This window comes from Phasianus colchicus, chromosome 4 (assembly GCF_987193195.1).
Source record: "Phasianus colchicus chromosome 4, bPhaCol1.hap1.1, whole genome shotgun sequence".
In the NCBI taxonomy this organism is placed as follows: Eukaryota; Metazoa; Chordata; class Aves; order Galliformes; family Phasianidae; genus Phasianus; species Phasianus colchicus.
The window spans coordinates 35,865,244-35,987,139 of NC_143439.1; the positions used below are offsets into that span (position 1 = coordinate 35,865,244).

The 121,896-nt window shown below is 38.6% G+C and overlaps 2 protein-coding genes and 1 long non-coding RNA gene across 13 annotated transcripts; 1 reads left to right on the forward strand and 2 right to left on the reverse strand.

Annotated features, from left to right (window-relative positions):
• Positions 1–21,830: 21,830 nt before the first annotated feature.
• Positions 21,831–110,064, reverse strand: LOC116231236 (uncharacterized). 11 transcript variants are annotated; one of them, XR_016466069.1, is made up of 11 exons: positions 109,645–110,046; positions 108,967–109,020; positions 51,965–52,071; positions 49,556–49,746; positions 49,408–49,476; positions 42,174–42,271; positions 38,626–38,743; positions 37,820–37,928; positions 26,229–26,437; positions 25,240–25,458; positions 23,248–23,912 (listed from the first exon to the last, which is right to left on the reverse strand). It is a non-coding gene; the product is annotated as an uncharacterized LOC116231236 (long non-coding RNA). The 11 variants fall into 11 exon arrangements; XR_016466073.1 differs by lacking the exons at positions 49,408–49,476; positions 49,556–49,746 and adding an exon at positions 107,787–108,775 and having other exon boundaries at positions 109,964–110,064; XR_016466074.1 differs by lacking the exons at positions 49,408–49,476; positions 49,556–49,746 and adding an exon at positions 29,132–29,164.
• Positions 110,065–110,136: 72 nt separating this feature from the next.
• On the forward strand, positions 110,137–113,338 carry MAD2L1 (mitotic arrest deficient 2 like 1). Its single transcript, XM_031596895.2, has 5 exons — positions 110,137–110,290; positions 110,449–110,595; positions 110,667–110,787; positions 112,084–112,187; positions 112,724–113,338. Exons 1-5 carry the CDS (start codon positions 110,215–110,217, stop codon positions 112,894–112,896), a joined length of 621 nt encoding a protein of 206 aa, XP_031452755.1. The 5' UTR covers positions 110,137–110,214; the 3' UTR covers positions 112,897–113,338.
• An 850-nt stretch (positions 113,339–114,188) lies between these two features.
• On the reverse strand, positions 114,189–117,909 carry RPL7L1 (ribosomal protein L7 like 1). The gene is made up of 7 exons (XM_031596894.2): positions 117,775–117,909; positions 117,530–117,638; positions 116,220–116,383; positions 115,913–116,050; positions 115,551–115,660; positions 115,107–115,319; positions 114,189–114,876 (listed from the first exon to the last, which is right to left on the reverse strand). The coding sequence occupies exons 1-6, from the start codon at positions 117,870–117,872 to the stop codon at positions 115,111–115,113; spliced, it is 828 nt and encodes a 275-aa protein (XP_031452754.1). The 5' UTR covers positions 117,873–117,909; the 3' UTR covers positions 114,189–114,876; positions 115,107–115,110.
• Positions 117,910–121,896: the final 3,987 nt, after the last annotated feature.

Here is a 121,896-nt window from a genome sequence, read left to right on the forward strand (position 1 = left end):
CGGAGCTTAAGGCTGCTGGGGACTTCAGCTTAGTGTCACAACTCAATTCCTATCTCTCTTGCACTACTGAGAATGTGGCAACAGCACACTTGGAGACAACAAGCTGGGAAAAGACTGCAAACCTGCAAACGTGAGACAGGATCTCTGCAAAGTGTGGAGCGTAAGGGGGTTGAAATGAGCAGGGTGTTTAGCTGATAGCTCTAGCTGTAGTTGTACTTGGTAAAGCAAACAGTGTGTCACTGGCCATTTAGTATCTGATATGCCATATGTTTCCTCTGTACAAGCAAGGGAGAAAATGGAGGAGAGTAAAAGATCCAAAGCTCCCAGCAGTTCAAGGTATGAAACTGGATCCAAAAAAGGAAAACCACATTGATTGCAGTAAGCTACCATGAAGAAATGCAATTCTTCCATATCAGTACTGACCTACTGGCTTGTATTAGTTTGGGAGGTTTGCCCTAAGGTTGTAGCCAGACCTATTCCAAAATCCTGTCACTGTTTATAATAGTGTATAAAAATTGCTCAAGCAATATTTAAATCCTCAGAGTGAGCATAACAATCAACTTTGGATAGAAAAATAAGATCCGCGCAAGATAAATCTGAGATGTGCATTCTTTAAATGTTATAAATTGTTTAAGTGATTAGATATCCTTTGATTAGCAAAAATCACACTCGACATCTCAAAACATTTGCTTCCATATATGGAGAATAAAGATGAACCCTAGAGAAAGCACAAAAGCCTTTGAGAATGTTGCTGCTGAGGTCTGTAATATAAGGCAAAGACCTCTCAGCTATTGACACCTCCAGACTGCCTTGTCCCAGGGCAGGAGTGGCAGATATAATCTGTCTCCCAGATGTTGATGTCTGAACAGTGCATTACATAAATGTCATGTGCCCTGTTCTTGTTTTTAAGAGAAGTTTGGTTACATTTATTAACATGCAGACAACATGTATACTAGTCTTTCTCAATGGGGTACTGTCATTTATCACCATAAAACTCCAGGCTGCTATTTTCAAGCAGGCATGGAGCAGAGGCTGGAAATACAACCTTGATTCACAATGTTTGTATTCAGGTGTCCAAAACAATTACCAATTAACAGGAACACTTTGGCAGGCAACTTTTGGTCTACTGCCTTCTGAAATGAGTCTGTAGGCAACCTCCCCAGTAGCAGAAAACAGACATGGCTGCCGGAGAGAGGGGGTGGCTAACAAGAACTGTATTTCCATCTGCTACTAGGTCAGAAACACTCCACTCTCCATTGAATTAAAGAACATCCTGTGTTGGAAGGGACCCACATGTGCTCTCTGGTTTCCCTTGCCTGGTGTTGAGTGACTCAGTGCAACTCCAGAGGGATCCTGAAGCACAGTGCCGTTTAACACTACAAGCAAAATGGGCATCATAACCTCTGCATGGCCTTGGAGCAGCATGGGAATTATTTCCTGCTCTCTGCAAGGGAAGATGCCTTCAGATTTTGTTAAATGATAACAAAGAAAGGGAGGCCTCTCTGGCTTTGGCAATCCTATCCCTCCCACTGGGCTTCGCTAGCGATGGCAGAGTTGAAACACAGGTTTTATTTTCAGAACATGGTCATTTCTCATTTTGATATTTTAAAGTAAACAACTCTTGGTTCCCATGCATTATTTAAGTAGAGAGGAGTGGGTATCCAGTGTGTACATAATCAAACATCCAGAAAAACTCCTCAGACCACTTTTGCTATTGTTATCGTTCTCTTCCTCCAATTATTCAACACTTCAGATATTGTACTGAATGTTTACTCCACAGCTGTGGGGTGAAGCAAACAAGGGCTCTGTCTCTGTGAACTTCCTTGGGCAGCTCTTGCCCACAGGAGAAAAGAGGCATTGCACAGAAGTGGCTGGTATCACGTTCAGACAGGCATAACCTGTTGGAAGTCGGTTTGTTTTCAAATCTTTCACTAGGAAAATATCCATTTCAGAGCAGAGAACTAATGATTTTTAAACTGCCTATCAAACTCTTTTATTGCCAGCATGTGAAGTCTTTACTGGGGTTTGAATCTGCAAGTGGAAATGCTGAGGATATTTTTGTTACTGCCAAAACATTTACATGAAACTGCTATTTAGATCAAATTATCTTGAAATTGCAAAGCGTGCAGCGATTCCAAATTAGCCAACTTGGAGAGATTATTGCATAGTGAAATGACAAGCAGAAGCCAGCAGAACACCAACACTGCTTTTGACTCACAAGGATGGCAAAAAAAAAGTCTTATAAGAATTCTTCTCCTTAAATGTACAACTGTAACGGATGCAAAGTGCTGTATTTAAAACAGTGTTTTGCTATCAGATAAATATTTGCCTGTCATGCTTTCAGGCAGGCTGGTTAGTTCTGGCTATTGTTTCCACAACACTTTGATACAAATGGCACAGCTCAGGGAGAACAGTGAGGTAGGAGATAACTGGGTATGGAAGTGACACAGGAGCAAGCTGAAGCATAAAGGTAGAGAGCCACGACTTGTGAAATGATAGACTGCAAATATAAAGACAAAAAGTGCACTTGGATGTCAGAGCTGGCAAGATCCTATTTATGATGCTATTTTATTTGTTTGTATCTCACATTTATCTTTAATCAGTACACTAGTTATGGAAAAAAAATACCAGCAAGATTAGGACTGGGGCAATATCATGAATTTCAAGTCTTTGATGAGCCAACATTCAAGGTATTTGGAGTTTTTCCCCTTGCACAGAGTTTTAAATAATGTTACCGCTGCTATTCAATAGAGATTCTATTCTCTAGTGAAAGAATAGATGCATGATATGTATTCCTTCAATATGACATGTTTTATTGTGATACAAAATCTCTGCAGTTTGAGAATCATCTGCCCAAGCTTTGATGAGAGGATACTCCGCCCTGGTGAATGCCCTGCATGTACAGAGAGTCATAGATAAGGCATCCCTCCTAGAACAATCTGATGTGCTTCTCCAGGAAAGGGAAAAAAAATCAAGAAATAATCCTATTTTCAGTAAAGAAATACTAATTATCTTTTCAGAGGTTGTGCTTTTTTCCCTTTTTCTTTTGATACACATGCAATGTCAGCTATATTTGTACAACATGAAGAATGTTCCACAAATGTACACAGCATGCAAACAATTCAGAACCATCTGTAATATGTAGGTTCTATCCCATTTGGTTGAAGTGGTTTTATCTCTGTTTTCCTTGAAAGAGTAAAGGAAAAAAAGAAAGCCTCTCTTGCAACATGAAATTTCCTTCATACAACGATTTGAATTCAATGCATGACATTTTCATGCATGTCTTTTCAGTGTATGCATACAAAGCCAATGATATGAGAATGCTAGCAGTGATGAGGAAGCTGCCTGCCATGTCACACCTCCATCCGGACTACTTTTGACCCATCAGGTCTGGTGGCACGTCTGGCATCACCCACAAGAAGAGAGGAACAAAGGAGAAGAAACATCTTCTCCTTTCTTACAAACTCCTGTTGATTCCAAGAGGAACAGCTAGATCTTCATCCTCCACCTCAAAAAAAATGAAGTCTAACTTATGACTGATACAGTGGAGCATTTCAGTACCTAAAAAGCCTCAAATGAAGTCTGGTGAGTACAGGAAGTGTGTGGGCAATCTGAGTGACATGGGTACACATGTAATTATTCTGCTGACTGGGCTTCGAGTTGCATTTGGGAAAGTGTGCAGTTAGATTTAAAAAAAAAAAAAAAAAAAAAAAGAACACAGGAATTCCTTTTATTTCTTTCTATTTTCAACATGATTTAATAACATGTTTCTTATCGTAGAGATGTGAAAAGCTGCACTACAGTAGATAAAATACATAAAATGTGATACATTAAAGATTTGGACGGTAATTTCTCCTGGGACCCTTTTCAGTCTGCACTATATTGACATGTCTTGCCAATTTGTTTGTCTGGTCTCTCTGTGAACGTAACACTTGATACTATAGGCAACACAGAGATCTTTGATAAGCTTGCTAGTTCCTGCAGCACTCTGTGTTCACAATGAACTTTTTGAATATAATTTTTAGCTTTTGGTTTTCTGTTTTGCCAATAACAAGGCATGCCATCTCTATTTGGAATAGTTTATTTACACTAGCTTTCACGTATATGTAATGAATGAAGTTGGGTCGAAGCCATCAGCCATCTGTAAGCCACCCATGGGAACCATTTTTCAAATTAGACATCCCGACCTAATTAGGTTGACTTTCAGTGAGGAACCTATTAGAATGTGCCAGTGGTTAATGTGACATTTGCTAAGCAATACCATTTCTGTTTGAAACTTCTGCAACACTGGAAAAAAATATTTTTTCCAATACATCTCTAAATATTGCACTAATTCTGTCAACATGGTCTGCAAATGGGCAAAACTTCAAATTCTGCTATGGTCTAGAGAGGTAGCATGATAAATTTTTATGGCAAATCTGCAATTTAGACTACCTGGAGCCTAACTACTTTGGAACAGATGAGTAATGTTACAGGCTATAACCTGCCAAAAAAAGAAAAAAAATATCTATTCATCGTCCACTAACAAGTTCTGTTTTGTTGCAGTCTTTGCCTTTCCCAAATGGAAAGTGAGATGTAGCAATCTTCTGTGGATTTTGTGGCATTCTTTTTAGGATGTTTTCCATATTCTGTAACTTGTGCAATTACACAAAAGGCCTCCAGGCTTGTAACTGCATTCTCTCTTTTTATATAGATCACCCAACTGCTGGGATGGTTGCCTTCCCTCATCTCTCTGATGCCTTTTAGGTAGCTGGACATATTGACATAAATTCAGTAAGCATCACTGGTTTTCCATTGCTGAGCCACCCCCCACTGATAGGTAAAGTTCTCTTTTACCACATTAACGTGATCCATAGCAGTTTGATGCACTCTGTTTTTTTTCAAAATAGCAGTGTCTGGAGTGAGCCACTGTTTAAATTGTTATGTGGTGCAGTGTTGTACGGATAAATTCTTTAAGAAGGTCAAAGATCCCCATCAATAACTTGTTATTATGACTGGCTGCAAGCACCGTTTTTAGATTCTTGTGGTAGGATTTTCCTGTGATTCAGGCTTCACCTAACACTGTTTTCATTGCATTTAGAGTGCCTAATAAATTCCTATTCACACACTTTTGAAATGCTGATCATTGTTTCCTCTTTAATATTTTTTAATATATTCTGGGAATCTCCAAAACAGTCATCTCAGCAACTGTACTAATTACTGCAAGCACTCTCTTCTCTCTTCAGCAGCAATATGGTTAGTTTTTAAGCTGATTCTAAATCAAACCTCAGTGCAATCTGCATGGCTCAAGTTTTAAATCCAGACTTTTTTCCTTTGATCAGATGTTTTTAAGCCTTTATTCAGGTTATTTACGAAGAGAAGAAGACAGAGATCTTTGAGGAAATAGTGTCTTTCAAACAATGCTGTTGCTTTTCTAGAACTAGATTTGGTGTAAATTCAAGCTACAAATTGAAATAAAAATCAAGCTCTTCTGTGCCTCCCTCTACCGTCATCTTCCATACTGCCTAACTTTTTAATACTTACTTTGTACTTCATAATCTTCTCACAGTGCATTTTGTTCATCCCCAGATTCTCTATGAAGGAAGACACTTAGCTTCTCTGGTTGCATGCATTATGGATGCATGGCTTTCAGATGATTTGGTGAGTAGTCACCAGCTATCCACTCTTCCCTTTCAAAAATGGTAAGGACAGGGAAGTCCTTACAGTTAATCTGCAGAAATCTATGCTTGAGCTTGTATACAAGTTTGCAAAGAGAAGTGTCCTGGGCTCCATCAAAAGAGGGGTGGCCAGCAAGGACAGGGAGGTGATTGTCCCCCTCTACTCTGCTCTTGTGAGGCCCCATCTGGAGTACTGCGTCCAGGTCTGGAGCCCCCAGTACAAAAAAGACAGGGAGCTGTTGGAGAGGGTCCAGAGGAGGGCCACGAAGATGATCAGGGGACTGGAGCACCTCCCCTATGAGGACAGGCTGAGGGAGCTGGGCTTGTTCAGCCTGGAGAAAAGAAGGCTGTGGGGTGACCTCATTGCAGCCTTTCAGTACCTAAAGGGAGCCTACAAACAGGAGGGGAATCAACTCTTTGAAAGGGTGAGTGACAGCAGGACAAGGGGAAATGGTTTTAAGCTGAGGGAAGGGAGATTTAGGTTGGATGTCAGGGGGAAATTCTTTACAGAGAGAGTGGTGAGGTACTGGAACAGGCTGCCCAGAGAGGTTGTGGATGCCCCATCCCTGGAGCTGTTCAAGGTCAGATTGGATGGGGACCTGCACAGCCTGGTCTAGCATTAGGTGGGAAGGTTGGTGGCCTGCATGTGGCAGGGGGGTTGGAGATTCATGATCCTTGAGGTCCCTTCCAACCCTGGCAATTCTGTGATTCTGTGATTCTAGAAAGCAGCAGTGTTTCACACTGTACTGTATTTGTGTACAATTGCTATGCAGTTTTTCTTCAAATAGCCACACATCAAATTTGGTGAAATGAAGCCGTTTGGGGCACTTACATAGTTCTTATTTCTAATGTCAACTGCTAGTAGAGCTGAACAACCATCTTCTCTCAATACTTCCAATTTGTTTCGGATTTAACCAAAGACCTAGCAACAGCTTAAATGCTTATGCACAGCATGGCACAAGGAATTGAAAGGACCTGGTAAAAATAATGTATTTATCAGTGAACATATTCAGCTGATTTTAAGGTTCATTTCATTTCCACGAGGGATACAAGCACTTCTGAACAGAAGTGAAAAACTACATGACAAAAACTGTGAATTCTCTGGTGAATAAATGAGCATATTTGAATACTGCACAGGAGGAGAAAAACCAGGATATATTAGAGGAACCTTGCATAATGAGCCATGATGCACTAAGTTCCTTCCCACAAAAGGGCCTTTACAAAATGTGTTAAGTAAAATAATCTTCCAATCCTGTCCTTTGTTTTCTAACATTTTTCCAAGTTTTTTTAAATTTTACCCCTGCAAAACAAAACAAAAAAGCATGTATTCTTCCAGAGACCTACATTTGCAAAAATGAAAAACCACTGTCTTCAAATACTCAGCTGTGTAGAATTCTGATCTCCTCTCTTCCAAGCTAAACAAATATTTCTATTAACTAATAAGATTGTCTCATGGCAGCATATTGGTAAAGTACCCTCTGTTTTTACTGTTCTGAAACAGTCATGTTATTCTTTCTAGGGCTCTTCATAAGAGCAAGACTTTCCTCAGAATCATCCACCTCAGATACAGGTGCTCAGAGGTGACCTGAGCCACCTTCCCACTCTCTCTTTTCCATGGGCAATATTACCCTGAGTAGGTTTTTGTACAGACTACAGCAATCACTGGGCTACTTCAATTTTCTCCATTAAAATAGCAAGGTTTGGACACAACGATGTCATCAAGTGGTAGATATGTATGAATTTTCTTTAGCAAGACTGCAATTTTGATATGCTAGCAATGGCCTGTATGTATCCTTGCCTGTATCTAACATTGACAAATTAACAAATACCTCACACCCCCACAAAATTCTGCTGTAAACTTTCATCCTCAGACTGATAGCAAGCTTTTAGTAAACTCAGTTTGTACTATAGATGCAAAGGAGTTTTCATCAGACTGAAATTCCTTCCAAACTATGGATTAACATTATCCACTACAAATTACCTAATTATCTTTTTTTTTTTTTTTTTTTTTTTTTTTTTTTAATTGTGTGGAAAAAGAAACAAGGATTTATTTTTTTTTTTTTAAACTAAATCCCTCAGAAGAGACCTAAATGCTCATTGTCTAATTGAGATCACAGACTCAGACTGTTGTCCCATTGTCCAGCATGGGTGCATGCAATAGTCTGGCCTCATAAAACAGACACTTAACCAAACAGAACCAATTAGCCCTCCGTCGTTGCCCCTGTTCACAATAGAAAAAACAGCTGATGTTCTCTTAACTTGAAACAATGGGAGGATATGCATGGGCTGTGCAAGTTCTACAAGCAGAGTAACTCTTTCCAGAGGAGGACCGTGAGAAAGTAAAGCCCATAAATGCCCTTTCAGTGGATGAACTCCTGAACAGGCTTTTATAATGTGAACTCATCAGTCAGCTGTCTGCAGATGCACTTTTCTTTAGAAAATCTTAGTACAAATGCAGCATGCCACTTTTTGGTGATAAACCATTCTGCTGAATAATATTCTGTCTCAGAATTGTATTCATCCCAGTATTGATTTATTCAGCAGCATCTTTTCCCCACAAAGCTCTTTTACATTCCTTACCATGCTTGCACTTCTTCCTAATGATCTCAGAATAGCAATGACCACCGATGAGAGTATGGCAAGAACTGAATGTTGTTTCTAACAAAAGCAGTGAGGCTTCATTTAAGATTAAGATGCTGAGAAAATTCAAGTGAAGAAGCTGATGAGCTCAGAAATTCAGCCTTTCCATATGAATCCAGTAATTTACTTTCTTTTGACTGTTTTCTGCTCCATCTAGTTGGGATGTTGCCATCACATATAACTGCTGGATATCCAGCTAGAGCTCCTGCTAGCGACGAGGCCATGTCTCCTCCTTCAAAACTAGTATACAGCATTGTCTCACTTCCAACCCACAAAGTTTTCCAAGCACCTTCAGGCAGGAGTTCATTGCTTGCAAGCATGAAAACACTTTGAACAAAGAGATCTTCATTAATGGCAAAGCAAAGATATCATTAACTTCAGGGAAACAATTCAGAATAAATAAAGTCATCTACTTCACTTGGTTCCTTTGGCAACTGTCCCTCGATTCGGTTGCCAGTTGATGCTGTGAATTTCCTGTAGGCATGCATTCCTTCTGAGAATCATTTTTCCTTCCCTATCTTCTGAATTTCCCTATAGTTTTTCAGTATTTGTACACTGCAGTCTAGAGCTCTGAATCCTGCTCAGGCAGACCACTTAGTACTCTGTTGTATTCTTAATTCCCTTCCTAAGGCCCTCATCTAAAGGTTTAATTTTTGTTTCCTGGCTTAGTAAAGGAGTTTTCAGTGAAGACATTTCAGTTCTGCTGCTATTACCAATGGTTTGAGTGAGAAAACTTCCTTTTGTTCAGCTCTCATCACAATCATATTTCTCCATAATTATATACTTGCAAAATCCTTTGCCAGAGCTCTTACAGAGAAGTCCTCCCAAAATAAGAGGCCAGTGGTAGGACTTTGTCAATCATTTAATTGTAACCAATATGCTTAGATACAAGGAAAAAATCTTTCACACTGAAGGTGACGAGGCACTGGAACAGGTTACCTAGTGATGTGGTTGATGCCCTGTCCCTGGAGACTTTCAAAGAGAGGCTGGGTAAGGCCCTGGGAAACCTGGTCTAGCTGTGGTGTTCCTGTTCATTGCAGAGGAGTTGGACCAGATGGCCTTCAGAGGTCCCTTCCAACTCTAACAATTCCATGATTCTATGATTCATCTTCCAGAATGCCACTCGAGGAGTGAGGAGTGAAAGAAAAAGAAGGCCATTTATTTGGTAACCAATAGATGGTATCAATGAGGCCCTACCTCTGGACTGTATGTCCATCCAGTGATCTGGGTGAACAACTGAACAGATTGACTGTTTTGGGGCATTCTTCTCTTGCTCACCAATAGATAGGAGCAGACATTTCTCTGCTCATGAAATGTTGAGGCTACACTGCTTGTAGTTTTTTGAAAGACTAGAAGAAAAAAACCAAACAACAACAACAACAAAAAACCAACCCAAATAATGAGCATATAGCTAACTCATGAGTCCACAGGTAGAAGTATATTGTTTAGTTTAGTAGCATAGAAATTAGGTTTGCAATGGGAGTCAAATGGAAGCCAGGAGTCAGCATTCTTGAATTCTTTAACCATGGACATCTCTGTTTCAGTATCTTGAGATGGTCAAATATATTTTTTATTTAGAACTTCCCATTGTTATTTCTCATATATAACTGTGTTTTGCTTGGATCCAGGTCTTTACAAAAGCAAATAAACATGTCCTAAACTTCCAGTCATTTTTCTTATGAGATCAAAGATGAAAACCTATCCAGATGTAAATAGCTAAGCCTCTAATGAGATGATCAGTGAATAGTTTCTTGTACTACAAGCACTTAAAATACTGCACTGAGGGCATTCTGCACTTCTAACTTGTATAGCAGGAGCCAAGCATCTAACACAAGCCAGACAAATAATTTCAGCAATTAGCTTGCAACATCAATCTCTAGTCTCTGACCTTTCTTATTCATCAGAGGCAAGCCAGATGCTCTGTTGAACAATTCTAATTGTGCCTTGCACTTCTCTAGAGCCAAAGACATCACAAATTGTTTCCTATTAGCAAGAGACTGTTTGCAAGAAGCAAATTCATGCATATTTTCTTTTCAACAGGTTGACTCAGCCATAATAGAGGTGGAAAAGTCTGGTCTGGTTCTCTGCATCATGGACATGGACATGGAAGTGGAGTCTCTACAGCAGTAACATCTGCATCGTGCTATGTTGTGCTGCTCTTCACCTTCCTGGGCTTAGGAAGTCCCTGCCTCAAGGGTCTACCCACTGCACTACACTACATCTTGTACCTACTGAGCCCTGCAGACAGCCTATCCAGCCATATACATGTAACTGTTTGAGTTAAGGATTTCTTCGTACTGTTAGTGAGAGAGATAAATGTCTGTGGAGCATAACTCGGCTGTGCTGGACTGCTTTCTGGTAGGTTGAGTTTGTATCACAGAGAGATGGGATCTGGGGCTTGTAGATGCTCACCCTGGGATTCGCCAAGAGCCACAACAAGGCAGGATGAACATGGCACAGAAAGTACATATCAAAAGACAGAATGGTGCACCTTTCCTGTTAAATGGAATTCTGCAGTTACCGTCTAATTTTAAGAGTTGAAACACTGTGCATCATATTCTGTCTGCACTTAAACTGTTGTCAAGTCACTGTAACTCCAGGGAACTCCACAGAGTTTCTTCTCTTCTCTAATACAGTTAAATAAAAATTCTTCAGACCATCTCAAAAACTGTTGTTTTCCGCCCCCCCTGAACTTCTGTCCTTAGACAAAAGATATCAAGATTAAGTAGTATAGTAGTATATACTGTAGTATACACTGTAGTATAACTTAACTGCAGCTGACTGCCACCTACCAACCTGTGTCTCAATTCTGCAAAAAGTCATTTCAGAATGTGAAGCAAAAAACTCCTCTCACAATAAAGATGCTATCAGTATTATCATTTGTGCTGATCTATGCTGACATATTAGTCAGCAACAGTATAAACTGAGAAGTACTTTCTTTGGCTTTGTGAATTTTACATTTTCCTCAATTTATAAGAATATCAGCAGCTCAGCTAATTTCACAGTCACACACATGTACCTGCTTAGAAATAGTTTGTGTTGAGACACATGCTAGTCAAAACTGTAGTTTGAGCTTTCCTGTTTCTTTCAGCTTTGCCAACAACAGATGTTTTGGAAATTCCTCAAGGGAAAACATCTCTCCTGGAACCCCATGTTGTATGCATACCTTTGCACACAGCAGAGTCTGAGCTTTCACTTTCTTCCTGTTTTACTTCATATTGCTCTCTTCAAAGCAACTCCACAGTAAAAACATTGAGAAAACCTTGTTATGGTTCCAGAATATAACCAGAGATATTCTACCTAAAATTCTGCCTACTTCCCAGTCAAATCTTCAGTCATTTCTTTGGTTTTCTTTCATCGACTTTTTTTTTTTATTATTATTTTTATTTATTTGTTTGTTTTTAATTAGGAAAAACATTAAAAGGGAAGAGTTTACGAAATTCAGTATGTGTTAGGAAAGTTAATTTAGGACACTTAATTATGTAACTAGAGCTACAGTGGAAGCTGTAAGTTGTAATTAACAGCTAAGATACACATCACTGATAAGGGCTTCGTATGGGCAAAACAATTCAATCCCCTGTCGTGTGCAGCTCCCCAGTCGGCCAACCATGGCAGGCTGGCAGCGCTGTAAAGGCCCATTCAGTGGTCAGCAGAGTTAAGCCTTGCTCTGCCACTGGCATCCCATATGGGATCCATCGTGAGAAGGGCTGTATGGGGAGGGGGAGGAACAGGGCTGGGGTTACTTAGGCAACGGTCATGTCACATCATAAATGGCAAACTGTTTTAGAGAAATGATTTGGTGTGAGATCGAGCGCTGAACAAGGATAACAGAATATTGATTTTTCTTAATAGAAAAAAAAGGCAGTGACAAAACAGTTGAAATAAATAGGAGCAGTTTTACTATAGTGTACACTCTCCCTCCCCATTTTAGGAGACCTACCACGTCTGTGATTTACAGCTGAAGCTTCCACAGCCAAGTCAGAGACACGAGCATCCATCAGTTTTAGTGAAAGTGCATCCAAGCTCCTGAAAAGATTCTAAACAAATTTCATCCCACAACTCGTAACTAAAATAGAAAAAGGAGCAGCTTCAGTAAATGTGCCATACCATAGATGACAAAGTAGGGAAAATATACGGCAAGCATAACATTTCTCTTTAATGTCTGTGTGTAATACAAGGCTCTGAGGAGGATGCACACAATGCCACCTGTTTATAAGGAGCATGTTACCAGGCTGGTGAAAGGCAGATATGTTCACTGAGTGACTGCTGTATCTCAGTTTGAAAACTGGAAATTGATTGGTGTTGAACAGGAACAAGGTGACAGTGATCTGTGAGTCTTGCCGGAGCTAGGGAAAGCTGGAAGTGAAAAGATCGTCTTTTTTAATAGGAAACAGGGCATGGAAAGCAGACACACACTATGGGGAAGGCCTACCTACTTGATCAAACCATTCAGCAAACAACTCTGGGAACAAAGAACGTGAGGCTTTAGATATGCTGCTACTTTTTCCATGTTACCAAACAGACTTAATTTCAGGGGTCACGAAAAACAGGTATTCCAGGCCTACAAGTTATTGAATGGGACACTCACACTTGGCAGTGGTTTTGCAATGCAATACTGCATTTATGGCCTAAGATCTGTCTGGATGGCAGCATCCTTTGGCATGCTGCTTACTCACCATAACATGGAGCATCTGCCATGAATTCTACATACTTTTCATTTTCTTCTTTAGCTTAAACCCCCAGGCTATTATTTCCTTCTGGCCCCGGTGAATCACAGGGTATAAGAACATAATCTGGTTTGTTTTCTCTATCAGATGTCCTAGTGCCCTTTCATTACTAACAGGCAATTAAAGAGCACAAACCTCAATCTTACATGGCATTTGCTTGGAAAAACAGTTTGCTCTTATCATAATTACAAAGAACAAGTGCTTTTTGAAGACAATGAAGCTTCAGAAAAGATTCTGAGATTCAGGAAAGGTTTTAAGATACTGACAATTTCCATTCCACTTTAAATCAAACCCATTTTTCTCAGTTTGCAATTATGAGACATAAATATAAACTTAATTGCCTAGCTGCAGAAGACATGGGTTTCTGATTGCATAATTCACAACAATTTACAAGAGCAAGCAGTCCAGACACAACCACAGCATGGGGTCTCCAACATCTCAGAGCAGTTGCCTCATACTTTCACAAGAAGAGAAGCAGATGAAACGCCAACAGAAGTGAGATCACATCCATATGAGTGGGTGTAGGATGTGGATGCCCACAGAAGCACTCCTGGAGCCCCACCAGGCAGGAAACTTATAAGTAAGTGGTTTTGATGAACTTGCTTGAGTCTGTTCAGGCCACTCTAAGCTCTCGTGCAGCCATGCCTTCCAGCTGGAAACCACAAATGGACAGCTGAGAGGTCAGGAGAAACTTTCTACAGTAACAAAGTGCTTCTCAGCAGTAGTGCAGTTAGATTGAACCCACCCTCTGCAGGGAATGCTTACAAAGCAGCACCAAAATAATTTTGGAATTTCTTTTTCCTTAGAATTTTCCAGGAGGAAATTCTAGTATTTATTATGCAGTTTAGCTAAACTCATTTGCTTCCCATTTTTAAGAGATATTTTTTTCTTTATAATAAAAATAGGTTTAACACCTTTTTCATGAACTCAGTTTTCTATGATGACCAGTGACCTTCCAGAGCTCCCATCTTGCCCAGGAGTATGGATATGTTGGCCCTGAATTGCATTTTACAGCTCTTTTCAGGTCATTTACCTCATCCCAGGGCGATGATCTTCTCTCCAGATTCCTTTCATATCAGGGCTTCTCTAATGTGAAAGTCTTTTTTTTTTTTTTTCCTTATGGCAGTTTTCCTACTGATAGGATCGGCCTTAGCTAGCACAGCTAGTATAGAAATTGCCAGTTCAGAAAAAAATGGAGTAGGGAAAAAGAAGTCAGATCACTGCATGCCAAGGAGGAGCTTTTTGGAAGTTCAAATCTCTGATTTGTAGTTTGAGCATGCTCCTAATTTATGAAAGCCATTCATTCTAGAAATAACCTCTACTTAAAACCAAACTCCTCAATCCGACACTGACTGCTTACTTTCTGCTGACAATAATAGCAGCCTTTCTGAAATCATAGTTTTTGTTACTGATGATGTCAAAATTAAAATTAAAACCTTATCCTGCAATAGGGAACAGTTTTACACATTTCTAAACAGTTTTATACTATGTTGGGGGAAGGATTTTAACCAAATTACTAAAAATTACAAAAAACATCAGATATATATGTTATAGTAATTTCAGACCACAATGAACCAGCTTCAGTTGGTTAAGAATCAAGGATTAACTACTTCCCTCCAATGGAGTAAGCAGAAAAACAGGTACCTCTAGAGTGCTCCCCATGATACGAAGGGAACATTTGCACAGGGGAGAAATATTTTACTTTCCATTCACTAGAGAAAGGCAAAATAAGCAGCTTAGGCCAAGTGCCTAAGTAAATGTTAGGTGAGCTGAATCCTGCCCTGATTCTGTGACATTTTTTTAAATAACAATTTCTATTGAAATTATTAGTGGAAGTGTCAGCCCTAAATAGGGATATAAGGCAGAGGACTGAAGACAGCTACCTTTGACACAGTGTAAAATGAAGTCTGTGGCTATCAACAGCATGCTTATGATCATGTAAATAAAAAGAATCCACTTAATCATGTTCTTTTATATATGTATGTATATACAAACATGATCTATGACACAGAGCCAATGTACAAAATTCAAACTCTTTGCAAAACCTTATGCTTTTTGCTGAGCTACAGTTTATTCAGCACTGCAGAGGAATATGGCTTCTATTACAAATCAAACATGTTTTGAAGGGCAGTGCTTTGCTCCAGATTGTTTACATGAATGCTGTAGATATTCTATCCATACTCCTCATCTATCTCCCATGTCTTTTCAGATTGAGAAGCAAGTGATGTACAGAAGCCATGTGAGGGCAGTGTGAAGATGCTCACGTGCTCCAGCACCCAGCCCAGGGACAAGTGGGGTGGAAGCTGTGTTCCTGCTGGGGGGTGCTGCTGGTCAGCATGAGTCCCTGCACTGGCCTCACAAAGGCATTCCTGCTGCTCTGCCAGCCAGCTGTGGGCACAGGGCCCAGGCTGTGATTTGTGGAGAGGAGATTTTGCTTTGACAGCCCAATGTCACTTTGTTTTTACATAATCAGCCCTTTTTGTTATAATCTGCTGGCTTCAGATAACAGTGGTGAAAAACATTTCCAAGTGGAAGTGGCACCCTGGGTAAGGACCAAGACAGAATACACTCAAAGAAACCAAATATTCCTTGTTTCTTGTAATCACCTGCAATAAAGCGCTGCAAGAGTTTGCTGATAGCTTGCTCTGCAGGCAGGATGGAGTGACAGAGCTTGGGGAGAGGGGTTCTGTTTTACTTTAAACAAGCCTCTGGTTATGCCCTTCAAAGACAGATCTGCCAACAGAAGAAAGTGAGATAAATATCCACAGCCTAAAGGGCTGGAGGGGAATTCACACAGTCCTGTACCAGGCTTTGTTCAGAGAAACTCTCCATCTGACTGAACAGCAGGAGCAAGAAGGATCTCAGATTTGGGAAAACAACCAAACTGCTTCTCAAGTCACTGGCTGGATTTTTACAGGGAGCTTTATAGAGAACTACAAGCAGTGCTACATTTTTTTTGGCCAAATTCAAGAGTGAAGATGTTTGCAAGCAACACAAAGTAAACCCAGGCATTTAGACTCATTCCTGAAACTTGTCTGGTGGCTGGTCCCACAGCATGTCCCCAACCACACTCACTGTGTAAGCTTTGCCTCACACACACCTGGAGACCACCATGAGTACAGCCGCACCACTGCCATGATACTGCTAGTGGCACCGCCTCCACAAAAGGGACGGTAATTAGCAGAGAAATGGCTATTAGTGCAGCTGGAAAGTAGACAAACACTCTCTTGGATTTCAGTTCATTGCCTTGTTGTTGTCAAACCAGTGCCTGATGTTCCCAGACCCCACTCTGTGGCTATTCCTTTCTTTCTTCCTTTTCTTTTTTCTCCTTTTTGCAGGGACTATGGCTCATTCTGATTCACTTTATTTCTTTCTTCTGAAATGGCCATAAGGCAGACTCCCTGTTGCCAGGGATATGGTAAATGCATGCAACATCCTGCCACAGGAAACAATCAGGAGAACTGCATTCGTGCCTGGTGTAATGGTGCAGCAGTCGGCAACACAAGGCTGGGAGCAGGACTCACAAGCTGTGCAATTACGGAAGAGCTTCTCATTAAACAAAGTGGTCCTGGAAATAGCATTCAAGGAGAAAAGTACAGTTTTTGTTTGTGAAATGATTGCTTACAATGATTTCATGTACAAACTCAACTCAGAGAATAGAGTAGCATTGACAAACAGATCAACAAGAAATTAGCAGGCAATACTGCAGCATGGGAAATACTAGATTTTTTTTCTTCCCTAACCACAGAGCCTATTAGGAGATTAACAACCTCCAGTACTCAAAGATATACCTGTTTTACTAAAATTTAACTAATGAGCAATAATATTTTGTTAACAAGAGTAAACACCTCTGTAGGATATGGAGCATGAGGGATAGATGTGTAAACAGCTCAGCAACTCTGGAGTATGTTATAGGACCATTTGTATACTTTATTGTCCATTTGTGTGGAACACAACATGCAGCTGCACACATCTCCCATCTCCCATCTCCCCATCTACAAGAAGGGCCATAAAGAGAATCTGGGGCACTACAAGCCTGTCAGCCTGACCTCAGTACCAGGGAAAGTTATGGAGAAAATCATCTTGGGTGAGATGGCATGTGCATGGCATCCAGGGGATCAGGCCCAGCCAGCACGGGCTCATGAAAGGCAGGTTGTGCTTGAGCAACCTCATCTCCTTCTATAACTGGGTGGCCTGCCTGGTAGACGAGAGAAAGGCTGTTGATGTAGTCTACCTAGACTTCAGCAAAGCCTTAGACGTGGTCTCTCACAGTATTCTCCTGGAGAAGCTGGCTGCCCTGGTCTGGACAGGTATATACCCTTCTTTGGGTAAGGAACTGGCTAGGGGGCTGTGCCAAACGGGTAGTGGTTAATGGAGTTAAGTCCAGCTGGTGACCCATTTCAAGTGGTGTCCCCCAGGGGTCAGTACTGGGGCCTATCTTGTTTAATATCTTTATTGATGACCTAGATGAGGGGATGGAGTGTACCCTCAGTAAGTTTGCAGGTGTCACCAAGCTGGGAGGTGGTGTCGATCTGTCTGAGAGTAGGGAGGCCTTTCAGAGGGATCTAGATAAGCTGGATCGCTGGGCTGAGATGAATGGGATGAGGTTCAACAAGGCCAAGTGCTGGGTCCTGCACTTTGGCCACAACAACCCCATGCAGCACTATAGGCTTGGGAACGAGTGGCTGGATTACTGTGAAGAGCAAAGGGACCTGGGGATGTTGGCTGAACATGAGCCGACAGTGTGCCCAGGTGGCCAAGAGGGCCAATGCCATCCTGGCCTGCATTAGAAATAGTGTGGCCAGCAGGAGCAGGGAGGTAATCATCTGCCTGTACTCAGCACTGGTGAGGCCGCACCTCGAGTACTGTGTTCAGTTTTGGGCACTTCACTACAAAAAAGACCTGGAACGTGTCCAGAGAAGAGCAATGAAACTGGTGAGGGGTCTGGACCACAGGTCTTATGAGGAGTGGCTGAGGTAGCTGGGATTGTTTAGTATAGAGAAGAGGAGGCTCAGGGGAGACCTCATTGCACTCTACAACTTCCTGAAGGGAGGTTGTGATGAGCAGGGGTCTGGCCTCTTCTCCCAGGCAACAAACAGGACCCAAGGAAACGGCCACAAGTTGTACCAGAGGAGGCTTAGGTTAGACATAAGAAAGAACTTTTTCTCTCAGAGTGGTCAGGCACTGGAATGCCCTGCCCAGGGAGGTGGTGGAGTCGCCGTCCCTGGCAGTGTTCAAGAGGTGTCTGGATGAGAGCTACGAGATATGGTTTAGTAGCTTGTGGTAGCAATGGTAATGGGAGGGTGGTTGGACTAGATGATCTTGCAGGTCGTTTCCAACCTTGTGATTCTGTGATTTTATGAACAGGAGTGATGTGCAAGGCAGGCCTGGGGGCTGTGTCACTCTGATCCAGAACAAGAGAAGATCTGTCCCATTGCAGCTGTGTTTTACCCAAGCAAGGTTCAATAGCTTTGTATGATCAAATAGAGAGAGGAGGAAGTCTCACTGAGGGTGCTGAAGGGAAACTCAAGGCATGGTATCTGCATGTGTACTTCTGGGTTTGGGGTTTATTTAGCTCAGCATGTGGGATGTAACTTCTCCACTAGAAGTTATTTTGGCAGTTTCTAGATCTCAGGAATTCAGGAAAACTGAGAAAGCAGGTTCAGTGTACTCCAGTTTCATGGCCCAATCTGGTCTACACATACAGGTACAGAGTTAAAGGATTTCATGTAAGATACTGCTAGGAGCCCTGTGTTCCTCAGCTCTGCCTTGATCATAAGCTACAAAAATCAACTATACCTTCCCATGAGAGAAGAATTAATTAAATTAGGCTAATTAATTAGTGTCAGTAAAGCAGAAATAAAAATTATGGTGGAAGTAAATAAATGTACATATTGTAAATTATTATTTTTTCTGCAGATTTTTGCCCTGAAATCTCTATGGACATTTTCAATGTTGCTGTTGGGAATGCCGCTGGGAAGCATTCAGGAATACACTGCAAACTGTCAGGGAACTAATGAACTTTAATATGTTTAGATGTATCAAAGTAAACAGAAAGCAGAATTAGCTGTTAACTTGTTGTGGAATTACGGTGAAATGCACCCCCAATACTTTACATACACACCATGCCACATCATGCGTCACAAAAAAGTTTGTGAGGTTTATTTAAAATGTTTTACACCTTATAACCCCACTGAGGATTTTGTATCCCCTATGAAGGCCATTCTTCTATATAGTACAGAAGGGGAGATTACGGAGGCTATATTAGTCTGAGCTGTTTTGTATGAAGATAATAATTAGTCAGATATTTTACTCTGTGTATTTGCAGGAAATACAGAAAAATGGGAATGAAAGAATAAACACTGGTAATTGTAAAGTTATTTACTGTAAGTGTCTATGCAGTGTGCATTCTACAAAGGCTAAATGGGAGTCTGAAAAAAACAAATTGGAAGCTACACCAGACTAGAACTCTATGAAGTCTTTGGCAACTTTAAAAAGCAGGTGTACTAGCAATGAAATATACTGTCAATCCAAGCAAGAAATCTGGCCATTATAATGGATTTGCAAAGAAAAACTTCCATACCCTGTAGGTAGTGAGGACAACACAAACTTAATGTAACAGAATTGGAATAACACACCATACTTGGAAACAGGTAGACAGAGAAATTTCTGAGGTGCTTTTCTAAATGTCTTCAAAATGTCAAAGACAAATTAAGCTGATGAGAGATCCTTGCTATAAAAGCAAGTGGGGCTGCTTTACGTACTAGGAGAAGCAGGCCGAATACTAAGAAACCTTGGTGATTCTGTGATTCTGTGAAAGTAGGAGAGTCTAAGCCTTCTTTTATGTATGTCCCTTTATTCTGTGGGAAGAAAAAATAAGAGTATCCAGATGAAGGATTGAGTCCCATGCCATACCATGTTGAGGGCAATAACAGAGCTGATACATCCTACAGAGGTAGCCAAAGAGGCATCACTTTCCAGTCCTCAGCTCATCCAGGAGATTTTTATCTTTTTCTCTATGCTCCTTTTGCTCAGAGAGAATGGGATCTGGGGTCCAAAGAATGACAGCCAACCCACAAACATTTCAATACATGCGACAGATCATACACAAGCTTAAATTTAAGCAGGTGCTACATAGTGACTAGAGGAAAACTCCTTGGCATCCCCAGCCTAGCACATATTTGAACAGATCTTCCAAGAAAAAAACATTTACTCAAGTTTGTCAGACAGTGAAACAATCAGCTATTATCTGCCTTGGAGCCTTTCCCACACTTCCATCACCTTTTTCAGATAATTTCCAAAATATCTTTATTCTCTTGTGGCAGACAGTACATGAAAAGCTTAGAGCAAGCTGGCCAAAATTTGGCCACAGAGAGAATACCAAAATGAGAACCAGTGGGGTGATATGGCTGCAGTCCCTACTGAGCTACTGAGTCCATAATGAGCTGAACCACTTCCACCCTCTTGTCCTGTACATGCAGTGTAATTGGCCTGGTTGGTCCAAGAAAAGGCAGCAGGACCGATTTACTGCACTGTATAAATGTGTTTATAGCTTGGCATGTGCACGTTTATGCTCACTTTTTTCCAGTGTAGATTTCAAATAAGCCATTTGCTCAAATAAGTCTATTAACTTTAAAGCACGTAAGGCTAAAACTGCATTACAGGAGGCAAGCTTTGGGAGATGCAGCTCAAAACAGCTGGGAAAGGCTTCTGGAGTCCTCTGTCACTGATTGATTTTTGAGCATAATTGGTGGGAAAGTAATTAAATAAGTAAAAGCAAACAGCACACCCTGGTCTGACTGGGCTGCATGTTACTTTGGCTGCACAGACCCACCTAATTTCTTGGGCTTGTTAGAAGAGTTCTTGGTTTCAGCCAATATGAAAACAGAATACAACCCATTCCTTCTCTTCTAGTAATTTTGAATAGTCACATTTCACCAAGTCTCTGCTGGGGTACAAGGGGATTGGCAGCCCTGAAAGCTGCTGGGGGGCTGTCTCTGCATGGCACTGGATGCTTTCATGCCTAACAGCAATTCTTGGCCCAGCAGGCACAATTAATCAAGCAGAAAGTTTTAGCAGACCCCTAAGTGCAGCCCGTAATTACCTATACCTGTTTCAGATGAGCTCCCTCCACCTAAGGAATAATACTGTGTTCTAGTTGCAAATAAAAGTTTGACCTTATCTGGAATAAAAAAAGAACACCTTCACGAAACACCAATGAAGAAAAAAAGAACATGATTTGAAAAGAACAGAATTAAATTAATGTAAATAAAATTTTGGATCAGTGCTGGAAGTAAAATAATATCTTAGCAATATGTACTAAACTGTGGCACAACCTCCTAAGGAAAGTGAGCAATGGAGTCCCAGGGTCTGAAGAATCACAGCTGCTTCAGGCAAAGCTTCAGGAAATACATGCCTGTGGAATAGCGCGGGCTGACTGTAGAAGTACACGGCCATGAATTTTTGCTCAGACATTTGCAATGATGTACATCGTACATGGAAACGTACATGGAACATATAGCTGTCCTGTTTTAAAAGCTGTGCATATTTCCATTTAAACTAATGGGAATTTTACAGCTTAAAATAACATTAAGCCATCAGGGGACATCAGTGAATCTGGCTGATATTTTTCTGTCTGATCCCCAGAAAACAATCCATTAACAATTCTTCAGACTTACAAGGACATGATTCTGACATTTCTGCAAGTTTGGACATGATTATTACTAGATAGTTCTTCTTCGAAATCCTGCTTAAAAAAAAGGGCAGTCTCCTCTTGTTTTACAGTTACTTCTAATATCTAGCTCTAATAGGTACAGAGAGGAAATGAGACACAAAAGCAGAACATTTATCACTTTATTTCTGGATGAAAAGAAAAATACATGGACTTGCTGTGGCATACAAACTAGATGCATTTCTGGGCTTTATTTTGAATTTTTCCCAGCAAGTTTGCTCATAGTTTCTGGTGGGTAATGAGAAAGTATCTCCTGATCTGCAGTTGTCTGGGAAATTCCTTTTCCAGTAGAGATTTTGATCACAATATTATCACAAGTTATAGGCTGATCTGGGAAAGCACAGCAGCTCTGTGAATTGGGAACTGCTCCCTCTTCAGCCTGCCATCCATTACCAGGCAATGCCTGCCCACTGCTTTTTGCACCAGAATGCTGTTTGTGTGATGACTGAAATAAAAATGTCTATGTGCCAAGGTCAGGATGTGATGCCCCATTCCCTGTGAAGCCTGACTCATGTTGCTTTCTGATAGCCATCTGAAAGAGCTGAAGACATTATGAAAGAATACACTTTTTAATTAAAAATTATAATAGCCCCTTGTCGTGCTGTGATATGAACTGGATTTGCAAACGTTAGCAGATCACCCAAGATTGGGAAACGGTATTTTCACTGCAGTATTCCTTGGACCATAGAAAATACTATATTGCATAAATGTCTGCTAACATTCAAGGATTGTGATGAGTGAAAATTCTCTGAACCTGTTTCATACGACATTCAGACACTCAAATCCATGTACAGTGAGGAGCAGTGGACAACTGAAGGATGCGTCCTGGTGAAGAGAGTGCTGGAACAACAAGCACAAAGAGAACACCTGTTGTAGGTAAGCAGCACTGCTTCGCAGACACCCATACAAAACTCCATTTCTCTTTTTAACACAGGATATAGAGGCTCCTGTATTTTGTCCAGCCACTTCGACCACAGCACTCACAGTCAACCAGCTCTTCCTTCAAGACATCAGCCATTAGGCCTTGCTGACAGACTCATTTCTCAATTTGTGTCTTACCACCACACTCCAGATATCCTGATGGACTCAAAAGAGACATGGAGTAAGAAACATCCAGGACTACGGACTTTCCTCTTCTGTTCCTTTGGGCTTTTCCATTCACTGTGAATGTTTGATTTCACCATGCTGACCCTCTTTGTACAATAAACCTCTTCCTTTTCTTTCCCATAGTGTTCCACAGTACACATTGGAAAGGCTGAAGTTGCTGCACAAGTTGGGAGACAAAGATCTCACACAAGCTCTGCAGCCAGCTAGAGGAGCAGAGGAAAACTACTCTCTTGGTCCCACATCCTTTTGTAGCTGCAAAGTTACTAGCTGAGATTTGTTGGTTATGTTTAATAGAGCTTTGGAATCAAAGTGGATTTTCCTTTTATGCTTGTTTGCTTGAAGATCAGAAAACTTGAGAGCAGGATGAAATTTATTTCAGTTTACCAAAAAAAAAAAAAAAAAAAAAAAAAAAGTCATTTGGTGAAAAATTTTAACACATTACCTCTTACTCCAAAGAAAGGGAAGAAATTAGTGAGCTCAACTAACTAGAAAGGATAGGCAGATCGTGGAGATATGGCAGCCTTGAGTAATAAAAAGGAAAATCTGTCTTGCTCTGCAGAATTGCCTTCTGAAACACAAAAGCCAAAATGCTGTGATCTTCATGAAGTTTGGGCCTTCTGATAAAACATGGATACTCTTTGTATTCCTTCATTTGCAGAGAATCAAAACAATGCTGCAGCAAAACATGGAATCAAGAGATAGGACATCCCTGCTATGTAAACTACAGTCTGGTCCAACAAAAGTATACAAATGTTTCTTGGACACAATGTGAATAGTTGTGGTGGAAGCTAAGTCTTTCATTTGCTCTTTATATTTTCTGCCTTTTCTTTAATTTTGTTTTCTTCTCTTCTTCCTTTGCAACTGTTAAGGAAGCATCTGTGAGTTTTATTAAACAAATGTTATGCATTAAAAAATCATTGCTGTTAGCCAGAAAGGAAAATGACATCTTATTTGAAAACAATATGTAATTGTTATTGCTGCCTGTTGCAAGTCACACCCTTGAAAAATGATGAGGACTTATTTAGTAGCAATTGATGCTGAGGAAAAGCACTGTAAGTAAAGCAGAAAATTAACTGTTGCATTATCTTTGGGAAATAGAATACCTAGTTTCAAACAACATAATACAAATGCTCAGTATATTTTTATCTTAGATGTGTTTACAGTCACTTCAAAGCAAAAGAACAAGAAGTTTTCCAGAAAACTTTTGTCTGCACATCTCAGTGTTACAGCCAGTGAGTGTTCACTGCAGCCAAATGCACTGAAGTTCTAGAGAAGAGCTGTGTGACAGGGCAAAGTTCCTGGCTATCATTCATGTTTCATTTCACACACAGCCCCTGGGACAGTGCTGGGGACTCAAGTCTTGATTTGCCGTTGCCTCTATCAGCACTAACTGATTTTATTAGCAGACCTCATGCAAATATTACAACACCATCCTGGAGTATGCCCACAGGTGCATATACCTGATATACCATGTCCATAAGCATAACTTTAAGTTGGTACCCTCAACAAGTATATTGCTGATATATACTGATACACAGCAACTTCTGTTTTTTTATTGCTCTTTTTTGTTTCCATCTGAATGTATTTTTGTTTTCCTTTTTATTTTACTTCTCTCTTATTTTGTTGTTGTTCTATTTACTTTGTTTTGTGTTTTGTTTTGTTTTTTTATGCTATGCATAGTTCAGATTAGTACTGACAGATTGTCACAAAGCAAATCAAGAGACAAAAAAGCACCAACAATGTCAGAAACCACTTGCAAACCTGGCTGCAATGGTCCAAGCCCCTCTCAGCAGGACTTTAGCCACGTTAGTTCACAGTTACCTGCTGTTTATTCAACAAATATTTCACACCATAGGAGCTAATTTTCCCCTCCCACTTCAGGGAAAACATATAAAAATATTTGTATGATAAATTATGGAATGATTTTATAAAAACTGGATGATATAGTATATAAAGAATTATGGAGACTAGTGTAAAGCTTTTATCCATCCTGTTCATTCAAGCGGGTTAGGAACATAATTCAGAAGAGGTGAAAGCCCTGATCCCAGCTGAAGTTAGTTTTTAATTACAAAAACAGCAACATATCCAGTACTCATAGGATAACAGAGCTCTGAAAGAAGCTGTAAGTGTTCTAGCCATGCTTCCGCACCTCTTACTTATCATCCTATTACTACAAGTACCCTTTTAAAAAGTCTAGTGAACTTTCTCATATTTCTTTAAAGTTACAATTTAATTTGTAATTTTAACCTCTTTAAATTGTAATTTATTATTTGTTTTAAAAATCTGACCTTGGAATGATGTAATTTTTCTCATCAGTTGATTAAATCTTTGAAATTCCAAAATGTGGTTAAGTGAAATGCTCCTATTTCCTTCTTACCTCCAGCTCCAACAAACCGATTCCCATGGTGATTATGTTTCATTATTTGCCTTGCGAAAGTCTCAAATCACTTCTTTCTTAGGGCAAAAACTGTCCAATGAGTCCCAAAAAACTCTGCATACAAAAGATGTGAACAGTGTTCTGCAGGCTGAAGTCTCACAGAAATCTTTTCTCAGGGAAGGTGGTGGGCATGCTCTGGGCAAAATTGAGGTGCATCACCTAGGCAGAAAAAGTCATCTTTATTTTTACTACTGCATCCTTGAAGCAGAGAAATCTCTATGGTATTGGACTCCAAGGCTATACCACAGAGGCTGCAATGTGCTGCACATTGAGACTTCAATGCTACGCTATTTGGCTAAGCCAAATTTCAAGAGCCTGAAAGCCAAGATCCTGGGCTTTCCTTGGCAAGAAAAGAAGCTAATGCATCCATCATGCATAAAAATTGGCTGTGAAGAATTTGCCAGTGCCGTCCCACTGGTGAGAAGTTTCAATATCTGCATACCGCAGTTGATGTCATTACACACATTTAGAAGGTAACTGAAACTGATGCAGAGCTTTTCCTTATTAAGACTGATCTACCATTAGTACAACATAAAGATGGCTGAAATCTGTGGCCAAAGCATTACAACTCGTTTGCAGCCAGGAAAGCAGACCTCTTCCTGGGCACCCGGCATGCCACATCTCACAGGTTGCTTATATGTATGCAGGCAGCAGAGCAATCACTGGAAAGAGCTCTGTCTCCCACCTTCCCCAAGAAATTGGTGAAACAGAGATTTTATCCCCAGTGTGCAAAGTACTTTGCAGAGGTCCAATAAATACACCTCATCACCTCTGCCATAACACCTCATAGCCCCTCGTTAGCTCTTCCCTTTTTACAGTTTTGCAGGTAAAATGGTTCACCCTGCTTAAATAGCCCAAAAGTTACCAGCAAGGAAATATCAAAGTGTACAAGAAAACATTCAAATATTAGAACAGATGCGCGTGTTCACCTTGGGGATAAGTGAGCTTCGATACAGGGCTCAACTCTGCTCCAGTTTCACTTAATGGCAAGGCAAAGTGGTCCCAGCTCAGCAGCAGATTTCTGAGTTCACGCCAGGCTTGAGGAGAAGAGTGCTTGTCCAAGGATTATCATCAGGCCCCTCACAATCAGGTTTTCACTTGCTCCAGGTGGGCTCGATCTCATCAGCAATTCCCTGGACTTCAATTTGGAAGAAACATTTTTGTGTTTGACCTTGTATCTCCAATGTAATGTGTACGCCTACCTCACCCACATTCTTAATATCAAATCTGTTTCCTTTTATTTGAATCACATACGATGCAAGCTGAAGTAGCTATGCCTGCCTTTTTCTTTTTTTAACCTTGTTTTTGACTTACAACATTATCAAGAAGTCCCCAGTTTTTGTTTCTGCATTCACTTCACTGCTTTTATGAAACTGCCTCAGCAAATACGGGTGACTGATAAGGGCTGAACTTTCTTTCACCCTCAGCTGCTCCAATCTGAATTTTTAAATTCCCCTGGGCAGAACAAATACAGAAGGCATTACTGGCAATTTTCAAATCAGTCACAGATTTTTCATGTGTAAAAACTTAGAAAGCCAGAAATTTATCTGAACCTTATCCAAGTGCTCTGAAAACTTCCGAAGACTTCATGTATGCAGACTTCTTGCCTTTCCTGTGAAGGAGGAGAGAACTCTGGGTGGTGGCCATAGCACTGCTCACAAGAACCTAAAATGCTCTCCCTATCCACTAGCAGAAGCCATCTCAGAGCTAAATAAATTGATATTCAATTACTATGTGTCTACTCATAGTAACAGATGAAATGTGGGGCTACAGATAGATGGTTTGTAGTACCCAGCTGAAGCAGGGGGTGTCCCTTAATATCTTATTTTGAAAACTTCTACATTTCTAACAAGTCGTTAAATATTTGATGACCTGATTTTGGAACAGAGTCTTCAAGGTCAAGTAAGGATTAAAAGTGAGACAAAGACATCACACAAAAAAGCAGCTGGATAGTGAGCTCCCGAGGAAGACATTAGAACTGACAGATGTTCAAGTCTAAGAAACAGTGTCTAAGAAAGGCAGCAAAGAGCCAGGAGTAAAGGGCCACCTTGACAAGAAAAGACTTGGCACATATTTGGTCTGCTGTGGTTGTATCACATCTGAGTAAAAGCAAAAAGAAAAAAAATCCAAGTTATTTTAGTGTAAACATGTTAAATAACTGGCATCTTTCCTGAAAACTTGTAAAATGAGTTGTAGTTGTAGTTCCACACATGTTGGCTGGGTTACAGTATCCTGTAAAGTTAGACATCTCTAAAGGGAGCGTTGACAAGCTCTTCACTGTAGCAACAAAGTGGTACCCACTCAGAGAATGAAGAAAAGCTCCTGGGAAGTAATTAAAGAACATTTTGGTCAGCTCGTGATGCAAATATGATTTTTTCAGGTTATGTAGAAATAAAGTGGAAACCCACAGAACATCAGCAAGAAGGTCTAAAGTAACAAGGCTGACTGATGTTTGTCCAAATGAGCCTGAAAAGAAAAGATGGGAGGAGATAGGAGGATTTCAGAGAAATGGTTCAGGAAACATCTCTCTCTCCTTTTTGTTTTCAATTTTTGTATTTTTACAATCTGCTGATGGAGACAAAACTAACCCACCTTTTCATTAATCTTAACTCCTTCTCCTTCATCTAGAAAAAATACACTAATTATTTCTTTGAATTCACATTTTTCTGGTGCAGAACCTTGTTAAAGAACAGCATTTGCATATTTAAATGCGCTATTTTTGCTAGTCTTCAGTTACATTCTGTCAAGCCAAGCCCTTTTACATTATTTTTTAATGATATTACACATAGTTCATTATATAAATCATCTCCAGTTCCAATTACTGAGAATTAAACCTAAGCAATTTCTGTGAAATCAGCAGACTGTCTGGTTTTCAACTGGTTTATCTAGAGCAAAAATATTGTTTATATGTAATCTAGCTGCCCAAGTTCACTAATGACTCTACGGAACTTAGAAAAGCATTCTCTCCAGCTAAACAAAATGCATCCTATTTTCTACTCAAAATCAAGAGTTGAAAAATCAGGAGGCATCCAGGGGGGAGAAGCCAACTCTCTCTTTTCTTTGTCCTTGAAGGGCTTCAGTCACTCCCTTCCTTCCCAAGTATTACACATACAGACATAATTCACTAAATGGAAAGTTTGGAGAATTTCTGAAGAAAGTATATCAAAACAATTAACCTCTGTGTTGCTATGGGTTCCTCAGATTCAAAGGCAGAAGGTTGAAAAATTAAAAGGTGTAAAGTAGATACAGCCACAAGGTGTGAAGTGAGTAAAGTCATTTAAAATCACTTCTATCACTTTTTGTATGTCCTGATGTTTAAAACAGCACTGTTTAATGATGGTGTTGATTAACAACACAGCATATTTTCTAATGTACGCTAGAATCTGTAATTAGTTCTTAACCAACTTGTCTGCTGTATTCAATGCTTAATAAACACTGCTGGTAAATGGAGAAATCACAAAGTCCAAATGTTGGCTGCATGAATATTCTTGCAATAGCATCTGTTTCCAGTTGTTTGATTGAGTTTTCTATTTCATGAATTACTGTGAGAGAAAATCATGTGATAAAGGTGTAACCCAGCAATATGTCAGCAAATAGCTGCTTCTCTGACCACCAGTAGTTCAAGGAGCAGGCATCTGAATGAAATCTGATTCCTAGGGAGCCTGTGGCACCAGACGTACCAGAAAGAGGCATGAAACCTTGTTATATGCCATGACCAAGATAAAGGAATTTTTTTTACCTAGGCAGGGCTCATGGTTAATATTCTGCTCTTGTACTTAGCCAACTGAAGCCCCAGTGTGCTTTTGTTTATGATCTGATTCTTGTTACTCACGTGCAACTAACTGCTCAAGTTGTGTGGTCACCTCTGGTACAAAATGGAGGGGAGATGAAATATGAGAGATTAGAGCTTTGTTTTCAACATGGAAAAAATAAACAAACAAACGGAAACATCAGAACTAATATATATATATATAGATATATATATATAATATATAGATGTATATATTATATACAGTATATATTTTTATAACTACGGAATACCTATATGTATCTATAATTACTTAATTTATTTGAGAAAAACCTTAAATGATAAATTCCTCGTGTGACAGGATAGGGTTGTATAGATACAGCTGATTAAAAGCCTCCGAGGTTATTTAAGTTTTACCTAACTTCTTTATGTTTCATTAAGTTAGTTGAAAGTACAGCTGAATGACACAGTATTGAGCTGTGCAACACATGGCAGTAGTCATAGCCTAATTAAATACTTCACAGTCAATCTTTAATCATGTCATACACACACATACAACAACAACAAAAAAAAAACACAAGAAAAAACAACTTTCAATATCCTTAAATATTAGAAGAAAACAAGGTTCTTCTAAGGCATATAGCAAGCAATCTCTTCTTGCAAAACAGCAAACTAAACCACAGCTCTAATACCATGTATTAAGAGATAGTGTCTTTTTTTTATACATTGCATTTAAAAAAAATCTCTCCAGAAGCAACCGGTATACAACTTGAACTGCAGCACCAGGGTTATAACACATAACTGCAAGGAATTGAAATGAAAAGGCAGAAAAGGAGATGAAATTCCACAAATTAAAATTTTGATTTCCCAAACAATTTTCTTAGTTGCTAACATATAAGTTGAAAATTTGTGGAATGTAACTAATAAAAAAGTAAATGAGAACGCCTGCTGCATTCTAGAGAGATATGTCTCTATCAACACGCAAGTAAATAGACACAGGCGTCAGAACTGCTGAAATAAGCACCATTCTAGCTGGAGTGAGGAATGAAGCCATAGATTTAGTTGCTCTAAAGATCCTGTAAACTTGCTTGTTTGGTTTTTTTTTTTTTTTTCATTTTTAGACTCCAGTATGTAATCATCCTGTTGAGATATTTGTATACTGCATATAAAAATAGAAAGTTTTATTTTTGCACCCATCACAAAAAAAAAAAATCTATAGAAGCTACTATTCCTTGCTACTTTCATGTGCTTAGAAGCTGTCATCCAGCAAGTGAACAAAGACTGTATTTTCAAATAACTTTGTTTTCATCTTGACCAAATTCTCATAGCTCATAGTGTTTGTGATAATCCTAGTTTCATGCACGTGGGCTGAAGGAGGTGTGAAGGAGAACCCACTGGCAAAAGCATGCCAACACATCAGTACAGTAATTTAATTGTTCATATTTTGCCGCTGCATATTTGAAAAGGTCAGACTCAAATAAAGCTGCCAAGATACGATATTCCTCTGAGAGGAATAAAATGGTTTATGTATCTCAGCTTTGCCAAAAAGCTATGGAAACAAGAGCTTCATTTTGTGAATAAAGATGTAGGCACAAATACTGCATCAAGCAGGGTGAAGACCACCCTTGGGCAGAGTGTTTAGGAGGAAAGTGGTGAAAGGTTGGGGGTTTGCTTTGTTTTGCAGAACATTTGGGTGTGTATAACAGGCCTGTCTAAACAGAATTGGTGTGTCTGATGGCTGATCCAATATTCTGAGGAGGTCCTCTATTCAGAACTTGTTTTCTTTCCACACTTACCCTACTTTGTGTATTGTGCTAGATTATACTGGTTTCATAAGTGGCAGTCACAGTAACTGTCCATCTGGATATGTTTTGAGGCTCTATAAAGTTTTAACAACTGTAAAGGGGAAAAAATAATGAAGCATGCAGCCAGTCTGAAGTTGTTATCTAGAGACTTAACCTACTGTCGCCAGGAATGCACAAAGTACAATTCATGTTCCATGTAAAATGCAGGCAGATCTGTAGTCTTAATACAGCAAAAAGTTTTCTCTTGTGACGGAAGAGATTATATTCTTATATTTATAACCCCTTAATGCATGAAAAAATGGTTAGAATAATAATATTAAAATCATAGTAACACATTTCAACATCTAATCTTGATTCAGGGCATGTGTAACTGAACCACATACTTGATTAACTCTTGCACTTGTCCTATTGTCCTCTTTTTAATAAGCAAGATTTATGCTTCTCAATGTCCTTTAATAAGATTTTGGCCTGTGAGAATTTATTCACATGCTATTCATTATGGAATGCCAATCAGTTCTCATAATCTTTGTACACACTTGTTTCCTCACATGTAAAAAGTTCTCTATTTCAGATTTTCACATTTAATAATTCTTTTACAAGAATCTACAGGATGAGTTTAAATTTTGTGTATTTTCATGACAAACGACAGTTGTTAACAATGAAATAAATGTGATATATTCAGTCAGACTGTATCAGTGACTATTTGGAAAAAAATAATACAGCTTGAACAGATTTCTATTACTAGGATTTGGTACTTGGTGCAACCCCGCATATTAACGTAATTCCAGTTGCTCCTGATATTTTCAGCAAATGCTAAGTTAAGTTCTCAGACTTTACTGGTTGAGGAGTAAAATCCCAAATCCCACAGGGGTGAAATTTCCCAATAGAATCACCAGTGCCTTATGATAAGTAGCAAGAAAAATATATAATGTTCACTTGTTTTAAAGTAGTGTATGCACACAGAAACATTTTGGCAAACGCAACTTCTACATCATTAACCTGGAAATCTAAATAAGTAGGTTTTCCCTTTGGGAAAAAGAAAAATCATTATCGCAGGCTAACTTATTCTTTCAACCTTGGACTCTTATCTTGGTGATGACAGAGAATCTGTTTTCAAACGTCTCGCTAGACAAGATATGGTTCTGCAAATAAACTGCTCAGGTGCACATCGTGCAGTTCTGAAGTAGGCCTTTTTAAGTTAGTGAGATTTAGATGGATCATCTTAACGTTTAAAAAGTAGGATTGTACTTGTATCAGGCTCAAAGGGACAAACCAGGGCATTAGGACTATGACTCTGCAAACTATATTATACCTTCACTGCATAATATAATCCACTAACTTCCTTAGCTATTTCCTGTTTTATCATTATAGCATGTCCAATTGGATCTGGAAGCTGGGCCTACATTGTCTCTGCTCACAAAGTGGAGCTAAACACCACAGCATGTGCTAGAGAGGGTCCCCATTGTGCAAGCTTTCACTCAGCACCAAATCACACTATTTCCAGACTGGCTTTCATCTGGGCTTTCACTTTGCTGCTGATGTTTTGACGAATACATAGAAGAAGAGAAGCCAAATCACACGAAACTGTCTCATTCTGATATATCAGGCATTAGTTACATTTAGTCTCTTGCGCAAAGCAATACCTGACCTGAGAATACTGCCAGAGCTCCTCGCAAGCAGCTGAAATCATGCTGGCAATTGCAACCATAATTTAAGCCTCTCTTGTTCAATGTGCAGCTTTTTGGTAATTTATCCCTTGGTTATCCCAGATCGGTTAGTATTTTTTTTCACCATTTGTAAGAGAAGATTAAACCTTGTAGGGCTGGAGAGAATCACTCTGGTTAGGGGAGAGGAAAAAAGTGCTCCAAGACTGTCACAAGGCAGAGATGATGTTAGAACAGTGAAAGCTTTTCCTGTGGCTCTCCAGTACCCATCTGTAATAAATTCATATGGGGATTTGGAGGAAATAAAGGCCTCAGCTAACCAGCAGGTTCAGTGGGTTAGAAAGCTGTACAATATGGTTAACAGCAAATCTTTGTTTTATCCATTCTGACAGGTTCTGCTGTATCATATAGATATTTATTTTTCTAAGGTAATATTATAAACCATTGTCAGGTCATCAGCATTCCCACAGATTTCCAAAGCATTTCTTTACCTGTCAAAGTTCCACAGACCCAGGTTGTTGTATGAGCTACTCCCAAAATGGGGCACACAGGTCTGTACTGTGCTCTGCCAAAGCACCCTCACTCAGGAAGAGGTTGAAAGAAAGGAGCTGGCCCCAAGAGTTATGGGTTAAGGACACCATGAGACTTTTATTAAGACCACCTCTAGCAATAGTTTGTATTAATCATAGCAAAATAAGCCAACATTTTACTTAAACAAAAGCTTTTTTTCCATTCATTATTCACTTAGGAAAAACTAATTAATTAATTTAACTAGTAAGAGAATAAGTTAATGTACTACACGTGGTATACTGTCTTCAATCTGAATGATTCATGCACATCTACAAATTAAAAACAGCTTAATCCTCCTAGTTAAACAAGACCCACTGGTTCAATTTTATATATAGTGGAATCACAATTAAGGCCAAATTACAAATTCTCTGTCAGGACCCTGGATTAAGATGAGAGACCATCATGGGCTTTCAGAGGACCATCTTCCAGCTGAGAACAACCGGAGTGTGACATGTGATTTCCATGCCTCCTCCTTTGCCTTATACAACCCAATACCATAGAATCACAAGGTAGGAAAGGATCTATAAGATCATCTAGTCCAACCATCCTTCCATTACCAATACTACCACAAAAGCGTATCTCGCAGTTCCTCATCCAGATGCCTCTTGAACACTGCCAGGGACAGCAACTCCACCACCTCCCTGGGCAGGCCATTCCAGTGTCTGAACACTCTCTGAGAGAAAAAGTTTTTCTTTATATCTAATCAAAACCTCCTCTGGTGCAACTTGTGGCCATTTCCTCAGGTCCTGTTTGTTGCCTGGGAGAAGAGGCCAAACCTCTCGTCACCACAACCTTCACCTTTCTTTTCTTTTCTTTTGGGTGAATGAATCTCAAAAAACATTAAAGATGAAATAGAATTAAGTTCAGTCATTATTCTGGGAGAATTATATTCACTTCCAGAAGCTAAAATTACTGACTTTACCAGCTAGCAATATGATTGAAGTCCTGATAATAGGAAATAGTACCTCGAATACCAGGGTTGCCAGTGTCACACAAAGTCGTTTACTCTGTATCACAGTAATGTTGCAATCCTCTTGTGCTGCCCTGCTTTGCTAAAGGTTACAAGACCAAAACTAGGTCCATGCTAAATGATTTGAAGTAAAACAGGCCCTTTATTTTCAGACCATCTCAAGGGCTTTTGGAAGCGGGAGGAAACCAAGTGCCAGCAAATGGATCTAGGAGGGCCTGACCTAAGGATAAGGTTAAGTGGTGTAATGATCTCCATGCTGAACTTGATGCTGTATAGCAGCTTCCCTGATGTGCTTGGTCACGAGGTGAACAACTATGAGCCAACCTCACAGATTTTCTGCCCAAATCACTTAAAGTTTGAGGCTCTGTCAAACACAGGAACTCCCACCTATAACACTTTCCTTCCTACCTACTAAAGCCTACTTTTCTTCAGGCTGTACTCACTGATAACCTTATCATATTTCTGTTTACTTCACTGTTCTTTATTTAGTGCTCTGATATTTGCTTCCAAAAACTACTTTTCAGATACAAAAATTTAATGCAGAGTGCTAAAGCTGGCATATGCATACCATGGAAACCCAATCTGAGCATTAACTTTTGTTCTATACAAATTTTCTAAATCTAAAACATTTCTTAGATTATAGAGTTTCTTCTCTGAGAATCAAAAAGTTAATGCATGAGTTTCCTTCGTCTGTCATTGCTGTTACAGAAGAAAATGATCCGTCTAATGAACAGTTTCTTTTTAGATATTGTTGGATGGGCATTTTGATCAGATTTTTCTGTTTTGTTTCGTCTGGTTGTTTTTATCCTCTTTGAAAGAAAGATAAAACTAGCTAATGACTTGCAGAGTTTCTGTTTTAACAACATGCTTGTTGTTAAGACCAGCAAAGGCAACACTCTCCACAGAACTCATTAAGGGAAAATGTCTCAATGTCCTGCTCTCAGAGACATTACACATATCTTCCCTTTGCAGAAAAAAAAAAATAGCTGAGCTAAATTTGGAATTTTTCTGAAGAAAGAAAGAGAAGGATCCATGAAGAATTATTCCCTGATGGCTTGGGAAGGATTTGTTTCTGACATGTTCCAGCTCAACCCAACCACACTCTTAAGGTACAACTGTGTTAGAGAAGATTTTTTTTTTGCTTTGGAAGGATAACACCAGCTTACTCAAACTGAAACATGATGGTATTTCAGTATGTAGAGAATAGTAATCTGATAAAAAACAGGAAACAGAGGTAGAAATGCTTAATGCGTTGAAGATAGAAAATGAAGAAAATTCTACTGCCTCATGCAGAGCAGTTCGCAAAGAAAGATGGCAGATATAATGTCAGTTAGGCATGCTGTACAGAGATAAATAAAAGCAGCCACATTGACGTGCGAGCTGAATATACTATCAGAAATTTCAAAAGATTGGGATATGGCACTGATAACAGGATCAGTCAAAAGACACACAGAGGTAGAAATCAACATTTGGTATGAAGACAAGGACGGACTTTCATCTCAGCCAGAAAAAACAAATGGAATTTGAATAGTACATCAAAAACAAAGTGCAGAAAAATAGAAACAAACTGATGTTTCATACAATATTGGGGTGCAGATTCATACAGGCAAGTAGGTGGCCAAGAAAAATAGGAAGGAATTAAAAAACAGAAAAGAAATAATCCATCTAGAAAAGTTACTAATCTCTTCAATATGACTGCTGCAATCAAACAGTCCACCGTACTCACAACAAATGGACACAGATATTCTGTGCTGACTTGCCTATGGTCTGTACAGATAAGAACAGAAGAACAATCAGAATTTTAAGCCACATTTACAAAAAACTCTCCCTTTAAAATCAAAGTGCTTGTATGCATGACAGAAATAAGGGTGAGGACTGAGAAGTGGGGGCAAGTTGTTTACAATATAAGCACTGAAGATAATATCTTTTGTTTGCATTCAGAACACATCTGAATAATCTATCGTCTCAGCCAATTGTTCCAGAAAACTTATTCTTCTTTCCTAAATAAGTCATGTCTGATTGCTCTCTCAAACAAACAGCTGAGCTATGATCCCACAGTAACAAGGGATTTCTGTCTGTTCATGCTCTCCAGCAAGCCTAGCCTTTTCACTTAATCTAGACCATACCCCAAGTTGTTGAGACTCATTCTTTCAGCTCTGGCCTATTGAGTTGGCCAAGGGAATCACTACAGTAATAAACTTTGAGAATTTTGTCAAGCGATCTTCTATTTAAGCCTCAAAAGGTCAACATAGCCTCAGTTTGGTTGATTTCATTGGATTGATGAGGAACACTATGGTGCAGAGAAATCACACATATCCCAGTGCAAAAGATGGTAAAAATTAAGGTGCTAATGTATGATTGTTAGGCCTTCAGATCAACACAGAAGTCGGGGAGAAAAATATTTTTTGTGCTAAAAGTACTAGGAGAAGCTCAAAACTCTAACCCATTTTCAGTGTTCGTTCCCTTGAGCACACTTTCCGATCAATACTTGAGAAGCCTTAACTTTGCTCTCCAAAGTAGCCAAAAAAACACTGACTTTATCCCAACTTATATGTGAGAGATATATAAAAATGCAATATCCCTTTTTGTTGAAAAAGTTTTTAACATTTTTTCTATTTACATAAGCACAGAGATGTATTAAATCAAAGATTCTTGGAGATAAAATAACACTTTAGAAAACCACAAAGTAAAAAAAATAATAAATGGAAGCATTAATCTGACTTAAAAAACTGCAGGTGATGAAAATAAATTAAATTAAATAATCCTATTCCTACATCTAAGAACCTTGATTATAAGCTCTACCATATTATAAAACCAAAGCAGAAATTTGAAAAAGGTGAAAGGAAAAAACGCCAAGACAGTATTAATAAAATAATGAGAAGTGTAGCAGAAAGGTTAATGAAATATTGGTAATGATTAATGGTGTAATGGATAACTCTATATATCTTTACAGAAAAAAAATATCCAAATTACCTCAGCTTTAATAATCATATTCCCAGTGACTGCAGATGATGAACTTAAAATGTATGTATAAGACTGAAAATGGTTATAAAAGATCAGAGGCTTTCAAAATTCACTGTGTACTGGGTCTAGTGAATGTAATGCCAAGAGTAATATATGAAATCTGATCTGACAGTTTCACAATTTTCCTTTGTTTGAGGAGATCCCCATGCAATGAAAACCTACAACATCATGCCAAAACTGAAAGAAACAGTGGAAAGGATTCAGTGGTAACTACCACTAGTCCATTTCTCACTGGCAAAATATAAAAAGAAGATGAAGAATTAATTACATTAGGAAATCCAAGGGAACATGGTTTAGATTAAAGGACTTTTTTTTTAAGCAGTCAGCTGGAAGGCTGATATAGTACTGCTCATGCAGATGTTTGGAAAGTATTTCACAAACTCTAATTTTGGAGAGTGTCTAAAGGCTTTTGCTCTTCCACTGCTCCATGCCATCTCCAATTTATCTTTTGTATAAAATAGAAATTACAGCTTCTAGTTAAATAAGATGGGTAATTAAAAACAAACAAACAAAAACCAACAGAACAGAATATAAGATATTACAGTCCATATTCTGTAGATCCTGTAATAGGTTGACAGGTCCCTTTTTATCAGTAAGCAACAAAAGTAGAGTAATAGCTATCTGTCAAAACTAGGTTTAATTCAGTCCCTTGGTTCATATTGGCTGTATGTGAACACTGCACAGAGCAGTATATTGCTATACTGAAACCTAAGAGCTCAGACCTGTTCGTGTGGCTTACCTTGAACAATCCAGCTGTATATTGCTGTCTGGGTAGTCATGGTCATCCGCCTACAGAGGTAACAGCTCTGTCTGATCCTGGTGTCTCAGCCCATCTCCACTGGCAGTTTCTGATATATTGACAGTTCCACAGCATTCCATAAACATCAGACACACAAACAGGTTACTAAAGAAGTGAAGAAGAGTATGGCAGTATGTCTGACCTATATTTAACAATCATAAGTGGCTTTAAGATCCTTAAAACCAAGGTATGCAAAGGTAGAGCAGTTTTCTGTCTGCTCCTCATCTGGTTAGAAGTACCACAGTATCTATCCTCAAATATTTGTTCTCAAAGCAGAAGAAATGAGAACAAAAAGGGCTGTGATGCTGACCACTCCACAACGTAACAATATTAATTCAGTACTGCACAAGTCAGAGGAAATGTCAGCGTCCTTGGAGCCATTCTTTATGCCCCAGTGACTTGAAGTGATAGAGGAGAAAGAATCATCTTGCAGCGTTGATAACTGTGCACTCATAGAGATGTGAAGGAGCTCAGAGCTTGGCTTGAAGGGCAGGGAGGCTACCCCTGGAGCCTTTGCCAGAGACAGCAGATGTGCAGGGAGGAAGCAGAGGTACAAACAGTGTGGAATCAGTGGCAGTGAGTGATGGGTAGGAAGAAGGTGAAAGAGAAGGCAGGCAGAAGGGGGGGCGGGGAAGAGAAAGTCTTGCCAACAAGTTCTGGTACATTGAGAATCTCTGAGCTTATGTTTGGGTCAAGTTCTGGGCCAATGATCTTGGGTTCTGCTAATTCATTTTGAAACTACTTACAAAAATTTCTGTCTAGTGATGAGAAGCTCTGAGAGGTCTTCAGCTTGAAGGATGAAGGCTTTCATTGTCATGTCCTTAATCCATTATATTTCTCTACCACCAGAGATGCTGTATGTGTCTGAAAAATACAGAGAATTATTGATGAAAGATGTAATACAAGACTGAGCATTTTTTTATCACAAAAACATATATCTAGCACTCAAAGGCATTTCTGCTGCTGGGGACCTCAAACCCTAAATTAGATATAAAGCCTTTTGATTCACTCTTTAAAATCAATTTCTGCCTTCAAAAGAAAGAAGATTAGATGGAGGGAAAGGTAAAGAAAATGGATACTCTTTTGCCAATCCACAATTCATTCAGAATTAAGATTTTCACTTTCCAACCTCTTCATAAGTGTATATTTTTCTGCTCATGCTAGTTCTTTCATTAATTATTTCTCTGAACTCTTGCTTTTTAGCCACATTCCACACAGTCTGATCCTGCAATTCCAGTCATAGCCTTTGGGTTTCTTATTTCCGTTCTTCCCTAAAGCAGAATTAAACCCTGCTGGTTGGTGCCAGCTCAGCCTCGAAGCTGGGAGGCAGCTCAGACTGTGCATGTTCTCTGTACCATGCTTTGCTGCAGCGACGAGAGCACTCTCTCCCTCTTGGGGCCCCTTCCAAAGAATTGCTCTTCCTTCTGTCTCTACCCACAAGCTATAAGGTCCTGCAAAGAGAAATGCTTCATGCTGGTTTTCCCCTCCCTGCTGACTAGATGCATTTTTGCATATCAGTTCTGAGCATCTCAAAGTCTGTCTCTCAGTGGCTAGAAGTAGTGTTATCTAATGGCAATATCCAGCCAGACAGATTCCTCTTTTCTATCCACTTCATTGTTGCAAGTATGATTATGAAGGATGACTCCTGTGTTAATGAAAGAGAATGGAGTTTCCATTGACTTTAGCAGGGTCAAAACTTCACCCTGAAGGACCTATCACTAGGAATGGGACAGAATTTCCATTTTCACAGAGAATTTGTAACCCTTTAATTATGCTGTAAAACCTCAAATATTTTCTTCACAGGGCAAAGTTCGTATCTTATTTCAGATGAATGTAGTGGCTGAGCATCATCAGCTGCCAGAAAACCTTTAGAAGTTACTTAAAATAAAAACAGGCATAAAAGAGAAGCAGGGTGGGAAAGGGTTGTTTGCTTTTAAACATGAACACAAACCAAGCCGGGCCTTTTGTCTATTCCCTTCCCCCATTTTGTTCACACAGTCCTTATCACCCTTCAGACAGCCTTGGAATGCTAATTTTTCTAATCACTTGGGGACTGAAAACTGCTGTAGAAATTAAGCAAAATTTTATTTTAAACCTTATTTAATGAACCTGGATTCACAACTGTGAATAAACTCCCAATCCTTCCATTCTTCCAATAATGGCATTTCCACACTCTGTACATTCTGAAAAATTAAAATTCAAAGCAAAAATTTGAAAAGTTCAATCAGAACTAGCAGGTGGTTTTTACAAAGAAGTGGTTTTAAATGAAAGTCTAATTGTCCTATATTTGCAAATGTGTAGAACTTCTCTTCATATAGAAGCAGATGATAAGGATGTTCAGAATGGTTCGGTGAAATAATACTGTAATGATAAAGTTCAGATCAGCTTTAAACTTTCTTGTACTTTCCACCTCTTTCTAAACTTTAAGGATTTCAATTATTCTGTCTCTCCCAGGGATAAAATCTATATGCATGTATCCCTCATTTAACACTAATGACAACGTGAAAACCTTCACACATCAAATATGTGACTACGTGCTTTTGTCTATCCTAATGGCTTGAGAGAAAACCTTGATAAATCAAGGCTTTTTTTTTCGTTTCCTCTTTCTTAAGTTTTGTTGCCTCGATTAGATAAAAAAATAGGGGCCTGTCAATCTGTTTTCTTTTCAAGTCTCCTCTGTCTCTTTCTAAATTAGTTACAGCCTGCTTTTTGTAGCTCTATAGCCAGCCTGACCTAATTTAATTACCATGACTTGTGTGGCTTAAAGATAAATAGTTTTATTCAGTCAGTCTACTTTTGTATAAGTTTTCCCTTTCATGCATCTCCTTATGTTTTGGCATTCAGAATTCTTGCTCTCTGTTCCTCAGTGGGTTAACACAAGGTTAGTTTTATAGCATTGTCCATATTCTCACAAAAAGAACCATTTGATGTTGTTCTGCTCAGCCTCTGCTTTGCTCTATGCAGTTGCATGCTGTGAGTGATCAGGCCTTTGTGGGGAACAGGCAACCAACCTATGGAGCATCTCCACGATGCCACTGGCAGCCAGTGGCACTGGCTCAGTCTGAGGAGCTAGGGATGGAAGACACTCTGTCATTTCTGTTGTGAGCTGCAAATCCTCAAAGCAGAGGTTGCTCGTACACCAGCTACTGTCTGTGTACTTTTTTTCTTCTTTGAGGAAATTATTTCATAAATCAAAGTATGAGACACTGCTGAGAGAGGAAGGCTGGAAGACATGGGACAGTGAAGATACTGGCTACCACACTGCTCCTGTGCAAACATGTGACAAATCCCCTGCTCAACACATATAATTATGTTCATTCCAGGCTTAAAGGACAAAGAGAAACAAGTTCCAGGGTTACAATCAGGCCATCATCAATAATAGTGATCTTAATAAAAAAATATTTTTAAAGCCAACTGGATCTACCTTCAGGTTTTCTGTTCAACGGAGCCTTTGCAATAACTTAATTGAGAATGATAGGATGGGGTATGTGATGTGCTTGAGAACAAGAAACCACCAACAAATCATCATCACAAACTTCTGAAATCAGAACTGGGCTCCCAGTTGGCAGGGCTTTACAGAGGTGCTGCAGTAGCACTTCGCTTGCACTACAAAACTGTCCTATAACAAGCTCCATCAGAATAAGCATAGAACATTTGACTGCAAATGTATTTAAATAAAAACGTGTGTGTGTGGAACTATACAGAAATGTGTGAAAAATCTCACCATTTTTTAAAAAACACTGTTCAGTGGAATAGCACCGGCAAAAGGAAGACAAAAATATTTAAATGATATTTCAATTTTCAACCATTTCAAGTCAATTGCATAAACAGATGAGAAGATGTTAAGTTTTGCAGATAAACCAAAAGGGACCATCAGGCTAAGTTTTAGTGGAACTATGTAAACAGCACCTTTAAATAAACAGAGCATGTCTTTGTACTTGTGCCAGAATCCAACCCACAATAGATACAAAGTAGAAACAGCAATTCCATGTGTTAGCACCCACAGAAAGGAAAGAATCCATTGACACTTCCATGCTTGGAAAACAGAGGTGAATCATTTCTCTCCAGCCACGATTAACCAGAAAACACTGTAGAAGTAAGAAGGAGGGAAACAAAATGGTGCATTTGTTTCCTGTTTACTAAAACAGCCCAACAGTGCAGCAATGCATTTGTCATAAACATCCACTGGTGTCCTGCTTCAATTTCTCTTAAAACCTGTGACGGATTGACTTCTATAAGCAGTAAGTTTGATTATCAGTCATTTCTGGTGATAAAAACTCAATGTATACCTTACCTTCACCCAGTTCTTCACAAACAGTACCAAAATAATTAAAAGGCAGCCATCTCTAAAGTGCAACTTTAGGGTCAGGTCACTGGGGGAAGCTCCTACAGCTGTATTAAAAAAAAAAAAAAAAAAAGCCTGCTGAGAAGATAAGGTTTTAAAGGCTCCACAGATGGATACAGACGTACAGACACAAGGGAAAGGGAAACTTTATGGCACACCATTAATCTTTCTTAGAAAGATGAAGTGTTGCTGTGACCTTGATGACATCTGAAGCTGTCATTTGGAAGGAGGGAAAAAATGGAGAACAGAACATACCAAATAGAACATTTTCATTACCAAAGTACACCTACCATTCAGATTCCCATTAAGTGCAAAGAAAAATACTTATTTTGTAGGACATAGCCTGCCTGAATAATCTGCTTACCGTGACCCACTCTCACAATCTCTCATATGAGATTCTCAACTGAAGAGATCTCTTTCCCCTAATTTAGAAATCAGTTTTCCAGCCTTTTGCTGAACTAGCAGGGGGTTGCTGGTACATGACAGCCAGAGACAAAACCTAGCATCTTCTCTACTACTGAAGAAAAACAACAGTAAGTATGTCCGTGGTTGTATCTAGACACTGATTAATAAGTTGTCTACTAACTGAGTAGCCTTCTTAGGCTACTTAAATCAAGGATTAAACAAGAAGCTTCACTTTTTTTATGGCAGGCTCGAAATTACTGTAGCCATACAATAACAACTATTGATTGGACACAAAGGTGTGTTGGGGTGTTGGTATGCTTTTCAAGAGTATCTAAAAGCATAAAGATGGCCTAAAGACTGTAGTAATTGTGCTGGCTTAATCAGCTGAAGTGCAATTGTATTCCTGTATCTGATCCAGATTACAGCTGTGTTTTTGTGTGCATCAGTAAAGACTTTGTATTATCAGTTACAGAATCACAGTATGAATCTGCACAACACAAGTTAGCTCCGTAAGTTAGTAGCTTAGTTCATTCATCCTTGTGGGACAAAGTCACTCAGTACACCTTTGGTCCATAGGCCTGTGACATTTATTGGTGCTTAGGATGAAATGAATTAATAATGATCATAACCTCTAAAAACTAAAAACTAAGATATGAAAAAAAAAAATCTTGACTGCAGATTATTTTAAACCATGCCATAAACAGATACAATACATAACAAATTTTTCTACTACGAAAATGCTCTCAAAGCTGTCCACAGATAAAAAAAGCTTTGTACAGAGATATGTTCTCTATACCCAAGAAGTTCATATGAAGAATGCTGACAAATTATTCAACTCTCCTAGACACTTTAAAATACATAAAGGAAGCAACCAATCAATACAAATGCTACTTCAAAAAAAAAAAAAAGAAGAAGAAGAAAAAAAAGGATTGTGATGTTCTTCCTCTTTCCAAATGAAGAAAGACTTAACAGGAAAATATGAGTGATAATCTTACAGATATATATATATATATATATATATATCTGATTCAGCTTCTGTACATTTCTACAGCCATTGTACTTCTTATAATCTCACATATAACTTTCAGATGAATGTCAATATCATTGTACAGAATATTTTTATATAAAATATATAAAGTTTCACCTATGAACAACAAATACATTCTGTAGTGGTTTCAGAAAAACTCAAGGTTCACTGTAGTTTTTAATACAAATGTAGATACATATTTTAGAAGTGTTATTTTATGCTTTATCTTGATGCTGCCAGAAGAGCCTCCAGCCCTTCTTTAAAAAGGCATCTACCAGGGTTTAAAAAGAGAATTTAGGCCATTCGTGAAGGAAATTGCCACTGTTAATTCTGACCTACCACAAATTAAAAAAAAAAAAAAACAAACAAACTGTGAAACTTGAAAGAAAACTCAACAAATGTGTTTTATGAATACATGTGCAATATTTTGGTTCAATGAATCAAAATGCTGATACGTGCCAGACACCCCAGAGCTGTTCTCCTGTGACTAATTCTTCTGAGCTAGTTTTTAAATTAATCTCCCAGTGCTTGACCTCTTCCCACCCTTGTTATTAGACTAACAAAAGCAGTTTATACCAGCCACAATATAAGCAAAGAAGTAAAATAAAAACTACTTCAAGCATCACTTGGCCTTGCTGGACAACTTCACCAAAAATCACATCAATGTTCTATTAAATAAAATACCATACAAAGAATTTTATTTTTGTGTATAGAATCATGGAATCACAGAATTGCTCAAGTTGGAAAAGACCAAAAGAACGAGGTTGTGAGTGTCCCCTCCCTGGAAGCACTCAAGACCAGGCTGGATGGAGCTGTGAGCAACCTGGGCTAGAGGGAGGTGCCCCTGCTTACAGCAGGGGGTTGGAACTACATGATCTTTAAGGTCCCTTCCAACCCAAACCATTCTATGATCATTGAGTCCAACCACGACCTAACCATTACTACCCTAACTCTAACAACCCTCCACTAAATCACGTCCCTGAGCACCACATCCAAACGGTGTTTAAACACATCCAGGGATAGTGACTCAACCAACTCCCTGGGGAGCCTATTCCAGTGATTACCAACCCTTTCTGTAAAGAAGTTTTTCCTGATATCCAACCTAAACTTACCCTGGTGCAACTTAAGGCCATAAAATACACTTAAGACAATATAAAACACTTTCCTTCCAAATGTGATACTCAAATGCCTTCTTCAGGTCATTGTTTCTCTGTTTAAAGGGAATAACCCTAAGAAACTCATATGAACCTAATCATACCCCAAGGTGCCCAGCACTGCCAGCTGCGCAAGGGAAGAGATTGTCCCACTCTGCTCTGTGCTTGTGTGGCTTCACCTCGAGAACTGGGTGCAGGTTTGGGTACCATAATATAAGAAGGGCAAGAAGCCATTAGAAAGCATCCAAAGGAGGGCTATGATGATGGAGAAGGGTCTAGAGAGCAAGACATATAAGGAATGGCTGAGGTAAATTGGTTGGCTCAGCCTTGAGAAGAAAAGGTTGAGACTCAGGGGAGGCCTGATGGTGGCTGAGGTGCAGTGCTGATCTTTGTCATCTCGTGACAGCAAAAGGACTTGAAGGATGGCATTAAGCTTCTTCAAGTGACGGTAGGTGGGGTGTTATGATCTGCACCAGAGGGTGGGCATGGAGCAGGCTCCCCAGGGCAGTGATTGCATCCCCAAGCTGTCAGAGTTCAAGGACCCACTGTGGGTCCTTTCCAACTTGGGATATCTTATGATTCTATTACTCTCAACAGAGTTGAAACATTTCCAGGAAGCTGATTAACTGCAAATAGAAGAGTACAACACTTCAGTAGGTTCAAATCTTCCCGCCTCTCAAAAAATTAAAAATGAACAACAACAAAATCCTTCATATGAACTTTTCAAGGAATATTACTATTCTTAGAAAAATCATCATCAACAGATTTCAAGAACTTATTCAAAACTGTAGTGCCTGAAGCTGTTCCTGACATGAGGAAAACTTTTTCTCTCAGAGAGTGGTCAGGCACTGGAATGCCCTGCCCAGGGAGGTGGTGGAGTCGCCGTCCCTGGCAGTGTTCAAGAGGCATCTGGATGAGGAGCTGCGAGGTATGGTTTAGTAGCTTGTGGTAGCAATGGTAACGGGAAGACGGTTGGAATAGATGATCTTATAGGTCGTTTCCAACCTTGTGATTCTATGATTCTATGATTCTGTTTTTCCAACGTACCCAGGTACATCTGCAAACAAGTAATTGAGAGAAGTCCATTCTCAGACATCCGAGTGGTTTAGCTAGGCTTTCTCACTGTCTTCTATGTACTGAATGGTCTTTATTTTGATATTTTCTTAGACTGAACAGGTGCATAATTTCAGAGTGCCAACTCACGAATACAAACAAACCTGAGTTGGACAGCTACGGCAGCAGCTCTCCTTGTCTTCAGCCTCAAATCCTGCCCATCTGCCACAGCCTCTGGGGAAACAACAGGTGAGACTGAAGGGACAGGCAAGCAGCTTTGGACTACTCAATCCCTGTATACACAGTAATTTGAATCTACAGTTCTGTTAATTAAAAATTAACACTTTGTGAAGAAAGCACCAAAGTTGGATAGGAACAGAAAAAGCAAGTACACAAAAAACAGGACAGGAAAGATGTGGGGAGGTAGAAATTTGTGCTGAAGAGCTGGAAAGAGAGCAGCTAGTTCACTCAAGGGACTCTTCTGACAAAGGCAAGGCATTCTTGGCATCCATGACCAATCACTTCTATTCATTGTTCTAGTTACGTATAAAGCTGCTTTATCTGTGGGAAGTATTTAGATTTAAAATGTTTTGCAAAAGGCTACCTCTGCCAGTATGAGTGTAGCGGTCAACAATCTCATTTGGTGTCACTAGATGTTTTCACTTTACCAGCTGTAATATAAGAGCAAGCGCAGCTGAATTTTAGAAAAGGTAATTCCTTATTTGCTTATCTGTCTTTGTTATATCCTATACAATGCCAGTAAGAGATATGCCATGAGAAAAAAGCATTGATCAATTCAGATCTATATGTGGATCAAACACTGACTGTATTTGTCACATCTGATCATTACTCTGGCCAGATTCAAGAAAATAAAGGACAGAATGCAGCACAGATTACACTGCTCTGGTCACTTATAGAAACCAGCCGATATTTTAAGGTTACAACATATGAATATTCTGAAGAGCAGACAGCAACCCTGAGGTTGTTTGTTTTTTCAGCTGAAATCTGACATGTATTACATGTGAACATTTGGAAGTCATGTTGTTAATTATGCATTATATATAATTGCTTTAACTTTTATAGTGAGCAGTCATTAAACTGACTTTCAAAATAACAGAGCACTTAACAAAACTCTTACAGACACGTGACCTAATAAAGATGAATGAGCATGGTGTCCAACTTTACAAATTCTGTTTAGTATAGATGCACATATTCCCTTTTTAAATCAGTCATGATGCTTGCAAATGGAAGGGATTTGTTGGGAGTGGGCAGTGGTGTGATCTATGTGCAGATATATACATAAACACATAAATTACTTAGGCATAGATTTATTTTATCCAAGATTTTCTGAACAGCAGGGAGAGATCTGATTTGTGAAACAGCAGGTTCCAGCTAATTAGTCGGTGACAGAAAAAAATTTTCCTTCATTCACGCTGTTGGGTTTAAATGTGGTCTGGACCACTGGTGATTTCAGATTCACCTCTCACTTAACTGAAATAGTTTTTATCAGCTGAGATTCCTGCGTTCCTTCAAGGTGCAGCAAATATCCCACTTGGAAGGAATTGGCTCTAATATGTGAACCCTGCTTCTATGTTATGGGTAGGAATGCTTTTGCATTTACAATTCCCCAGAAAATCCACAAAAAAAGAAACAAGCTGATTTTTTACACACAAGTGTACAATTTCAAAGCTCCACTGGAAGGCTCAACAAAGTACTGTCTGTAGTGGTAGCAAGACTGAATAATGCTGCTTTGGAAATTTACCTTGCCATAACTGTGTAGAAAAGGTTCATTAGAAACAGTCAAGAACAGCTTAGAGGATCTCCTAAAAGATTAATATTAAGAGTCACTTTTTATATCTATACATTACTACATTCCCATTACAATGTAGTACTACATCTACTGCATTAGAAAAGTTTTTCTAAGACAACGTTATCCAAGGTACATAAAAACCCATGGGGTATATTAGGTGGTTGAAATGGCAAATTCACTCTATATATTAGCTCATGCTCCAATGGACGTACTTTTAAAGATTTAGAACAGTACTTTCATTATCTCACTACATCAACAAAAGCAGCATCTCATCTTTTTCTCAGTGAGATTTTAATGGAATAAGCACCAATTTTCATTTTTACCCATAGAAAAAGTGAGATTCCCACATTTTTTTCCCTTTGGCTCTGTACTGAAAGAATTAAGAAGGCTACATCTTACATTACGATAGTGGAAAGAGAATGAAGAAAGAGTAACACTGCACATCTTTCAAAAGCTGAAAAGGAAGGAAGACACGCAGGAGCTGTTAGGAGTGAATAACAGCTTCTTTTCCCTGAGACAAGTGCTCTTAGTAATGGTTCTCATCTTCCACTACCCTCTGATCTCAAGATGGACACTATACTTCGCCATTCTTAATGCTTCACAGCTAGGCTAATGGGTAAGCTGCCAGGCAGTAGTGGTCATAGCTAACTTCTGAGATCAGGAATGCTTGATAGTTGCATATGGTGTTCAAAATCTTCCAAACAAAAAGGCCAACTCATTTATTACACAGGTGGACAAGTAAGCTGGTGAGCTCAGAGGCTGGGGAAAAGGCTATTCCAATTAACCAGCCAAGGTTCTGGCCTCTGCAGGCAGCAGGATTCCCCATTTTTTCTGAGCTCAGTTCTTACAGAGAAGGTATAACGTTTCTAGTACTTAAATTAAAATTATAGAATGATTTAAGATGCAATTAATTTCTAGAAATTGTTTAGTTCAACCTCTAACTCACAGTGTGGTCAACTTCAAAGTTAGGTCAGGTTGCTGTCCTGCTGAATTCTGAGGATTTCCAGATGAGGAAACTTCCCTCTGGGAATACCTTTCCTGCGCTGATCCATCCTTATCACGAACATCTCAGAGGTACTGATGACATAGAAGCCCTTCTATCTTACTGCTGAATAGCAGATGGGACAGCTCCTGAGTCTGCTCATTCCATGGTACTGGACATAGTTGGGACAGCTCTGAGGGAACTGCATGCCATTCCTTTCCACTTGTTTTGGTCAGTGTGGACCAGGATAGGAAGACTTAGAATAACTCAGAGCAGATGTGTGAGAACTCTGAAGTCCCATTTTGCACAGTTTTGTGGGTTTACAAGAAAGCACTCCCACAATAAGATATATCACCAATAGACTTAAGTGACATCACTAGGTCTCTTTGAAGAAGATTACCTCATTCCTATTCATTTTCCTCCCCTCTTCTATTCCATTTCCACACAAACAAAGCTGGCTGTTTAACAAAAAAACTCCGTTAAAAAAACAGTTATAGGTATGATTTACAGTTCTTTTTGGTACAGTAGAAAAAATAATTAATTTGGAGGCTTCTGAGGATTTTTTTTTTCTTTTTTCTTTTTATCTGGATTTGCACATATCTGTAGACACTTCAGTCAAACTTACCACAAAAATTATTTCTATCAAAAGAGCTTCCTGCTTCTGGATAGAAAACAAGTAAAACTCAGTTTCAAATTCCTCCTTTCCTTCTGTGACCAGAGGCAACTACTGCTGCCTTTTAAAATACACATACCTCTCCTGCCTCAGGTGATTGTTATTAGTACAGCTAGGGGAAAATTGTGATAAAGATCACCTCTCCCACCTAGAAAAGAAAGAAACATTAACTATTTCTTTCCTGTCTTTCATAGCGAGTGAGCAGCTACAGTTTCAAATGACCCCACCTGTTTACTACTATTTGTATTCAACAGTCATTTAGTTTATCTTCAGAGCAGTTGTGACACATTAGATGTTACTGCTTATCCTGCAGGCTTCAGCCTCTCATCCTCTGAAGAAAATGGAAAGTTCAAACCAAAATCCTCTGTGGCACGGAAGCTCCCAGTGAAAAATAAACAAGCCAGACGAAGCCATGCCTCTGCATGATAAACAAATGAAGGCATATAAAAAAGAGCGTGTGAACATTACAAGCTTTTTACTTAATTACAAAAAGGATTCCTTTAAAAGAATAATTACTGAGGTCCCTCATTAAAACACTACTTTTCTTCTGGTTCCTTATGTCAGTGTTTCCTATTTCCTTATTCCTCAGAGCATGGACTTGTGTCCTATTTGCAGTCCTTACTCACTCAGTGAAGACACAGAAAACTGGAAATCAAACAATCTTCAAAAACAAAGAGGGGGGAAAAATAGCTTGGGAAAATATAGCACAGACAAATTAATTTACCTATTTGAGAAAACGTTTAGAAAAATGATTACAATCAATTTCTAGGCATCTACAGCACTGTGAACCGAAAAGCAAAGAGTTATTAAGAGAAAATGCTAATGCAGTTTACTTTCCCTTATTAACAACTGGCCTGGTAAACAGGGTAAGAAGTGTAGTGTAAATTTAAATCACATTACAAAGTTTTTGACACAGTCCAGCATAACAGTCCAAAAAGCAAACTGGGAGAGATGCTCAAGACTAAATGACAATTGCACAGTTGTTTGAGGAAAGAAATACTTGGAAACTAGTAGCTTACTTGCACACAAAGACACAATAAACAGGAGAGACTACTTTTATGTATACTTTGTGCATACAACTATAATATCTTATATAGTACCTAACAGTAGTAGCAATTACAGCATTAACAGTAATAAACAAGGTCACACAAAGGCTTTCAAAGCACATCATTGTTTTTTAAATCCTTTTGTGTGAGAGACTGAACACAGAAATGCAGAAACTTAATTTCCTAATAGCATCCTCAGCTACTGTCTGTCCCATGTTTTCCTATACCTGTCAGTGTAAACTCACTATGGAAAAACTGACCTCAGGCTATTCAGTTGTGGCTTTGTCCCTTGTATTGGACAGTAAACTGCTTTTAGATAGTCTTCCTAAGATCTTTCCACTGAAAGCTGCATCAAAACCAAACAGCACTTTGTAGAATTTATGTATACACAAAAAAATCAGGATGGATAAAGGAAAATTGTCCTCTGAGCTAGGTAATGTTTACAATTCTAAAAAGTAATATAAAAAGTCATGAACAGAGAAGAGTGCTGTTAGGATCAGAAGAATAAATAGTGTGATTAACCAAGATTAACAATAATAAGAACAACTTTCATTCTACTTCTCTTTCCTTTGTACTTGTCATCATTAGTCTCAGATGATGTGAAGACTTACCTTCACTAATGCTTAGCCCCACTGGAAGCAACTAATACAGATAAAAAGAGGCACTTTTCAAGAGCTTTAAACTGCTTATTTTCTAAAGAGCCCAACATTTTTTTCATTATTATAACCAGATAAGTAATAACAGAAAAAGATCATGCTGTACATGACATTAAATTTTTTTGCCTTCTTGGTATGCACTATTCCTGTTCTTCTAATATTCTGAAGAACAGTATGTGGAGGATGTTGCAAAACTATGAACAGCGGAGATGGTGGAAAAATGCCACTAGTAAGGCCTCTTTCACCTGATACGGTATGTGTAACTTAGAAGACGTCATGAAAAACAAAAGCCTCTGACTGTACTCACACTTTCAGGGCAATCATTCTGACTCGAGTACTCAAACCCGCCTTCTCTTTTTAATTAATGCAAAGATGCCAGACTGATTTAAGTTAATTGGACTGGGCAATATAGAAATTAAGTATATACATGTATTGTTAAAACATTTCTTTTATGCCACGTAGCCAGACTTAAAATTGACCTAAGGGGCTTTTAAATTTTAGTATTATCAGAAGGTCAGTGGAATGTATTCAGTACTGTATAAATAATTTGACCTTATCTATTTCCTGATACTGAGAAGATAGTAAGATGCCCCTCGCATTCAACAATGTGTTCCTGCATTGGGAATAGGAAGGTTTGAAAAAGACTGACTTAGCACAGTACACTTATACTCTGGCTCATCATAAAGCTATTTTTCACTCTACTGATAAAATATGAGAGCAGGCAAACATTTAATTAAGAGTAGAACTATACTTCATATGCAAAACACAATTATATCTGTTAGCATATAAATGCTAATAAATGTTGAATTAATCTTCTATTAATTCTGGATTTGTAATAGTCATAGATTTGTTTAAACTGAGTTGTGAATTCATATATTTAATTACTTCTGACTACATAATAATTTGACTTTTATGTGAAAACCATGTCACTTACTGATGTATTTCACCAAGCTTGTACAAAGAAGGTGGAAGTCCTCTAAAATGCATATGCCACTGACAAAGGTCTTCCAGTGTAGAGGCCAATCTTCCTTGCTGAGAAAGCTGTAAAGAACAATAAAGTATGTAGCTGATTCTGTATTTATCATAAAAAGGCATATTCTGTTTTAAGGTACATGTCTAATAAAGATTGGGATCTCTCTTCCATAGCGCTGAAACAGGATTGTGAAAGGGACACTAACATCTCAACTTCATAACCACACTGACAATTTGATATTTCCCCTTGCCAAGACAAAATGGTAAAGAAGTTGGACAACAATTCCATTAACCATTTCCACATTATTTCTCCTGCTTGTGCTTCACTGGGTTTCAAGCTTTCTTTTCCCTTTTCGAAGTTTCTCACCTTTTTACTTAATCACTTTTAAAAATATATTTAATTTAAAGATTTTCATATCTACTCTTATCTCCCCTCTTTTTTATACCTCTTTTATCAGCCTCACATTTTGGTTCAGGGGGGTATTAGTTTTCAGAATTAGGTAGATGCCTATAGAGGAGAAAATCATGAATATGGGAAAAAAATACATATAATTGAAAGAATTAAAAAAAAAAACTTTAAGAATTGCAGAAATATCCTCATCATTTTAAAACAAATTGTATTTATCTTAAATGAAATGCATAGAGTGGAGATCCTACTTCAAAAGGAAATATATTGTCAATTTTATCAACACTTGGCTCCAAAATATCAATTAGCTCAACAACAATTAATTAGAGACCACCTGATTTCTTGCAACATCAACTATTTCTGGAGTCCCTACTAGCTAAGCCATCTCCAAAGCAAGGATTTAACTTTCCCAGTTCTGCAAGCCCCCTGGTGAGGACATCCAGGGAGAGCATAACAGATACACACCCCCACAATCATTCCTAAAATACAAATTGCTAACAAGCGTTGACATTGCTGAGATTCCTGATATGCACAAACCAAAAGCAGTTCTTATGATAAGACGAACAAAAGTACTGGTGAATGGTAGTGAACTCTCTTTCTTTGCCTTCTTTCAAACCATTTTGAATTCTGCAGTCCTGTTGAAGTCTAAAGTACCAAGGACAGTTTATGTGCAGAGAGAATGGAGATGAAGCGTACAGTAGCAAAGTAGGAGATTGGCTCTTTTGTAGCCAAACAAATTTTTAGCCATTCTGTGATAACTGCCTCTCATCTGTTAAATATAGCTGATTTACTACTGTTCCTAAAATTTACTGACTTCTAAAATAAAATTCGTAGGAGACAAAGGACTATTACACATACATCATGAAGTGTTCTGGGCACTAAACATGTAGTCACCAAATCTGAAGACAGATATTTTATTTCTGCAGCAGCAAGAGTCTTATGTGCCATCAGATAATAGAGAGATTACATATAGATACTTGTATCAGTAGTGATATCATTGTATCAGTGCAGACACGCATACGTTTGTATGATATTGTAGTGTCTTGTCACTACCTCCAGGAATGAAGGCCTTGTTCAGTGGAAAAACTCAGCAAATAAAGTGAGCTTGACCTACAACAACATGCCTGTGCTCTAAGCATTTGTACTCAGGCAGGATAGAAAGGACAGTCAACATAAAAATAAGAGGGAGATGGTCAGAATTGCAAAATAAGCAAAGTATCTTTTAAGAGAAAGCAGAAAAGCAGAAAGATCAGCTTGCCCTTATATGATACAAGTTACATTTGCAAGTGAACATGCTTTCTACTAACAGAAATAAGGATGTGCAGTGAATGTTTTAGACAAAACTGGAGGATAATCAGTTATTTAAGACAGAAATGAGTGCATGCAGCACTTTGCAGAAGTTCATACGAACTACTGTAACACTTTTGCCTTACTGAACACTTTGAAACAGAAACTGAACATTTCAGCAGAACCTCAAGAGTCCTTGGAACTGGCTTTTGTTTCTCAACCCTAGATTATTTACTCTAATGACCCCTTCTTCATTTCGCACTCTATTGTTTTATTATTATTCATGATTTTTCAGCAGACAAGAAATTCCTCTGGAAATTCATTTGGACTAATTGTTTCATTTACTTTAAAAGAACAAAGTAATATGTCAAAGCACATTATTCTTTTGAGGCCACTTCCAAATCTTAAATGTTAAATCTGTTTCCTGTCCTTATGATTTTTGGAACTGAAAATTGAGGATTTAACTTTCATAAATATTTTATGTCAAATATCGGCACACATTGTAGATATTATGGAGGGATGGTGAAGAATGAAACAAAGTTCTTGCATTTATGCCACTATGTATTTCACCTTAAGATCACTAATTTTCCCAGAATGCTTTATACTTTACCTTTTGCTGTACCAGGACTGCTATCCATTTAAACTGTTCTCCCATCTCACGTCCCAGCTAAGAGGTTAAAATTCTCCCAACAGGAGAAAGTAACGTGCCATTTTATTACAAATTTCTGGGGCATTACTTCCTTATTACAGTGTCAGCACTCAATAATAATGTTAGCAGCCATTTGAATTCAATAGCTTGCATGTTTCTCCATACCCTACAGTTGTTAAGGGAATGCAAACAAAACCACTATGTCATAGTTTCCTTAACCTGAATCTCTTCCCTCATTGAACACGATCCTAATTCTTTGATGTATTATATGGTTTTGCACAAGACTGAAAAGAGCTAGTGTGGTGCTGGAGCAGATTACCTCTGGGACAAGTAGAATAAATAAAGGAAAAAAATAATTAATTTTCACACTTTATAACTGTGGCATACGCCGTGATACTACACACAGGAGACGCTTAATGGCTCTTATTTATTCTTGTTCTTTAAGGACAAACCAATTAATGTTATTCTGGGAGGTGTGAGGTACACCTACTATATCCACTCTATATCCACTCTAACGAAAAGAAACTGTTCCCATTGTTTTGATGTACCTTCCTAGCATCCTCTCTCACACCTTCAGATGATGCGTGCAGCTGTTAAATCAATATTTAGTTCACTGATGTGTGACATCAAATTGACAAAGACTGACTTAGTGTCCTGGGTATTCTTCTACCATGTTGTGCCTATTTAAAGTATTGATGTCTAGAGGAGTGACAAGCTTAGGGGGAAGGTTTATTGAATTACTGAATTATTATATTATTATATTGAATTATTGAATTGGTGGTCTGGAGGAAGCAGCATTCTGTGAATTATTGCTCGATTGTGTAATAAAACCTGTGTTCAAATAATGCTGCCTACATACAGCATATTTAAACCAGTTTAGTTTTAGTTGAAGGAATTTAGCATGTTTGCTCTTTCAATTGTAATGGTCTCTCATGTTTTCTAGGAGATTTTCTTCAAGGACACGATCAAATAGAAATAAGTTTGCATACTTTTCCACAGCTAAACCTGAAAAGAAAGTGTCTAATAATTTGGAGATGCAGCTGGTAATATTCGCATGTATGTAAGTGGTTGAATACTCTGAAAGTCAACTGCAAAATTACCATACGCACCTTTACTTTTTGCCCTGCTTAGTATTAACATACATAACACTTCTTTGTCATCTGTCGACCTAATACTTGAGAACAAGAAAAGGCCCCTAAATTACACTGAGAATTTTCTAAGGTCACTCTAAAGAATAGACTTGTTCCTTTCATATGTATTTATATAAAGCAAACAATTTACATGCATTTTGTATCATGTACTTTCAGAGCAACCTACATATCATATCATCTCTCCAGCAACAGCCCAGCACTTCCCTTGATTCTGGGCCTGCCAGCCAGTATAAAGATTTATTCACTGGACAAGAGAGGAAAGATTATTCAGTACATAAATCATACTCTTCCCCCAGAGTATGTCCCTTAAAGTCTACTTATTGCAAAGCCAGCTCTGTACAGTCAGATTCCATAATACCATGCTTTCAAAACAGTTTTCACTTAAGAGTCCATGGCTGAAGTCCAGGATGGCAGATCCAGACAACATTTACAACCATCTGATAGACATTGCATCTACCATGGCAAACATCTCATCCAGGGGAATGCAAGCTATTTTTTCTGACAAACCATCATCTTTTGGAGTCTTAATCACCTCTTCCTTCCTGACTTCTACTATTCTATATTCTCAAAGGCAAGAAATAGTGAACTTTATACATTCTTTCACTTCTCTAGCTTCATAATTTCTACCAGCTTGCTATCATCAGGTTTACTCGCCCCTAAGATCAACAACCTTTTTCTCACAGAGTAAAAGCAAGAAAGAGCCTAAGGTTTTCTGGGTAAGACATGTTTGTCCCATCTCAAAACTCTGCTGAGCACACAGTTTTCTCTTCAATTCTTTACATTAATCTCAGGGGTTCAAACTAGTAATTTTAGATACTCTGTCACGTTAAAGGGAACAACTTTTGTACAAATTTTTCTCAAAGTCAATAGGTTCTGTTTCTTCTCTAACTACAGAATCTGTTCCTGCCTCCCTAGTTTCTGCCTTTGTAGGCAAGTAAGTGGTTTCCTTCCACTAAGTAAGTGGTTTTTGCCTTCCCTCTTAGTTTTTATCTTTCGTGCAGCCTGACTCTTCATGTTGGAATCTTCTGACTTATTTCCACACTGCAGCTTTCATCTTGGAATATTTCACAGAATCACAGAATTGCAGGGGTTGGCAGGGACTTCAAGAGATCCAACTCTCCTGCTAAAGTAGGTTTCCAACATTAGGTCACACCAGCAGTATTTGCAATTCTTTGACCGTTTCCCCTCCCTACTCCAGTTATTCTGTTCCTCAAATGGGACAAATACATCATGATCAGAAGATTTCTACGGTAGGTAAAAGAGTAACCTTCTCCTTGGTGACACTACCTGCCTCATTTAGTTCTACATTTTGCCTCATTACTAACTACTCATGGAAACTGTAAACATCATTCCCCCCATAAAATCATAGAACATTTACTCAAGTAAGCTCAACCAAGCAAACAAATTGATGCATACAAGGAGAACAATATAAAAGCTATCAGCAGGGCGCAGGTTTATTTTATGCGGATGTACAGTTTGCATGCTAAGGGGCTCAGCAGCACTCAAGTTTCCAAAAAAGTTTTTTTTGCTTGACCAATTTTCTTCATTACTTAAAGAACCCTGCAGAATTCAGAACTGCTACTACAAACACATTACAGAAAGAAGTCTGCATGGCTTTTTTAATAAGTTTTTCATTAGCTGCTCTTACTGATATTTTTTCTTTTCTCTTACACTCTGTTTTTAATGTCTCAGCCTTCATTCAATACTGTAAAACAAGAAGTGGAATATTACTACAGAATATCTTCATGGCAGAATATAAAAATAATCACACAATGTCCTTGAAGCATGAAAGCTTTCTAGGCAGTTTCCGTTCCTGTTTGCACATGTAATCTATGCACCTATTTTGGAAAAGTTACACCTTCTTTTCCCATATCAGATTAAAACCCCAAAAATCAGTCTGAAAGCTTTTCTATTTTCAAAATAGAAAATAGTCCATACTAATTTTTTTTATTTAAATCTAACATACGAAAGCATGCACATTTGTGCAAAGAATTTGGTGACATCACTCAAGACCTGCACTTGTAAAACTGTACATCATAAATTGGTGTTCAAAACTCACTCTATTTCAGAGGATGCAAGCCAAAATAAAGCATTCTTTTTATCACTGAGGAGTGTCTGTGTTGATCTAAATTTTAATTATTTGAGGCATATGATGTAGTTCAATATCCTACCACAGATATCAATTAAAAAAAAAGAGTGAATGCCTGATTGTTGTCAATTCAGTTCCATCAGAACACTGTAGCCAGTTTATTCTGCAACAAGATGCAACTTTGATTTATATAAAATAAGCACATTTTTGGTGTAACTACTTTTAACAAAATGTGACCTGTACTCAAGACTAATCTTTTGTCACAATCCAAACATTTGCAGACAAATATGTAAGTAATGTAAGTATATATGTGAATATATAGAGACAACACTAATTTCCCCAGCTCACGTGTCAATATTAGCGGTGACAAAAACCAAGTGAGGTATCTAATGTCCCTGTTAATCTTTTTCAGAAGAAAAAGGGCTGAAAGAAATTTTAGTACATTTTTTCTAGATATTTTCTTCTTCAGTGTGGGACATAACTTGTGTCATAGAATGTGTTGTGGTAGAAAAGGAAGAAAGAAAATGAAGCTTGAGACAGTGAAGGTTTACATTCTTTGATCAAATCAGTAGGACTGCATCAGTAGAGCAAATACATATCTACCGTCTTCAGTGCATTTCTGTCAATAACCACTCTTACTAAACTCCACTTTTCTTTAGCTCATGACTTAGACCACAAGGGGTTGGCCTTGTCCCAGCTATCCTCTGCCCCCAAGAATTATGATGGATGAGGGAATTCAGATTCATGACCCCTTTACTCACATTTGAAATTGGCTGCAATATACTGGGAAAATCCATTTTTTTTCCATCCCCATAAATACCAGCAAGCACCAAGAAACCTGATCTGCATCAGCTCAGATCTGATACCCACCACTGACGCATCATTCACAGCGCTGCCAGAAGAGGGTTGTACTGAAGTGTTCTGGACAGTTTTACTCATTGAAAATGTCAGCATCAGCACGTCTCAAAAAGATCTCCAAATCTGACTGTTGACACAGTAAGTCTGAAGATGCATTCAACTACAGCACAGAATGAAGAAAAGCTGTGAAGAGCAAGGAGAAAGGTTGGGAAGGAAAAGAGGCTACAAAGTTGGGAGCTGCTGTTCATTATCATGAAAATTGCCTACTGCTTTTTCAAGAGCCTAGCAGTCCTAAATAATGCAGGATGCTTAGCCTTGTATCTATAATGGTGAGGGAACATATCCATCATCCACCAACATTGCCCATCCTGCTACAGTCTGTGAAGAAAAATTCATAAAACATTCTAGCAAGGATGGAATTCTTGAGGAGCGTGTTCACTTGACATACTCCTCAAGAGTCCCATCACTGGTAGCACATTCTATGAATCTCAACACTACTACTTTACATTCTTCTTTACTCACTGTGCTGTATAAAGCATCCATCAGTCCAAGGAGGAGGCAGCTGAAATTCAAACTGAACAACCTAAAAGTTCAGAAGTGCTACATTTCTTAGAGCAGAGAAGTATGCCAAAAGCTACATGAAACTGCCCAACTATAAAACTAATGGGAAAGGCCTGAAAGTTTTCTAGAAGCCCTCAGTGAAGTTATATGGCATTCCTTCACTCATTTGTAAGAGGAAGTAGCATTTTAGTTATTAAGTTTTATTTTGCATGTTCATAAAATGGACAATCTTAAGGTTTTATACACTCTGATAAGACATTATTTACATTCCTACAGTTATGTCAAATTCTTACTAAAATTAAATTGGTATTGTGAGTGTTTTGAATGATCACTGATTGCTTCAAGCTTTAGTTGTAATATCAGAAAAGAAACAAGAATAAAAGTAGTAAGAACTACATATTTCTGCAATTTTCATTGACATTTAACCCATCTTTCCTGAACTGCCATTTGACAAATATGTAATGATTTGGCCAGCCATAACCACAGAGACAAATAAAATAAGTCAAGTTTAAGATGACTTTTCTTAATTGATCTTTGTCTACAATTAATTATTCATTGTTTGAATGAATATTATTTACAAACAAGAAACAGTTTCTAATAGTCTAATATGATTACATTACATTTTTCTAACTGAAAAATTATGTTATGAGCTATCCCAATCCAGTGGGCACTGTAAAAAACACACACACACACATATATATACATATATATATGTATGAAAAATTGAGCTCGGTAAAATAAGGAGAGGACTCAGTTTCAGAGGCATACTACTTAAATCAATCAACCAAAGAATAAAAGATGAACTCAGTTTTATCTTGTGAACACATTTTAGCTAAAACAAAGCATTGACATTTTCATAGCTGATAAGCATAACTTTTATAAAAGATAAAAGCAATAAAAACCTTCAGCAAAATGAATGTTATTCTGTTTCGAAATTATGCAAACAAATCACAAAATTTCTGGGATTGGAGCTGAGTTCAATATTCCCCATTTACATTCTTGACTCAATCCCCCCCTCCTTTTTTTTCCTCCAATCATGCTTTCTCTAATTTACATTCCTATCTTCCTTATGTTTTCCTAAAATGATGAAGTAACATTCCTTACAGTGCAAGTAACATAAAGATGACAGCAGACAGTGATGTCTAAAAGGACTGCTCATCTTTCATCATCTTCAATTCTGCCAGGTAGCACAACTGGCCTTCAAGACCTAGGCAGGATAGTGGCGAGTACCTGAGATGACTGCAGCCACATGCATTTCAGCTCATGACTCCCATCCCTTGTGGTAATATTGACAGCACTAAGCTTTCCACTTCAGAGAAAAAAAAAACAACACAAAATTGTTTGTATACCTGAGAACAGCTAAATCGTATTGATGCGTAGACAGTCACTTAGAACTACCTCAGAAGAGTGATACAGGCAACTCATAACTGAATGCTTACTTGCCACCAAGAAGTTTCTATCAACAATGGAGAACCATAACTTGCCTCCCTAATTTATCTCCACGGAAGTTTTATCTTCCAACCTCAACTATGTTTTAACACTGGAGGAGGTCTACATAAGTCTTCCCAACAATTTCAGTGATCTCCAGCAGAAGGCTCCAGCCCTACATCTTGGAACTGCTTCTTATGGCTTCTCAGGACAGCACATTCTGTAAAAATTTGTATGAAGTAGATTTACTCAATAACCTACTAAAGCTCAAATAAATATTTGAGTTCAATGTGCTTTGGATCAGTCTGTGTGCAAACTATGTTTTCTGAATAAATACGAACAATCATCAATAAATAACAGTACTACACTGTTTTAGCTATACATTACAATGGACTCCCTGAAATTCATCATTCCTGTCACCCTAGACTAGAGATCCAAAGTTTTCAATGGCAGATCCATGTTCTCACATCAGAAAGAGATCACTCCCTGAACTTAGGCTTCATGCCTAAGGCAAATATCTATCAGTTCATTGGAAATTTCATACTACTAATTTTTCTACAGATTCAACTGGATTTCACATCTACAGTAGCTTTCCACTCTGGTAGTTCCAAAAAGGAAAATGCCTAGGTATTAATGATAAGCACCATTCACGGATATCCACTAATCTTGATATTTCATCATTTGATAACTAAAGTAATATATCTTAATGGAAGCTTTGAAAGCACATGTCAAAAAAAAAAAGCATTTCATTTCTACCTGTACTTGTATATATTGTTCCTATGACTCACTGCATAGAACAGGAGAATACCAATGAAAAATTAGTACCCAAGTAATTCACTAACTACTTAAATATATGTTTATTCTCTTACTTGTCACGGAATTAACTAGATCAGTTAATGCCCGTGACAGGGGGCAGTAGGCCCCTGCCTTCCCCACCCCCCGCCTGGGCCCACAAAATGGGAAGGTAGGGGGAACAGGAAAAAAACAGCGGCAACAAACTATGGAGGTAAACTTATTTTACTAACTATGATATCGGAATGCAAAATAATACAATATAATACAATCTAATTGGAATTGAGACTAATAAGTCAAACAAGATATGAGAGAGAGTTCCCGAGACCGAGTCAAACCTGAAAAAGCTTGGAACGGCTAGGAAAGCACCCTCCAGCACCAGGCAGTAAGAGACCGTCCCCCCGGAAGGGTCAGATCCCGTGACTTCCGTAATGTATAGGGATAGGTACGTAGAATTAGAGCATTAACACTTTAATTCCAGTACATGATGTTTTGATGTGGAATATTGAAAATCAAATAAAAAAAAAACCAAAACCATGACAATTCTCTTACTATAATTATGATGCAAATTTAAGCATGGAAATCAGCTCTCCACATTTACAAATGTATCTTTATAGAAGTTTTCAAATTGCTGGGTATATGACCTCAAGAGTCTCTGAACCTCAGAAGCTATTTTATGAAGCAGTCAGATTTTTTCTGATGTTTTTTCTCTCCAAAATAAAATTAAAAACTCAAAATCAAATGTGATGAATTTTTAGATCAAAAATAACATAATAAAAAGTCTGTAAAGGACTAAAGATTAGTGCCTATATATTAGAGAACTACTTCCTTTTCCCTGACTTACTTTGTTATTATTATTGTTTTTAGGAAACTTTACCCAGTGTAAAACAAAATCCAGTATGGAGTGGAATGGGAAATTCCCTACTACGTAACAACTAAGAAGCCCATCGAACTAATGAGGCTCCTGTGAAATACATCTAGGGTTTATCAGCCAGTTATCATGGAGGCTGGTGATGCTGATGGAATGTGAGCACAGGTTCCACCACCCCAACCACAGTGCCTTTCCAGACCTCATCCCAAGCGGAAACAAAAACCAGTTTTGGCCATCAGAAACCTGATTAATTGGGAATGACATTCTGGGTCTAGTGTTGGTGACCCAATGATTGGGAATTGCCCTGGAGCTTTAAAGTCTCATGTCCTTCCCAAGGCTGCAGTCACACATATAACAAAACTGCCTAGTTAAATTACATTAGCCATCTACTGTTTACAAATTTCAGGATCACACATGGTCTACCATTGTTTGGCACAGGTAAACACAATCAGCCCTGGCATTTGAAGCTGCTGACAGATTGCCAACCACTGGTACAGATGGTGGCAGCACAGAGTGCTAATTACTGATGACATTAATGATGAGGTAACCTGTCTCTCTTCAGCTAATAAACAGATGGAATGTGTTTATTATTAATTTTTTTTTCAGATAACAAATTGATCAGTTTTAATGGTAGAGAGCAATAAAACCAAATTATATGTTCTTCAGAGAAATTTGTTTTCTGCTAATTGCTCTAAACAATCAATAAAAGAATTACAACTGGCATTATCCCACTGGGAACAGAAGCAGAGAAGTCAAAGTCAATTAGCTTCCTACAGTATGATGCACTCACATGGAAAGAGCCATTATAATAGACTAAAAAGTCAAACTACAAACCATGCAGTTCCATGAAAAAAAAAAAAAAAAAAAAAAAAGCAGACATAAAATCTAGTCAGGGGGCTTTTAAACATATTTTTCTTCATGTATCACTGTAGTTTCCAGCTTTTGTTTAGATATTAAAAAAAAAAAAAAGGATAAAAGCCACCAAAAATAACTTTTTTGAATCTCAGAAAGCCTGATGACTTAGGAGAGCATTAAGGCCCTAAATCTTTAGAAATCATGGCTGAGAAGTCTCTCACTCTACAGAATAAAAACTAGCAAGGTCAGTTTTCTGTCAATGTTCAATTAAGATAAATATGATACATATAGAAAAGCTGAAGACTCCACAGTGCCAATGAAATGCTACATAACAGAGAAAATAGTTGCCACAGGTGCCGCCTTCTAAGCTCTTCTTATATTATAAACATTCACTTATGTATGGGGTGGAAGGCAGGCATAAAATAGGGCAACTGTTCAATGCTTACACTTTATGAACACTTAATGAACAGTTTTGTTTCAAGTGATGGGGCACCACCACTAGGATTGGAAGTCCCTACCTTGTGAGAGCACCAGGCACTTGCAGTGTTCTGAATCTCATTTGTAAAAGGCAGGACCTTGAGCTCTTGCTGAGAGGAACATGAGAACCCTATGCTTTGCAGGGCCCTGGCTCCCAGACCTGCAGTGCCTCTCATTGCAACCCTCAGTCTGTCCAGGGAGAGACAAGAGACAGCTCTTCACACACAGTGATATCCTGCTTCAAAATTGAGAAGAAATTATTTCAGACATATACTTCATATAACCATTTCCCCCATCATGGGACTATAACACATCAGAAAGCAAAACAAAAATATATCAACTGATCATTGAATATTTAAAAGCAATTGGAAAAAAGTAGCAGCCATGCAGCAACAACAAAGGAGTAGCCATCAGAAAAAATCTCAAGCACATAAGAAACAGTAATTCTCTACTATAACAACTTCACCTTGTCTTATCTGATTATGCTCAAATGGACGGAGTATTCTTTATTTATTAATGTTAATATTAATAAAACCTAACTGGTTTTAGGTTAACTTTTAAACATTACTAATGGACTGTTTGTTCTAATACATTCAAGTAAGAAAATGACAATTCAATACACTTTGTGTGGAACATAACTCCCTTTGTATGTTGCAAGACTAAAGTCCAGATTATTTCATGTTAACTCCTTGCACCTCAGAGTTCCTCATCAGTGGAAAGTTTAGTAGCATTTTTTTTCCCTTGAAGACTAATCATAGAGCTTTACACAAACCCTTTCATGACTTAACTTCTCTCTTAAACTGAGCTCCTGACTCTTGTAGTAAGGAGTAACCAAACAGCCACAGTGTTTTCGCATAAGCTACCTGACTGGCAGTACTTATTTCTCTGAGATCACTCCACCAGGACATTCTCCTGCACAAGTTTATTTTTCTACAGTAATGTCTCTAATTTTAAATTGGGTAAAAATTGCTGGCCACCCAAGTTCTTAACACATTCATCAATGTTTTCAGCAGTGATGTAATGTTGTATTTGAAAACACATTATCTCCCCATTTTTTACTTTATGCTGTTGCACACAAAAGAGTCAAATGACTTTTTTTTAATGTATATACAATTGCAAAGGCATCCAAAACTTTTGTTAAAGGCCACCTACTTTTTCCATGAGTTACCAGTAACAACATAGACAGCCTATTTAAAAGTGAATGACAATGAGTAGTTGTGCTAGGCTGGGAAAGGTTTACATACATTCTCACAACTCTCTTTATTCAGAACTCCTCAACAACAGCTTGCAAGCCCTACAGCCACTAATTTAGCACCACATTGTGACTCCTCCTGTTTTCTTCCATTTGCCTGAAGCAGAATCAAGTTCTAGTGACCTTTTTTTTTGTCCAATATATATGAAATTGGTTCGTGTGACCTGGGCACTATTTTGTGCAAAGTATTAAATACCTTGTACAAAGCAGATGGTACAGACTGCTGTCCATGAAATTCCTATGACTGTGCTTAAGATGGGATGTCTGTGCATTGGTGAATAAATGAAGTCTTCAACCAAAATTTGTTGAAAAGGAAATAAAACATTTTTAGTTTTGTTCCAAAACACTCCTAATTCAGAGACCTTTCTTCTGCTAAGCAGGCAAATAGAAGTTTTAAGGAATGAAATGTATTTAAACATTTTCAGTTTTCCTCCTTAGCCAGGCTTCTTGTAAAATGAACATAACATCCCTCTATTGCTGTATGTGCAGCAACAATTAATTGACACTTATAACATGTTTTGTATATATTCCTATGAGAAACTGCATGTGGAGGTTAGAAAATATACTTGATGCAGAAGGATACAGAAGGATACAGACTGTCTGCAAAGCCAGTTATGAAATTTAGAAATTTGCTAGCTTACTTTTCAAGCAGAGATGTTTTCTTCCTGTGCTAATGCAAGACAGATTTCTGCAGAACACCAGATTAGCGCTAGCAGTTTTCTTTACAACCTACTCCTCTATAGAATAAATACCAAAAAATACCAAATTCTGTTCTCCTTCTCATTTTGGCAACTGTTGCTTAAGTAGCGTTGCACAGTGCAATTCTGAATCACAAATTTTGCTTATCATCTATAGACTGTGGAGGTTATTTTTTGTTTCCCTTAATGCTATAAGCCTCATACTTTATCATCTATAGATGCAAAAGAGTGGGTATCTAACAAAAACTAAGTCAGCTCCCACCCTGTAACTGTTGTTTTCCTTCTACACACACAAAGCAATCCTGAAGTATTTATACAGATGAAAGGAAATCTTTTTTTCATACTCTTTGTTCATCTGGGTCACCTGAAATGCAAAGGGCAAAATTAAATTCTGATGAATAGTAAAACAGTTCATTCCTCTTTCTGCACTCTGCTACACTTAACCATGCACACAATGTGGTAATTGCTTTTGCTTGACTTGTTCAAACAGTCATGTTCATGATGTGACAGCTAGGGCACTAATATATTTATGCCCTTTGTAATCGGGCAGCATTGCTTGTAATTGGGTGCAAAGTTAATTAAGTGCAATACATCTAATAACTGCCTGCCGGTGATTGTAAAGTTTGATTTAGCACATGAACTGTCAAGGTGTCAGAATGGTGTGTTAAAAAATAAGTTGCTAACTGAAAAACAATCCCGCCACAAGCATAAGAAAAGCACCGTGACTGTGAGTCAGTTGAGAAACAGAAATGATACTCAAATGCCTCATCTTTCTGACACTGGGAAATGATCTCACCAGCATGACGAGTAGTTGTAACCTACTTTGCTAAAATTCAAATTGAAATATAATTTTATCTACCAGCCAACATCTTCTGCTATAGACTAATGCTATATATCTACATCCTTAAAGCTTATAAATGTCAGTAAGAGAATAGAATTACTTAAATTATATATATAAGTAGAAGATTGAGAGAGTTGGCATTTCATGTTTAGGGTTCTGGTTTTGATCCGTTTCTTTTATTGCACAAAACCAAACTGTTCTTTTATTGAGTGCAAGAAAACTGTGTGCAAATACTTATAAGTAGTAACAGCTTAAAAACTCTGTTTTAGTGTTTGGGTTCTAGTTAATTTCATTACTTCAAGTCTTCACCCAAGAAAAAAAACAACACATGCCCTTCATGTAATGATCTTAGTCACTACAGGACATTCTTTCCCCAAATGACAATTTCCAATTACTTTCTCTTGTTTTCAACTACCTACTTTTACTTTTATTTCTCCCTTGAGGTTTCTGGAAAATCAGCTCCTTTCCTGTTAATTGATGATCGCTTCTCCATGGGTATGGTATGTTTTCCAGAAACATAATCCTCTTTCTTAAATTTAATTTTGATTATTTCAGATGTTTCTTTCACCTCCATCTCTTTATGGTGACAACTGTAAAATGTTCTTCTCTTCGTGCAAGGCAGTCAAGGCAAGTCTGAGTCAAAGCATAACCAGTCAGTGGCAAAAAAATAAAGAGCAAACAGATGGCACGAATATACAGAAGAATTTAGGACTAGCTGCACATCAGACTGTGAATTATACTTCGCACACATGAGTTATGTGGCAACACAAAATATATGCACAGTTCAATAATACTTTGGTTCCTATCACTCCCAGATGCATGAAATCCAGACAAATTATACTTGTAAGATACCAAGAGAAAAGTACAGACAATGCTTTGAAGGTTTTTCAAGCCAGCAGGTCCAAATGAAATGGATGAAAGTTGTACACAAATAGGGCAGCCCACAAACTTTGAGAAATAACACAAGTTCACAAAAGTATTACTGCTTCCAAAGCAATCACCAGCAAAGCTTTCTTTCTAAAATGCTTCACAAAAATCAATGTCAGATAAGCCAGTCTTTGTGGTTAGTTATTATGAATGATATTTGATCAGGGAAATTATGTAGATTGACATGAAATTAATAATGCTTGTTGTGTGGTGCCCAATGACAAAGGTAAATGCTAATGGCTCTGAAATCCTAATGACTGCCAAAGTACTCTTCTGAGCTTTGATTAGTGCTTGTGTTGTGCAATTATGCTTTTCTGTAATTACTGTAAATTACCATCATGATATTATTATTCTCATATTTTTTACTCCTCTGAAATTGTCAAAATTTCCTGCAGCTAAAAATGAATTTGATTTGCATTACCACAAGCTTTGATTGTTTAACGAAAAATAATTCCATGCAGACTCTCATGTTAAATTGTCCATTTAAAATTTTCCTGTTATCTAGATTTTGTTGAAGTGCTCCTTCTTTCATTTATCATTTGCCTTTATTATCACAGTCACTGCCCTTGCGTTGTGCTAGATTCTGGAGGGGAAGGAAACAATGAAAGACATTTTTATCTATATCACTGCTTCTGGCTGGAAGCCCTTTCTCTGCATGTTCTTTCTCTTCCTTTAAATTCCCTATTTGGAAAGCTTAAAAATGCCAGCACTTTCCACCAAAATGTGCTATCTGTGCTAATAAGATGATTTTCTTTGGGTTTTAGAAGGTTTTACAGAAATCTACTGACTTGCCCTAATCCAGTGAAGTGACCAAAGTCCACAAGATGACTTTGTCTATGCTTGATGGTTACTGAATATTTTTCTCAAGAAATAAATGCAAAGAAGTAGTGCATGCTTCCTAGTAGCTTCCATTTCTCTTCTAGGGTCACTACTGAAGTGTTTTTGGTAAACGTGGATATTTTTGTGGCTTTCAGTGCTGTAGTGGCTTAAAACCTCACAAGATAGCCTCAAATGAAGATCATGTATCAAAATGAGTCTTCATTTCAACATGCACAATTTGAGGAAAATCTCAGGAGTGATTTTCAAGATGCCTGCGCTTCTTATAAGGAGTATTGATCATTTTCATTATTCAGACAGATACTTAACAGCCTTGGAAAGAACAAACAAGCAAAACCAAGAGACCGTCTGACCTTCAGAAACTGAAAAATAAACTGCTATTCTTTGTGCATTTTACAATAGGTTTTGTTTATGTACTGGTAAAAAATAGACTCCACTTCAAGTCTTGATTATTGTTGTCTAATTTTTTTTCCCATTTTTTTCCCTTGTGCATATTTTTTTTTCTCCTTTCTTGGTGATTTTACAGAACATTACCCAATGTTCTGTTTTATGGTTTTGAGGGCTTCTCAAAGCCTGCTCCATATGTCACGAGAGAATACTCAAGCCATGTACTCAGCATGGCTGTAACGAAAACTTAGCTTAAGCCATGCTCAAGACTAATCTTTAGAAAATATTTCAAGAGCAGAAGTGAAAGAACAACTGAGTTCAGTAGATTTCTGGGTCCTGAAAGTATTTCAAAGCTCAGATGGTATGAGAACCAGCAAAATCCATTCAAAATCCAAGCTGCAATAATCAGTAAAAATCTGGGTTTGTAAGTCTTTTTTTGAGATGTCAAATTAAATAATTTTAAGAAAACATCAAAAAGACATGACCTTCAAATTGAAAAGTATTCAAGTAACGCACAACCTAAAGAAGATGCCATCTGAAATATTTCTTCCTACATACACTGTTTCCTTGTGAAGTATGTCTATGTTTAAACTAATAATTAATAGGAGACAGAGACAAAATCTATCCTTCAAAGGTCATTGACATTCAGATTATTTTTTCTTGGCTTACAGAGGAAGCTTACATTTCTACTGCAACTAAAATAGAAAAATCCTGTGACCACTCACAGTTTTGATAGCCTTAATGTCTGTTTTTTATGTTCCTCTATCTAACTGAAGTCCATCATAGTTTTGCTGCCTGTATCATAAAAGGCTTCCCTATAGTATTTTTACTAAAATAGTAATTCAGTAGTTTTTGAAACAGTTTTATTTCTCATACCTAAAACCATTTTGTGAAGTATTCACAAATGCTGGACTAGAGCAAGATGGTCTAGATATCTCTAATTTTGTATTATCTATTTAGCTACATACCACAAGATAGTATTTTGAACCTTTCTCTCTCTTTTTTCTTTCCAGACTTTTTCAACTAGTTCTATTTCCACTTCATATAAGCATCAGATTTTTCTTTCACATACACACCAGTTTCATATACAAAATGTTAATATAACACGTGTGGTCACAATTTTACACCTGTAGTATTCAAATAGGTTCAAAGTAAGTCAGAATAAGGTTGACCATGCCCACAAGTATACTTGAGGAGCCCAGGTAAGATGAATGAAAACAACTGTTTTTTTAAAATCCTATTAGTATATATATCCCCCCAAATATTTTGTTTTTCATTTTCACCATGGACAATAACAAATGCAGGTAATTCATCTAAAAGTTCATTGTGATGTGGGGAAATTTGAGCCCCCACTGAACATCTGTAGACTGTCTTTTGAAACAGTGTTCCACCATTAAGATTTTACAATGATTGCTAAACAATGCTGGGTTTTTAAGCAACAATGCACACTCATGAAACCACGACTTCTCATCTGTTTATCGGAGCTGTAGCTGTGTTCTCATCGCTTCCCGGATGAATCATCATTCCACTGCAATGAGTGTATGTTCTGATGAAATGAGCACGTGTTACACGGCCATCTTTGACACTGTTTTAAGTATTGGTTCTGCATCTACTCAACCCAATTAGAGCTGCCATCAAACAAACATGGCAGTGACACTGATAGTAAGATTAGCACCTCGTACACTTTCATTTCAATCTGCTTCATACCAGTTCTACTTGAAATCACACTGTATAAGAAGGGTTCTCATTTTTCAGATACCAAAACATTACATAAACAAATGGGAATAAACAAGCAGTAAAAAACAAGCTGGAACATGCCAGTGAGTGAACTTCCTATGACTGGAACCAGTACAAATGCAAATTATAAGAGAAGGTCCCACATTCCATGGAAACTTCTGCTCTACCACCCAAAAAGTCTTGTCCAGTCTTAGCCCTCATATGGGAGGTCAGGACAGTTCTTGCATGTTTTAGCATTTTTCTTTCATATTACAGATCAGCTAATCTTACACACATGTGCCTCTGGTGAGATGGCAACTGTCCCTGGCTAAGGAATTAACACTCCTTTTAAAGTTATGCTCTTTCTTCTAAGCTTTCAGCAAACAAATCAAATCCAGCATTTAGCAACTGCATGTTTCAAATCACCCAAAGCCCTTTCAGATTTTGAAGCTGTACACACTGTCTGCTAGAATAACCTCAGGCACTCTGTTACAATTGAATCGTAACCAGTGACACCCTCTTTCCCATTCCATTGCACTAGGTTACCTCCACTATGGAGAGGACTCCTCATGCTTTCATGCAAGCAGTAATGTGCTGAGCAACAGAAGGAACATATTATTAAATATTTCTTTTATCTTCAGTCACAACAGACACAAGTTTAACCAGTCCTCAAATATTTTCCATCAGAGTACTGCATCTACAAAAGTTTCAGGCCTTGGAAACTAAACAGGATTTAGGTGATTATGGCTCCTCAATCTCTTTTCTCTTGCCCAACCAATTTAATCCACAAAACTTTGATGAAAATGCATGGCCACATGCCACAGTACAAGATGAAACATCCATTATCATCTATGTTGCTTGATTTCCTCCTGCTAGGCCTTACCTCTTTCTCTGAGATACCATAGGTTTTATCTGCTGACATTTCACTAGAGTTTAAATTCTGTTTGAAGGTGCTAGGAATATTTCAGCTCCTGAGTGGTTGCATGTGACTGGAGATTGCAGTCAGTGAGCTGGGTGGTCCCTTTTAGTTCAAAGCTTTTTTAGGCTCTTAGGAACTGACTATGCAACATCAGCACTGGACTCTACATACTTGAACAGCCATACTATTTCCTTATTGCAACTTACAGCATAGTGTGGAGAGATTTATCTTTTTAAATTCCAGACTTTAATGCTGCAAAGTAATATATGCTTTACCTATAAGCAAAAGGCCATATATTCTTCCTTCCCTCTAAATGTTCTAAAATAAAAAATTAAAATTAAAATTAAAAAAAAGGAAGAACAGTCTGAAAGCAAAAAAGTCACACGGAGTGTTGTATACAAATCCCTTCAGACAGACAAATATTCTGAAATATTAATACCCATCAACATACGGAAGTTCTGTTTATGAATTCTTGTAAATCTTTCAGGTTAGCCTGGAGCAGCAACTACAAGCTGCCTTGTAGCCAACACAAGGGCATTTAGGAAAGGGAGATCTAATCCAGGAACTGCTACTCAGCATGGATTAGCTACTTTCCTCTTGGTGTTAACTATTTCTCTTTGCAAAGCACAGAGTTAATTAAGAACAGGAAATTATATGTAAAAAACTAATTCCCATTACAGAATATTCCGCTCTTCATACTCCCCTAAGCTAGAGGAAGAGTTAAAAATGCACTGCTGTAACAGTCAAGACCAGTGTTTTATTGGCCAAGTACCTACCACTGGCTAAGTAATTTGAAGTAATTGTGGCTAAATTTTAAAATGTAGTATTTTTTTCTAGGCAGCTACATATATGTCTGGATGAATGCATGACTTGTCTTAATGTTTTTGGAGTCAGAATAGAAACATAGTAAATACATAGTAAATAGATTTGGTAGTTGAGTACATCACTCTAAGTTTTTACTTGGATACTCAGTGAGAATATACAGTAATAAATACCAGCTTTAATTTATTTGCCTAAAAAGCTGTGAAATCAGAAGAAAGCACCTGACACATTTGAATAGACCTTTTAGTGGGAGTCAGATATAAACAACATGTAATTGTGGCTGAATCTGGATGGTTAGTATGTGATGAGATCTTCTAGACAACCCAAGTTGTGTTGAAGATGATTGACCTAGTTCACTACTGACAGAATAATGCCTGAGTAACTAGTTTCATTAATCAATTCCCAGGCTGAAATTTCAATCACAATGTATATTAAACTAAGCCATTCATTTAACTGTATTTCAAAGTGGGTAACAAAAGATGATTGCCTGTTCTAGATAAAAATTGGACCACAGACATTTATTCATAGACCTCATTTGTCCCATTCTGAAGGCAGTACCTAGAACAACAACACAGCAATATTCAGGAGACTCTGGAACAACTGTTGCCACAGATGTGATAGATGAAACACTACAGAGCAAACATCACTAAATTTGTGGGAACTACACTGAAAGAATCCTTAGTAGCATATCTGTGTTGCCAGGATGTGTGAACCTGAATGAAGATGTAGCATGTCTGGAAGACCTTGCTTGTCCTGCTTTACATTAATTAAGTCCAAATATTGGAAAGCAAAAGTTTGCAGCCTTACTGATATGAACCAAGGTTATATAAACAGACAAATCGTAATCACAAGCACGGCAGAAAGCCAACATGTTGAAGTGAATGTCATTGACGCTGTCTCTCTCCATCTGTGAAGAACCTTTCAGGGCAGATGAATGCTAAAAATATTTATGCTTCCTTGTGAAATAAGTACTGATCTTCTCATGTATGAAACGCACTAGGTAGGTATTTGATCTTCCTTCAACTGGTTTTAAAGTTTAAAAAATCCTTTTGGCATAACGTAGCTATCAAACAGAATCAAACAAGTTGAAAGTTACTTTTACCAAAGCAGATGAATGACTGTCATCTGGATACAATGACGGCAAGACAAGACTAATGAGAACTATTTCACCCGCACTGATGCATCCAGATTTGCTTTCCAGTTGGGATCTTCAGTCTAATATTGAGCAAGCCTAAAGGCTGAGCTGTATGTTGTACAAGGACAGAAGCAAACAAATACCTAAGGAAATTCTGAAATAAGACTAGAAGATAGGCATCAGCATGGATGAAAAGCAGGATATTCGTAACAGTAGAACACATTTGTAGAAATGTTCTTAACTTGAGCTGGTTAGAAATGATCCTAAAGGATATCTGGATATCTGAGAGATTACTCATTTTCCCTGAAAGCAACATTTCTCACAGGGATGTATTTATTTCTTCTGGAAGAGCTGGGCCTGGCTCCAGCCTTACAAATGCCATTTCAGGAGTTTTCAACTGGAAGCCTCATCCTGAGGACTCCAGATGTTCCAAAAGTAAACCCAAGCCAGAATTTAGCTGGCAGGTAAATTTAAAATATCTGTCCTGAAAACCTGATTCATTTGGTGATATCACCGGAGTGAGCAAGAGAAGGGCAACTACAAAAACCAGTGACCAGCAGCTGTGGAGAAAACTAGAGGACAAGGTTAGGTATAGAAATACCACATTTAAACTTTTCCCACATGTAATACTACGGGAGTCCTGATCAGGGAGACCTGAAACAAATTTTCTGAATTTTCAGCTTTTTTCCTCTTAAATAAATAATTTTTTAAAAAACTAGTTGAAGAACTTACTTTAGAAGACCAAAGCAATAGTCAGGGGGCATGACTTTGAGCTTCAATCTTCAACTCAATAGGCAGAGCTGTTAATCTGTCTTTCCTCTTCCAAGACAGGGAGTTTTTTCTCCAAAACAGCAGAATTTTGTGTGCATGTTAGAAATAATAAATATTATGAGTTGCCACAAGAATACTGTGAGATATCCAAAGCCAGGAATGCCTGGGGAGTTTTACCTCCCTGAGATGCTTTCTTTCATAGTCTCATTTCTTATAATTTTTATTTCCTTCTTTTTCCAGCAGCAGTGCTCTCCCGTGTAACACTTGGATAGATCAAGTACAGAAGGTTCAGTACCAGCATCTTCCTAAATAGTGACATACCAGCCACTTGCTCTCTATGCTCAGCTTCTATCAACAGTTTAAAGCTGATGAAATCAAATATCTATAAATTCTCCAAAAGAGGTCCCTGACAATAAGAACATTTTTTTTCACATCTGTATCCATGAAAGATATATTTACACTATTTTGAAATTACATTTTAACACCATTGGCAAACACAATAAAGTCCTTCAAAGAGAGTGAGAGGTTACCTTGACTCTGGCACCATCTACTGAATAGTGAATAAAAGTGCCTGACTAGAGGACCAAGAAAAGATATTAATCAAGAAAGCATGCCCTAATTTCTTCTAGCAGAGTGAATACTTCTATTTTCTCATCACTGAGAAGGTTTTCACTTACAGCCTTGAAAAATATTTTCTTAGCTTCTCATTACTGCTGACATTCAACAGAGTGCAATGATATAATGTAACAGGATCTTTCCAGTCTGTAAGATAACCAGTACAAATAAACAAAAAGTTGCTTGCGCTGACTTTGCGAGCAATTTTTCACCACACAGACACTGAAGAGGAACAAGCAACTTCAGTGTAACTGCCAGGAATGTTCCTAGCTGTGCAAAATCCATTAAAATATTAATATTAAAAAAAAAAAAAAAAAAAAACAACCGAAAAACCTTCACACAAAGGGTTATAATTTAGAAAGCAGTTTTCTTATTCCTGCCTTTCTAAATATGTCACATTTCCTTTCTAGACAAAATATATTTGCCGTGCATTAACAACAACAAAAAAAGCATAAATAGTAAGGAGCTGTATTTTGGGATTAACACTTAAATTGAAAATGTTTGTAAGCAAAAACTTAACAAATACCAGATTTTCACCTGTTTTCTATGACTACTTGAAAATGGAATTTCATAAACTCTTGCCACAATTCAAACACAGCACTGAAACATAAAACAGCATTTGTACTAAAAATGTTTATGACATCAACAGTACTGAAAAGGACTCCAAACGTGAAGTCTCTCATAACCAGAAATCTCCCACAAGAATTTAGGTATTCAAGAAAAGTACTGTATAAGTAATATAAGAGCTTATGGGAAAATAGGTAATATTTTGCCTTTGTATGTTTATACAGAACTCAAGAATTAAAACTGCAAGCAAAATTATTAAGGACAACAAGGGGTTACTGCAACTATAGAAGATGAAGACAAAGTTTAGTAAAGAAAAAAAATGCTGCAAAATAATAAAAATTGATTACTTATACCTCTGAGGAATGAAACGAAGACAAGGAATATTGGCTTAAGCCTGCTGGACATTGTGAAGAACAGCCATCACGCTTGCAGGGTCTGATGATTAATGCTTGGCTTTAGCATAATATAAGATTTATTGCATTTTGCCTGAAGTGGGTAATTGAATAATCCCTCTAAAAAGCAATAATTTTTCCATGAAGTTCATAAAGTTAATACACTCCAAATCTCCAAGTAGCAGAAGAGAAACAGCTAAGGGTCTACCTATGAAAAGTATTGGATGTAACTCACAATGCACAAGCTTTTTTAAAGGAAAGAGTATATATATTATTTTAAAATACTGCCTGCATACATGCATCCTGATTGACTGAATGAACAGTAGTTCCTGACTTCTTTTTATATCATAGTATCTCCACTGTATCCTTGAATAGCACTGTCACTTCATGAAGTCTAAAGTCAAACTGAAACTCAGAAACATCCTGGCTGTATGTATCTACATGATGTAAATATACATACAATACATGTACATGAAATAAAATCAAATAAACATGAAAGTGTTTACTTTTTCTAGTCTTTCAAGCTGTGTTGACAGTATTCCCAATTATTGGTTCATGGGAGAACAAGTTCCACAGGCATTACTTAGACTTTTGATATCAATAGAAATAAGAAGAAAGAAAATTCATACTGATTTATGCTACGTTTGAGGTCAATAGACCATATCCTATAAAATATTTGTAAGAGTTGACAATCATCCAGAGATGTAGCACCATACCGGCTGATATTTTTTATGAATATTTGGAGTATATAATCTTGTTCTATGCTCTCGAGTGGAATACTGGAATTAAAACCCCGGAAGGTCACGGAAGAAAACAAGATACCCTCTTCTACTGCTTTGTGCTCTTCTAGTGTGCCACATCTAAAGCAGATCAAAAAAGCATACAATAAGGAACATATTTCCCAGGGCCGGATTTAAAAGTGCACAAGGTTATGTTAGACTAACATACCAGAGATGCGTCTCTTATTTTGTTTATGCAAAAACAAAAATGGGGAAAATAAAAAGAGCAGTATTTAGATGAAATGAGGCAATCATAAATTCTGAAAATGTTAACAAAGAAATCAGAGCTCATAGCATCTTTCAAACCAACACAAAACAAAATGCAATAACCTTAAATCTCACCATATCAAAGCTATCAATATCCTCACGCTTACATACTTATACTAACCACAATCATTACAACATCTCTAGACATTCTCATCAGGAGAAAGCCCTGGACAGATTTTATTTATTTATTCATCTATTTTTTAAGAGAAGAAGAAGATGAAAAGCCATTATAACATCACTAAAAGAGGTGTAGAGAGGAAAGGCAAAAAATAGAGTGCTGTACTAGCATATGGGCTCTTCTTAAGCTCCCAAAGGATGGCCCCAAGCAGCAAAACATAGTCAATGCAACCCATAGCCTCCAGCAAGCATTATTTTTGAACATCTCTAGAACAGCACTTCAACTTCTGATAATCAGGCTGCTCCTGAGATTAAGTTAAAAAAAAAATCCACACATAAATGATACCTGCCAACAATGTCACAATGAGCAACAGACACTATAATTTTTAGGACTGCAGGACGTACTATTCCTACTATGGTCATCCTGTAAGGAGAATCAATTAGAAAACTTCACTAAAAGTTAGTCTTTCTCTTATGAAATATCCATTAATTAATTTTAGCAGATACAGAAATATATCAAAACCAAATTCTCTAAAAGAATGCTTGATGTATAACTTAGAACAACTGAATAAAACCAGAAAAGTGATTAGAATCAGAGAACAACAGAAGCTGATAGTGATTCCTGGAGATCTCTGATTCCAAACCCCTGCTAAAGCATGTTCCCTGCAGTGTGTTGCACAGAAAAATGTCCAGGCAAGTTATAAATATCTCCAGAAAAGGAGAAGTCCTCATGAAATGTATCATTTGGTTTAAAAATTGACAGCTTCTGTCTTCTACTTCAGAAGACATACACCAATACTAGAGACTGAAATGAAATGGATTTTACTGGAGAAGAACAAATGAAACCTTACTGATTTAAATCAAAGAGTGGTGGCTAAAGCCTCTTCCTGATGTGTCTGTACTTCATGGAAAGACACCACCCTCAGACCAGGTTACCATACATCTATTTTCACAGCTCACAATGTCTGAAAACACACTTCTGGAGCCTCATGTAGACTCAGCTCCTTAGTGAATGTAGACCAGTACATTCTGGAGCAGGGTAAAGGGCTCCCTATCTAGTCACAGAACACAAGAACACGGACCCTAGATCTTCATACAGCTTTTCTATTGTTTTTTTACCTGGCCATAACAACAAAATGGCCCTTTAGCTGGGGCATGCAACTTTCACCTCCAGCGTTGCCTTCAATGAATTACCAAGTTGAGAAAATCATAGTGCCTTTTTCTATGGAAGAGGAGAGAGATGGAGGTTAGAGGTAGCAACAGAACAACAGTGAAATGCAGCCAGAAACATGCACAGGCACAAAGGAACAGTACTTGGTCAATCTGTAACTAGAGCTGTACAGAGCACCTAAGCAGACGGTTTGATACCTAGATGAGTCAGTCTTAAAGGGGATGGCACCAGTGTGAGACTGGGATGAGGTCAAAATCAAGAGAAGTCAAAGAAGGAGCAAATGCAGTAGGCAGCCAGCACTGGAAAGCATGGCATAATACCTCGTCCAAGCAATCCCCCTATTGGGTTAGGAAATAAAACAGACTCCATATGGAATCACAGATCAATACTTATCATTTTTTCAGATGAGATGGGTAAGAAATTTGTAAGCTAATAAAATTCTAAAAGGAATCAGAGTCTTGCAAAAATGTTCATAGGGAGGTACAATTGACTGAATGATCAGTATTTGTGATGCTAAATTTGCTTACTTCAATAAGCAAACAGAATGCATTATTTCATGTAAAATTTAGGAGTTTGTGATAACACAATGTTATGTAATAAGGCAGATAATAGCAGAGAAACAAAATGGAGAAGGGAAGTCCATGTCCTACAAGCAAATTACAGTGGGGCCAATTCAATAAAAGATGGAAGTTTGGAATGGATCAAATATTTGGAGGGAGAAGGAGGTGGACTGAAAACTGGGAGTAATGTGAGATAGCAAATCTTGCCAAAATATTTATGTCTCTGTGACCTATGCGGGTTACATCTTCAGATAAGAATCTGTTTGTAACAGGGGCAGCTAATAAAAAGTAAAATTTATGGCTTTCTCATCGTAAATGTTGCCCCAGATGTTCAACCACAAAGTACACAGGTTAATCACCCAACCAAATGTAAGGAAGAGGATCAATAAAACAACATCAGGGTATCCTTTTACCAGCGAAGGCAGAGTATTTGACTAAAGAGCTAACAGTATATGGTATCTCAGGTGACTCCTTAAAACTCTTGCTGTAAAGTTATTGAGGACACTAAAATGAGAACTGCAATATGAAGATCAAAGACCATATTTTATACTCATCTCCTTTACAAGGGGAGAAGCAGAGTGTCTTTCAGAATCTGGACAGGACTGATACTATGCCTGATGGGTTAAGAGAAGTTCATGTAATTGATAAAAGATAAAATCCCCAAAGCATCAAAAACAGAAACATACTGTCCTTTTTTTTTGGATCAGATGTAATTCCATATGCACTTTGTTCTATTTTCTAGCAACATCTTATGTTCTGAATTTCTGCACAAAGAATGACATCGGAATTACTAGTATTTGTGACCCCATTGCGCACACTAAGAAGTACTATGTTGCAGTCTTTCACTTTGCCCATCCACTGGTTTAAGACAAGCATTACTGTATAATTGTATAAATTTGATTAATCACTGTGTACTTTTCATATTCCATAGCCAACAGTATGCAGACCTATAGCTGTTGAAATGCAAGATTTCCCTTGCTGTTTGCTGAGTAAGCTTAATAAAGCCTCGTATTTAGCTCAAAATGTCTGTTGTCAGTTGCAAATAGTTTTTCTGTTATTATTCATAAATTTTAGGGCTAGCTGCATGATTATGTTAATCCTCATGATAAAACAGCAATAAACGTACAAGCAGTAATGGTGAACGGTCCCTGAAAATGATGGAAGCCTAAAGTAGATATGTGAACATCTAACAGTCAGTCTTTTTTTAATATGTCCCAGTAGACAATTTTCTGGGATTTTTTTTTCAGTGTTGAGACTCAGGACTTCATTAAATTTTACATAAAATTCAACTTTCTCCGCTCTTGTTTATTATTTTTATGTGTTGGAAATCTTTTTCCTATTGAATTTTCAGAGATCACTGATGATATACAGAGAGAGAATACGTTGATTCCAGCAAATCTGTGAAGACACCAAATGCCTGTTTTCTTAAAATGTCTTGGTGTCTTTAGATGACAATATAATAAGAAAAAAATATGTTTTCCTAGGTATAAGATTTTTTTTGCTAGAATTTTGGTAGCAGACCTTTGCTGCTGGAATAAAGTCCTTTTATTACCATTCTCCCTTCCCAATAGTGAAAGTCAGACAAATCAAACTTAAATACAGAGCTGAAGTCTTCAAAGACATGGAAGAAAGGCTTTCTTGTGTTAAGGGTTACTAGAAGGAATGTAGTAGTCCAGCACACTGGATTTATTCTTTAAGTGTTTTTTTTTGTTGTTGTTGTTTGTTTTTTGTTGTTGTTGTTTGGTTGGTTGGTTTTAGTTAGTTACAGTTTCAGCCGCTCTTAAACACCACTGCTGTGCCTGTCCTCTTTAGCACGTGTTTCTGGATCAAAACTTTCTTTTTGGGAGAATACATGCCTTAATATGTCAAATGTAACAACAGAACTGTTAGGCTAATAGTAAATCTAGTCCAAATTTCACTTCTTTTCACATTCCATTCTTGCTGAAATGAAGTAGATGAGAAAAATACAGGAAGTTCAATGGGAATAATCTTGTGCAGATGGAGGAAACCCAGATGCATTTAAATAGAGCAGCTCTTTGTCACTCAAAGGAGTCCAAAGGACAGATGCATTGTTTGTTAATCATTTAGAAAACCCTTGTGATTATGAACTCCTAGATCTCCAAAAGGCCAGCCAACTAAAAAAGATACACTGTGCTCCAGCAGTCTTAGTACTCCATCTGGGAGAACAAGAGGCTTCCTTGGCCAGAAGCAAGTAAGAACAATGTAAATATGGTTATTATACATTTAAAAATAATAATAACAATATCAGAGTGCATGCCCTGGAGAATGGGGAGATTTCAGTTCTATAAATCAGTAAGGAAGATCTGGCAAAATTCATTGTCCAACTGACTTACTAATTTAACAACAAGACTAGTACAGACATTTCCTTAAAAGAATAAAGGAAAAACAGAGGTACAGTCAAGCCAGTGAACTAAAATACTATGAAAAGCAAGTGAAAGCTATTAGAAAAGAACCTGAAAGCAATATCCTGTGACCTCTAGAAAGTATCCCCAACTGATATAAGGGTGGAGGAAAAGCAACATCCAATGAGAACATAAACAAAAGCCTGATGTCGTGGAATACAGAAAAATTTCATCATGCACTGAACTTTTATATAGGTGAAAATAAATGTATCAGTGTTATACAATTTATGTATTTGTAACTCCTGCTGCCTATACTCAACACCACAATTAAAAAAATATTTTTATCACTGAATAATTATTTGTATTACTTAAAACATAGTCAAGATCAAGAAGTCCAGTTGCCAAATAAAGATGAAGAATACAGCTGCTGCCCCCAAATACAGACAAATAGATAATAGAAACTACAAAAAAAGAAACTAAAATTAGAGAGCAGTATGATCACTTGTTTCAGTGCATCATCTGCATACTTGCTTTCAGTATTTCCATAGACATCATGATTAAGTAGAAATCTCAGAGGCTAATGAAGAGCTCTGAAGTAGCTTTGCCAGTGCAAGTGGAGATCCTTCTAAACACGAAAGACAGCTTAGTGAAAAGCACAAGATGCTTGCTTGGCTATCTAAAACCAAAAAAACATCCTCATATCCTCAGAAATCTATGAGAGATATTTGTTAGAAGCAGCAAAGCAATGATAGAGCAGTGTGGTTTGTATAGTAACTGCAGAAGAGAAAAAAGGAATCGAGATGTTGAGCCAAGTTGGTGGTAAAGCATTTAAGAGTGGAAGCTAATGGAGAATGACAAAAGTTTTCAGTCTGAGCCAACAGGGACAACTGTTATGTCCTTGTTGAGAAATTCACCAAAGTTGAGATACAGAAGTTGGAAATCTGTGGGTGTTTTGTGCCTCAGACAAGGAGAAGGAAATCAGAGAGGATCTGGTCGTAAGATGTGCTGAGGGAATAAACAGAGAAGTATAAGAGAAACCAGGAGAAGATAAGAGTCTCGGCAGCCAGACCAGACGTGATCTCAAACTGACAAGTGCAGTTGGATGGGTCAAAGGGGCTGAGCAGGGACAGTGATCAGAGATGCCTCAAGCTCCAGGTGGAACTTCAGTCATGCTGAGTTATGAGGCAGCTGCAACAGCCACTAACAAAGACTTGGCTCAGGTAAGCACTGTATTTAAGTACTGAGACACACTGGAACAGAATGGTACTGCACAGCATAATCATCTCTTTTTCTTGTTATTTTTAGTTATAAAGATTGAGTACTGCTCAGCTTTATGGCCCATCTGTTGGAGACCATAGCAATTGAAATCATATGTGAACAGTAGGACTCTGGTTTGCAAAAGATTTTGGATACAAAAAAAAAAGTCTCTGGACAGAGTTTAGTAATTTTTTTTAGTCTGACCACTGAGGCTTAGAAATAAACAGGTGAACACACTGCTGATTGTATGATAGATAAATCCATAAGCAAGCCAGGACTAGTCTTCTTGTATCCTTCTCTTCCATTCAGTTTTCTTTCTATAAATCAGTTGACTGTTCTACTACAGGTTTTATTTGTCATGTTTATTCTTCAGCATCATGGTCTTAAATGTTTAGTTTCTTAATCAATCTGTCTCCTTACTGGCTGCTTCCCTTCCTCTGAGCATATTTCTGTATATGTCTCATTTGTAAAAAAAAAAAAATAATAATTTAAAAAAAAATTAAAGGAAAATATTGATTAACAGTAATGTAAAAGCAAAAGGAAAAAAAGCAACAGGGAAGTTTCCAGCTCTCTGGAAGCTCATTGTAGCATATTATTATGGTTTATGAGAATGTTTCAATGTAGTATTTTAATCCGAGGAATAAAATTAGTTCTACAGGCCTAATCAACCAAAATTTGCAAGCTTTATTCCATGGAATCCACCTACATATGAAGAACTTAGCAAGACATATTAATTTTATAAGCAATAATACCTAATGCTCTATCAGTATCCACATTAGCTACCCTGGATGATTTAATATGTCATTTTCTTGTTTTGATTCTTTAGGAAAACATTTCACCATCTAGAAAAGTCCACAACCCTACACATAAAATTTTCTTATCTTGGTTACATAGAGCTAAGACTTAGTGAATGAAATGAAAGATCAAGAAATTCAAATTCTTTTCTACAGAAGAAATAATTATTTCTATTATTTTCACAGGAGAAATAATCAACAACAACAAAACCAAATTCCATAACAAACAACTTCACCTACACAAGATCCAATGGCAGTTTTGTCATTTACATCAGTTGGGTTAGTATACCCATGCATGTTTGTGAAAAATGTACACTTTTTTAGTGTTAATTTTTCCCCATATACTGTCAAGATTTTTGGGCAGGACAGTGTTAACTGCATCAATGTACCGTAACAGAACAAAATCACTACAGCCAACATAACACCTGGTTGAAATGCAAAAGGGGTTTGAATAAGACAGAAGCTACATAACATACTTGAGTTTTTATTTCATGCTTAGCAAGTCTGAGTTCTGATCCAAAGGAAATTAGGATTTCACCACAAACGACCAGAACAAATAAGCAACTTGCCCGCAGTCAGGTCTGATGCAGAAGGCCCTCTCAAAATAACATTATGAATAAAACCAAACTGAACAAAAATGTTTTCCATTTACTCACCTACAGTCTGATATTGACATTTTGACTAACAAATATTTTCAGTGCAGATCAAATTTTAAGCACAGAGGAAAAAAATAACTGTAAGTCTATAAAGAATTATAGAAGAAAATAAACATCAAATCTAAATAACTGGATGAATTTATTTCATTTCAATACATAGATTCTCATCATTTCAGGCATAGCCTATATTAATAAAACACATTTAAGAAACAAACTCTTGTCAGATAAGTATCAGCTGCCCAGGAAATTTGTTTTTATATTGTACAACACGCAAAGAAGTGTTAGATGTCTGTGAATTCACTTTTATTTTCCTACTAACGACAGTAATGGACAGCAAGTAATAACAGAGACTGGCCAGCACAACTGTAGATCAAAATATGCCGATACACCATTTTATATAAACCAACATTTAGTTATTACTATTGGTATTGAGGAACAGTGTTACCAGCTGTGTCAATATGCATAAATTGTTCATAATCCGTAATACTATCTTAGACAGCTGTAAGATCATAAGAAGCCAATTTTTATTCCTCAAAAGCCCTCATGAAATGTATCATTTGGTTTAAAAATTGACAGCTACTTCAGAAGACATACACCAATACTAGAGACTAAAAAGTAAATTCTTCTGTTAAATTAAATGGATTTGTTGACTAGTCCAGCCAGTAAAATCTAAGTATTTTGTCCTAAAAGGAAGCCACTGTTACAAGACATATAAGGCTAACTTACAGCATATCAGTTTACCGAGATTAATTTATAAACTAGTCCTCTGACTTCATCAGAAGAGGAACTAGCTCTGAGCCCCTTCACACCTTGTCTTTTCTACTAAATAGAAAATTAACTCAAAAGTGTATCAGTTAGGTTAGGTCTGCTGCTCCATAAGGGCAGGAAATTCCAGACTGGATAAAAGTGGAGCAACAACAAACAAACTTGAATCTTCATAACTCTCATGTCACTGTTGCACACTGCCACAGTCCAGATTTCACAAAATCACAAACTGGTAGGGGATGGAAGAGACCTCTGGAGATCATCAAGTCCAACCCCTCTGCTAAAGCATGTTCCCTACAGTGTGTTGCACAGAAAAGTGTCCAGGTAAGTTAAAAGTATCTGCAGAAAACGAGATTCCACAAGAACAGCCTGTTCCAGTGCTCTGTCACACTCATAGGAAATAATTTCTTTCTCATGTCCATATGGAACTTCCTGTGTTCCAGTTTGTGCCTGTTGCCCCCTGCCCCATCAGTGGGCACCACTGAAAAAAACATGAGCCCATCCACTTTACTCCTGTCCACTAAATGCTTATAAGCATTGATAAGATCCCCTCTCAATCTTCTCTTCTCTACACTCAGCAATCCCAGCTCTCAGCCTTTTCACCTAAGGGTGATGCTCCAGGTCCCCCATATCTGCTCTCTAGGGGTTCTCTGTCTTTCTTGAACTGAGGAGCCCAGAACTGGACACAGTACTACAGATGTGGCCTCACCACAGCAGAGTAGAGGGAGAGGATCACCTCCATCCACCTGTTGGCCATGCTCTTTTTAACGCACCCCAGGATACCACTGGCCTTCTTGGCCACAGGGACACTCTGCTGGCTCGTGGCTAACCTGCAGTCCAGCAAGACCCCCACATCCTTCCCTCCAGAGCTCCTGTCCAGCAGGTCAGCCCCTAGCCTGTACGGATGAATGGGGTTATTCCTTCCTGGGTGCAGGACTCTACACTTGCCTTTAAACAAAACATATTTTTCATTTTGTTTTTGATGAATGTAGAAATCTCTTTCATTATTATAGTCTCTCATCATTCCAAGAAAAAAAAAAATAAAAAATCAGTCTCAGTGGTCGATAATTCCCAGGATCCCATCTAGTTCCCTTTCTTAGGTAGGATTCACAGCGACAATGCAGAGTTTCTGGCACAGTTACTGCTTGCTACATAGTGATAGTTCTAAACTTTAGCCACCAATTGCATAGTTTTACTTTAGGTATCAGTCATACATAGATTGTCTAATGTTAAATCTATGACATGGGAATACAACTCATCTTTTCACATCCTCCACTTTCCCACCAAGTTTGCCACTATATCAGATGCTACAATTAAAGCATCAGCACAAATATCTTTCTTTAGGAACTGACACCACATCAGTACCATCTGCATGGCAGCTAGGCACTGACTTCTGATGTTATTTGCCTGGTAAATCCACGTTTACATGTATGGGTGAAGAAAAGTCCACATACTCAATGTTATGTGTTACACAATCTAAAATGCTCACTTCCCTGAATCATGCTGCTGTGTATGTTCAGCATTACAGTTTCAAAAATTCCAGTGATTTAGGGAAGCTTTACTGTGTCTCTCTTTAAACAACTCAAGAAAAATTAATTTTCAGCAGTAGTTTTACTCTAAAAATCAAAAGTTCTTTAAAGAGTTTTGTGCAACAAAAACAAATAAACCAAAAATAACAACAGAACTCAACTTAAAACACTTATTATTACTCACAAGTTCACAGCTACAGGAAGAGCAACCTTCCAGAATTTCATCCATTTTCTTTCTTCTCATAACTATATTAAGCAGCAAGTGAATGTACCTAAATGTCATGGCATGAAAAACATTCCAAACACAAGAAGATCATAGAAATATTCAGACTATGCAATAGAGTTGCTCAGTTAGTGATTTTTCTTTGCAGGGGCTTGTGCAAACATATCTTTGCGAGTCTGTATCTCCCACATCTAATTTTCAGATAGAAAGTTACACAAACCCTTGTACTTATAATAAACATCCCTGGCTACATCTCACCTAAATTTTCCATGGTGCTGAGTTTAATAAAAGTTGGATTTAACACTATTATTTGGATAAGATTTATTAAAGGGACCATGATAAACAATCTTCTTTTTTTCTTTTTTTCTTCTGTCCAGGCCCCCCCTTAAGTTTATAATGAACCCTGAAGCTAAAAGAGGCACATGACTCAGGACCTTATGATATACACTTCACATGGCACTAGTTACTACAGAAAAAGATAACCTGAAATTAGCTTACTGGCTTTGGCATATAAATCCATCCTTTTAAAATGGAGAAAAAAAATGTTGTTCACAGTAACATGACTAAATAGGTGCCATCAAATAAAAAAGTTAAGTGAAATACGATGCAAGGTTAAAAAATATTTAATTTCCATGAATAAGTACTAGTTTCTGACTACTATACATCAAAACAAATTTGACTGCAGCGCCCACCATTGGGTGCAACATTTGACACCTTTTGTTACAGCTATAGATATTCTTCAAATGCTTGAATGAAAGTGAAGTGTATAGGTCCTCATGTTCAATTTTCAAATAGCTATCACTGCGCTGCAGCATAGGATTCAGCATTTTTACCTTTTAACAGCACACTATCACACTTGTGATAAAGTAGTCAATTATCAAAGCAGTCTGAGAACTCCGAGTAGCCATTTCATTCAAAACTGTCCTCAATATGATGCCGTGTCAGGACAAAAAGATGAAATATTTCCTAGCACTACCATGATATTGAAAGATCTGTTTCTTTTGCTCTCTGTGTTTTAAAAGACCTTATTTATGAAAAACATACACACCACAGAAAACCATGTTTTATGGCAAGTGTCATTGTTTGGTCTACTCCTGTTCGAACAACGCATTCTCCCTGAAGCTACAGGTCCCAGCTTTTCAGCCTTCTGTGTACAGTAGGAAACGCTACATTGTGTTCCTTTCAACAGAGACTTTGATAACAGAGCTCTGTCATGCTTCCTTGCTGGAGTTTCAAATACAATGTCTAAAAATCATTACCTGATAACAAGAGCATTTTCGGCTTAAGTCCTGCCTTGGTTTCATATTTATCGCTCCTAGATATATTTTCAAGTGAAAAGCCACAGTATTATAAACCTAAATGTTATCTAATAGAAAAAAATGCATGTGAGAATCCTATCCTCTTGGCCACTCTATGTACATATCAGATTCACTTGCACATGTAGCACGCATTCATATTTATTGCCTCTTATTTTCTGGTCACAGATATGGAATCCTTTTACCAATATCCTAGTGCTGCAGGTAGTATAACATAAGTACCAAGAAGCAGTTCTGAACTACTGCAGAGTGAAAGCTATTCAGCATCTCAAGATACATCTTCCTCGCTGAGTCTTCCGTCTTTCTTTCCCTATACACTCTAAGTAAGAAGTATGAGATGAAACAAGTATTTTTGAGTATTTCTTCTTCCTTCTTCATTCTTTTGTATTTCCAAGAAAAAAGATTTCTTCCCTATTACTTCAGCTTGCTATCCTTGCGGTCAGCTTGAATTTACAAAGTCAACAGATTGAGTTAGGAGATCCCTTTGGCCTAACAATTGTGTGATATAACATAGAGAAAATATTACCAAAAGAATGGAGATTAAACAAAGTCACTCTTTTTCACTCTCGAGTTTAGCAAGTGAAGAATAATGCCCCATACGACAGAAGTGGTAAATATATTACTGTTCTTGACAAGGTAACTACTTTCTGGAACTGCAGTCATGAATCAGTACCCCACTGAGAACAACACAAAGTTCTACACAATCACAAAGGAATATCTAAAAGAACCAGTACAAGAAAGTGGGAGAGACATATTATTTGCTCCATTTACAATTACAGCTATGTGCATGTAAGTTATTAAATAGCTCTTCATTTCTTCCTCGATGCAATTATTATGGATATACTAATGAAGAAAACTTACACATATGTTCATGGAAAAAAAAAACAAAAACAACACAAAAAACAACAAATCAATTTCTTTCATTCTCTCTATACTATTTTGTCAGCTTTTACTTATAAGTTAAAGATGGATTAGCAAAGTATAATCTTTGATAAACAGATTTCTCCACAGACCATCACAATAATTGTTGATGAAATATGTATCACTAATACTTGCAATTTCAGAGGTTTTCCAAGAAATTTATGCTTAAAAGATCAACATCAAACGCTTGCTAGAAGGTGGCTGATAAGAGAGGGATGCAGAATTACAGCACACTCACAAATAATGTAAAGAAAGAATTTAAGACAGAAGTTCTTCAATAAATGTTTTAAGAAATCTTTCACTGTAGTAGGATTAAAATTATACTTTGGGTCCAGTTAAAATATCAGGCACAGTATTAGAGGGCCACTAAGATTAGAGCCACTTAGATGATCAGAGGGCTGGAGCATCAATCCTATGAAGAAAGGTTGAGGGAACTGGGCTTGTTTAGCTTAAAGAAGGCTCTATGGAAACCTCGTTGTGGCCTTCCAGTACTTGAAGGGAGCATATAAACAGGAGGGGGAATGACTGTTAACAGGGTTAATAGTGTAGGACAAGAGGGAATGGTTTTAAAATAAGACGGGAGATTTAGGTTAGATATTAGGAGGAAGTTTTGCACTGAGAGGGTGGTGACACACTGGAACAGGTTGCCCAAGGAGGTTGTGGATGCCCCATCCCTGGAGGCATTCAAGACCAGGCTGGATGTGGCTCTGGGCGGCCTGGTCTAGTGGTCAGCGACCCTGCCCATGGCTCGGGGGTTGAAATTAGATGATCTTTGTGGTCCTTTTCAACACTGGCCATTCTATGATTCTATTATTCTATTTGCTCATCAAATCTTTTTTCTCCCATGTTTTGACAGACTAAACTCCTGACTAGAACCAGAAGAAAGCTACTAAGTACCCACTTCAGAAAATCCTTCTTTCCAATTTGAAATCTGAAAACAGAGTCTGCCTCAGCCTACTTAACTCCATCATAGTTGTTGGCAAGCGGCCTTACCATTTTCTACTTGCCAGATTTTAAACTGAATTGTAAATATTTCAGGAACAGCCCAAATGAAAGAAAAATCAATACATCTAGTTGCAAAACCTTTCCAGCTCTTCATAATTTTCCAAGTGGATAAGTCTGAAAACCTTCATTTTTTTCCTCAGTAGGATTAACTAGATATCAAATGCAAGTCCACACATTAAAGCACTTGAGCTCTTTGCGTCTGTAACAACTGGGGAAGTCCAAGCCTCACAACATTAGCTAATAGCATACACATATATGCAAACCTCTTGTTTACCTTTCCCTGTTCTTCTTTCTTTAGGCCGTTCTAGTACCCACGTCTTGACATACTGAACTCCGCACGTTAGGCTGCTTTTGATTTGTGAGGAGAGTTATAATAGTTAATTACAGAGCACAGTCTTCTGTGACTCAAACATTTTGCATTTATAGCCTCTTGATATAGTCCAGAGCTAGAGGCTAACCCGTATTTAATTTGTCTAACACGTTTCTGGTTAAAGTTCCATCAAATGGGTGACTGGAATCCCTCCGATTCAGCTGGAAAAGTCACTTTGAAGGAGGCGTTTATTAGCAACATTTGCCTCAGTCGCAACAGGAGGCCCTGAGGGCCTGGGGAAAATCAGTGGTTGCTTATAACAGTCAAAACCCGCTATTCCCCACAGGATAAAGTGTCAATAATAGGTTAGATATCATTATTTGGAATTGATTTTACAGCGGGTATAAAATTAAAGGAAACGAGGCCGTTCCTCCAGGCGGTGAAGTCTGGTGCTTTGAAAGGCCCTCTGGCCTGACCCTGCAGCCCCAGCCCCAGGGAGCACAGGCAGGCTGCAGTGGGGCTGGCCTCCCAGCCAGCGGCACAGCTGCTCGCCATAGAGCACAGGGAGCGTGGCTGAGGGCCTGCAGCACTTAGCGCAATTAAATCAACAGCCTGTAGCTCATTCCTCCAGCATGACAGGAAAAAGGCGCAAAACCCAGATGCCTTTGCTTTCTTCTATCTTTGTGTTTGCTGGAGTGATTTTTTGAGTGTTTAATCCTCTCTGTGGCCCAATGTTCACACGAAAATTTAATGTTCATGTGCTTTTGACTGAAAAAGTCCCAAGCCACAATACCATTAGCTCACAGGTTTTTCAAATGATATATCCAGTAGTTAATTCTGAGAGGTTTCTACATTAAAACAAGAAACGTTTTTAGCAGTATTGTGAAGGAACGTGTTCGGCTGCAGTATTTCTCTTTTCTTACAAACTCCAAAACAGCTCTACGGAGACAGCAAAACTCCTTTAGCAGTGTAACTGTTTCATCTCTAGGAGAGATGTTCTGTGGTCTTCTACAGTGTTACTCTCTATACAGCTCTGTACATGTACAAATGCACTAGTCCAATTGCACTTCCAGCAATATTAGGCCTAAATGTTATCGATTGGGGGATTTTTTTTTATATATTTATTTATTTTGTATTTCCTGTCTTTATTCCTTTCTTTTTTTGCCTCCTTTATATTGCCACTTTACATTCATTTATTCTGCCAGTGCTTCCTCACTACCCCTCTCTCATGACTTAAAAAGTTTTTTTTAAGCATATGAAAACCAGGAAAGTAGGAATGAGTTTCATGGTGACCACAATATTTTGAAAGAAACCAGACTGCACCAACAAAAGGTTCCAGGTGTGTTTGTTTTTTTTTTTCTTTTTACAAAAGGTTCACTAGTTTACTAGTCTCCAAAGGTCTCCTGGATGCAGAGAGCTTGTGCTATTGATGTAGGAGACACGATGTGCATGGCAGGACTAAAGAATAACATTATGGAATATTTGTTCTGTCAGCACCAATACACATTAACCACAATAATTTCTTCTAAACCAGCCAATGTATTGCCTTTTTTTTTTTTTTCCTCAAGGGAATCAAAGAAACATCTGCATAAAAGAGGAGCTTAAATAGATGTTAATAGAACATTGCTGTTACTGAAGGAGGCCTGTAAGCAGCACATCCTAATACAATATTCTTGACACTTGTCAGCCCTACATCAGTACACCACCCAGCTCTGCCCTGAGCTTTCACACAAGGTGGTAGAATCCAAACAAGTGTAGTAAAAAGCAGGAACGCTCCCTTCCTGCTTATAGAATCAGAAAATCACCAAGGTTGGAAAAGACTCCCAGACCATCCAGTCCAACTGTTCACCTACCACCAATATTTTCACACTAACCCCTGTCTCTCAGTACAACATCTAAACGTTTCTTGAACACCTCCAGGGACAGTGACTCCACCACCTCACTGGGCAGCCCGTTCCAGTGCCTGACCACTCTTTCAGAGAAGAAATTCTTCCCAATATCAGACCTGAGAACTGAGTGGGTCTTCTCCACCGAGAATTTCTCCAAATTCTGGTAACCCATATACATTAGAACTGATGCAAAGAGCCAACGCGGCCACATTTGTTTCCTGTCATTTAACACAAATCTCATCCCATAGCTTTTATGAAGCAATATGATTCTATCACACTTCTTAGCATTCTCACATTAAAAAAAAGTTTTCTGGTCTTTTTTACAGGAGAAAAATGAAATCTGCTTATAATCTGTATATTCTACCAGAAAAGAAAATACTGAGTCCTAGGGATAAGAATGTTAACACAAAGTCTTTGTCATTCAGCACTATTTCACAGACAGTGTAGCATTTCTATCCATATTACACTTGTGCAAGGTAAAAGTGTACTGTACTCTCTTTGCTGTGAGTTATAAACTAATAGTTAAATTGTAGCAAATGTGCTTTTAGGAACAGAGTAACTGTTCTCTATCTGTTGATACCTTACCTATCTCTCATACTCACCCTCATCACCTCCAAAAAAGAAAATAAATAAATAAAAGTCCCAGCTTGCTCCCTATTTCATATTATGACTGCACCTTCTCCACACTGCAAAAAAACAAACAGCCCTCATGGGATCATTATTTGATTTACATAATCACATAACCAACACATTAAGTAGGTACTGGAGATGATTTTTGCCACATCCTTGGTGCAGTGCCTTCTGACAGTGTGTGTACAAAGTACGTATCTAATTTATTAACCTATGGAGACATTGTGTGAACCATGTGGTAAAGGCCGATGGAAAAAGAGACTACTGATGCCTGCAAATATAAATACATTTGCCAGAGATGGAGGTCTGATTCTGGTAATGGCCGGTACCAAGCTGGGATATGGATCCAAACGTATCAGGAGATTCTAGTAAGACATATAATGTGCCACATGAAATGCTGACAGAATAGAAGGGAAGGATAACATCCAGGGGGACCGGGACATGCTCAAAAAATGGGCTCATGATAATCTAAGGCGGTTTAACAAGGCCAAGTGCAAGATGCTGCACTTGGGTTGAGGCAATTCCAGATACGTGTACAGACTTGGAAAATAACTTGCTGAGAGAAGCCCTGTGAAGAAGGACTTGGGGGTCGTGGTGGATGAAAAGCTGTACATAAGTCAGCAGTGTACACTTGCAGTCCAGAAAGCCAACTGTATTCTTGGCTGCATCAAAAGAGAGAAGGCCAGCAGAGAGAGAGAGGTAATTGTCCCTCCCTACTGCGCCCTTGTGAGGCCCCATCTGGAGTACTGTGTCCAGGTCTGGGGCCCCCAGTACAGGAAAGATGCAGAGCTAGGTCCAGAGGAGGGCCATGAAAATGATCAGAGTACTGGAGCACCTCTCCTGTGAGGAAAAGTTGAGGGAGTTGGGCTTGTTCAGCTTGGAGAAGAGATCTCCATGGAGATCTCGCTGCAGCCTTTCAAGTACTTAAAAGGAGCAGGAGGGGAACCGACTTTTTACATGATCTGACACGGATAGGACACAACTGAATAGCTTTAAACTAAAAGAAAGGAAATTTAAACATGATGTTAGGAAGAAATTCTTTACTCAGAGGGTGAGGCTGGGTGGCATAGGCTGCCAAAGAGGCTGTGGATGTTCCATCCATGGAGGTACCCAAGGCCAGGTCGGGTGAGGCCCTGGGCAGCTTGACCTGGTGGGTGCCAGCCCTGCCCATGGCAGGGGCTTGAAGCTTGATAATCTTTAAGGTCCCCTCCAATCTAAGCCATTCTATGATTCTATGATTATTTGAAGCTTCCAAAAATCATACGATATTTCTAAAAATAATAATCTATCAATACAATCAGTGTCAGGGTGAAACCGCATGATTTTCCCTCTTTAAAAAAAGTACCAACTGAAACAGATTTGCCACTCCTACAAAAAGAAGCTGCTAGGTATCTACCTGGGATTAGTACATCTGGCTAACAGACCTCAGAAGATACTTTTTATTTTCACAGACATCTTTGAAGTACAGCTTTGTAGTCAATTTCACACTTCAATACCTCTAAATACTAAATGAATTACTTTTCATGTAAGCTATTGATCTACTGTATTAAAATAGTTTGTATCATTTGGGCTGTCTGGATTTGTGCTGACAGATAAACAAATAAGTTTTGATTACATAAAATTAATGCCATCAGGAGGCTTCAAAATTGATATTTCAGATAGTAAATGTCATAACTCAGACTCACCTATTCAAGTTTTCAGTTTGATTTTACATATGCGTTTACCCAACTGTTATTTTTTATACAGGAGCAGGTAGCAGTGCTGGGTTCTGGTATTAATTATACATGGAAACAGAAAACCTGAAGTAAACCTGGTAGCATTTTAAGAATCCAGCTATTGTGAATTCATCTGGAATTCATTGGCCTACCCCTGGCTGTAATGAAATCATGCTGTATTAGTAGTAACATCACATGTACACTAATGGATGTTCTACTGAGATCAGTATTATTTAATTGACTCAAAGGATTAGTTTGAGATCATTTTTCTTTGAACTACATTTTTAACACAGCTTTGTATTGCAGCATTAGACAAAAAGAAGACATCAGAGGAAAAACATTCATACAAAAATATACAAAATATGACGCTTTTGTCTCCTTGGGAAAGATACAAAAAGCATTAGAATTGTATAGTCTATCTTCTATATAAACAAATCACTTGAGTTTATTTATAAAATGATTTTCTCTGTAGGAAACAAAATATTTAATTCTGCAAAACTGAACACATGCAATTCAAGAGTGGTATTAACATCGGTACCAGCTGCATGTCTGGGATATGATAAGTAATGGAAAAACAATAGTTTGGATACTGGAAAGGCAGGACTTCTTAACTGTTTGTCACGTCTTGTGAAATACTAGAAATACTAAAAACATCAACATGATCAGTGTCAACCATTTTTAACTTCAATCCTGTTCACCAGTAAGTGAACTATCTTTCCTGGTTAGCTGACTAAGATCAACAAGATGGTCAGATACCAAGATCCATCACTCAGCACCTCCACTGCTTATGAGAATTAGACGAAAAAAATGAATGAATTTTTAATAGCAGAAATAAAGAACTGGCGAGCTCACTGATCCTCGGGCTTGGATGCCAACTCAGTAATGGCAGAAAGCAATGCTAAGCCTAAGGAAGAGTGAATGCAAATACCACAGACAAGGAAACCAGTGCCCAACTAACTGAACATGCAGGTACTCAATTAAGGGCATATCACTGAAATAGTTTTGGAAAAAATCTCACAATTCCAGCTTATATTTCTACCTATTCTCCTCTCCCAAAGATTCTGCTTCCCCAGATGCAGTTCTCCCTACTTCAGTATTGTCTCTTTCACAAATGACTTTAATTTTAATCATCATATGGTGTAGCAACATATAGTAACTTAAAACATATCACTACAGAAATTCAACTGCAGCTGTGGTTCCTGTAGGTCATCTATCTATTTTTTTCTAAAGTTATATTTATACAGATCCTTGGGTCAGCTTTCAAACTTAAAACCACATTCAATCAACCTGTGCCTACCATACATGTTACCTACCCCAAGATCTGAAAGCGAAATGGACAGAAGACAGGACAAACAACAGAAAGCACACCGTAAGAAGGCAGAAGAAACTTAATACTTGTGTGATGGAGACAATCCAATTGTGCTAACTTGTTTTTTGCAAGCAGTTACTGCAAATACCCTAGTATTACCCAGGTATCACCATCTCTTCAAGCATTCCTCTGTGTTCATCTCAACAAATATTCACAACTCTCCCTCTGTTGCACTCCAAACTTCACTGCATGACCAGGAAGTTCCATTCCCTTGGGTGGCATCTTTACGAAAACACTCGCATTTAAGGGAAGTCTCATAGCAAACAAATGGTGTGGCTTTACACTAATCATCCACTGAATTCTGCATACAGGAATGTGGAAAAAAAGCTCAACGGGGAGGTCTGCCAAGTCTCCCCTGGGATAGTCTTTGTGTAAAAAGGAGTACTTTGGAAGTTAATTAGAGACAGTCTGGTTTTTATATTCAGTAAAAGAAAAGCCAGTTACAGTTAATGGGAATTCAAATGAATCTCATTCAGAATTGTTTATAGTTAATATTACAATTCAGTTTTTCACAGCAAAATAGCAAAATGAACATTAAGAGTGACTAAACAATGCAAGAATCCCACTTATTGGGGATTTAATTTTCTTTTAGCAATCTTACCCCTTGTGCAAGAGTTGTGAAGGCACTAGGGATTAATTAAACAATGCAGGAAAGATATATTGAACATATGGACACAACAGAATTTGCTAACATTCACCAAGCAAGTCATTAACACTGGAACGGAGACCTCCTTTGTGGAGCATGCTGCCTCATAGCACGTGTGAAAACGACCCTGGCTACAATGCCTTTCTCAAGCACACCCAACAGCAGGGGAACAGCAACAGACTCCCACTGAAGACAAACATTCACATTCAGGAGATAAACTGAATAACTGAACACAGGGGCAGAAATTACACGGCAGCCATCAAGCAAATGATATAACTAAGCTTCCAAGCAGCACAGCACTTCAGTTACAAGAGAAGTGCTGCACTGCACAGCAGAGAGCAATGAAGAAATCCATGAATCCTAACACACTCCTATGCTTCAATGAAGGGTACATGCAGTGCTATCAGCTTTGATGCCCAGCTGCACTTGGATTCACAAGAGTCCCCGAAGTTGTTTTAGGACAGGTACCTGTTTCTGCTTGTAAATCAGCTTTGGACACACAAGAAGGAGAGTCCAAGCATGCTGTGAACAGCTACGACTGGGCTAGGAAGAAGACCTGGATAACACTGAAAGTGGGACTATGAGGGGCAAGGTTAGTGCTGAGCTGGGACCACCTGGCACATCTATGACTACAGCTGTCTTTTACTTGCAAGACAGCTTTATTTACCCCACTTTGGCAAAGGCTTAGCACCTTACCATAATAGTGATAAAGCTCTACCAGGGCAGTAAAGATCCCAAACTAATTTTGATACTGAACTATAAGTTGAGTCAATGATTTTTTCCCATTCTTCTACAAAAGCAGCTATTTTGGCCCAAAATAGCATGAAGAAGAGTTTTCATGGGTAATATTTTATCTTTCCTAACTAAAAAAGCACATCAACTACTAGACTTTATTTTATCACAGATCTGTTTTTCTCTACATTCCCAACATTTAAATGATTATTTAAGAATACATTCTGATGAGTTTCCACTTAGAGTACTGTTTTTTCTTTAAACATTTGCCTGAACAAAGCTAAAATAAAATAATAGAAGTAGATCTTAATACAATAATAATGGAAAACTATTAGTGTATACTTACTTTTTTTTTTTTTCTGAACTGTGGCAAGAGATCGAGCCCTCTGGAAGCTATGTGAAATCATAGACAGAAGATATGGTGTTATGTTAATATTTCTGTCCGTATGCCAATACAGTCACTTTTCCAGAATTAGTAGAAAGCAAATTATTTTGTTTCTTAAGTGTCACATTAAAGCCTCCCAGCTCTTGGTCTTGTGTAGCCGTGAATACTGCACTCCCACAGTTCACACCTCTGAAACCTCTCACCCCTCTGACAAAATGTGCCCTAGAACACTGCCAGCAACTGAAACACTATGAGCTCTGAACAGATCCTCTCTCACAAATGCCCACTCAGATGGATGTCACACACGTCTGGGCAGCATACACAACTCTTTACTTTTCCTGCTCTTAAAATGTTTCCTATCTATAATGCTCTTGTGTCTTGTTCAGCTACTAGTGGGAAAACTACCTCTTCGCTTTCAATTCAGTGCCTACTACTTCCTTGCTGCTACTCACACAGCAAGATGTCAAATGACTAAATTAAAAAGAGGTTTTTGTCAAAATGCTTTCTTACAGCCTGAACAAATATCACCTTGTGATGAAAAATGAAAACCAATGAAGTTCCAACACTATTAATCTCAAATCTTACTTTCTCACTGAAAAATTCATTTAATCACATTTACTGTCAAAACCATACTTAGTCAGAAAATTTTCATCTAAATCTTTACCTATCTTAGAAGTGTCTACTTTTCCTCTTTCTCCTAGATTTCCCATGAATATTATTAATATGACTGCAATACAATTCATAATCCACATAGGTTCATGGTAAATTTTGATGTGATAGCACAGAAATTATGTATACTACAATATAGCTATTATAAAAATAAAAATCAGGAACTAATATTTTTAAAAGTGTGTCCTGTTTTAACTTCCTGTAGAACTCCTGTAGATTTTAAGAAGTTAAGAACTTAAGCTGAACAGGCATATAATATTGGTTTTTTTCTTTTTAGTAAATCTGGATAAATCCAGAAAATTCTATGGACTTTTGTATTTTATGTTCATAATCTTCTGATCAGCCCATTTCCTCCTTGATGAAGTAACTCCTGGTAGATAAAACTTCCTGTAACTTTTCACAAGACACATGTACAAACTCAGACTATCGCTTATGTCTGCGCATTATAATCTGGTACTTTCCCTTGACTGTGCTCTTGAGACAGAATCATACACTTCAATTGTATGACCTCTGTTTTAATAATACTGACATCAAACACTCCCTATGGGGTTCTAGAAATACCAGCCTTTTAGCATTTACCAGACAGTGCTGACCTCCCTCACACTCTAATGGAACAACTGCTTTTTTCATAAGTGTCAGTTAGAACTATTTCTACCAAAGACAGGCCCAAAATACTGCTAGTCATGATTTAACTCTCAACTTAAATCTTCATTTAGCAGTGCCAAAATCAGCTGGTGCTTTAATCAAAATCGCACACAATGCCATCTATCATATTTCATGTACATAAATACCCAGTGAATATGAGTAATTTTAAGGAAAAGCATGCATTCAGTGAAACTGTTGCTTCAAAAGTGATACCTACACAGTACCCATGAATTTTAAAATCTTTAAAATTAGCAACCTAGAATTCATGGAATATGCAGCAATCAAATGAAGATTGTGGCCTCTCTGGAAAGGGAAAGAATCAAGAGTCACAAACATTCAACAATGGACATCACCCATCACAAACCCTGGTTTTTACTACACAGCACTTACGTTGCACCAAAAGTATTTTAAGAAGTAAACTTAAATAAAGAGCAGTAACTCATGAAAAATTAAGCAGCTTGGCTCTCAGACTTCTGAATATTAATTAAATTGTCTATATTCACAGTGGGGAGGGATGTTTCAGTCTCAGCACTTATTCTATAAGACTGCTCGGCATCAGTAAATACTAAGCGTGGGGATCCTCCCACCTGAATGCCTTTATTCCTGTGCCCCCTTTCAGCACCAACAGCTAAATAGATTTACTGACAAAGTGATTTCCTCTATTATAAAATGCACTGAGGACAACTGTGCATTAAAGGAGAAAAAAAACTCTTCTTTGCGGGAAATACATACTGCAGCTTTTATAGTATTCACTGTAAACAAGCAGGTCAGTGTACTAGATCTGTTTACTGAGAAGAACTACTGTTTCAGTCACTCGTAAACAGAAACTGTATGATCACTAGAATAATTTAATGAAAAGTACATTTACTAAAGCATCTAATTTGAATCACTTATTAAGAAGTATCAGGTTATAAATATCCTCAATACTTGCTGTTCCTTGTGAGTTACAGGCAGACATCTGGCCTCATAGGTACTGTGCCAAAGCCTGTCCTCAATTACACAAATGCAGATATGGTATAGCTACACCAGTTTCATTGTTTAACTGAGCTTGTCTTGCTGAACATTTCCATAGGGAATAACAGAATATTACACATCACTCCTGAACGGATTCTAATGTGGATTTTGTCATGATGAGGGCTGAAAGTTTCCACTCCATCATAATCACATGATGTTATATTTGCTGCATCGATTCACCCAGTATTCAGAGGAAAGATGAGACTAGAGACAGAAGAGACCAAGTCCAGCAAACCACTATCAGACAACCAGTCATATATTCCATTATAAAATCACTTAGAATTCCTGCTACTACTGGGACACCTTAAAGAACAGCTAACAGAAGTCCTAACCTTTATTTTGGACAAATGCAACCAAAGATGTTTTCATGCTACACAGATGCCAAACTTTGCTGCTTATCTTTCCATCACAACATGCTGGAAGCAGCAGAATCACAACACTGTCACTGACAGAGAGTTCACCATGTCTCTCTCTGATGGAATAAAAAAAGCAGATGCTTTTGGCAGGTTTAAATCTTCTGCCTGAAATTCTCCCATTCAGCCAAATTTCCTAAGTAAGAAAGTCCAATCTTTCTATGGTGTGTATGAAGCATCTGGGGCTGTGAACTCTTGCACTGCCAAGAGACAAAGGAGATTCCTTAGTCCCAGAGCCTTTGTGCACAAAGCCCAGAGATGGCAAAGAAACTGCACTGCTCATAGGGGAAAAAAAAAAAAAGAAAAAATTTAAAAGACCCTATTGATTTATTAGGTTGCTGAAGCTTCTTCTCTAGAGATGAAACTCTTCAGAGAATGGGAAGGAGTGACAGATGCAACCCAGGGTCATGATGCCATTCAGAAGGACATCAGGAGGATGGAGAAATGGGCTGACAGGAGCCTCGTGCAGTTGGACAAGTGGAAGGGCAAAGTCCTGCAACTAGGATAGAATAACTCCTCACACCAGCACACTTACATACACAAAAACATACGTAGGAATAATACAAGTGCATCTAACATTGTAAATAGAAATGAGGAATATTTTAATTCAACTCACTTGTGACTATTTCACTTGATATTCCATGTAAATTTACACCTTTCCTGATCTCTTACATTATTCAGAACATTGTTTTTAATTTTCCTCCGACACAGACAGATTCCGATGATTAACAAAATCTGCCAGCAAGCAGCTGCCAATTTTAGTATATACATGATTTAGACCTGTTTTCAGTTTGACATTTTGCTTATTTGAAATACAAAACTTGGCCACTGAGGGAAAAAACACCCTCATTTTTAACAGGATCATGGAAATATTAGCAACAGCAGTCCATAAATCACTAAAAATGATTTTTAAATTCTCAGAGCGTGAGCAGTCACTGTGTCAAATAGAATGGAAGGCTTGATGGGAAGGGAACATTCTTTTTAGGAACAATGATTTTGCTTCAACTAAAATGAATTCAGTTATAAAGAGTAATCCTATTCTAACATAAGCCTAGCTTCTAGAGTTTCACTTAGCAATATGGTTAACAAGACGTAATGTTAATTATTAAAGCCAATTCCTCAAGCATACAACTAAGTAACAACATCTTTAGAAAACACAGGAAAAGAGAAAGTCCACAAAATCTTATTTTAATGAAGTTAAAGATGTTGATAATTGCACACTATAAATTGGAAGTGAGAATAAGGGAGACCTGCAGTTCTAATTCCATATTTTTATACCATTTCCTTCTCCACCATTCAAAGATAATGACAACATATTTGTAACAAGAAAAAGAAGAAAAAAATATGTCTTAACAGCATTGAGTAAGAATGAAATGCTGGCAAAATCAATGCTAAAAATGAAGGAAAACAATTTAAGAAAGACCAAGAATTATTTAACACAACAGTACTTCCCTGTATCAAAACAAAAATTGCTGCACTGCATAGGTATTTTGTTTCAAACCAATACATGCTTGCTTTTATCCAAATCTGGCTATAGTACCTTGATGTCATTATTCATTAATATGTGGGTCAGGATCAGTTTGTGAATTAGAATCTTATGACATTTTCCAATATGCATTTAAAGTCACATCAAACATTGAATTGTGAAAGTGAAAAGCGTGTCTCTCCCTTCTCAGAAGCTCCACAAAGGCAAGCATTGCCATCTGCACACAAACCAGTTATCCCCTTGTCTCAGTAACTCAGAAATGAGCTGCTCTATAATAGTAGTTGCAGTTGATCTTTACGAGCTTTGAACACAGTGAAAGTTGGCTAAATCATACTTCATCATGATTTATCATCTCAAGAAATGAGGCCTTTTTAAAACACCTGAACAGTTCACCAAAATCTTAAAGAAGTCTCAAGATACTATGCAGCCAGTACTTTCTCATGTTATTTCTCCATGCAAACATAAAGCCACTCATTTTCCAGTTTTGGTTGCAATCAGCACTTGTGCACTAGAGCTTATTCTAACATACTAAAACAACTCTCTCAAGCAGAGGCGGTTGATGAGTAGTGCCCAGAACAACATCACAAATCTTCAAACCCCTTTTACTTATGGTACCGTGACTACAGCCACCCCATTCCGAAGTATGAAAACTTGAGGAATGTGGTTGGGGTTAAAAAGAAAGAAGAAAAAAAGGAATATGACATAGCAAGCCACTGGCAAATGAGAACACGAGAATAAATCCAGCACTTCCCAAGCTCTAGTTTCTTGCTTGCTAGTAAGAATGTGCCCATACAGAGATCATCTCTGCCATTTTTGTTTATTGCATGTTTTAAGGTGTTACACAAATCTTTTGCCTACTGCACTCACCCACCAAACAGACCATGTCCTCCGGCAGTAGAGTATCCCATTTAAAGTTGAAAAATACCTATGTAATGTGGCTGTTGGTGTTTTTTCCTTCAGGTTTTTGCTTAAGTCTTACTCCAGCTTTGTTACTTTTTCATCTTTTTCATGAAATATCAGCATGGTTACTACTAGAGATGGAGTAGGCACGTGCATCTCATCTACTGTATGCAAAGAACTTGGCTAGATTATTTTTCCCTCTGTATGAATGATAGTACAATTTGCTTTGTAAACATAATGCAGAATCAGCAAGGGTAATGTGTAAAAGCCTGCAGGTGAGGAGAGATTATTATGATTTCTAAATTTATGTGCAAGCTGGTTGGCCAAAATGCATTCAAGGACAGAGCAAGGTTATGGCAGCTACGCAGATGAAATCTAAACATCATCAGTGTAACGTGAAGTGCAAGTGTGGCACTAACTGCAGATGGCTATTCACAGTGAGATAAAGCCCCTGGCAGAGAGAGTTCAGCAATCTGGTCATGCTGCTGAACGGAAAGAGCCACACGCAACTTTGGACACATTGAAGAGAACACAAAAAGATGCGGGATATTTTACCTAACAAATTAGAACAGGCAACATGCAGACATGGTGAATCATCTTGGAGCGTTTTAGAAAATTACTTCAGTAATAGAAATAGGGAATGTTACAGATTACAATGCGTACTTCTACATTTTACTATCGTGACTTGACTGAATGTCTTTATTATCATTTCCCACTGGTATAATTTTGCATTTTTTTAACATTGTTTACAATAAAAACTCATAAAAAATGCATCAGTCATTAGAAAGAAAGATTAAAAGATATTTTCTGGCATGAGTTTAATTTAGAGCAGGCCATTCAGTAAATTTGAATTTTGCTGTTTTAAAAAGTTTATGCAAAATGAAATTGTATGGAAAAATAGTATGTGAAACAGAAGACAACTGGGCAGCTGGACTGCAGCTCTAGACTCTTTGCCAGATTTGACTAGTAAAACTCATTCTCTTCCTTCTCCCATTTATTTTCGAATGGATTTTCAATTCCCTTTTGTTCTGTGGCACAGTTTCAACAGATGGGATAATAAATATCACCCAGTCAAACCAGCCTCATGTATGACACCAAGAACACCTCCCTGGTCATGGGAGGGAAAGGAAGGTTTGAATCTCTTCAGATTGCAAAAGTTTTTTGCAATTGTCTCTTCAATGCTAGATGATTGTTCTGATATTGCAGTATTAAATAAGTAAACGTCAGCATCATCACTGTGACATCTCCTTTAAATATAATTCATAGAACATTTATGCTCTTTAAAACATAGCAATGGCAGTGACCAATGCATTTTCCAGCTAGATGTTGCAGTACCTGAGCTTCTGAGGTTTGTAAATCCATTGTTGGAAACACTGATTTAAACTGATCAGCACAAATTTATATCAACTCCCCAACAAGAAAGGAGTGAACCAGACTGCTAACTCCAAGCTGCAGCAGCTGCAAAGGGCAATGTCACTTTGTAAAATGTCATACAGTTACACTGCACAGTCCCTGAGAGCTTGTAAAGAAAGCAAAAACTATGGGCCACTCTGTAGCTTAAGCAAAGAGCGCAACAAAGCAATGACGTGACTTTTCAATGCAGCCGGGCCATCAGTTATTACCCAACGGCTTCCTCTCATCTAGCAGAAGGCCTGCAGATTCTCTCTTCTGTTTTAAGAGATCATTCTGCACTTCTGCAACAACTGAAGTAACACTACATGCAATGAAAATGTTTATGTTTACGTTCGTGATACTTATGATTTTTTTTTTCACCCTCTTTGACACATCAGATCATTGCTTAGGTTGACGCTTCATCACATGCAAGTCCAAATTTACAGATTTCTTCATTAACATCTATCCATATCAAAGATGCAACAACACCTTCAGCAAACAAAATAATTTTTGCTTTAGCTCAATGAATTTTTCTCAATAGCACAAGTGACCGGAATCTTAGAATAACTATCCACCCTTGGTCTACTCATGTGCTAACTGTCAGATTACAATGAAGGAAGAGCTCACCTTGAGCAGTAATGCCATGTTTTCACTCAAATCAGATTTCCAGGAAGGGAGACTGTAGGGAACAATTAGCATCAAACTGCTACTCACATTACTAAGCCATCTGTTTTCCATTTTTACGCTCCTAGCAGCATCAGACCGTGAGGTTTGGATGAGGCCATCCATTATGCAGGAGACGCAGATAACTAGCTTGAACTTTCAAATACTGTTTCAATTTTGTTTTTTTTTTTTTTCCAAAAAACTTTGCCAATACAGCCTTACAGAACAAACAAGTGAACAGCATGTCCTTTTGGTCTCATTAATGGCTTAGAAAATAAAAACATTTTATTTAAATTGTTCTAGCAAATCCTTTCTTCGCTCATTTTCCTGGCTATTTTGCAAGTGACCCCATGATCTATCATTAAGTGATTTTTTTTATTGTTATTTTAAAGAACAAAGATAATCTCAAAGACTCTTTCCATGCTTCTCACATGGCAACCTGAGTACTTATTTGCTACTTTGTATGTTCTTAAAAATAATTATGAAATACAATATTTCACTTTCCATGTGACCTATATGAGGTGGTTGAAGTACAGTTGTATAAGCTGGATTTTGTACCTGATATGGCCCATATCTAGTTCACTGCTGTTCTTGTGCAGACATCTTTAGTTACTTTTAAGCTATTAGTGACAGTATACAAGTATTGCCTAGATAAAGGAGTTTTCAACAACCCATCTCATTCACAAACTGTTCATGTTCTTCTGCTATTAATTAACAGAGCAGATGAGTTGTAATGGAAATATAACAGAAAGTTCATAAATCAGGCAATTGTCTCCACACTATTGGATTAGACATTCCAGGGCAACAAACAGAAATGAAGATAGTTGCCAAGGTAGAGAGACTCAAGGTATAATTCCAACAAGCCCTATTACATTTGCTAAAGCATTCTTCCTTCCATACAGAACAGATACCTTATTTAGAAAGTCATTCTCTCCTGCTTTCTTAAGCTGTTCAGTAATTACAAGAAAATTTTGCATGCCTGTTTTCAGAAACAATCATAATTCTGACGATGAGATACCTAACTTGCATGGGGATCTAAATGAAGAAAAAATGCAGAAAGACTCCACTTTTCAAGAGGAAATGAAGGAATGATTCACGTGTTTTTTTTTTTTTTTTCTTCAAATATTTCTAATGCAGACACTACATGTTTCACAGTTTATTTGTCTCTTTAGACATCATAATTCTGAGGCAGTTCTCACGACACAATTACTTGAAAAAGTCCACCTTGGTAATTTATCAGAAAAGACACAACAAAAAGCAAGCACAATAAACAATTATCAAAGACATTGTAATTCTGTGACAGTACCCTATTAAAAGCCTTTCTGATACTACCAAGGTATATTTGCCCTGCTAGCCCATCTGTGGTATTCTTTTGCACCACAGTACCTGATGTCACAATGATAGTCTAATTCTATGCTGATGTGTCTGTTCAGCTGTTAATCAGAAAAGACCTGTTTTTAATGTAAATTGTGGTATATCTCTTAATAAGTCTAAATTATCTGAGAATTGTATCATTTTCCACTAATTTATTAGCATGAGAACTTCAGATATAACAGGAACTGGATTAACATGCATCTTTCCAATCATCAGCCTTCAGGTACTTCACTGGGGATTTAGTCAGAGCTGGATTCAGTGGGTTTCACATCACCTGTTACCATTATAACATGACATCACTGAGTACTACAAAGTTTTCAAGGTATGAAAAACTCATTCAAGTTCTGCTTTTACTGATTCCGTAACGGGATTCCTGTCTTTACTCAAAACCTTTCAAATGAATTGTTCATCAGTTAAGTTGGCTTTAGTGTAACAACAACAAAAGGTAAATCAAAACAGCATTTTTCATCCAATGTTAGATAAGGAGCTTCTTTCGAAGATGTTTCGGTACTGTTAACCTATGTTATCATTTCAAATACAAGTACCACCTATATGGTGGTAGAAATCTGCTCAAAAGCAGAGAAGTGTTGAAAGAATTATTATGTAAACAAAAGTGACAGCTTATGTATACAGTTCATATTCCATAAATTATAGAAACTTATAGAAATTAAACTAGAAATGACATGCATAAAGGCCCCATGTTAACTGCTGAATAAACATGCATGATTCTGTAGACATGCTGATACAATGAATGTGGGTGCACCTTCACGAAATGCCTTACCGTGAGATGAAACTTTCACTGTGCCATGAATGCGCTTGATTTTTCACCACAGTCAGTGAAAAAAGTCTTATAAAAAATACAAGTGTTTGTGTTTATAAAGAATACTTACATACATTTAAAACCATACCCACAATATATTAATGTTCCTCCTGGATTATCAAAGGCTTGTCAGTGATCTACACATACGTCCAAGTTCTTGGCATTCAAAACAAGACTGATACATTGTAGAAGAAGCTCTCACTTTATGTATTAAATGTGCCAGATGCACCAGATGGTAAACCGTATTACAAAGGAAAATGCCCATGCATAGACAAAAAGACTTCAACATATGCACTTTTTACATCTCTTAGAAAAGAAGCCTCTATAAAATAAAAATAATTAGTTCAGAGGAAGAAAATTAACCTACAACTTTCAGGGTGCAGGCAGGAAAATAAGCATACAGACTTTAAAAAAAATAAAATCTTACTATAGTTGATTTCTATCACTAACATTTTTATTTTCTGACTTCAGATCAATTATTTCCTTCATTCTGGAACACGTTTTAAAAACTGGCAAAGAAATGCATTTAAAATTAGTCTAAACTCAAGTACTCAGTAAAATGAACTTGCTGCAGTTCAAGGCTAAACTGAAAGGATGCAAATAACTCATGTGCCTGGTGCCATCTCCTGGTAGCTTAGAGATAAAACCATCAGAAGAATTACTTCACTGAACACTGTTTCACAGTAGTAGCTTTTTAAATTCTCAAAATTCACAAAAGCTACTTCACTACACACGAAGGCCACTATCAGGACATAGCTTCACTCAAGCTAAATGATTTCACATTGGCTTAAGTAAAGAAACCATTTGGGTTTTTTTTCCTCATTTTCTAGAATAAATAAGGACTTATCTGAATATTTTTAATTTCAAAACAAGTTCAGATAGTAGGTAAAAAGACAAGTTATATTAAAGAGTTTTACACCATTTTCCCCAAGCAAATACTTTGAGGAAGCTTATTCATCATAACACAAGTCCTAATACAGTTAATTAGCCCACACTGACTCATTTTTAAAGTCAATTTCTTTTTAATGAACATTTAAGATTCAAAACATTCTTTCCCAGTTGCACTCTTTACTTGCTGTTGATGAAAGAATGCAGCATGGCTACCCATAAAAATATCCCATGGTTTACTTTGTAAAAAATAGCACTGGCCAACATGTTAAGAAGACATTTTGACAGCTGGCACAGGTACCTTATTCAAGTTCAGTGCTACAAAGGCTGCTGAAAACAAGCTTGACGAGCAAGAAAAATTAAAACAAACTGAGCTTGGTAATAGAAAGCCTGATTTTAAAAAGTGCAATATTTTACATCAAATCTAGAGTTAGTTCCAGACAATAATAAATCAAAGGAATCCTGTCTGAAAGCTGTGAAGTTACAATAGAAGACAGTAAAATGCTCACACACTGTGATCTAAAATTTAAAAGTTTTGCATAACGAAACAGAGATGGTACTTGGCTAGGCTGGTATGTTCAGGAAAAGCTTTAGCCCAGAGCAACTCATATATCACTCCCTCCCATAGCACAGAGAACTAAACAGCTGCAATACAAAAGTTTCACTAGAAACCATAGAAGTACAGCCAATTGAGAAGGGCCTCAGCCCACCAGGAGGTAAAACAGCATCTAACACAGGATCTACAAATACCACAAGATGGACAGAGGAAGAAAGGGAACAAAAAGTCTAACCTGCAGAAGAACAAGCTCAACACTCACCATCGGTATTAGGCACAGACAACTTCAGATGGCCAGCATTATAAACCCCCAAAGGAGACTCAAAACAATGCACAGAAAATAAGAGAGACGGAGGTGAAAGTACCAGCTCTTTCTATGGGCTAGTAAGTAGAGAAGCTCCCCCTATCGTGGGGAAGGAAATAACTCAGAAGAGCTTGAGATCTACCAGAACAGAAGAACTAAGGCTCTGTTACCCAGGGTAAGATTTCCTTTCTCTGCACAGGAAGAACTGGATTTTACTGAGACTTAATATGACAATTTGTTGATGTGATAAGAGGGTTTTTGTAACAAACAGAACTTTTATTTTACAGACTGTTTTATTATGCTGGCAAGAGAGACCTGTCCACATCGCCCTGAGGGCTAAAAAACTAAACAAAACAAAAGCCCCAAACCTGGGAATGAACTCTACACATGGATTATTTCTTCTCATCTCCTGAATGACTACAGGAGCATGACCAGAGTTGCCTTAAAAAACTGGAAGGAGCAGCAGTAATCTGGATTGTCACAGGTTCATTAACAATTGCCATGGGGAAGCAATCATTAAATGTTGCAGAAAAGCCAAGATAAATAGGGGACATTTCCTTCCACAAAAAGAGAATTAAAAAAAATATATCTGTCATAACTTCAAAATGTAACTGAGAAATAGAGCAATGACTAAAGAATCATAAGAGAACCAAATTAAATGCAACTGGGATTTCACATTCCTTATGAAAATTAAGGCTTTAGCATGAAATAATTAAAGCAAGGATAGCCAACTCATGATGTGCCAGAATGTATAACACAGTCTGTCATCTTCATTCCTGAGTCCCTGTGAGTTGGTCAGGAAGTGGGCTGTCAGACACACAAATTCCCTAACACACAGCAGTATCCCCGCTGTTTTCCATGAGAGCCCCACAGCTTCCTGCTTGTCACGCAGCTGGACATGCCCTAAATGTGAACTACAGGCATCAGCAGCAGCACATGGAGCAGGCCTGTTGAGTAACACGACAAAAGGACTTAAGTACATATGTCCCCATCGCAGCTTGGTGGCTCTGTTAGAGCACAGCATGGTATGGTCAAGTGATTACCACAGACCTACGTACATGACAGAACTGCACTCATCCCCTAGCTGCCTGCTGGTGGATTTGGGCTTGACCTGGCAGAAAAGATGAGTGACACTGACCTGAATGAAGTGATGAAAATGAAAATCAGGTACCCTGGAGCTGAGGATCTGTAACTGAGAAACAAAGACAAGATAATTAGAGAATGCAAAAAGAAAAACACCACACACATTGTCAGATATCTAGGCCTTCATGGAGGGGAGTTATTGGCAGAGGAACACTTGCTTATGTGAGGATTAAGAAAAAGAACAGTGAAGATAAAGGACCTTTTAGTAGAAAGGAAAGTACGAAGTTTAAGAAAAAGAAATGTATTATCTCGTGGACTAAAAAGATCAAACTTCTTAAAATTAATGAATTTGTCATTAAAAAAAATATATGTTGAAAGGCAAAAGGAAACATCAAGAGCTTTGTACTGCAAAATAAGTTCAAAATGATAGAAAATGCGCAGTTCTTACCATTAGATTACATTTACAGGAAACACAAGGAATTAAAAGAGAAATAGTGACACAGTGTCAAAGGGAAATGTATTTCCCTACAGAGACAGAAAAAACAGAATTGCAAAACGCAATGGGTGTTTTTTGGCAGTGAAGCGAGGTGCACTTAAACCTGTTGTCAGTAAGTAAGTATATCTGCACGGTCATATCACCAACAGCTCCTCTTCCACCTCTGCCAAAACACAGAGGAACCAATTTTTGGAAAAAGAGATCAGCCAACTGCAGGGAGACCCTTAACGAACCCACCAGAGCGGAGAGGAGCTGCGCTTCGCTTCGGTGGGCGCTGGGCTCTGTCTCTTTCACCCGGCTCCCACACCAACGGCGCGGCGCGGCGCAGCGGCAGCGGTACGGAACCGCAGAGGAAGCGAAGCACGAGAAAAGCCCAGCGGGGGAAAGGAAGGGCTCCGAGACCGCTCTGGGACAGGGGGCGGCAGGGGCTGAAGCAGAATAGCGGGCATTGACAGCAATCCAACTTCTAAAAGCTGAGCGGGGTGCCTTTCGTACTGAGCACCACCAGAAGTCGCACAGAGCAGTACTTCGCTCTGTTCGCACCAGGAACGCGCACCTTTCCGAGCGCAGAAGCGCCCTCACAAGGACCCGCGCACCGAACGGCGCCTAGCGGCGCGCACGCGGCCACCCCAGCCCCGCCCGCCGTAACGGCCGCACCACGCGCACGCGCAGCACGGCGTCCCCTCTGCCCGCGTGCTCGGGCGAGCGAGCGGAGGCGCGGCCTCGCAGTGCGCCTGCGCGGCAGCGCGTCGGGACGGCCGGAAGGGGCGGGGCACGATTTGAAGCGGGCGGCGGGCGGGCACCTCTATGGCCGCGCAGCTCAGCCGCGAGCAGCAGGGCATCACCCTGCGGGGCAGCGCCGAGATCGTCGCCGAGTTCTTCTGTAAGGGGCTGCGGGGCGTCTAGGGGCGCGGGGAGACGGGGGCGGGGGGCGAAGAGGGCGGACGGGCGGCTGGTTCCTCTCCTGCGGCCGACATGGCCTCCGGTGGGGCAGGAGGGGCGGCCCCCCCTCACACACGCCTCCCCGCTTTGTGCGCGCAGCCTATGGCATCAACAGCATCCTGTACCAGCGGGGCATCTACCCCCCCGAGACCTTCACCCGCGTCCAGAAGTACGGGCTTACCCTGCTCGTCACCACCGACCCCGAGCTGAAGAACTACCTCAACAACGTGGTGGAACAGATGAAAGGTGTTCCCTCTTTCCGTACCCCTCCCCCCTCTTCTCTCACGGCCTGTAGTAAATGCTGTGGCCTCTTCCAGAATGGCTCTACAATTGCACCGTGCAGCGCCTGGTGGTGGTCATCTCCAGCATAGAGAACAACGAGGTGCTGGAGCGGTGGCAGTTCGACATTGAATGTGACAAGAACGCCAAGGGTGAGAGGTGAGTGACAGCATTACTGTGCCTGCTTCTCCCTACAGGGAGGCACAAGGGAAGGACCACAGATGGTAACGCTGCTCTGCTACCTCACGGCAGCTAAGGCTGCTCTTTCTCACTAAAAGCTGTCAGACCTTACCAAATAAAGCTGTGGGTGCCATTGATGCGCCCAAGGGACAGGATGCTATCCAGGGGGACTTAAACAGCCTCATCATTGTGCCCAGGTGAAACCGAGATTCAACAAAGCTAAGAGCAAGATCCTGTACCTGGGTCGGAGCAGACCCTGCTATCAGTACAGTCTGGGGGACATAAGGATGGGGCACAGCCCTGCTGAAAAGGACCCAGGGTGGATGGCAAGCCGAACACGAGCCTGCAATGTGTGCTAGCAGCCCAGAAAGCCACCCGTATCCAGGGCCAATCAAAAGAAGTACAGCCAGCAGGGCAAGGGAGGTTATCCTGCCTGTCTGCTCTGCACTTGTGAGACCTCACCTGGAGTACTGTGTCCAGATTTAGAGTTCTCAGTACAGAAAAGATATGGACCTGTTGGAGTGCATCCAGAAGAGGGCCACAAAAATGGTCCCAGGGATAGAACATTTCTCTCAGCCTGTCCTCATACGAGGCTGTTTAGCCTGGAGAAGAGAAGGCTGTGGGGAGACCAGAGAGCAGCCTTTCAGTATATAAGGGAAGGTATAAGAAAGAAGGGGACAGACTCTTTATCAAGGGATAGGGTGTGATAGGATATAGGGAAAGGGTTTCACTAAATATGAGGTTTAGATTGGATATAAGAAGGATAATTTTGGGGTTTCTTTGTTTGTTTGTTACAGTAAGATTGGCAAGGCACTGGCACAGGTTGTCTAGAAAGGTTGTGTATGCCCCATCCTTGGAGCAAGGATCAGGCTGGGCAGGGCTCTGAGCAACCTTATGGAGCTGTAGGTGTCTCCGTTTGTTGCTGGAGAGCTGGACTACATAACCTTTAAATGAACCTTCCAACTCAAATGATTCTGTGATTCAATAATTAAAATGTTTGCAACTAAACAAAGTCTTGTATTACTGCTCTTCTGCTGTTTTGCCAAAACTCTCATCCATTCCAGACAGAATACATCCTTAAAAATACTGAGATTTCACAAACAACAAGTGAAACTACAGTCAGTTTTCTAAGCCCATCTACCTAAGGCTTAAAAGAATGCCTCTATTTTGCATAACCATACAGCAAACAGACCCCACAGAAGTGCAGCAGAACTGTGTTTAAAGAAAGCTTTCACATAGTAGGTATAAGTTGTTTTCTTTTTTCCATTTTTCCAGTGCACCCCGAGAAAAATCTCAGAAAGCCATTCAGGATGAAATTCGATCTGTTATCAGACAAATCACTGCCACAGTAACTTTTCTGCCTCTCCTGGAAACTGCCTGTGAGTATTCATAACTTCTCTGAAAGAAATCACACCACTCAGAAAGCCTGAACTAGCATCTATTGAGGAATGTCTTTTCCACTATTTTGTGTTTTTATTATTACTTGAAATGTCATGTGTTGCATTTCTGAGTATTTAATGTTTAGTTAGACCAAGACAGTCTCAGTTATGTACAGCATAGAAACAGCATCAGAGAGCACTGTGCTGTAGCTCTCTCTCGTTCAAGCACTTGGAACAACTTCATTTGAAGGGACTAGTGGCGATGTCCCCAAATACTTGCTTTTTTCCCCAAAAGATGCAATTCAAGGTGACTTAACTAGCTTGATGAAACTTAGTGTATCTCAGGAACTACAGTTTTCATAAATATTGTGACTATAGGAATGTTAACTAGTACTTGTTTTCATTCTTTAACTGCCATTTCTTTTTCTGGTGTCAGTGTAACTTCTGATAACCTTGGTGCATGTCTCCTTGCATTTTAACTTCAATCATAGTATCACTCATATGTGTACTGCTAATTTTTTCCCACTTGCTTACAGGTGCCTTTGACTTGCTGATTTACACAGATAAAGACTTGGTAGTCCCAGAAAAGTGGGAAGAGTCAGGACCACAATTCATTGCCAATTCAGAAGAGGTTCGCCTTCGTTCCTTCACTACCACGATCCACAAAGTAAACAGTATGGTGGCTTACAAAAAGGATTCTTTTCCCTAAAACTGTTTCTTGTACATATCCTGTCCTCTTGTATAGTTTCTGTTCATAGTGCAGCTATGTTGTGAACACACAATTGCTCTTGCTGAAGTATGGAACAGTATGTGCCTGATAATGTGGTGTAACACTAGGTTAAGCTGGCATTGTTTGAAGAGCTCTGAGGTATTCATGACAGTATTATGCCTGTTCTTCATGCAAGGTCTGGGTTTCATTACCAGAATTAATCCATACCTAATAAGATGACTAATTCTAAAGTTCTTACCATGAAAGCAGCTGATGATCAGGAAAAGGCTCAAACAGATGAAACATAATATTTTAAAGAACATGAGACTGCAGTTTTGGAGAGGGTGCTGTCCTGCATCAGTGTGTCTTGTCCTTCTTCAGCATCTGCCCAGCATTTTCTGTGTCTGTATTCTTATTTTATGGAATAAAACTTGAAACTGTATAGCGTTCTCCCAGTCAGATAATGTGGGAAATTATATTTTAGATCTTAGAACTCTTATGTTCCAGCAGTTCAGGCTACTGCCGTAAGTACTCTGTAGCAGTTATAAAAAGTATACCTGCTTCAAAACACAGAAAACGAACTCAGATCTCAATAGTTACCTTATCTGTTTCCTCAGTCACAAATCAAATGCTATAGTCAATATGAAATCCATGAAACTATATTCATTAACTGTGCCTAGTACTGTTTGTGGGAGACTCAATGATTAATGATTTTATCATTTGCAGAATGTTTTGGGGTGGAAGGGTCCTATAAGATTGCCTACTTCCAACCCCCTGCTAAGGGCAGAGATACCTCCCTCTAAACCAGGTTGCTCAAAGCCCCATCCAGCCTGGCCTAGCTCCCTTCCAGGGAGAGGGATTCACAACCTCACTGGACAACCTGTTCCAGTGTCTCACTACCCTTGAAGTGAAGAATTTCTTCCCAATATCTAGTTTTATACTACCCTCTCCCAGTTTAAAGCCATTTCCTCCTGTCTTGTCACTGCACGCCCTTAAAAAAGTAACTCCCAATCTTTCCTGCAGGCCCCCTTCAGGTACTGGAAGGCTGTTATCAGGTTCCCCTTGGAGCCTTCTTTTCTCCAGGATGAAGAACCCCAACTCCCCATAATGGTTAATGGTTAAGCACAGCGCTGCCTTCTAAATTAGTATCAGACAATAGCCCAGTTGAAGAAGCTCCATAAAAGAAAAAAATTAAAATGGCATACTCTGCTTTTAGTACTCCCCATAGTCACATCTGAGTTACTTAGTACTTAAGCACTTACATATCAGTCAAATCATGAGCAGTGCAATACTACCATTTTTAAAAGAGTTTATTTTAAAACTACTAATTTTGTAGTACTGCTGTAGAGTGTGAATAATGGGTTTTCCTATCAAGAAATACCCATCCTCACAGCAGTCCCACTTTAGTACAGTTAGAAAGATGTTGTGTAAATCAGTATGACATATCACAAATAAATATAATCTAGCTGCAATAACAGAGGAATAAGCTTAGAGCTTTCTTCTGCCTGTCAGCAATGTTCTTAAGCAGCTGACTGCACTACCCATTTACACCAAAAGTAGGTGCACTTCAACAGCAAGTGCAATTTCAAGCACTTCCCTTGGGAAGGACTGGATCAAAGCAATGGTTGCTGTTCCCTTGCAACAAATTCAAATCAGGAAATGACAACACATGCTTTATACCAAAGGTGAGATCAAGAGCCAACTGGTACAGTGCCAGCAGTAAAAAGTATTGAAAACAAAGTAAAAAAATGCAACACCTTAAAAAAGTCAGATTGCTCCAGAAAGTTCAAGTAATTTCTTTTTTTGCACCAAATACAATTTCCTTCTCAAGGACCAGCCTGCAGTGCAGCTTCTGTCACCTGGATTTTGCTGGTGAAGGTAGCAACAGTCAAGAAATGTAGTATATCACTGTAGAGAGCCCAGGTCGATGAAAATTACATGTGAAAGAGCAGGTTATAAATCCCGGTGTTTTCGCACAGACTGCAGAACAGAAGAGGAAAAAAAAAAATTACCAGTCATTGAACACAATCTCCCAGCAATCAAGCCTTTATGGAATAGTCCACTAGGACTGATAGCTAATGCAACCCATGATCTTCTCTAGTTTTCTCTGTGACTGTGAGGGTCACTGTTGTAAACTCATCTTTGATGGCAGTACAGTTATTCTTAAGAAGCCAGATAAACAAAAAGGATTTAGAAGTTACATTCCTCACCTGTCTAGTTCAACTGACGTATAAGCTGGTTGATTCCTTCACCTCTGCAGCCAGGCTTACCCATCTCCTTGAGGAAGCCCACTTTATTATGTGCAGCATGGCGGGCCACTGACAGCTGGAAGGGCCACAAGAAGTTTGTGACATTTCTGAAATACCTCCCAGCTGAGTAGATTTCATGAATAAGGTCTTCCAGGCAAATAATACCAAAGTTGCCTGCAGGAAAAAATAACCGCAAAGTAAAATGAACAAAACACACAACACACACACACATCCACCACCCATAGAGTAGATGTGCAACTATTCCTTCACACTATCCAATAACCACTGGTCCTCCCTATATACATCTTGCACAATTCTTCCTCCCTTCCCTTTAAGGTCAGAATGCAAACTCTCAGCACCTCCCTTAATTGCCAATTCCCTTCATTTTCTCATTTTATTCCTCACCTAAATGTTCCTCTATCAACCTATTGTCCGTCAGAGGTACCCTCTTCTTGTTAACATTTCCTTGGCCCCGTTTCAGGATGAGCTCTCGCACAGACTTCAGGTTAGGATACCTGCACAAAAACAAGAAATCAGACTGCATAGTGGAGAGACATGATGCAGTGGGGAGTCCTTCTCTGCTGCTTTGCACTGAAGTTGGAAAGTAACCAAGGTAGCTTTAAAGCGATGAAAATGAACAATAACAAACTGTAGATGTGAAGTCAGTGAATTTTTGACCACTTATTGGAGAAGCTAGCTACAAATCAGAAAGCCATGATATCTGCAAAAAAATTTCTACAAAACCACGTGACTCATGTAGTACTTACCCCCAAGCCACATAAGGTTCTACAATCCGCAACATCTTCAGTGATAATGGAGACAGTTTAACAAATGTTCCACTGAAAATTTTTCTCAGCCGCAGCAACTCAATCACTCTTCTTACCCTCAAACTCACACCTTTAATCCTTAAACAGAAAAACATTCTATTAGTAACCACATTTCTTTAACACAATACCAAATGTCCTCAGCTTACCTGCAAAGACATAAGTGGCTAGATTGCACTTCCTTTGCTTAGAAGGGATGTGGCATTTACTGACAATAGCAATAATAAAAATAAGTAACAAGCTCTCTTACTCTGTAATCCGCACAACAAAGGCCAGTCTGTGCTCCTTAGCTACAGTCACCTGCCCAGGTCGCTGCTCCATGCGCCTCAGCCGGACGTCGTCTCGGCGTTTGCGCCATGAATCTCGAACAAAAGTCTCAAGGCGTTTAAACTGGATTTGTTTTCCCTTCTGGAGCTAAAGACAAAAGGATAAGGAACAATCAACGTCCTCAACAATTTCAGAAGTGGACATCTCAAAGATCAGGTGAAATTAAGAACTTCATGTGCTATGCTCTTTTACCATTGGACACGGTAATAAAATAAATTTGAAAATCCAAGCCTCAAAGAGACAAAAGTCAGGGACAATACACAAAGTTGCAGACTTTAAGCAGTGAGCTGTGACTTCCAAACAGAGAACAGAGAGGTTTTCCACAGAGGGAGGTATGTTAGTAAAGACACAGAGCACGACCCAAGATGATTCCAGGCACAGGAGAAATCAGACTAACACAGCCACTCACACATTGCTTGGTCAGCTCAGGGAAAGCCACAAGCAACATGTATTATGAAACAGATGGGACACCAATAATCCACTATGACTCAAAATAACCACCCCTCCAAAAAAAAATTGGTTTTAATTCCTTTTTCATAAAAAAAAAAACACATGCAAAAAAAAAAAAAAAAAAAAAAGGAGAAAGATGCATTCAATGCTATTACTAATTTAAATACAGAACATCCTGCTCACTTGAAGAAATTCTTTTCAGAATTATGGGAAAATTGAAAGCTTTTTTTTTTTTTTCCTAATTCAAACGTTTACATGCTTGTTCTCAGTTGAGGATCAAGTACACCCACCCACATCACAGTGCTTTCTCATGTGAGATGGTACACAGCAGCTACCCAATAACACGTCAGATACATTACTAGCTACAACAGTAGGCCACTTTTAAACTAACTAATACAGTATACATCTTCAGTTCTCTTTCATGTTGGAAACCATCTGTGGAATTAGGTTGCATTTTCCAAGCAGGCAGAGACTTGACTAACTCCCATAGTTAAGGTCATTTTTACTAAGAAGAACCTTAAGAAGCGACTGCTGAGCGTTATTACTCAAGCTTCCCCTTCTACCTGGGGCACACAGCAGCCATCCGCACGCTTACAAACACACCCACGGTATCCAACAAAGAAAGGAAGAGGTTTCAACGTGGCCCCACGAACACCACAGGAACAGATTCCCTCAGGAAGCCCTACGCCATTTCCGAGGCAGGGCCCCGCTGCTGGCTGTCAGAACAGAGCAAATCCCCGGCTGTTAATTTAAAGTGCCCCCTCCCGGCCCCGCGGCCCGCACCTTGCGCTTGTTGAGCAGCGCCTGCTTGGCCTGGGTGGCCTTGATGGCCTGGTAGGCCTTCCTCCTCTTCAGCAAGTTCTCCGGCACCAACGGGATCCGCCGCTTCTGCCTGCGGGCGAGAGAAGCCGGTCACGCTCAGCGCCTGTCACGCCCACCGCCGCTCCCCCCGCCGCCCTGCCCGGCCCCGCAGCCGCCCGCTCCGGCCGATGGCGGCAGATCCGCGTGCCCAGCAGCTCCCCACTCACTCCGGCTCCGCCATCTTGCCGCCGCCGCCGCCGGAGGCGCTGCCGCGCACGCGCTGCGCGATGCGAACAGGGCGGGAGGGGAGATGGCGGGGGCGCATGCGCCGCACTAACCGGCTCGTCCCGCCTCTCGCCCTCCCTAAGAATGAACCGGAAGAGCAAGGGCATATTTGGGGGTGGTGGGGTTGCCTGCGCAATGGAGGGGTACGGGCGGGGTGGGAGCTTCTAACAAACGGTACAATAACGTTAAACTCAAACCGGGAACCCCCAGCAGTGACTGTCTTGAATCAAACGCTCCCTCAGCTCGAGGGTCACAAGAACTGCCTGGGAATATCTGTATACATACATAGATATGTGTATATATATATATGTAGCCATAGATATATACATAGATATGTACATAGATATGTACATACAGCACTGAGGTTGCAAAGGTGGGACAAGATGCAAAAACATGAGCTGTTCTGAGAGCTGGCTCTGCCTCTTACACCTTCACACTGATGTTGCTTACGCTGATTCTTCATGTGAATGTTGTAAGAGAGATTACAAGAGCTCCACCATTCTCCACTGCTACTGAATGGGTCCGTTGTATGCCTTTCTGCATAACATCAATGTAACTTGACCCAAAATAGTATTTGTGAAGACGGCAGGCCTAGCATCATCTTGGAGAGGCCCATCTTGAAGAGCACCTCTCCCTGGCTGCACACAGTGAGTCTGAACGCCAGCCTCTACCAGTGCGTGCTGCTCAGCTTCATCTCCAGTCTGGGAAAGGTTTGGGAGTCCTGCGTCTTTAGCAATAAATATAAAATAAAACCTTTAAATGTCAATGGAGACTTCTATAGGATGTAATGACTTGTAGATCTGAAACTTCCACCTCACTTTTTGTTTGCAGTCGTTGGGTTTCAGTGTGCACTTGCTTTGTCTGCTATCTGCACAGCCCTCCGTAGCATAGATAGTCCTGCCACTAGCTGGCAAGGGGTACCTTTGCTTTTCTTACTTTTCTGTATGTCTCAGAGAAACTAGGCCCTGACATATAAAGCCTTGGAGTATTATTTCCAGCTAAACTGAGAAAGGAAAATATTTTTTTCTGAGTGTCACAGAATCACACAGAATGGCCAGGGTTGGAAGGGACCTCAAGGATCATGAATCTCCAGCCCCCCTGCCACATGCAGGGCCACCAACCTCCCCGTTTAATACTAGACCAGGCTGCCCAGGGCCCCATCCAATCTGGCCTTGAACACCTCGGGATGGGGCTTCCACAACTTCTCTGGGCAGCCTGTTCCAGCACCTCACCACTCTCTGTAAAGAACTTCCCCCTGACATCCAACCTAAATCTTCCCTCTCCAAGACGAGCTTAGGGAGGCCAGAAACCTCCCGTGGAGCAGAAGGGCAAAAGCTCGCTTGATCTTGATTTCAGTGTCAACAGTTAATTTCTAGCACCAGTGAGAATGCCTGTCCCAGCTGGAGCCAGCAAGCAAGGACTGCTCCTGCCAGTCTGGGACAGTGTGGGTACAGATACCCCCTGTGCCTGGCACATGTCAAATGAGAGCAGCTGTGTTCTGCTCGTTCTAGGTAAGGTGACCTTACATTGATCATGGAGCCAAAGCTTTGAAGGAGAAACAGCTCAAACATAGGGAAAACTTATCCCTAGAGAAAATAGAAGTTGCTGATGCAGATGTTAGAGTGTCTGTAGCCCTTCCATTGTCGCACAATGCTTCCTGCGTAATATTCCTAACATATGCTATAAAAAGAAGTGAAGACGAGTAAGGAGGGAGGTCCAGATGGGCTGGACAACGGTATCACCCATAGATGGTGCCCTTGCCTCACAGTAGGAAGATGCTGCATCATCTGGTGGGGCAGCACTGGTGTTCTGCCGCCTCCTCTTTGACAGGGAGGACAGAAGTGGGATGTGTGCCTACGCACTGGATATGTTACTTTCGTTGCATCTGTACTCATTTGATTTACACCACTGATGTGCTGTTAACTTTTCAGCTACACAGCTGAGAATCAGAGCCTTGCATTAAAAAGCTATGAGATGTCAATGTTTAACAGCTTCACCTCAAAGACACTGCAAACCTTTACAGTATTAAATTAGGCCACTCATATTTTGATGCTTTGTACCTGAATACCTCTATTTAGAAGTGGGAGCCCACATTCCAGAATGGGCTCAGGCACATGCTATGCAAAGAGAACATCTCTTGGAGAGCAAAGCCAGCTTCCTACAGCTGTTCTTTGATGCATTCTTTGGGATTATGAAACAGAAAGTAAGGAGCATATGAAATAGATCATGTGAAATCTTCATTAAAGAACATACAGGCAAATCATAAACTTCACTCTGCCATGGGGGTAAGCTGCTCTGTATCAAAATAGCTGAAGTCTCTGGTAGCTCACAAAGGGAAATGCATCCCATTTAAATCTACACACAAGTATGTTTTCTTTAACAAGGGAAATGCAGATGGGATCTCGGATATTTCATTATTAATGAAAGGGCAACAATAAGTAAATATTTCAAGTGCTGTTGCTATGAAATGTCACACAGCATAGCAGCACACCTCAGCTGACTTGTTAAACATTAACTAATAGCTATAGTATATTAATGAGTTACTTTTCAAATGTCTTTATATTCAGGAAAAATATTCTCACTTTCCTATTTGGCAAGCTATTGTAAACTGACCTTCAGCAATCTATCCTATCCTTTTTTCTTAACAAGAAACTTAATTTCCCAAGATTTCCATTAACTGTTACAGATAAATCCAATGACAGCATGTTTACAATAAACACCATCAGTCAGTGATGGATTAAATGATTTCTCCTAGTTTGTGGGCAATTCAGAATGATATGTAAAATCATTTTTTAAAAGCTGGAGCAAAAAACCTGGGTATCTAGACATGCCACTTCGGTCACTACTATTCAGTGACTTCATAAATCAACTGCTGGCTTCCCATCAATATCCATGATGAGTGCATTTTCTCCATTCTTCTCCAGTGATAAGGCTCAGAGCTCACCAAAGGAAAGTATTTTTGAAAACAAGGTATTTATGTAATTCAAAAAGACCTGCTGGGCTAGGGAAGGTGGGCGGGGAAGGAAGATGTTACTTTTAAGGACCAAAATTGAATGTATCATTTTAGAAATAAATCATCCATACAGCAAGCCAGGAAAATGTCTTCTTTTTCATCAGCAGAATAGAAAACAGTCTCTTTTTCTGTACAACATACTTTTTGCACTTTCACTTCAAAATATAAACAAATCCTTACAATACATGTCATATATTAATTATATACTATATATATACAATATATAGTTTTTGGATATTATATGTATATATATTTATATATAGTATACATACTATATGCGATATATTATACACTATACGTTATATGTTATATATGCTATATAGTATATATTTTATATTATATATTACATATTATATATTATATTATGTTACCTTTTGATACGTTGCCAGCATCAGCAGGTCTGTTATGCTGTTTTGAGGAGACTGAAAAGTTGAATGGAGAGATCCAAATCAAAAGGGGGAAGATATCTTTACAGAAGGGGAAGGTTGTTTCTCTGCCCTGGAAGGCAAGAATTTAAAAAAAGAGCCTCACTCAGAAAGCTAGGTCTTGCTTTGTATGAGTTGCTTGCATTTTCCACTCATTCCGCATACCTTACCTTGAAACTCTTCCCAGTACCTCTACAATTTTCACAGGTGTTGCAGGGCTCCCCAAGAGCAGGTCCCTTCATTGTGCTTGAGACTTCATTAGAGTAAATGAAAGCAAACATAGACAGAACTCTCTTTTGTCCCCGAAGTCTTGACATGATCTTGTTCTCTCCCTCTAGATGGTTTGCCAGCTCTCATTTTATTATCATACTTCAGGCTGATATTTTGTGTCACATACTTTTGTGTCACATTTATTTACAGACAAATGTAAAGACAATAGAAAATACAAAAGCAGCAAACTGAGGTCAGCTGGGTTCCAGTTTCAAAAAAGTAGATGCTGTTATTTTGTTTTGTTGTTGTGCAAGTACAGTCCTCTTTTAAGTGACCACAACTCACATCTGAATTAAACACTTAAAGCTATTTTCTCACTGCAGGAGGAATAAATTATGTGGACTTAAGCCACGGCT

What these genes read in the sequence shown, in the direction of transcription:
- RPL7L1 (XM_031596894.2), bottom strand. Translation starts at nt 117,872, where the DNA reads ATGCGCCCCCGCCATCTCCCCTCCCGCCCTGTTCGCATCGCGCAGCGC. An exon ending in GGCAAGATGGCGGAGCCGGA is followed by an intron (nt 117,639 to 117,774) that starts GTGAGTGGGGAG and finishes TCTCGCCCGCAG; the next exon opens with GCAGAAGCGGCGGATCCCGT. An exon ending in GAACCTTATGTGGCTTGGGG is followed by an intron (nt 115,661 to 115,912) that starts GTAAGTACTACA and finishes GTTTTTGTGCAG; the next exon opens with GTATCCTAACCTGAAGTCTG.
- MAD2L1 (XM_031596895.2), top strand. Translation starts at nt 110,215, where the DNA reads ATGGCCGCGCAGCTCAGCCGCGAGCAGCAGGGCATCACCCTGCGGGGC. An exon ending in GATCGTCGCCGAGTTCTTCT is followed by an intron (nt 110,291 to 110,448) that starts GTAAGGGGCTGC and finishes TTGTGCGCGCAG; the next exon opens with CCTATGGCATCAACAGCATC. An exon ending in AAGAACGCCAAGGGTGAGAG is followed by an intron (nt 110,788 to 112,083) that starts GTGAGTGACAGC and finishes CCATTTTTCCAG; the next exon opens with TGCACCCCGAGAAAAATCTC.